General features: G+C 39.9%; 1 protein-coding gene across 1 annotated transcript; it reads left to right on the top strand.

Moving 5' to 3' along the window:
* The first annotated feature begins 17,885 nt into the window (after window positions 1-17,885).
* On the top strand, window positions 17,886-137,511 carry tmtopsa (teleost multiple tissue opsin a). Its single transcript, XM_039649658.2, has 4 exons — window positions 17,886-18,505; window positions 32,797-33,125; window positions 109,729-109,962; window positions 129,964-137,511. Exons 1-4 carry the CDS (start codon window positions 18,136-18,138, stop codon window positions 130,207-130,209), a joined length of 1,179 nt encoding a protein of 392 aa, XP_039505592.2. The 5' UTR covers window positions 17,886-18,135; the 3' UTR covers window positions 130,210-137,511.
* The last annotated feature ends 1,652 nt before the right edge of the window (window positions 137,512-139,163 follow it).

The following is a 139,163-nucleotide window of genomic DNA, read 5'->3' as shown; positions in this document are numbered from 1 at the left end:
CACCAGGCCATCAGCATGGAAGCCAGTAGAGGTTGAGGAAACACTAAGGGAAGGCTAAGGTCTCTCTTGCCCCCGTGAATAAAGGCACACTACTTCACTTTTTACATCATTGAGCGAGAGAAAACAAAGGGAAACCAGCTTTCCAGTGAAGTCTGATATACATGAGCAACCCTGGCTCTGCCAACACTGAGGGGTGTTAAAAACAAGATAAAAACAGCTAATAACCACACCATTAGGAAAGTTTATTTGATCTTCACGGTTGATACTGATCACTTATTTATTTATGTGTTTAGATACAGTCTTCACACATTCCAGGATAAAATGGCTATATATATATACACTCACCGGCCACTGTATTAGGTACCCCATGTTAGTAACGGGTTGGACCCCCTTTTGCCTTCAGAACTGCCTCAATTCTTCGTGGCATAGATTCAACAAGGTGCTGGAAGCATTCCTCAGGGAGTTTGGTCCATATTGACATGATGGCATCACACATTTGCCGCAGATTTGTCAGCTGCACATCCATGATGCGAATCTCCCGTTCCACCACATCCCAAAGATGCTCTATTGGATTGAGATCTGGTGACTGTGGAGGCCATTTGAGTACAGCGAACTCATTGTCATGTTCAAGAAACCAGTCTGAGATGATTCCAGCTTTATGACATGGCGCATTATCCTGCTGAAAGTAGCCATCAGAAGTTGGGTACATTGTGGTCATAAAGGGATGGACATGGTCAGCAACAATACTCAGGTAGGCTGTGGCGTTGCAACGATGCTCAATTGGTACCAAGGGGCCCAAAGAGTGCCAAGAAAATATTCCCCACACCATGACACCACCACCACCAGCCTGAACCGTTGATACAAGGCAGGATGGATCCATGCTTTCATGTTGTAGACGCCAAATTCTGACCCTACCATCCGAATGTCGCAGCAGAAATCGAGACTCATCAGACCAGGCAACGTTTTTCCAATCTTCTATTGTCCAATTTCGATGAGCTTGTGCAAATTGTAGCCTCAGTTTCCTGTTCTTAGCTGAAAGGAGTGGCACCCGGTGTGGTCTTCTGCTGCTGTAGCCCATCTGCCTCAAAGTTCGACGTACTGTGCGTTCAGAGATGCTCTTCTGCCCACCTTGGTTGTAACGGGTGGTTATTTGAGTCACTGTTGCCCTTCTATCAGCTCGAACCAGTCTGGCCATTCTCCTCTGACCTCTGGCATCAACAAGGCATTTCCGCCCACAGAACTGCCGCTCACTGAATGTTTTTTCTTTTTCGGACCATTCTCTGTAAACCCTAGAGATGGTTGTGCGTGAAAATCCCAGTAGATTAGCAGTTTCTGAAATACTCAGACCAGCCCTTCTGGCACCAACAATCATGCCACGTTCAAAGTCACTCAAATCACCTTTCTTCCCCATACTGATGCTCGGTTTGAACTGCAGGAGATTGTCTTGACCATGTCTACATGCCTAAATGCACTGAGTTGCCGCCATGTGATTGGCTGCTTAGAAATTAAGTGGTAACGAGCAGTTGGACAGGTGTACCTAATAAAGTGGCCGGTGAGTGTATATATATATATATATATATATATATATATAATGGGTATGTATATATATATATATATATATATATATATATATATACACATATACACATATAAGGTGGTCAATATCAATAGCATGTCTTCATATACCAAGGAAGACTTAAGACGTACCTGTTGTAGCGTTAACCGTGTAAACATCCCACTGCAGTCACAGTACCCACCAGACGCTTGTTAAACATGGAAGTACAGTAGTTTGACATTACCTTGCCCTAGCTTGCTGGCCCATACACGGTCTCACAGGGCAATAATGGCGCATCAGGGATTAGTCAACCGTCAGCTCCTACACGGACTATTAAAACAAACATGCACTTGGCATGCTAAGCCCCAGGCAAAAACAAGAGACAAGAAGCAAAATACCTTTAAACAAACGTTAACACTCCAAAACAGCACCTGAGTCGCTGATTCACCACACCAGAGCCAGCAGTAAATTGACAAGTTCCTGGTCTAAGGACCCCAGGTATCTTTATACTAGCCTGCCTCCATCGGAAACTGATCTCATAAAATGGCGTATGTATGACATGCCAATTCGTATTTCCATTTTTGGCGTGCTATCAACACGCATGATCGCTTTTCAGCGTGTTTATGAACGCCGTTGACTTAGCATTGCTTTATATGACCTACCCCAACCCTGTCCCTATGAGTCTTCCCCTATCATCCTAGGAAAAAAAAAATTCGCTCCCCAGATGTAGATCTACATTTTGCTTCATTTCGCTTGGACATTTAACGGCGTGTACATACACGTGGAATCACTCGGACATTTAACGGCGTAGACATACACGCATACTCGCGGATAGCTCAAAATGCGTGTAGATAACACGCCACTTGGCTTAAAAGTGGCATGTATGTTTACAGAAAAGTCATGATGTCATGTTGTCCATCGTGTTATAGGTGGCTTTCTAAATGCCCACTCCACCTTCCAAATAGTGACGGAATTGAAGCGTGAAAAAAAAAAGTGTAAGAGAACAAAATTAAACTGAAGGGTCCTAATCCTAACCTGGCCCACTGTAAGCTACTTTATCTAATGTAGTCTGAAACATTGCAACACATTCTCGCCCCAAGGCGTCACCTTTGACCCTGCTTCAATATTTTACGTTTTAGGCGCCCTTTAGCGTCACGTACATGACGCGATCCTACGGCGTCATCTAACTGACGCTAATGGAAAGCATCAGTTAGAGGACGCGGTTAGGTTTAGGTATGGGGTGGGGGTAGGGTACACGCGATCCTAGGGCGTCATCTAACTGACGCTAAAGGGCGCCTAAAGCGTCAGATATTGAAGCATGGTCAAATGCTTCCCAAGGCGTCAGTTAGGTGACGCCTTGGAAGTGAAGAGAGGGGGCTGAACATTAAGACAATTCTCTTAATGTTTCGATCCAATTTGTTTTTGACTGTTCCTTCGTTTGCCAGAGGAGAACTGGCCCCTGACTGAGCCTGGTTTCTCCCAAGGTTTTTTTCTCCATTCAATCACCTCATGGAGTTTTACTTCCTTGCCACTGCTGCCTTGCTTTTGGCTTGCTTAGTTGGGGACATTTAATATTTAACAATATTATTGATCTGTGTTGTATTACTTTCATGTTATCACCGTGAAGCTGCTTTGATACAATCTGTATTGTAAAAAGCACTATATAAATATATGTGACTTGACTTGACTTGACTTAATTTGTAAACCCAACAGGTTTTGCGTTTTAAATGTAATTAATTAATGTCGCCTCTGCGCTGTGGATGCTTCAACGATTCTATTCTTAAGTATTGTAAGGTAGAGACCAAATGTCTAAAAACCAAATGTTCTGAAATGCAGGTTTTTAAAGATCTACTAGTTATCCCCACATAGCAAAGGCAGCAGGGGCAGCACAACATGTAAATTACATTAGCTGTTTTGCATGAATTTGTGCCTCTTATTTTGACATTTTTTGCAGTGTGAGGATGTTTGAATGTTTTAGTTTTGTAATTGAAATTACTTTGTTGGCAATTACCACATCTATGCCAAAGTGCAAGTTTCTCAGTTTTAAGCAAACTTCCGATTCGCAGCAGGCGTTATTGGACAACTTATGTAGGCGTTATTGGACAACTCTGAAATGAAGATTTAAATCTGTCATTTAATGTCCATAATGCCAATAAGCAATGACAAAATTACAGTAGTTTGCGGTTGTAACGTCGTCAGCAGTAACGTCGTCTAGCTGATGACAATTACTAAACAGAAGTTGAGAGCATCCAACCGGAAGTCACTCACCGCTATGGCGCCCCCCACAGAGAAGTGAGGAAAAGGGTAAAAAGGCGCATATTACTGATGTGCTCTTTAGATAACAAAGAAAATATTGCGTCATTGATTCAAGACCAGGTTTCTGTTTTCAGACCAGCATTTGCTATTTAAAAAACGTGGTGCAGGACATGATAATGATAACTGCGTCGAACTGAAACTAGCAAAAGACACGCATTGCGCCTGGCGCCACAATGAGCCAGGTGCATGATAGGGCCCTTTTTATCTTTTAATTACAACTATTACTCATTAGTTAGAGCTTTTTACACTAATACTTATGTGTTGTTGCATGGTAATTAACTCTAACTCTGTGCCTAATATTTGATCTAGTTTCAAAGTGTTTTTGATTGGTGAATTTAAGCCCTGAGTTTACCTGTTTCTTGTCTCCTTAATGTGTTGGTTGTGTTTGCCTGCAGTTCTCCATTGTGTTTTTGTAGGAGATTTATTAAATGATTATTGATTTATATTTTCTTGTTGTGTGCTACTAAAGTTTTTGAGCTGACACATTTAGTCCTAACTAGCTTATTTCTAGTGTCAAATATATTTAGAAGCTCTGGTAAAAGGATTAAAAATTGCACATCTCATAAGAATGAATAAAACGGCTCATATAAAAAACTGTGTTTGACCTTCTGAGGTGGACATTTGTCATTTTCTGAAGGTTAGCCTTTTCCTGGAAGGTGCAGGTAACATTCCCTCGTCCAGTAATAGCCATTTTATCACAGTATAGGCCTATGAAATGTTAGTGTACATTTATGTTTATATCTGTGCTAGATAGGACCCCAGGTTATTCTTTTGGTTTGATTTCGTCTTCAGGGACATGTTAAAGGAAGACTTTGGTGCTGAATAGACATATCCTTGTACACATAAAGTAATGGTGCACCATAATATGGCAAGAAACAGAAGAGACACAAACCTGCATGACGAAAGGGTCAAGGCTTCCGTTAATTCACACGCAGTGAGAAACACCAAATCACCATTTTGAAGAATCAGGTGACTCTGAAGAAGTATTTATCATAACAAGAATAACTACCTTTTGAAATATATATATATATATATATATATATATATATACGTATATATATATAAAAGAAAATTGTTATTTTCAATTGTAATAATTCATAATATTACAGTTTTACTACCTGGAGTATGCTGTCATGTGTTGTCAAACATGCACGAGTCAAATATAAGAAAATTAGACTTTTAATCTCAAAGAAAACATGCAGAAGAGTCAAAACCACACACAAACAATACCAGGCAAAGGAACTAACTCAAACTGAGGACTTATATTCACAGAGAAAAAAAAAATGAAACTTCACCCAAAAATGAAAATTATGTCATTGATGACTGCGTCTTCGGATCTTTGGAACACAGTTTGAGATATTTTAGATTTAGTCGAGAGCTTTCTGTCCATCCATTGAAAATGTATGTACGGTATACTGTCCTTGTCTATAAAGGAAATAAAGTCAAAAATCCAAATGAAGCATCAAAAATGCATTTTGGTCCAAAATTAACAAAAACTATGTGGATTGACAACAGAACCGGAAGAGAATACAATGCTGAATAAAGTTGTAGTTTTGGTTATATTTGTACCAAAATGTATTTTCGATGCTTCAAAACATTCTAGCTAACTCATTGATGTCACATGGACTACTTTGATGATGTCTTTATTTCCTTTCTGGACAAGGACAGCATGCCAGCATACAAGGACGTAAATACATTTTCAATGGAGGGACAAAAAGCTCTTGGACTAAATCTAAAATATCTTAAAAATGTGTGCTCCTGAAGATGAACGGGCTTGGAATGACAGGAGGGTGAGTAATTAATGACATCATTTTAATTTTTGGTTGAACTAACCCTTTAATGCTAATGAATCAGACGTAGGCCTATTCCAGACGTATTTACTGGAAGCTCAGAAAAATAGATCAATAATTCTCACCAGGTGTCTTGGAGCCTCCACAAAGCTGCAATGGATGTTGCCCTTATCTGTCACGGGTGCAGCACAACTCAAACGTAGGTACTTAAGGCTGAGTAGAAGAGCATAGGTGAGGGAATACAGAGTAAAACAGACAGGAACTGTACTTTATCATTTGTGCTTTGTTTTTGCTTTACTTTGTAAAGTACTTTTGGTAAAGCCATTGAATAACCTCTAATTGGCTGCGAAGGTTAATAGCAGGTACCCCTGCGACAACTTACCTCATATTGTGTGACATGGTTCTCACTTGATGGTGTGTTTAATGAACTGTATCTTTTTTTTTTCTGGGTAATGACATTGGAAAGCCAAGACTTTAAAGGAGGGGTTGACTGCTTTTTTTCTTTGCATGATTGTATTTATGGGGTGCAATATAACATGTATTCGTGGTTTTTCTTTTTTTAAAAGTCTTATTTTTCATAAACTTCACCTTTATTGTCAGTCGCGCTCTCCTCTGTCCCCTGAACGAGCGGTTCACTTCCTGATTCTATAAAAACACTCCCTCAGAAACATGCTGTGGGCTCAGATTGGTTAGTTTGGCCCGGTGTGTTGTGATTGGCTAAACTGTCGCTCACGTTGTCCGGAAGGTTAACGCCAATTACCTTTACGGGTGAAGCGTGCACGTCATGAGCTCCGGTCCAGATGTAAATATGTGTCGAACTGCAGTATCAGTTTGAGGCAGAATCAGACCGAGAAAGCGGCGATGAAGAGAGTCAAGCAGAACCTCACCACAAACGGCACTTAATAAACGTTTCTGGATGATCATTTTCTAAATTTTTTTAACTTTATACACGTTTATTTTACACAATGACATCTGACTGGCAACAATAGCAACTGACTGGCTACTAATGTTATACTCAAACAGCGTTGGCATGTTTACGTTCTTGATCAAATCGAAAATAATGTCATAAAGCATATATACATGAAAAATACGTGCCAAAAAAAGCCAGCGCTGGCATTTGAAAAAAAAAATAAAACACAAGGCTACGTCTGAAATTATACATGCAAATACATCTTAGCCAGTCTTAGCCTACTTACAGATTGTGGCCCAACAACTGCTGCCTCTTGTTTTAAAGTCGGAACTGCTTCATGTTTTAGTAACAGTTTCTTGTTGAATCCGGTGTTGAACTCGTGGAGGTTCTGGAAGCTGTCTTCCGTAAAATGCGCAGCACAGAGAGCTAGATTACGTTCGTCATTTTCAGGAACATAATCAAACTGTATCCATTATTGAGGAAGTATAGCGTCCATGGGAAGCCCGAACACAGAAGACCTGACAGCTGCGTGAACAACACACTCGACGAGTCGACGTGCCTCAGAAATATGTGCATGCCATTTTCTGCATATTCTGAGGGAGGTGTTGATGCAAATGTGTAGGTTAGTGACGTACCATAACCCAGCTGTAGTCCCAATCGAGTCGTTTTTGTAGGCAATATACTTCCTGATTTTTAAAAGCCGATATCTCTGCTTACACTGAACTTTCAGCGCTGCAACTTTGCAGATACACTTCATGCACCAACAGCAACATTACACACTATTTAAAATGAGAAAAGTGAAATCGCAGTCAAACCCCGCCCTGACTGAACCAATCAGTGTGCCAACTAGTACATCCCCTACATGCTACACTCTAAATAATGCTGGGTTGTTTTAACCCAAATTTGGGTTGAAACTACACCATATTTTTTAGAGTTTAAGCACACTTATCTGGCATTATTTATGAGGCACTGACTGTCACTGATTTGTTTGCCAACCGATAGAATCTGCCGTCTATATCTGTGAGGTGGTTATGTACAAATTATAGGGATCTCACTAAGTACAGCAGACCACTTCAATACACCATGATCAATTTCCCTCTTCCCAGTGTGTCCATAAACATGCAACTCACATTGTTTTCAAATGCATGATCAACGATAGAAACATCTGCATGATAGTTGCCTCTCCGCCATGAGACCTTTGCTTAAAAAATAAGAGGTTGGCTCAACACCACTGTGTTTTGACTTCCCATACACTCTGCTTGTTCTGCTTTGACAAGCAATAACTTTGATTATCAAGGCCTTAATGATATGTTACATTGACACTAATTACACAATAAATCAATAATATGCGCAATGTTTCATATTTCTCCATATTTTCTCCAATGTTTCATGTTTCAAATATGGGCTCAAATTCTGGCATTAAAAAAAAAAAAAAAGAATCAGCTATGATTCTTATCTATCTAGTTTCATTTAATATACAAATGGGTTGTCCATTGTTAGAGAAACTCATATGCAGCTGGAGGCAGTTGGTTTGTGTACTCTACTAGTAGCATATTAAAATCAGTCAGCAGGGTGAACAACTCAAGGTCGTTGTCAGAAGTAAGGCAAATGCTGGCTCCCTGTGGGGAGAGAGGTTAGTGAGACACAGCATGAGAGTGTTAATGTTGTGTGCTCCACGTCCATTTATGAAGTCTGTACTGCCAGTTTTGTCTTGATAAGGTACCAAGGTTCTGTCCTGTGACAGCAGGTCCGGGATCAGATCTTATAGGCCGCCTGGAGCCATTTATAAAAGTGAAAAATTAGTATTTGGTTTTGACAACACTGTGAAAAGTGACCAGTTGGCTTAGCTTAGAAAAGTGAGAAAAACCGTTGCCTTAAAGGTTTAGTTCACTTCGGATTAAAAATTTACTGATAATTTACTCACCCCCATTTCATCCAGTTCATGTCTTTCTTTCTTCAGTCAAAAAGACATTAAGGTTTTTGAGGAAAACATTCCAGGATTTTTCCTGGAGTGGACTTCAACAGGAACCAATGGATTGAAGGTCCAAATTGCAGTTTCAGTGCAGCTTCAAAGGGCTCCACATTATCCCAGCTGAGAAATAAGGGTCTTATCTAGTGAAATATTGGTCATTTAAAATAAAAAAATAAATAAATAACCACAAATGGTCGTATATCGTGGATGCCTATAGTGGTCTATAAGCTGCACTAAACTGCAATTTAGACATTCAACCCGGGTTAGTTCATGTTGAAGTCCACTATGTTGTGGAATGTTTTCCTCAAAAACCTTTATTTATTTTCGACTGAAGAAAGACATACATGAATATCTTGGATCACATTGGGGTGAGTAAATTATTCTGAAGTGAACTAATCCTTTAAGTTTAAGTATAAATAAACTTCATGTATAATTGAAAAATTTAAGGTATGCGGAATTGGCAAGTTCACAAAAATTATTTTTTTTAATCAAGCTAATGTGTTGGCTTTTATAACTTTATAATTTTAAGGCAATGAGTTTCCTCACTCCTTTTAAGTTAAGTCAACCGATGATATTTTACAGTGTAAAATGGTTCTTATGGAAGCAAAGGCCCTATCCCAAACAGCACTCTAAACACTTGTGGTATTCCTATAAGTCTGCACTTTCAAAACTTAACACCATTTAGACTGTCGGGAAGAAGTCTGCTGCGGAGCTCGCTTCAGTGCATCTAGGGCACAAATAACCATAAAGGGGGCACTCGCGAGCACCCTTCTGACACCTAAATGACAAATGGGACCCCCTACGTTCTCATGGACTTAATGGACACGCGTACAAGGCATCCATTGTAAGTCCACAAGATCGTAGGGGCATATGAAGTGTGCCATTTGAGACAGGGCCAAAGTATACAAATAGGGTATACAAATAGAATTAAAAAAACAGAATATAGTACAAGAGGTACTTGGACACACCTATCACACACATTTTGATGGAAATAGGCTTTATGCACAACTTACTTCCGCATTCTCTGTAAAACAGGTCGCATCTCTTCCGGTCCAGGTCTTTTGTATGTGCTTCATGAAAATTTTTGCGGTTTTACTCAAGATAACTTAAAAGGAGCGAGCAAAGATCAGCATAACCAATATCCCTCACATGTGCAGATTGACATTTAAACATTTTATATTTTTTATTATTCACAGTAACGTTTCTATATTTAAATGGAATAAAACGCCAATAACAAAGTGAACTAGTTACTTTAGCTGATTACCTTAAATATCCATAGATATCGTAGTCAGTTCTTACGGCTGTTAACACTTTCTCTGACAAGCGGATGCGATGAGACCCGTTTTCCGGTTTTTCTCACGTGACGCACGGCATAAAGCCTATTGACTAACATAAATCATGAAACAAAAACTGTGAATTGAACCATAGACTGTAAAGAAAGATGTACGACTTGTCTCCACTTCCATTCACTGTAGAAAAATGAAGCCAGAATATTCCCTGTCTAGATAATTAGAAGCTATTTATCCACATTGCAGGACTCTTATTTCAGACACATCATAAGACTGCAAGACCGTCTGTTTTGTAGACCCTGGAGGATACAGTATGTGATTCAGAATTCAGCCGTTATTACTGGGCGGTTATTACTTGTAAGGAAAAATGAGAAACCTCAAACCAGTGCCGCCACTTCCCCAGCGCTATAGCTTGATGGATAACATATCCTGGTTACCAATGTCATAGTTGACCTCCGAGGAGCAAGATTTTACAGGAGTAGTAGCCATAAGAGAAGAGTTTAAAGTTCCCCTGACATGGGGTTATTTTATTATTTTTATTTTATATGTTTCCTGGGTTGCCCTTATAATGTTAGTGTTTTTTAGGTCAAAAATGGTCAAAAAAGCAAGAGGGGTCAAAGATTAACACAGGGGGCTCAGAGGTGGGACCAGGTAAGACTGCATTTGGGGCGGCACTCGAATGGATTTTTGCTTTGAACGCTCTGTGTGAAGGGGCGTGTCTGCTGTGTGTAACCGACCTCAGCTGTGATTGGCTGACATGGTTGCATATGAAATAGCTACATATTACATGTGAAACTCTCTCGAATACTTTTACTAAAGCTATTATATGTTTTTACTATTACAGCTATTGAGATTACAGAATCGTGAGAAGTTTTTTAAGTATTTAGATCTATTCCCATCACATAAAATGTTGCAGTGATGAGCATTGAGCAAGCAGATGACAGTTTCGGATGAAGGAACTAAAAAATACTTTTGTGTTCAACTTGTACATCCGAACACTGATCAACTGTCATGCTTCGCTCTTTTGCAAGCCATGATATCTCTCGAGGAATCTCAAAACTATTTCTCTAGGAAAAACTCAAAACGCGCTCGCACGTTCGTACTTCCTAGCTCATTTTCTCATGGGCGAGCCAAATTCTCCGTGCGGGCAACCTTTCGTCATTATGACGGAATCGAGGAGATTCAAGATCAGCGCGTCTGAGCTGCAGAGAAGAGAAAAATAGCCAAAGCTCGGTTTACACCGATTGAAAATTCTAGACACGAGGGGACCAAATACAGGCTAGGGGAACTAATATTAATGTTAAAAACCTCAGAAAGTGAAAATTTCATGTCAGAGGACCTTTAGTGCCATGATGCTGCAGAGTACTGCTCCAACGACGAAATGGCATGGTTAACCACTCATTGCCCTTTCTGATGCGGTTCAAATTGTAGGTGTTTCACAAACTTAACTTGGAGAATACATTGCATTTAAGTTGCATAGGTTCTTCCAAACCTTCCAAAGAGTGAGAGATAGCAAGAGGGGTCAAAGATTAACACAGGGGGCTCAGAGGTGGGACCAGGTAAGACTGCATTTGGGGCGGCACTCGAATGGATTGTTAAATTTTACAGCCCCATGTAGTCATCATACCCTTACAAGATGGAGTCAGAGAGTAGTATAAAGACACTGACAGTACGTTGTCAACAATTCTGTGTGGGCTAATTCTAGCCACTGGCTGCTGCGAGAATGAGGATTTTATTCCTTGTTGTAGATGATGAGGCTGTTCCCTGGCCTGGGTGTCACCTGTCGGACCAGCAAATACCTCGCAAAAATGGGCAACAAATGCTATGGCAGAGTGTGTGATGGGACCATCCCGCTCCCATATGTGATATCCCATTGTAGTATTTAAATGGTATTTAAATGGTGAATGAAACTTTCCCTGTCTCTGTCTAAAAACGCTGAGGCTGCGTCTTGACTGTGCATTGTAATAGAAAGCCTCGTCATAGATCAGTGGTGTGCAGAGGTGTTCTGAAAATAAAACTTTTTTATAAAATCAAATGTAAATGCTTGTCTCAGTTACCCTTATTGTTGTCAAATATAATAAATTTAATAAAAATTAAATAAACATTTACATTACATAAAAAAAGAAAACCAAATGCAGTTCAATTAGTTTGTTATATTTATTTAGTATATTAATTTATTAAAAAAAAAAATACCAATTATTAATCGGCTGAAGTAGACTGTTAGACTGTTAGGGTTCGGGTAGGTAGAATAAGTTGACATGTACTTGAAAAGTTACTTATAGCCTGTAGAATGTCTTTTGGGAGCATCACAATAAAGTATAAAATTGCATATAGTTAAAAAAACAGCCTTTAGATGTATTTCATTACATAAAAAAAAAACCATATGAATTTTCAGACTGCCTCACTGCTTATTACAGAAATCCTGTATGTTCTCAGACATTATTAAGAAATTTAAAGTCTCAAGTTGATGAATAAACTTCATGCTGACCTTCTTGCAACAGGGTCTTTTGCTTACTGTAGTATATGTAACTTTACTAACGTTTATTGCTATGCACATTGCTCCCCACAGCAAGCTCTTTGTGTGACTGTCCACTTTCCAAAAAGCCCACTCAATGTGATTCACTGTATATCCATCTCAATCCCCAGACATCGTGATTCTTGTAAGTGGAGACAAGATATATTGCTTACTTCAAGTTATTTCCTCTTAGGATGTTCAGTGAGGACCCTCATGCTGCTTTTGAGCGAAAAAAAATACGAATTTGATCTTAATCAACTCAAAATGTTAAGCAGCGCTGTATGCAAAAGCTTTTGAAATTCTAGATATATTTTAAGATCGGTGCATTTATTCTGTATGTTCAATAAAAGGATTAATTCATTGACCCATGCCTTAAAATCAGCCTTATAACAAACATATTTTATTTTTAATATTAATTACAATAGTGAAAATTATGTGATTTCAAAGTTGGAGGCATCACTCCAATGGTCCCCCCTTCAGTGACTTTAATTCCTCCACTGTCACACTATTCGGCTTGGATTTATCACTTTGTAAAAATTTGGTCATTTATCTTTTTACTGGTCTGAAAAAGTATAAGTGCCATATACTTTACTTGTATGTAATGTACTTAGCAATTTGCATTTTGCATGCTCTGCAAGTTATACACTAGATTAATCCTCTCAGATGCAGCTCCTGCAATTGCACGAGTCACAAAAACTTTCTTGTTCATTTCTGGTAACAGTATTCATTCAGTGACCATATCCACACTTTTAGAGTACAAATTGAACTTCACCCCGAGTAAAACAGAACATTGGCCTATAGTACAGAACATTGTGCTGTTGTTTTCTGTCAAGTGCTTTTTTTCCCCATCTAATTGAACCAGAAGAAATTTACAGTATGAAAATGTTTTGACAAGCTGTACAATAAACCACTTTACCTCATGATGTGCAAGGCTGAAAAAATCTTTAATAGTACTACAACATTTTCAATTGCCCTGTATATTGACTGGGAATCTCTTTAACTAGCACTAACTTATTTTATGAGCTATGTTTTGAGACATGATTATTCTCTAAGGGACTATAACCGCAGGTGTTAGTGTTTTGTTCTTTGCCTTGGGTAGCAGACAGTGCAGAAGATCTAATTGGATCTCCCAAAGACAAACAATATTCACTGCCAAAGAAGAACAAGGCACTTCTAGACCTTACTGAAAGGTTTTTGCAGTGATCAATGATTTACATCCAGAATCCCATTCTTTGAAAAACTTTTACTTAGCCAAGTAAGTGTTGTCCGAAGTAGCTGAGGATCATTAATTAACTGAATGAAAAATAAAACTTATAGTGTTTCACTCAATAAATATCTTATTCTCCCTGTTCCTCTGTGATACTTTCACCACCACAAATAACAGCCCAAGTTTACTTACAGATGAAAGTTCCTTTGTAAAACACTCAACATTTAAAATCAGAAATGACAGTGTTCTCAAGCTTTTATACAAGCTTTCTTTGCTGTCTCCTGCATCCGTCTGAAAACAAACAAAGCCCTCAGAAGCCTACTAGGGTGTATTTAAACTGTCTCTTCTCCCAATATCAATTCAGAGGGTTGGTTGTTTTTTTCCCCCTTACAAGTCTGTGTTGTGGACAACATGCATCTGTTTTAGTCAGTACGGATTTACAGCCAATCATACATTTTCCTGAGATCCAAATTGAGGTACAAACAGAATCACAAGTAACCAAGAAAATCACAGGGGCTGGAGAAAGGTGTTGAGATGGAAAGTGATGGGGTTATGTGGGTCAAAATTCCCATATTTCGTCTGCTAGACACTATGGGAAAACTCCTTTTCTAGAGAATATTGAAACCTTTTTAAAACGCAGTGCTGGTGCACAGCCAGCACAATGCAGAGCTGTATAGCTTGCTGATTGGCTGGGCTGTGGGAACACGAACCTATGGCGAAGCGGCGAGGACACACAAACCTATCAGGGCGCTTCTTGCCTCGCGCTTGACGAATCCCGCCAAAATGGGTGTGGCTGCTGACTATATTAGTGGCCAATTTCACCACAGGAATAAGATTTAATCTCCTTCAGCGATGACTCACCTCTTCGCTGATTTTCTTCTGCTCAAAGCCTTCTCGCCATGCAGTGGAAGTTCAGCGGATGGCGGCCGTATTCCTGACTCGATGCCATCATCTCCTGATTTTCCGTTTCCCTGCGGCCATTCGGCAAATAGTATCCTTTATAAAAGCAATTTCTAGAGGAAATTTCTCTAAATGAGCTCACGGTATTGTTGCAAAACGCCTCTACATGCCTCAGACAAAGCATAGTGAGTGCTTTTCATGCCAGGGCAGTAGCTGCACTCACTCAGCTTAATGCGAGAACATGCCGCTCTCCTCTCTGCACTCGTGGCTAGCTTTCTTTTTACGAAGACCACCGCTTAGGCCATTGGAAGAAGAATGGCCAGACTGGTAGTACTAGAGTGCCACCTGTGGCTCAATCTCATGGAGATAAGACTGCCTTCTTGGACTCCCCTATATCTACCACTGGTCTCTTTGGTTCCACAGTGAAGGGCTTTGCTGAGCGTTTCACTGAAGCACAGCCAGCTAAAGGCTTCCCGTTCCCACAACACCAGGGGTCCTGGCCTAAAGTTATGCTGGACCCTAAGCCTCGGAAGCCTTCCTAGTCCAAGGACAGGAAGGAAGAGAAAGGGGTTAAGTCTCGCTGTGGCTGGACCACCCCCGAAGAGAGCTCATGTGCTTCCCCCAGCTTCCTCTATAGTTCAGGCAGCTGGAAATGTTCCAATTGCAACCTAGGGGCCCATTTGAGTTCACCCTTGCAAAAAAATAAAGCACAAAAAAATTCAGAAAAAAAGCTATTTTTTCTCTTCAAAACACCTGATGGCTAGTTCCCAACGGCCCGCCCCTAAATTTCATTCAGCCCCTAGTCACTCGGGCCAAGGCCTGGGTAGCAATCCGTGATGTGTCAAAATGAATTCAGGATGCTAACAACCAAACAAATCCTTGTGCAGATTCTCCCATGAGATTTTTTTTTTGTCAGTGGACCTGATAGATGCTTTCACATCCAGATAGCCCATCCAGATAACACTTAAAACTTTACTGTTAAATGTTATTTTTTTGTTTTGTTTTTCTCTATTCCTTTTCATAATAATTTTATAATGTATTTTGTGATGTTAGACTATGTTTGTATGCTGAGCAGAGAGCTGGTGGAGGTATATTTTGCTAAGAGGAATGCAATGTTCACTTAGCAGAGATGCTCCAATGATGATGATAGATTAAATGTGTACATGTTAAAGCAATGTTTAAACTGATGCAAATGTACCATTTGTATACCATTAATGTATACACTGAGAAATAGTTTCTTTGTCTGGATAGTGGATTGTACCATGTGCATTGGGTATACATTTCATCATTAAACATAAACAACTTGTTTTTCTACCTTACAAGGAAGTCTCTCTGTGATGTATAAGCTCAATCTTACTGTACCACCTCAGAGAAACATAAAGGCATGATCGGGTGAGAGGAAGGAGAAGCATAGAGATGATGGGGTGAGAAGATGGTGTAGCTTCCGTGATTCAAGAACAATAGGGGGAAGCAGGATTTTCAAATCTACAGCCCCCATCACAGGCCATTCTTTAGATTTGCCTTCAAGGGGCGGGCTTATACAGTCCTACCATTAGGACTGTCAGTGGCACCTCATACATTTATGAAATGCATGGACGCAGCTCTCTCCCCTCTGAGACTGTTACAAACCCACAGATCCTGGTTCCTCAGCCATCTAGAATGCCTTGGGCTCAGGATCAATTTATTCAAGAGTGTACTGTCCCCCAGCAAGTGTAAAACCTTTCTGGGAACAGTTATTGACTCGGTTCAGATGAGAGCTTGGCTCATGCTAGACCGCGCTCTCTCCATTCAAAAGCTAGCTTCTTCATTCAAAGCAGGCTCTTACCTGCCGCTCAGAACGTTTTCAAAGGGCACTGGGCCTTATGGTCGCCTCATCGTCAGTACTCCAATTAGGCCTACTGCATATGGGTCCCCTTCAGTGCTGGCTGAAGCTCACGCGTGGCGGTTTGGCCAACTGCGCATCAGGATAAACCATGGCTGTATCAAAGCCCTGGACCCTTGGAAAGACACCAGTCTGGTGTAAGCATGGGTCTTGTCTTGAAGAGGAAGTTGATTTTAATGGACGCCTCCAACCTAGGTTGGGGGGCTCTGTACGAAGACAGGCTAACCTCTGGCCTCTTTTCTAGCTCGGAGAAGCGCCTATCAACTGCCTCGAAATCTTCCTCCCGAACATGGAAGTTCTTTTAATTTGGAGTGTCTTCGGGAGGGCAGAGGTAGACCTCTTCGCCTCAGAAGACAGTTCTCACTGTCCAACATTCTTTTCAAAGAACAGGGATGCCGTTGCCCACAAATGGCCCAGCCGTCCTCTTTACGCATTCCCTCCAGTCTCGATGCTCCCTTAGGTCATCGAACGGATCAGGGTGAACAAGTGTGCAGTCCTCCTAATAGCCGCTCTCTGGCAGACCCAAACATGGTTCCCCAAGTTGATGAGACAGCTCCCTGACCTATACCGCTGAGGAAGGACCTCCTCACGCAGGCAAACTGGACAGTCTGGCAGCCCTCATCCTGACTTGTGGACTCTCCATATATGGCCCCTCAACATGTATCCGGGGACCTCCCAGAAAGAGTCCTAAGCACTAGGCTAAGAGCTCTGTCAACAGGACGCTTGGCCATAGGTTCGTCCAGTTCCGCAGCCCAGCCAATCGGCACACTATACAGCTATGCATTGTGCTGGCTGTGCAGCTGCACTGCGTTTTAAAATAAAGGCTTTAACATTCTCAAGAAAAGGAGTTTCCCCATAGTGTCTAGCAGACGCAATACTTGTTCCAGTTACTCTCAGGGAACCGAGGTTACGCTAGTAAACGAGTACGTTTCTACGCCATGATTCAGTGGTTTTCAGGCACAAACCCTCTTAATCAGGGCATAATATCAAGAGGTATGTGTTTTTTCAGGTCGACCAAAGGAAGTAAAAATTAATTATTTTGGAGGTATATATGTTTCAATAGGGCTTACATCAACATTTCAGTAACTGCAAAATTTAGTCTTCCTCTGAAAATACGCTGCAAACAAAAAACGTGTTCGACTGACTATAGGCATTATCAGTTTATTAATTTTACACATTACAAATACATCACTTTTGTTTTATTCTTTAATACAAATCGACGCTATGATCAGGAAGCCAATAATTCTCACATTGCAATAAACATTTAGCACCTTGGACAGCGGTCAAACGTGTGAACAATGGTTATGGAAATTCAAATAAAGAAAATGATTTCAAACTTTTCCCTGTCTTACACTGAGCATTCCTCACGAGATAAAAGTGACAGAGCAGATACAGAACAGCCGAGCTGCAGATGTTTTTATCCTTGTGACCTGGATGTGGTGTCCAGTAAACCTCAGAAGAGCAGACAGGCTCAGACGTCAGCTGAGAAGGAGGTACTAACATCAACACAGTACAGTTCCAACCGCATATGAGGATTGCAATCATCACCACACGGTGGAGCAAAGGGACGCCAAACTTTTTCCCACTTCCGAATCGATGAACCGAGCAACAAAGTTCAGCTCAATTGCAAAAAACAAAACAAAAAACTCGTCGTACACTTAAACTCTTCTGCAAATAATTATCCTCTCTCTGTGGATTGTATTCTGTTGTCAAAACGCAAGAGCACTATAAATGTTGCGCTTTCCCCCAGAAAACAAGGCAGTGACTTTTTGTTCAATGTGCACCCAGAACGGATTGCGATGATTGTGTCCAACTTAAGTGTGATCAGCTGCAGGAAGGCGAACAGCGCGCTGTGCCTCAGTGCAGTGGAGGGACATTTGGAGGCGTCCTCCTATAGCACTCTCAGTCCCACCGGCCACCTGCTCGTGGCGTTGAGCTTGGGCTTCATCGGCACTTTCGGATTCCTCAACAACCTCCTGGTTCTCGTGCTCTTCTGCCGTTACAAGGTGTTGCGGTCCCCCATAAACTTTCTGCTGGTGAATATTTGCTTGAGTGATCTCCTGGTGTGCGTTTTGGGCACGCCGTTCAGCTTCGCGGCGAGCACTCAAGGGCGATGGCTCATCGGCGACGGTGGATGTGTATGGTACGGCTTTGCCAACTCATTGTTAGGTGAGTGTTTTTGTCTACACGTAGTCTATGGTATCGTAACATTCTGTTATGTTTTACGTGCATGGAAGTTTGATTTCATCTGGCATTAATCATGATAAAACCTGGTAATCATAAACCCAAAGTGTCCAGCTTTTTTCTCCGTTTGAACGTTTAGTTTTATGAATAGGCATTACAAAACTTATATGACATCTTCGTGTTGCTCACATTCAGTTCTAAAGTTCTTAGAAATTGTAATCATCTTTCGTTTTTTCGCACTACATTTTTGTGCTATTCAAAACATGTGTAGTCTACCATTTTCAACAAATATCTTGATTTAATGCTTTTTAAAATGCAAATACTTAATTTAAATAAATATTTGTTATTGGAATACACGTGCATGTGCACCACTTAATCGATATTTCAAGGGGACACAATCTTCTCAGACAGCCAAGTTACAGTAAGCTTGTTAAAACTTGCCTGTCATACAAATGTGAAGATATGCTGTTTTTTCCCCTTTGGTTTTCATCACGTGACAACCAAATTAATTTCACCATGTTGGCTAGATTATGCTGACTCTTTATTTGGGAATATATTTCAATATTTTAAATCAAAACTGTGTTAAAGCTTTATTTTTTAAAAATAAATAATCAAAGAGTATGCCAGCTCATAAACATTACATTAGCTAAGTTGAGTTTCCAATGTTTTATGGGGACATTCAATAGACATAATGATTTCTTATACTGTACAAACTGTCCCTTATCCCCCCAACCCCCATAAACACACCAGTTTCAAGACAGAGGTGTAGTTTATAGCTGCAGATGCATCTGAAGGTGATGACATATTGGTTCTTTCTGAAGGCAGTGAACTGCATGTCAGAGTAAATACAGTATCTCAGACTGATAAATGACTGTTAAAACATTTTTCAAGAATTTGTTGTCCTCCTTTATCACAAGTGAACTTAAATTAGACATGAAGTGTTTAATGTTTTTCAGTTTAAAGAATGCATGTTATTGTTTCACCATGTTTAACTGACGTCATTTGAGTAGCATGCTAACTTGCATTAGTTAGATTGTCTGAAAACCACGAGAAGAGAGAAGGGAAATGTGATAAAGTGAGAGAAGGCTGAAGAATACCCAGTAGAGTCAAACGTTGCCTTTATGGGATTTTAAGTAGTGTTGCGGACATTTATTTTATTTATTTTTTTTGTCACTAAAGTGAGAGAAAAAGGCTAGAGTCCAAGAGCAGAGACCAGGGACAGCATGAGCACTTTGGGTTTAATCACTATCAGCACCTCTGTGAGCTTTGAAATGCTAATGAATACTAATGACAAAAAATAAATAAATAATAATAATATATATATATATATATATATATATATATATATATATATATGAAGAGTTCAGATGCAAAAGCCTCTAAATGCCATTTGAAATTTTCTTCTTTAATGATGATTTTTGTCAAGCTTGTATATTTAAGTTCAGTGATTTCACTTAAATGGCAATGATAATTACCTATTAATTGTTATTTAAGTGAAACTACTGAACTTAAATATACAAGTTCGACAAAAATCATCATTAAAGAAGAAAATTTCAAATGGCATTTAGAGGCTTTTGCATCTGAACTCTTCATATATATTCTGATATTCAAAAAGGTAATGTATTTAATACCTTTAAGTGAATTAAATGTATTTCGGAATAGAGAAATACATTTCTTTGTTAATCTACAAAACTGCAGAATGTCTTGGAAATTATTGTGTCTTCTAATCCTGGCAGTCATCACTGTGTTCTCAGGAGTCAGATGACTATAAAGATAAAAACATTGATGTTGATATTGATACAGATATTGTCATCTGTCGTTCAGTCGGGAACACCACACTCTGTGAGACTGCAGCAATAATAGTGTCATCAGGCAGCCCCTGCAATTGTAATATAGCTTATAGATATATTGCTAAACACCAGATAAACTATAGTAAGTAAAGCATTACAATGCTTTAGGTACTGTACATCCTTTGCTTCGCATCCTCGGGGATGTATAAATCATATTTGTTCTTTTTTTTTACCATGTTAGAACCTCAGGACTACACTTTACCTTGTTTTACAGTATCTGATGTCTAGTCAACTCAAATCACTTTTATTTATATGGTGCTTTATGCAATACAGATAGTCTATAAGCATATTCACAGAAATAAACAAGAACATAACATTATTAATGTTCTTCAGTCATGAAATGAATTCATCTATAAGCACTGCATTAGTTCAGTTCAATTTAATTCAGCGTTGATTTAGTGTAGTTTAATAACAGTATGAATGTAAATTAGATATGAATCAAACTCTGTTCAACTATAAAGCAGATAATAGTGTGATTATTCAGCTCAAGTCAGTAAGTGTTAATTCGGTTTAGTTCAATACATCAAATTATGAAAGAAGCTTACAGTAATTCAATTATAATCAGCTCTACAGAAGTTTAATAGTGTCATTATTCAGCACAAGTCAGTTCAGTGTTTATTAAATTCAGGTCAATAACGGTGTCGATGTTGCAGAGTTAATCAATTATGAAACAAATTCAAAACTGCCATCCAGCTATTTTCACATCAAGTTTTGTTCTCATCCAAAAGTGTCAGTGAGTGCAGTAACATTTACAGTATTGCTGAATATATTAAATGTCTTTTAAACCCCAACTGAGTAAGCTAAAGCCAAGGAAACTACTCCATTAGGTGTGTTGTATAAGTAATGGAGAAAAAACACCCCTGGGAGACACCAGGTTCAGTCTGTTCTGGCCAAATAAAAGAACACAGTGTGATTCTGCATCACAAGTCAAACTATGTGCACTGGAATGATTAAAAAAAAAAAAAAAAAAAAATATATATATATATATATATATATATATATATATATATATATATATATATATATATATATATATATATATTCTTGTGCTTGAGGATCGGGATACGCCCCAGCAGAATTAGGTAAAAAAATGAAAAAGTCTAAAGAAGAATCACCATTGTTATAATTTCCAATAAGTCTCTTTTGAGCAGAGAATGTTATTTTTTGGGGGCATCAGGAAGCTGCCAGTGAATGCAACGGAGCAAGACAAATCACATTTGATTGCTTTGTTTGTGGAAAAATCAACTCTTGGCAGCTTAACATAGCCATAATATTAGATTTTGAATCCACTTCTCTCTGTTGCTTGAGATCTTATGCAATTTTTTCAGACGCTTACTTCATCTCCTCTGAGATGTTATGTGGACAATTTATCATTAAAGTAAGCTAAAAAAGAGGTCTCATATCTCATAAAATGTTTGTGACTGTTGGTTTTATTTGGATTCAATTCTGTCAGGAACACTATTGTCAAAGCTGTTTGACAAGTAGCATACAGTTTGAATTGTCGGTGTGGATTTGTTCTGGGCAAGATCTCCCTGCCCGTCCATGAAGCCTAGCGTGGATAAGAGCAGGGAGTGCAGCGATAACCCCCTCAGGGTAAACAGAACAGAACCAACATAAATGTATTGCGGATATCATTAATGTTCTCAATGGCAATAATTGAATGTAATAATAACATAAATAAAGATAAATGACAGTCTGATTCGAAGAGTAGTATCAGACGGCCAAGTCCTGACTGCATGGACAAGAAGAGGAGCTGGGGATGGAGGAGGGTAACTGGCTCCTGAGCAACACGATAAAGCTGCTGATAATACTGAGTGGACCTTATATAGGGATGCTGTGATAGTTAAAGTCAGCTGACCTGCCAGTGCCAGAACTAACGCTACACTTGACTTTGAAGACTCAAAAAGTAATTTCATACTGCAGGGCTGTGTTCTTAAAGGGATACTCCACTTTTTTGGAAATAGGCTCAGTATGTATATATACTGATCATGATGAATATATGATATAATTTGTTTGTTTTAAATGGGTCTAAATATGATTGGAATTAAGGGTTATTTGACAACATTAATAAACAGTATTTTCTAATTAAACCTAGGGCTGTCGCGGTTATGGCATTTCCCTTGCGGTAATGTTGAGTGGCTCAATAGCACGATATGCGGTATTACCGCCATTTATTTATTTATTTATTTAATTTACAAGTATTTGTTGCTATATAAATAAAGTTTATGATGTGGACAAAAACGAGGTCATTTAACCAATAACCGAAACTAAACAGCATCTATATGCGCATTGAAAGCATGATTGAAAGGCTTTCACTCAGCGCGCATATTGTTATGACAACGGACTTTGAACCGTTCATTCAACGAACACGTTCAAAGAAGCTTATTCGTAACTTAAAAGAGATGTAATGAAACAAGATGTTAATTATTTTTAACTTTGGGTTCCACTTTTCAAGGCTCAGCTGATCAGCAATGCGTCGCATGGGTAACGCGGAAGCTGATGCTTACCCGGTGATATTATTTTCCGCGGCTTCTTTGCGCTGTGGGATGCTGACCAGTGCTGCTGCTGACGCGCATTTGTGGAAAATACCCGTGACGTGAAGGTTAAAATGATGATACGACAAATATTTCGCTTTCCTTTGACACGGCAACCTTTTCACGACTTCAAAGACAGACGCAGGTAATCGCACGCGCTCTGCAGATCTCTCTCATTCACTGTCTGTGTGAAGCCTCTGAAGGCTACACACCAAGATAAACAGTCTTGTTGTTATCATTATGAACTTGTTTAACATTCAATACACATGCATGAAGTTCTAAACAAGAAGAAGCCTTATTAAAAAAAAAAAAAAACGTGAATATCGCGGTTGCTGCGGTTACGTGCAATCCTCTGCGGTTGACTTGTCTTGCAATATTACGGTTATCGCGACAGCCCTAATTAAACCACTTAACATTTAAAACTAGAATTTAATATCTGTCAATTTCTGAGACATAAATGTGAAGTTGAGTTTATGTATATAATGGAAAAATAAAAACGTTTTCTTCCATAATTTTTTGGCTATGACAATTTCCAATATTCACTCCTTTCCTTCTTTGATTTCTTCTCCAAGAAACTGGCAGTATCCAATAATTTGCATTTGGAGTGGCATGCACTGTTCTTCTAGTGACGATTCTTCTAAAGGCACACTTCCACTTGTGATTGCTGAAGTCTCACTATAGCTTTGTTTTTCTGTAAGGTATATCACTTGTCTTGTGCGACATGACATATTGCTACTGAAACAAATATGAGTTGTTTGCTCATAAAGCTCCTTCTCTCTGTCCCTCTCTCAATATGTATGTACAGTATACAAAGATTTGGATTGTTCTAAAACAGTTCTAGAAAAGTCTAGAAAGTTCTAAACGGTTCTTACTTATAATCAGTAAGGTTGGTTACATGTTTTTAGGGCCCGAGCACTAACAGTGCGAGGACTCTATTGAAACTGTTAGGATTATTATTTTTTTTTATTTTATTTTTTTTCTGCAAAGTAAGTGCCATTTTCGGGGCCGCAACATGCTCAAAAACTCACCAAATTTGGCACGCATGTCAGGACTGGTGAAAAATTTCGTATTTTGTGGGTTCCGCGGATGGGCAGGGAAAAATGGCTCGCTAGCGCCACCTAGAAAATTGGAAAAAATTAGCCCCTCGTCCACGTTCAACCTACATGCACGAAATTTGGTGGGGACGTGTATCATATCAAGACGCACAAAAAAGCCTCAAGAACCCATACCCTAAACTCGACAGGAGGTCCGCCATTTTGAATTTGGCGGCCATTTTTGGACGATTTACAGACTCCGTACTTTAACGAACTCCTCCTAGGGATTTAGTCGGATCGACTTAAAATTTATGCTGTGCCTTCTAAAGGCATTGACGATGTAAAGTTGTGCTATCTGCGCGTTTTCGTCGATTGGTGTGACCGTGGCGTCGATGATTCGCCATGAAACAGGAAGTTGTAGTAACTTGGCTGTAAATGCTCAGATCTGCACGAAATTTTACACATTTGACAAGAGTCCCGCCCTGAACAAATCTACATGCCGATATTCACCCACAGTCATAGCACCATCTGCTGGCAACAGGAAGTGACCTTTAATGAAGCAGCCCCCGCCGCTTGTTTGACCGACATGTACGAAATTTCTGTGGTGCATCTACCATGACCAGACGCACAAAAAAGCCTCTAGAACCCATACCCTAAACTCGACAGGAAGTCCGCCATTTTGAATTTGGCCACCCATTTGGGAAGATTTACACACTCCGTACTTTAACGAACTCCTCCTAGGGATTTAGTCGGATCAACTTCAAATTTCTACTGTACCTTCTAAAGGCATTGACGATGTAAAGTTGTGCTATCTGCGCGTTTTCGTCGATGGGTGTGTCCGTGGCGTCGATGATTCGCCATAAAACAGGAAGTTGTAGTAACTTGGCTGTAAATGCCCAGATCCGCACGAAATTTAACACGTTTGACAAGAGTCCCGCCCTGAACAAATCTACATGCCGACATTCACCCACAGTCATAGCGCCACCTCCTGGCAACAGGAAGTGACCTTTAACGAAGCAGCGTAGCAAATGCACATCCGCACTGGCTGAGCTGCAGAAAATGCAACACGGCTGCCTCAGACCCCGGCGTGCTACAGGTGCGAGGGCCCGCCCATCGCTGCTTGCAGCTTTAATTTCAAATTTTTTTCTCTATGGTGACCTTTTAACTTTTCGAATGTTAATTGATTTATGATACAGGAAACCTTTAACAAGAAAGTCACACAAGTTTGGAAAGGCTAAGTAAGGTGTCACATGCCAACCGCTTTTCACAATACAGATTGCATCAAAGCAGCTTCACAGTATAAATGAACCATATAGTCAGACCAATGCATCTTGAGTCTTGAGACATAAAGACCAAGCTGTTATATAGATTCTCAGTGATCGACTATTTGGTTCTCATGACATGGTCTAGTGGTTTAGTTAATGGATCAGCAATCGGGCTGTTGAAGGATTAGATTTCGGGTGAGCTCCACTACGGTCATGACCTTGAGTTTATGTATTATGCTCGCCCTATCACACCATCACACAGAGATTTAATTGTTTTACAGTCCCTGGTCTGCATTTCTTGACCTGGAAATCAAAGTGTTTCACTTTAACAGGTGCACTAGGCTATTTACCTTGATTACTTTATTAATTTTAGTGTCTTTAAAAAAATGAAATACATAAGTGACTGTGCGTTGCTCCAAATCAAATTAAACTAACTCTAACTACCTTTACCTGACAAACGTAAAAAGGTTCACCCAATTACATTAGTTTAATTTGAATAAATAATTCAATTTCTGTCATCTTTTAATAGACCTCATATCGCTCCAAACCCATAAGACTTTCATTCCTCTCAGACCACGAACAAATTATAGTTCTAATATATTTTTAATCTCTCTTCATTTTGTTTCATCCTGTTACACTTATTCAGGTGCATTTGTTCTTAGTTTTGTTTCCATTAGTCACATGTGTTCCCTTGTTTGAGTTTCCCACCACTCATCAGTTCCTATGGACACTAATTATCATCACTGCTGTTCGTCATTTAGGTTATAACCATTGCTGCGTCCCAATTCGCTTACTTATACTACGCCCTAAAAGTATGTACTCTTTGTGAGGAAAAAGTACATACTTTTGAGTGTGTAGCAAAAGAGTAGGCAAGCTTTGGGACATACTATCACGTCATCTTTAACGGACAGCTCTGTCGCGTGCTGCGTGCATCCTGTCACTGTAAACTGCCCTGTCAATCTTGTCACATTTAAAATCCTCCATTCTATCTCATTTTATTTCCTACCGTTTCGGAGAGCACGTTCATCTGCCAGTTGTGGGTCTTTCATGCTCTCCTCGTGTTTGCAATTTGAATATAATGATGCATTTAAAACGTAATGGCTAAACGTGTCTTTACAAAAGTTCACAATGCTGCTGCAAATGCAATATAATGTGGACAACATTGAATAAATTCATTTTCGTCAGGTTAGATACTGATAATTAATCACTCAAAGCTCTTTATCTAAACCTCTCTACACAACTGCGGTGACTCGTGCGTCCTCCGTATCGACTACGTGTCTGTAGTTTTTTAACACTTTTTACTCGTGTTTGTAGTTCTAACAGAATCCTCGTCCAACGCGCAATGGTTTGTGGGCAATATCAGCCGTTAGAGTGTGCATGGATTTACACTTCGGATTCTGACCGGAAAAAGTAGACCATCCGGGTATCTTTGAAACACTCATTTCAACATACTACGATTTGGGACGTACTAATTCTATTTTCGAATACTATTTAGGACGGATAGTATGCGAATTGGGACGCAGCACATGTCTATTTAAGTTCCTCACCTCCACTAAGTGTTTGTCTGGTCTCATTTGCATTAGTGTATGTATTACCTGTAGGACTGTTATTAAAGGAGCTGTATGTAAGATTGTGGCCAAAACTGGTACTGCAATCAGTTTCAAAATACTGTAGAGCAGTGTATCCCCTACCCCTCCCCCCTGACTCAAGGTTGCCAGATAGGCTGCAAGATCCAACATTTTTTATCCCACACGTGTGTATCTGCAGCTGTGGTAACTAGAGCAGAACTGGCAACCCGAATGCTGCAACACTACTGACTTCGTGATTGGTAGATCGGTGGAGGGTGGAGCATCAGACCAAAACACAACATGACAGTTGAGGGCTGCAACTTCACTTTTTAAATGACAATATCTTGGCCGGACTGCTGTTGTCAGTGATATAAGTATTTGAAATGAACATGATTTCTTAATGTCTAGTGACATATCAGGACCATTTTATGATTATTTGACCCACTGATCTTTAATAGGCCTGTAGGTTGAGTGGATCCCACACCCTTGAATTATGAGGAGCTAAGTTTGTAGTCTCTGTCATTTCTATCAAATATGACTTGCTTATTATGACACAAAATGAAGATTTTTACGTCATAATAAGCAGGAAGTAAAACACTTAAATCCTTATTTCTCCCATCTCAGGAGAAAATAAGGGAAAAACCATGACCATTTAAAAATATGACTGAGTTTCTAAAGATATAAAGCTTAATGTAAATGGGTGAATTGTCCCTTTAAGTGATGTATTAATAACCTGTGATTCTGGCGACTATGTGATTCTTGTGCTTTTAGATTTAACTGCTGCATTTGACACAATAGATTAGGGCTGGGTATTGTTAGGTATTTCACAATTCGATTCGATTTCAATTCAATTCAATATTGACTTATTAGCTTCGATATCGATTCAATAATAAGTAAATACACAAGTAATTAAGTGCCTGAGTATATTTTTAAGTAATGTGCGCAGTTTTGCCAATGTTCAAGAACAAATTGACCCCAGCATGTTTGTTTCCTGTCATGGTTTATTCAGCAGAATACAAATTTACAATATTGTATGTGTTGAATTCAAACAGAACTGTGACGAGCACTGTACAGTGCTTTAACAACACCTCTAAAGTGCAAGTAACTAAGTAGTAGAAAGTATATTTCTTTCTTCCAATACATTCAAGTTATAAAAGAAATGTAAACAGAAGCACAAAATGTGCATACTCAAAAAAGTGCAATATTATATTCTAATTATAATTTTGTAAACAATAACACTTAATAGCTGATCACACAGGCCAATTCTAAGGGGAAAAAAAAAATACTAACCTTTTTCCCTCTCAGAAGTTTATATCTCATAGACTTTATATCATGCATTTCTGACTTTATATCACGCAATTCTGACTTTATATCATGCATTTCTGACTTTATATCATGCATTTCTGACTTTATATCACGCAATTCTGACTTTATATCACACATTTCTGACTTTATATCATGCATTTCTGACTTTATAACACCCAATTGCGACTTTATATCACGCAATTGTGACTTTATATCTCGCATTTCTGACTTTATAACACCCAATTGCGACTTTATATCACGCAATTGTGACTTTATATCTCGCAATTCTGACTTTATATCTTGCAATTCTGAGAAATAAAGTCAGAATTGCGAGAGGTAAACTCCCAATTGTGAGGAAAAAAAAAAGTCAGAATTGTGAGATAAAAAGTCGCAATTACCTTTTTTATTTTCCATTCTCTGGCGGAAACAAGCTTCCATAGTTCCCGGCTTACAGTGGAATCCAAAATGAGCCCAAACGTCGGCTTTTAATGTTGGCGGTGCAGTCTTGAATCAGGCTTGAACGGAGTGCAGCTGCTGTCCGTCATCGCGCTATGGGCTCTATGCACGGCGTTATTTCCGGTGAAGCATTAGGGATGCTCGATAACTTCCGCCGATCATAGAGTCCAATGCAATACCGAGAATTTATATTGAATTTTATACTCCATGGTTATACTAATGAAACGTTAGTCACAAAAACAGATAAAACAGACAACCCTCGTTGTGTTTATGCTTCTTTTTAAAATTATATTAAATAAACATAACTATATATAAAATTACATCTAAACGTATGTACGTTTCGTTTCAAAGACGGGAGGACAGTAAATATTGAAGACTCTGCCATAATCCCGTTTTCTCCGGTTTTCCTCCGCTTTAATCTACACAACCGGAAATGGACGAGCATCCTTACGTCAAATGCGGAACTTATGCGTGCATATAGCCCATTTTGCTAAGGGCTAAAGCGCGACTTGTACAACGCTGAACGCTCTCACTAGAGTGTAGCCCACAGCGCCGCCACTGGCCTGGATGGCTGAATCGATTCATAGGATTTGATGAATCGATATTGAATTGAGAAGCAAAAAATTGCAATGCATTGATGAATCGATATTTTTACCCAGCCCTACAATAGATACGTATTAATAATAATAATAATAATACATTTTATTTGTAATGCACCTTACATTTAGAGCAAATCTCAAAGTGCTACAGTTTAAGAATAAAAAAGCATAAAAATCATAAAAGCCAAAAGTTAAAAGTCAAAAGTTCTGCTAAAAAGAAAAGTTTTTAGTCCTTTTTTAAAAGTCTCAATAGTTTGAGGTGCCCTCAGATGATCAGGGAGGGCATTCCAGATCCGAGGAGCGGCAGAGCAGAAAGCCCGATCACCCATGGTGCTGAGCTTAGTCTTGGGGAGGAGTAGACGGTTTGTCGTTGATGAACGGAGGGATCGTGTTGTTGTTAGAGGTGTGAGTAGTTCTTTCAGATATGGGGGGGCGTTTCCATAGATGCACTGGTGGGTAAGAAGGGAGACTTTATATTCAATCCTAGCGGAGACAGGAAGCCAGTGAAGTGAATGGAGGATGGGTGTGATGTGGTCGTATTTTCGCACTCTCAGCAGGATCCTTGCAGCACTATTTTGAACATACTGTAGTCTCTGCAGGCTTTTGTTTGGGATCCCGATGAAAAGTGCATTACAATAGTCCAGTCTGGAGGAGACAAATGCGTGGACCAGTTTTTCGGCATCAGCTAGGGTGAGTGTGGAACGTAGTTTTGCGATATTTCTGAGATGGTAGAAAGAAATCTTGCAGACGTTTTTGATATGTGATTCGAATGTGAGTTGTGGGTCAAATTTTACACCAAGATTGGTGACAGTTGTGGAGAGGGGAATGTCATGACCAGAGATAGTAATGTCAGTTATGGGGGAGGACTGGATTTGATGTGGAGTGCCAACAAGAATTGCCTCTGTTTTGGAGCTGTTTAACTGGAGGAAGTTGTGTTTCATCCACACCTTTATCTCCTCCAAACAGGCGGTAAGTGTTGCAGATGGAAGTGATGTCGATGAGTTGGCAGTGGTGTTTGTTTCCGTTTTCAAATACAGTTGTGTATCATCCGCATAGCAGTGAAATGAGACTCCATAACGGCTGATGACGTGACCAAGAGGAATGATGTAAGTGATGAAGAGGATAGGGCCAAGAACTGACCCCTGGGGGACCCCGCAGGTGACTGTGTGTTGCCGGGACCTAGCACTTCCAAGTGAAATGTACTCTGTTCTGTTAGTGAGGTATGATTTAAACCAGTTAAGAGCAGTGTCAGTAATTCCAGTGGTTTGGTGTAGACGATTTAGGAGTATGCCATGGTCAACTGTATCAAAAGCTGCCGACAGGTCGAGTAGTATGAGGAGTGATGGTGAACCCGCATCAGCTGTCATTCGTAGGTCGTTTGTGACTCTTACCAGGGCTGTTTCCGTGCTATGGGCATGGCGGAAACCAGACTGGAATATTTCGAAAAGATTGTTGTGTTTAAGATGTTCATTTAGATGGGCGGCAACAGCCTTTTCCAGTACTTTGGAGAGGAATGGGAGATTGGAAATGGGCCTGTAATTTGCAAAAACATCTGGATCGAGAAGTGGTCTGATCATGGCGGTTTTTAGGACAGGTGGAACTCTGCCGGACCGGAGGGAGTCATTTATCACAGTGGTGATAAGAGGGCTTAGGACAGATATGTTTATTTTCAGTAGAGATGCTGGAAAAGGATCGAGGGAACAGGTGGTAGATTTCATCCTTTTGATTATCTTCTCAACCTCTTGCTGTGTGATTTCTGGGAAGCAGTGCAGGGGCTCGGGGAGTGTTGAGGATCCAGGAAAGGTAGAATGAATTGAGTCTATTTTTGTTTTGAAAAAGTCCAGAAAATCATTACAGTGTTCTTCTGTAGTTTCTATAAGTGAGGGGGTTTGTGGTTTGAGCAGATGATTTATGGTAGAGAAAAGTTGTTTGGAATTTCCGGGACTATTCTTGATGACGTTTGAGTAGAAATGAGACCGTGCCTTTGTAAGTGACTTTGAGTAGACCTTTTGGTGTTCCCTAAAAGCAAGCTTGTGCACAGAGAGACCTGTGGCTTTTTTTTGGTATTACCTGATTGGATAGTGCACAGGCATTACCAATGCAGTGCATTGGACTGGTGTATATCTTATTTTACTAACAGAAGCTTCTCCGTGAAGATTGGAGAATATACCTCTATAAGGCTGTGTTATTGTTAAGTAGAGGAAGTGGCTGAAGCAAGGAGGAAGCAGAATCCAAATGCAGCTTACTTTATTTAAACAAACTCAAATTTATACAAAGACTTGGAAACAGGACTCAGGAACAGCACAACCAACTTCACTGTAACAACGGCAAGAACTCACAAGGACTGAACTAAAATACAAGGGCAAACAAGCTAAACAAGATAACAAGGGGGCGTGTCTAATCTGAAACACCTGGGGAGATGAATAAACACAAAAGGGAACCGCTAAACATGAAAATACGTGAACACAGACTTACATCACAACAGTTATGGTGTGGGGTTCCTCAAGGGTCTATTTTGGCTCCCATTCTCTTTTCTATATAGATGCTTCTACTAGGTTTTATTATTAGAAAACACAGGTTGTCATTCCATTTTTACATGAATGACACTCAAATTTATCTGCCCTTAAAACGCTCGTCAAATAGTCTGGAAACTCTTATTGCCTGTTTGATTGAAGTAAAGACCTGGTTGTCTTCAAACCTTCTGAATTTTAATTAGAGCAAAACGGAAATTATTTTATTTGAGTAGACCCTCCGACTCCTCCACCCTTCCTGAAGCAGATTTTGGTGGTCTGTCTTCTTGTGTGAAGCCATGGGTGAGAAATTTGGGTGTAGTATTTAATGAATCTTTGAAATTTGAGAGACAAATAAATTTAGTAGTGAAATCCTGCTTTTTTTCAGCCAAGACTACTATACATAAAATTAAAAAAAATAAAAAGTAATACATGCATTTCTTTTTTCAAGGCTCATCTTCAATGGCACAATTAGTACAAAATGCGGCAGCTAGGCTTTGACGGGTGCAAAAAATAAAATAAAATAAAAAACAGAATCATATCAAACAAATTCTACATTCCTTACACTGGTTGCCAGTTTGTTATAGACTGGAAACTTATAGTCAGTATTTAAAGATTTGTACACGAAGTACCAAGAAAATAGTCTGATTTTCTTACTGAAAATCAGTAAGAGGTAAAGTTGAATCTCAGAGACTTGAATTGATTCCCTTGACAAGTAAGTGCTTGGGCTCTGTGGTGCTCTCAAAACACCAGTGGAAGACCGAAAACAGGAACTTGGGAATTTTAAATGTCATACAGTTTTGTAATTCATAGAGTGGCACATAAATTACACACTTCAAGCTTTAAGTACTGACCTGTGGATTGCTACAAGCTATAAAGAACCAAAGCCTTACTTATCAGGCAACTCAACTGCACTCTTGCCAAAATACTTTTTGATCTGCGTTTTATCAGTCAGTGCCGGTCTTGAATTAATATTAAGACATTAATATTAAGACACGAGTTCTGCTCTTCTAAATGTCTTAAATGTCTGCTGAAAAATACTTAAAATTGAACTTAATGTGCAGCAGTCTGTTGGTAATGGAATGTCACATTCGACTATTTAAACCTAGATCAAATTATAACATTATTGAAATATCTTTTTTTCTCTCTCTCTAGGCATTGTGTCACTTATCTCCCTGGCAGTGCTATCATATGAACGCTACTTCACAATGATGGGCTCCACAGAAGCTGATGCCACCAACTACAGGAAGGTGGCCTGTGGGGTGGTGATGTCCTGGGTTTACTCTTTAATCTGGACTCTGCCCCCTCTATTTGGTTGGAGCCGCTATGGCCCAGAAGGCCCTGGAACCACCTGCTCTGTAGACTGGACAACCAAGACCGCCAATAACATTTCTTACATCATCTGCCTCTTCATTTTTTGCCTGATTATCCCCTTCCTGGTCATTATTTTCTGCTATGGTAAGCTGCTGCATGCCATTAAACAGGTGAGTGAGACTCTCCACTGTCATTGTTTTTTTAATCAGTTTTTCTGCTAAACTTGTATGCATTTGTCCTTAGGATTTCAGTATTTGATTAAGGTTAGGTTGTTTGTTATTTAGCAGCTGCTTATAGTCCACCTGGGGTTATGTTCCTTGTGGAAGGGCACAATGCTGGTAGGGGATCTCAATAACTTTCCAGTTGTGGATGCCAGCCAAGACCCCTAAAGGAAAAGTTTACCCCAAAATCTTCTTGCTCAACATATCTTTTTGCATCAATCAAGCTATGAAAAACACAACACCATAAAAGCACCATAAAAGTGGTCCATATGACGTATCACAGTGGTTGAATTGCTTTGGATTTTTTTTTTTTTGCATCAGTACTCAACAATGTCTCCAAAATGGATTAAAAAAAATGGTGCAAATGGCTTTAGTTGTTGCAAGTCTTGTAACCAGTTTCGTAAAAGTGTGCCAGTTTGATGTCAAATGGAAACATTTTAAAAGATACAGCAGATGGGAAGATTAAATACCTTTCTGTTTTTCATTTTTTCATTGAAAGTTTTTTCATGGTTTCAGTTTACTTGGAATATTGGTTTCCACTAAAGCTACTTTCTGCCATAAATTTATATATATATATATATATATATATATATATATATATATATATATATACAGTATATATATATATATATGTGTGTGTGTGTGTATATATATATATATATATATATATATATATATATATATATATATATATATATATATATATATATATATGCTTATAATATTAAGCATATATGCATAATCTCATTTGGTTGCCTTTATTTATGATTTCACTGGAATGAAAATCACTCTGAAGAAATTATATGCAAATTGTGTGCGTACCGATCACTGGCCCACAGAGGGAAAGATAATAGTGTGACACATGGATTTTAACTGCTGGTAAAAGTAGTAAAACAACTTATTATAAATTAATGCATTCGCCTTTTTCAGCAAACATGAAGCGTGGATTTAGAGTGCATTAAGGGAACTGAGCTTTGGCATTTTTCAGACCTGAGGCAGTCTTGCGCATTTACTTCCCGATGCTTGCATGCGCTCTCAAGTGGCCAAGACCCCAAGTGTGGGTATTGAGACAGGACCTATTAGAAGCTTCCAGACAGGTGTGTTGGAGAAGGTTGAAGTTGAACTCCACAGGAAGCTTGTCTTCCAACAGCAGGAATAGACCCTGATAAAACAAATGTCACAATGAAATCATTGACACCCAAGTGGAAATCCCAGGTCAAAATGCTTCACTTTACAAGTTTCAAGTTCAAGTTTACTTTAGTTATATAGCACATTTAACACAGTCGCAGACTGACCAAAGTGGTTCACAACAAAAGAAACAAAGGAAGAAAAAGAATAACATATAATTACATAAAAATAAAGATAAAAATCAAGTGAGCACAGTCCACTCTCAAGCAGGCAGTGACTGTTCCGTCAGATTTCCAGAGAACAAATAAACAATCCTAAAATGCCTAATATGCCAGAGAAAACAAATGGGTTTTTAAAAGATCGATCGACCGATTACTGAGAAGGCACGGTCACCTCTGCATTTAAGTCTCGAATGTGGAATTAGAAGAAGATTCTGATCTCCAGATCTTAAGCTTCTAGAGGGGATATACTGATGCAGCAGGTCAGAAAGGTAGCTAGGTGCTTGAGAGTGCAAGGATTTAAAAACAAACAGAAGAATTTTAAAATGAATTCTAAATTGCACTGGCAGCCAATGCAGGGTCTTTAATAGTGGAGTGACGTGATCCCTTTTCTTCTTTTTCAAAAGAAATCTTGAGGCAGCATTTTGCACTAACTGGAGACGGGCAATTTGGGCCTTAGAAATGCCACAGTATAACGAATTGCAGTAGTCTAGACGGGACGTAATAAACGCATGCACTGCCATTTCCAAGGTCTTATCATCAAGGAAATGTTTAATTTTTGAAAGTAGACGGAGCTGATGAAAACTGGACCCAATTACTGAAGAAATTTGTTTATCGAATTTTAAAGAGTCATCCAGGATAACATCCAGATTCCGTGCCTGCGAGGACCTAAAAGCCGATAGTGGCCCCAGATCAAGGTTAAATGTAGTCGAATTTTCAGAAGGGCCAAAAACAATTACTTCAGTTTTATCATTATTTTAGGATAAATTTTTTTGAGATAACCAGGATTTAACCTCATCTAGACCAGTGGTTCTCAAACTTTTTCAGGAGGAGGCCCCCTTGTGTAGGGTGAATCCTTTTGTGGCCCCCCAAAAGAAAACTCATAACGAAAACATCCTCAAACGTACAATTTTACTTACAAATTTTAGATTGTACCAAAAACAAATGAATTTGTACAATGCTGGAACAACAGTTCTGTTTTTAGCTTTATGTCTTTGAATATACAAAATTAGTTAAATTGTACATTTCATTAAATATAACAATTTTTTTATAAAAAATGGTTTTGACAGTTAACAGTAATATTGTCTGAAAAGTGCAACAAAAGTATTGAATACTGAACATTTGTGATGTTCATAGTAAAAGATGAACACTGAAAAATTAATTTGCTGATTGTAAAAAAGTGCATTAAACTTCTTACATTTTAAGGTAGTAAATGACATGGCTCAAGTTTGGTTTGAAAATTTGAACAGCAATCTGTTTTTTTAGCAAGAAACAAAAAAAAATTCTACTCTACTTAAAGAAATACTTTTTCAATATAGAAGACATACAATTTTATACAAGTTTTACAATATAAAAGAAATCATGCAATGCAGATTTCACATAGGACAATCCAAACTTACATACAGGTAAAATAATTTTTTTAAATAATTATTCTAGAATTTCTTTGCGGCCCCCCTAGCGCCATGTAGTGGCCCCCCAGGGGGCCACGGCCCCCAGTTTGAGAACCGCTGATCTAGACAAGAGGAGAGAGCAGACATGGCCAACCGATCATTTTTCCTGAGAGGTAAAGAGATTTGGGTATCATCGGCGTAAAGATGATACGACACCCCATGTTTTCTAAAAATAGATCCCAGAGGGAGCATATATAAAGAAAACAGAGAGGGGGCCAAAATCGAGCCTTGAGGAAGGCCACATGGGAGAGGAGCAGGAGAAGATAAAAATTCACCTGTCCTAACCACAAATTTCCTATCAGATAAAAATGACTGGAACCATTTTAGCACTGTCCCACCCAAGATTGCAGTCTATTAATTAAAACTGAATGATTAACGGTGTCGAAAGCAGATGAAAGATCTAAAAGAGCAAGGACCACAGAGCTACCTGTGTCAGTTGACAAATAAATGTCATTTAACACTCTCAGAAGGGCTGTTTCAGTTCTATGTGCAGTTTTAAAACCAGATTGAAAATGACCAAAGAGAGAATTTGCGGCCAGGAAGGATTGAAGTTGAAAGAACACAATCTTTTCCAAAACCTTGGAAATAAAAGGTAAAACAGAGATAGGACGATAATTTTTCAAGATCGACGGATCAAGTGAAGGCTTCTTTAAGAGAGGTAGGACAGTTGCCACTTTCAAATAAGCAGGGACCACCCCAGCCCGATTTGGCGGCTCTCTGATAAGCCAGTAAGCTATCTTTAAATAACTGATGTGAAATGTGGAGATTGTCCTTTTTATATTTACGTTCAGCTTTTCTACAAGCTTGCCGAAGCACCCGAGTCTCAGCGGTACACCACAGTTCAGATTTAGCTTTGTGCTTAAAGGACAAGTTCGGTATTTTACAATTAAAGCCCTGTTTTAAGATCGTCCCTGATGAAATAGAATGGTTAAGATTGTTTTTTAGACAGATGCTCCTGTCACAAGAATTTTTGGATTCTGTGTTAGCACCCCCCCACCTTTATAATGAAAGCATAGGTGCACTCGAACAATCATTCATTAAAACGCATAAAACTTTAATTTACAAAGACGTGAAACTCACCGAGTGGTCTGGGGTGTTCACTGATATGCTCACACAAAAATCGCTGCAAAATATGCTTTCCAACAGGTTTTATCGTAGTTTACTTAGTTTACTTATTGTGAAATAAGTTGAACAAGTGTCTAAGAACATTGGGTCAGCCTAACTGTGACAGATTTTTTTATTTATCTTTTATGTTCTGCTGTATTTACTTGAATATAAATTTGTTTTCAAGCCATCCCACAAGTTTACTTATCCAACTGGAAAAGTCGAAGGAAAACTCAATATATATTTTTGTTCAGTCTCTCTGTCTTTCTTTGGCTCTTTTTCTGCACTCAATAGTTGTCACTTTGTAGAATCTTTTAAGTGGCTTGTCCAATTTAGTGAAAGCTTCTGTTGATACTGTATTAGCATTCTCTTTACTATTGCATCATAATCGCTAGTGTCGTTCTTTCACAGATGAAGACGGTCTGACTTCACAAAGCACATGCATGAATAACAGCTCAAGATTCCTGTAGTTACAGGCAAAAGTAGCACTCCTTGGATATTTTATCTATTTATTTAGCTAATTTACATACATCTGGACTCTCTAGACAAATACTGCAGTAGCATTCCTTGGATATTTTATCTTTTTATTTAGCTAATTTACATACATCTGGACTCTCTTGACAAATACTGCAGTGTGCTCCCTTGTTGCAGAGAGCACACTAATAAATCAAACTAGCTAATGGTGTTGAATTCCCGATTTAATAAAGGGATCTTCTTTTGACTGTATGATGCAGTGAGAGTAAAATCAATGAATCTGCTTTAAATTAGATGACCAATCCTTTCTCTGGCTTTTCACGGATGAATAATTCCTTATGGAAGAAGTTGGAAGTGGAAGTCCTGAAGATATGTTATGAGCTCAGGACAGCTGTTACTCCTGGAATAAGATGCTCTGAATTACGTATTTTATAGTCCCAAAATTAGACTATTTGCCAAATTCAGGGAAAATCTTGTCATTAGTTTGGAGTTTGTTGATCACTATAAGTTTGGATGCAACTTGTTTTGCTTGTATGTGCTAGCTGTTTATGTTAAATTCACAAGAATTGTTGAATGCACTCAGAATGCTGTGTTTGATGTGTGAGAGAAATGTGAAAATACACTTCGTACTTTGATTAGAGAGGTCAGCTGGCTGCTGTTGATGTTTGTGCTCTGAAACCCAAGTAGAAAAACTGTGTGGGTTCACTCTTGTTTTGTTTCTCACTTTCCTTCTTCTTGAAGGGGAAATGTGGCTTCTCTTCAGTTTTATATATCCTTATAACTTTTACATCTTGACAGATGTACTGTATGTTTACATCTTAAGCAGATGGAATAACTCTCAGCTATGTATTGCTGCTTCTAACAGGCATTTGAAATACAAGCTCTAAATCACTGATTATCACAAACTGCTATGAATATCCAAATGCAGTTTTATTGGGGCAATCCAAAATCATGATTCATGTAACTGGCAAAGGCTTAATATCAAGGCAAATAGTGACAGTCAAAGAAATGGGATCAAGACCATAAACATAAACCATAACAAGGGAAACAGGAGAGTGCACTCAGTAATGCAGTGTGAGAGTAGCAAGACTTCACAAAGAGTGAAATCACATGATAATGAATCCAGGCAAAGGTTTATGCGAAATGTAGTTCATGATAAAATGGCAAAAGACCAGGGAGGAGTGCCCTCTGGTTGTATGTTCAAATAAGATTTTTAGACTATTTAAACTACAAACTACATCTGTCCAGTTCCTGAAGAGGCTAGCCATGCTCTTACAGACACTTTGGAAAAAATTCAGGTACCTAAGCTCTGGACACTCGGTGAGGGCTACTTTGTACCTAAAGGACAGAACTCTACAGGACTCGAAGATTTCCGAGAGATCTCCTTATTGGACGTCGAGGGGAAAATATTCTGGTCCATTGTTGCTAAAAGGCTTACATCGTATCTTCTCAACAATGAGTGCATCAACCCCAATGGTCAAAAAGGAGGAGTTCCAGGATATTCTGGATGCCTGGAACATACATCAGCGATCAGGCAGATCATAAAAGAAGCAAAGAGTAATAAAATCACACTCGCTGTCGTCTGGCTAGATCTTGCTAAAGCCTACCCGATTGTACCTCATCAGCTGATCAAAAGGGCATTGGAACACTACCAAGAACACATGGATTCACTGAAAATTAGGTTTACAGTGGGAAAATTCACCACCAAATGGCAAAGGCTGGAGAAGGGCATCATGGCAGGATGCACTATTTCAGTGTTCCTGTTCATGGCTGCCATGAATCTTCTTCTGAAAGCAGGAGAGATGTACAGTAGTGTAGAGGTCCTAAGGCAGATGATGGAACAAGACACCCTGATTGCCGGGCTTTCATGGACGATGTGACTGTGATGACCCCAGCAATTCAAGGAACACAGTGGATCCTAAGTGCACTGGAAAAGATGATGACATGGGCATGGATGCAATTTAAACTGGAGAAATCCAGGAACCTCAGTATCCACAATGGACAGTTGACGAGAAAGTCCTTTAGCATCCAAGGCTCAGAGATCCCAATAAATCCAAGACCAAGGGATCAGATGTCTTGGAAAAAAAACAACTATGACCACTCCCTGAAGGACATCGGCAGTCTCAAAGTCCCAAAGTCCAACTGAACATCTGGCTTAAGGCAATTGACACCAGCCAGTTGCTTGGGAGGTACAAGGTATGGTGCTTTCAGTATGGCATTATACCCAGACTGGTCCATTCCAGCTGTACGACATTCCTATGACAAAAGGGGAAGCAATGGAGAAGATGTGCAGTAAATTTGTGCAGAAATGGCTGGGTGTTCCCCCTTCCTTTAGCTCAGTGAACCTGCAAAGCAAGACCTCCCAAGCTCCGCTTGCCCTTTTCATCAGTAGCTGAAGAATACAAGGCCACCAAGACAAGAGCATGCTGCTCCTGTCAAAGGATGGGAAAATACACTAGCAAGTCTATCAGGTGTGGCAGGAAGTGGAAGCCCCAAGAAGCAGATTGTCGGAGCGGTCTGCCAAGGCTTGCATGGTACTTGGACATTACAACACCAAGAGGCGGAGCAAGGCCAACACCAAAGGCAAGAGAGAGCTTGTGGTGCAGAGGGTCCGAGAGGCTGAAGAAGAACACTGGTGTGTGAAAGCGGTAGGGCTGGCCTCTCAGGGGCAGTGCATGCAGTGGGATCAGGCACTCAAGCGATCACTGTCCTGGACGGAACTCTGGGAAACCGAACAAGGCAAGCAGACTTTCTTGCTACATGCTGTGGCTGACCTCTTGCCAACCCCAAGTAATTTAAAGATCTGGGGCAAGTAAGAAGATCCATCATGCAAGCACTGTGGAGCAGTGCTATGTACACTAAATTATATCTTGATGGCATGCCCCACAGCACTAGAAGATGATCGATACAGGTAGAGACACGACACTGAAGTCGTGTCTCCACGACAGAAGTCACGACAGAAGTCAGGTGGAGACACGACAGAAGTCGCCAAATGGGTGGATCTGCAGAGGGTCAAAGCCAACAACCACCTGGCACCACAGTCTCCAAAAATCATCAACTTCCAGCATGAATGCAACCATACTCCCATGGTAAAGGAAACTGCCAAGCACCCGCCAACTATTCTACAGCAAGCTTTTGAATTGGGAGATGCAAGTGGACCTGGGAATTTGGCTTGTCTTCCCACAAGGCATTGCAGTGACCTCACTCCGTCTGGATCTGGTCCTAATTTCCAGGAGCAAGATCAGCTACCATCTTAGTAGCTGAACTTGCGGAGCCATGGAAGGACAGCCTGGCTACCTTGCATCAAATTAAAGGAGTAGTTTATTTTTTTTTTTAAACTTTTGCTGATAATTTACTCACCCACATGTCATCCAAGATATCCATGTCATTCTTTCTTCGGTCGAAAGAAATTAAGTTTTTTTGATGAAAACATTCCAGGATTTTTCTCCATATAATGCACTGATAACCAAACGGTTCAAGGTCCAAAAGACAGTTTCAAAGCAAACTGCAAACTGTTCAAAGGGCTTTAAATGATTCCAGACGATGAATAAGGGTCTAATCAAACGAAACTATCGCTTATTTAAAAAATAAATAAAATAAAGTTTAAGTTTCATAAGCTCAAATGGTCGCCTTGCTCTGTTCTGTGATGCACGTTCGTGACTTTCCTGTTCGAACTCATTTATCAAAATGAACGAATCTTTTTTAGTGTCATTTGGCTCATTCAACGAACGAAATTAACGAATTGACTCGTAAAAAGATTTGTTCATTTTGAAATGGGGGCTGTACAATAGCATATTTAAAAATCATTGGAACTACTCCTGATGTGAGACATTTACTAACTAACTTTAATAATTAACTAACTTTGATGAAAGTTAATCCCACAGGACCCAACGCAAATCTCACGGGAGTGTGCGGGTTGAACTTTGTTGCGGGCAGGAATGGCCGCCTAAAAAAAAAAAACCTAAGCGGTGTCGGGAGTTAGTCTAGTGACATGATGGAGATGTCAATAAATTATGTGGAAAAGAACCTCAAACGATGTATTTACAGCACAAAACCTAAGCAAGGCAAGTCTGACATTTATGTGTGTTTTGTCTTTCTGTGTTCTCAAAGGCAGGCTGGTTTCAGACATGCTTTCTGAAGCGTAAATTCCACCAAATTATTAGGGGTGGGGGAAAAAATCGATACTTAGATGCATTGTGATGCGGACGTGAACGATTCTGAATCGATTCACAAATGTCAAATATCAATTTAAAAAAAAAATAAAAAAATATATATATATATTTATAAAAATGACGGAACGTGAAAGTCGGAACTCTGAAGCGCGAAAAGTGCAGTGGCCGGACCGTCTGTGGCGTGTACATAACAGAGACACGATGGCTGAGTGCCAAATCCAAACACCCTCCTCGTTAAAAGCTGACTTGTGGAAATATTTTGGCTTCTGAAGTTGAAGGGAGAAAGGAGCTGGACAAGAGCCACACTAGTTGTAAGCTTTGTAGAATAAATCTAAAATATTTCAGAAACATGACTATTTATTTTCATGTTGGTTTTTTGCAATGTCTTTGCACTTTTAAAGCAAGGTATTTATAGTCACACACATACACACAAAAAGATTCAGATAATCTATAATCACTTTAGCAACGAATTGCAGCCCTCTGAATCGTAATTGAATCGTGAGGTGCCTAGAGATTCCCACCCCTACTAATTATATATTCTGCATTATATACAGAAAAAGCCGGTGAAAGCGCGCCTCTATTTTGTGCTGAAAATTGTCTGCCTCTTAAAAGCAGGTGTAACTTAGGAATCGGGTTTCCTGGCATATGCCTCCTGGTGAAATGCCAGCAGTAATGCGAGCAAGACGAAGACATTGGCTAAGGCATTTTTGCTACAAGAATCTTTTTCAGTTGAGTGAAAACTAAATCATTAATCGTTACAGATTAAGCAGCTACGCAATATTATAGTTACTGGAAGAAATCAAAGATGACAGCGAATCTCTGACTCAGCGTTCACATTCCATTCCAGCAGTTGTTATACTCCTTGCTACATTACAATTATTGGCAACAGGATCATTTCAAACAGTCTGCATCTTGGCCATGGCACTTTTAATGCTGTGTTCACAAATGTGCGTTCATCTGGCCCTGGTGTCCCAACGCGTTCTCATCCCAAAGCGCCATATAGGACGCTTTTGCAAAAGCGTAAATATCCAACGCACATGGCACCCTTTAACGTCTAATGAGACGCTTCGGTTAATGGTTAAGTTTAGGTATGGTGTAGGGTAAGGGTTAGACCACTAGGGGGCGCCTCTGCCCAAATATATCTGCGTCTCATTTTACGTTAAAGGGTGCCATGTGCGTTGGATATTTACGCTTTTGCAAAAGCGTCTTATATGGCGCTTTGGGATGAGAACGGGCTCGGTGTCCTGTTGTGTCTGGTACCAAATCATTAGCAGTAGATCCATCAAGTCCTGTAGGTTGCAAGGTGGAGCTGCCATGGATCAAAATTGTTGGTCCAGCACATCCCACTCTGGGGAATTTGGAGGCCAGGGCAACACCTTGAACTTGTTTAAAACCTCATGTTCCTCAAACCATTTGTGAACAATGTATGCAGTGTGGCAGTGTGCATTATCCTGTGGAAAGAGACCATTTCCAGCAGGGATAACCATTGTCACGAAGGGGTGTACCGGCTTAAACAACATTATTTAGGAAGGTTACATGTGCAAAATACGATGCACTGTGTTGTGACAATTTCTTCCCATAACCATTATCACAATTTTGCATGACCTTGGACCGGACAGGATAGCCTTCGTTGCCCTCATGCATCAATGACCATTAAGCGCTCAACACTTAGTTGTTTGTTTCTCATCGGACCACTCACTACTGCTGACTGGGATCAACCCACAAGCTACTCTAGACCCAGTCACCTTGCCATAACAAATTGGCCCTTGTGAAAGTCACATCTTTATTCCTGCCTTTTCTCCTGCATCCACCACATTGATTACGAGAACCGTTTTTATTTGCAACTAATCTCCTCAGACCATAATATGTGGCCTGCCTTGTTAGGAGATGATCAACGGTATTCGCTTCACCTGTGACTGCTCATTATGTTTTGGCTCATCAGTATGTTAAGTTTGGCCTAAATGTCATTTTTTTAGTATCAAATATACATTTTGTTAATGGTAAACAGACTCAGGAAAAATCTTTTCATTCGTAACTTTTCTGGAGATGATCTTGGATGACTGATGAATAAATATTTGCATGCTACTTGTACTGTTAATATTTACATATTTATTCAGTTCTGTCATACATTCTCTGTGTTGACTTTTCCTTTGATTACTGTTTTTGAGCATATTTTACACTGAGAGTTATGATCTAGCAGCTGTTTAAGCATGCTTTCTAAACCATCAACTTGACATTTTTGACAGCATTTGCAGTAATCTACAATGCTGTATGTTTGTGTACTAGCGGCTAACGTTCTGATCCCTATACAACATCAACACATGTCTTCAAACAACAATTTACTGTAGTTTTGAATTTGACTATTTAACTTACAATAATTTGATTGGTGTGCTGGAAAAATCCCACATATTTCTGCTCTGTGACAGCTCATTGCCCTGTAGAGAGCAAAATAGAGTCAGGATGGTTTTTGAATTTGCTGTTTGTAATATTTTGACAGCAAAGTAAAGGTATGGTTGAAATCAACAAAATGGCTGAAATGACCCAAAGCACATTTAATATGAACAGAAACTCTTGATAGATGATTGATGTCATTTCCAGTATGAAAAGGTCAGTCAAGTGTGTCATGGTGTGACAGCTGTCAAAGTGAGGGCCACTTATTGTACAAACTGTACGTTTGCATAACAAGAGAATGAAAGAATGTCCTATATCCATCATGCTGCTCACCATAATGTGATAGTAAAAATGCTCAGAAAACACGAGCCACCACCAATATCACTATCCTAAATCACTTGTTTTATAGCACACAACACTATTACGTGTACCATAGTGTCTTACCATAACTATTACGGGTACCAATGTATCAGAACACAGGGGTCTGGACTGGAGGCATGCGCTGCTTGTCAGAAGAAGCTGGGGATGTGTAGATATAATTTCTAATTAAAAAGCAATTGTACTGGTGCATGGTTCCTCACTAGTCTGGGTTGCATCACCAACAGGGCCTGCATTGGTGTGATTCAGCAGTACTTTGAGACAGCACAGTGTAGGACATGACAGAACTAAGAGTTTGGCCTCGGGTGCTGGATGTGTTAGTGGGCCTACAGAGACATTGGACGGACCAGTTTGGACATTATCAGGCCTGCTGCAGCTGTGTGGAGGTTACATCCTGGCTAGCTCATTGCCTTGGGCGCAGGCTCCTCGCACACAGATACAAATCCACTCGTGTTTTACAGCCTCAGGACTAACGCTCCAACCTACAGGGGAGAAAAGGAGAGAAAAAAAGCGTAGTGTGTAAAGAGAAAAGGAAACAATCGCTCCTGCTGGTAATTCTCCACTGGAAAACTCTACAATGATTTTCATGATGTGATTTTTGATTGGATTTAATCAGCTATGAACTACAGGTAATGTTACTGGAGTTCTAAGTATGACCATGTACTAGATGTTTGTAAGCTCAGGAAGTGGCTCTCTCAGGCTTCCCTTACATAAGGTTACGTTCACTATGATTGTCAAAAGCAGCGTGTAATTAGCCTCCTGTGGAACTCAGATTACTTAGCACCTTGTGGATTGGATGCTGAGATTAAACCTACTATGATTTGCAGTGAAGTGCAGTATGTGTGCGTGTATATTATTCAGACCTGGGGAACATAGTATCCTTATATTAGTATAAATTGTACCTGGCAGATTGTCTGCACTTGGTGTCATTAGCAAGCCATGAGTATGAAACCATTCCCTCAGAAACAGGCAGTGGGCTCAGATTGGTTGGTTTGGGCTGGTGTGTGGTGATTGGCGAAACTGTCACTGAAGGTTATGATTGTCCAGAAGGTTAACGCCCATTACCTTTACGAGCGAAATGTGCCTGCGTTCTGGTCCAGAGCCTCTCAATAAATAATGGTGTCGATACTACAGTATCAGTTTGAGGCAGAAACAGGCCGAGAAAGCCGCGATGAAGTGAGGCAAACAGAACCTCACCACACACGGCTCTTACTAAACATTTCTGAATGATAATTTGCTAAATTTTTAACTTTATACACGTTTGTAGAAGTGTAGATCGATGCACACTCTAACGGCTGATATTGCCCACAACCCTTTGCGCGTTGAACGAGGATTCGGTTAGAACTACAAATAACGAGTAAAAAGTGTTAAAAAAAACTACAGAGTCCCGCAAGTCCCGCGGTTATGTTGAGAGGTTTAGATAAAGAGGTTTGAGTGATTAATTAACACTATCTGACCTGATGAAAATGAATTTATTCAATGTTCTCCACATTATATTGCATCTGCAGCAGCATTGTGAACTTTTGTAAGGATACGTTTAGCCTTTACTTTTTAAATGCATCATTATATTCAAATTGCAAAACACGAGGAAAGTATACACATGAAAGATCCATGACTGGCAGATTAACGTGCTCCGATACGGTAGGGAGTCAAATTAGATTGAATGGAGGATTTTAAAGGAACACTCCGACTTTTTGGGACTTTAGCCTATTCACCTTACCCCCCAGAGTTAGATAAGTCCATACATACCTTTTTCATCTCTGTGTGTGCTATAAGTCTGTTTGACGCACCCACCGCTAGCCTAGCTTAGCACAAAGACTGGATGTGAATGGTTGCAGCTTTCATACTAATCCAAATGAGTGACAAAATAACGCAAACGTTTTCCTATTTACATGTTGTGGTTTGTATAGTCACAGAGTGTGCAAATATCAAGGCCATATGAGACACAGACATCTTTTAACTGTATAAATACTATATTTTCTGAAGGGGAAGCACTGCTACTTGGGCAGAGTGATAACAATCACCTGAGACGCACCGTGACGAGGAGCAGAGAGTTCGCTTCGCTCAGCGTTGGAATAAAGAGTCAGCAATTACTAACGTTAGATAGAAAAGCATAGTTTATCATGGGTATTTGCTTTATTGTATGAGCTGTGACAATAAACAGGGGAGACCAGGTAATACAGTACCATGTTTCATTGATTTCCAACCAAAAACGCACCCAGATTTATAAATATCATGAATAAATAATTATTATTACAGGAATCAATATATTTTAAATGCAATTTATTAGCTGAACCAAATGTATTCAACAGTAAATACATTTGCCTATATAATATACAGTATTGCATTACTATAGGATAGAATAAGGGGAAAGTAATAGCACAAATTGTTTTTGCACAATGAACTCACAGCCTATCCTACCCTTTTGCACGCTCAAGTTCGTTATTTCCATGGTTATTTCAAATTTAGGCTACTAGGTGCGCCGCGCGCAGGGTGCAAGTTCAACGCGCTCGTTTTTTTTCCCCAAGCGCGTCCGCACCGCATCAAGATAAAAACATATTCATACCCTAATCATATAATAGTGTCACTAACGTTACATTAGATCTGGCTAAAGGCACTGTTACAGTAGGTCATCTAAAAACATAACGGAACACTTACCTCAGCCGCAGGTGATCCACTTGTCCTGTCTGTGCTATCGATGGGATGGCCGTATCCTTCAGCACATTATGGTCCGTGTGGCAAATTCCATTTTTTCAAAATAGTCGTCCTCATTGAAATGTACCGAGCAAACATAATGTCCCTTGATAATCTTAGGTGTGTTTGGATAAATATCCAGAGTAAGTTAGCCATTTCTTCATCCAGTCAGCGTTTTTAGTTGGAATTCTGTGAAACATGGTTACCTCCCCTGTTTACAGTCGCAGCTATTTACAATAGAGCGAAAACCCATGACTCTAAACTACGCTTTTACTATTTATAAATTGCTGACTCTATTACCCAAACACCGAGCGAACTCTCCGCTCCTCACCACGGCGTGTCTCCGGTGATGTGGTTATTACGCCGTCAAAGTAGCAGTGCTTCGCCTTAAGAGAATAGTTCCCAGGTTTTATACGGTTAAAAGATGTCTGTGTCTCATTTGACTTTGTTATTTGTACATTATGTGACTATACAAATCACAACATAAATAGGAAAGCGTTTGCGTTATTTTGCCACTCATTTGGATCAGTATGAAAGCTGCAACCAGTCACATCGAGTCTTTGTGCTAAGCTAGGCTAGCGGTGGGTGCGTCAAACAGACTTATAGCACGCACGGAGATGAAAAAGGTATGTATGGACTTATCTAACTCTGGGGGGTAAGGTGAATAGGCTAAAGTCCCAAAAAGTCGGAGTGTTCCTTTAACTGTGACGATATGATTGACAGGGTAGTTTATGGTGACAGGATGCACGCAGCACGCGACAGAGCTGTCCGTTAAAGATGACGTGATAGTATGTCCCAAAGCTTGCCTACTTTTTTGGTACACACGTACTTTTTCTTCACAAATAGAGTACATACTTTTAGGGTGTAGTATAAGTAAGCGAATTGTGATCCAGGGGTAGAGTCTATTCTAATGAGCTGAGGATCTGAATCAGGTTCGTTAAGTAAGGGAGACATACACAATATGCAGAGTAGTGGGTCGCGAGGACTGGAGTTGAGAACCCCTGTGTTAGATATATTGCTTTATTTTAAGGTAATGTAGTTACACGTTGCTACATGTACTTTCTATAATAACAGTAAATTATGCATAATTACAAGTAGCCCTAATCCAAAACCAGTACCACTTAATTTGACCGTTTACTTGTTACAAATGTTACATGTAAATTATGTACAATTGCATGCAACCAACACTCAATCAAATCCTAATCCTACCCTAAACCTATAGTAAGTTTACATGTAGTTAACTATTATTAATCAGTACTTTAATGCCAGAGCCAGACAGTAACGGAGTACATTTACTTGAGTACAGTACAATTTTGAGGGATCTGTACTTTACTCGAGTATAATTTTTGGGGAGTACTCATGACTTTACTCAAATACATTTGAGAGGCAAATATTGTACGCTTTACTCCACTACTTACTTACTCCACTATTTCTGTCCATAACCGTGAGTACCCGTTACTTCTAAAAAAAAAAAGGAAAAAAAGAAAAATCTCAGAAACCCTCAATTTGTTGTTTGTTGTTGTCACCAGCAATCCAGCAATCCAGCAGTCGCCAGCAATCACCTTCAGCTTTCCGCCAAAGTCAACTCCATGGTCAGATATGAAACCATGGATGAAGATGCAGCAGGTCCATTCCACGAATGTGACAACCCATGGCACAACTCGCCAGACTATTTCAATTTTCAAAATTTTCTGAAATTTTCTTAAATGTTAAAGCCTGCAGTGTTTTTCCTCTTTGTCGCCATCTCTGTTCGAAATCTGCAATTGCAGTCATTTGCGGAATTATCAACTTTACGTGATTTGTACTTCAACACCCTCGACACGGCACAGTGCGGATGAACACAGTGTTTGAGAAGAGTGTGCGGCTTTCAGTCGCAGCCGGTGTGGATACTGGAATTCAGAATCACAGATTATTATTTTTGGAAGTATGACCAACATAATAATTTTCACCGGAAAGGTCATCTGAACTAGTAAGAAACATCCACTTTTGTTCTGGTTCTGACTAAGGCCATAAATCTCCACCTCCAACATCCTCACACACAATATAGTCTACTAGCCGAGACTCCTTCTTTATGTGTACAGATGTGACGTAATGACACATAGACATGCTTGAATCTCAAGCGGAAATCCACCAGCACCACTGGAATTAAAGACATTTTTACAAGCTTACTGCTTTGAATCGAGCTACGGCAAGCAGATAGTTTTGAACACTGGCTGGTTATGTATTTTTTATGTAGATAAATAACTGATGAAACTTAGTTATTTTCTCCTTTCCAAACAAAATGTGCCCTGCAAAAAGCAGCAATGATATTTAATTTATAATGCTGATAACCTGTAATAAACATAGCATGTCACAGGACAAGTTTGCACACTATCCAAATCCAATAAACCACATTGCAACTATTCTCCTAATGCTGTTTTTTATTATTATTTTATTTAATATGCCTTTTTATTGTATTATGATGAGGAGAGATTTTGTGAGATTTTAAAGCATACTTAAATACTTTATTCGGAATTTCCTTGGGGAATGAACATGGAGTGGTATTTGTGATATCAGTGAGCGAGGAGTGGAGCGGGAGCGGTAAATGGTGAACCCGGAGCGGAGCTGAAGCGGAGTGATTATTAAATGCTTGGAGCGTGGAGGGACAATTGTTGCCACTCCACTCCGCTCACATACTCTGGCTGGCAGAAGTGCGGGCCAGTGTGTGTAATACATTAGCACCTCGTGGGAAGGAAAAAAAGAGTGGCGTTGGCGGTCTGTATGGAATGTATCCCAGCAGTGCAGCTCACCAGGAGAGCTGTAACGTATAATACCGCTAATAGTTTTGCTTGCACGGCCCTTCCAAGGTGGAAGGGGAAGCCCAGCCACCGTCACACATATGTCATGAATGGAAATCCCACTGGACCATGCCCACGAGGAGGCCATGCCTCTAGTGGAGTGATCCCTAATGCCTAATGGGGATGGCAGGTCTTTTGACGCATATGCAGCCGCAATAACGTCCACTATCCATCTAGACAGTGTGTGTTTCGAGGCTGCGAGACCTTTAGTGCACCCTTCGAACAAAACAAAAAGCTGCCCAGAGCATCTGAAAGAAGCAAAGCGCGCAGTGTACAATCTCAGTGCTCTAACTGGGCAGAGGAGATTGGCATCACATTCGCTACCGGATGCTGGCAGAGCCGATAGGGAGATGACCTGTGCTCTGAAGGGAGTACCAATCTCATCAGGGGCATAATCATGTCTAGGCGAACACCGCATCTATGCACTTCTTAAAAGTACGGGGTTCTAAGGACAGGCCGAACGGAAGGATGGCCGCCGAAGGCGAATCTCAAGAATGGCCTGTGACGGAGATGTGATTTATCTGAACCTGCAAGTAGGCATCTTTCAGAACGAAAGATATAAACCAGTCCCCCTGGCGCATGTGTGATGGGAGTTTCCTGATTGTTAGCCTTTTGAACGGTCTTTTCTCAAGCACTCTGTTAAAAAAATCTGAGATCTAAAATTGTTCTGAGGCCGCTGTCTTTCTTGGGAACAAGACAGTTTCTTTGTGTATGCGCTTACTGTGTTTGTGCAGGGCGGCTCGCAGACAGCAGTGACAGGCTGTTCTGTGAGTGACGTCCCGATTGAGGTGAATGGGGAACGTTTCGTGGCGTGAAGGGAAAGATCCGTCGCGCTCCTTAAAGTCCCCGTGAAATCAAAATTGAACCTATTTACTTTGTTAGCGCATATTACTAGTCTTGTGGTGAACCATTAATCCGTGCAAGTGAATATATATTAAAAAAATGTTTTACCTTAGTAATCTTTAATCAAAATCTGAAAAGTTACTTCCGGTCTGGAACGGTTTCTTTTTCTGATGACGTAGGTTTCACAGTTTGGGTGGGGAAACGCTTAACCACTCCCCTCAAACCGTTAGTTTGCTATGAGCGAGAGATGGAGAGGAGGAGCGCTAGAGTAAAACCCTGCCCTCTGTTCAATATTCCGTTTCACTTGGAAATACGTCACAGCACTGGAGAAAAATCGTTTGCAACTTCCGGTTCACGGGGACTTTAAATCCGTAACAGCCTTCGGGTGCCTGCCTTTCTCTTCCCTCTCACATAGGACTCACGTCCTACTGGTTTATATCTTTCGTTCTGAAAGATGCCTTTCTCTTCCCACTCACGTCTGCCTGGAGGATCTGCAGGACGGCCATCGAGTGCAGAACAGATGCGGCTTGGCCGGCGGCGGCATAGGCGCGCCCAATACAAGCGGAAGTAGTTCTGCAGGCCTTAGACGGGAGCACAGACTTACACCGCCATCTCGCAGAGGGCGGGCAAAGGTGTGCTGCTACTGAGTCCTTGACAGGGGGATCGAAGAGTAGCCCTTCTCGGCGGTGCAGTCCACAGTTTAAAGTGAGATGGAGACATGGGACCGGGTCCTGGCTGAGAGAGGCGCGCTCCAAGTCTTAGTGACCTCCGCGTGGAGTTCCGGCTGGAAGGGAGCGGCCCGGGCCACGGGCACCGTGCTGCGGCGGCTCTGAAGGAAGCAGCCGTCGAGTCTGTTAGGCGCCGACTCGGAAGGCGGTGACCACTCGAGCCCGAGGCAGTCGACGGCCTGTGCGAGGAGGCGCATTAATTACTCTTCGACTCCAGCGTGGGTCCTGCTTAGGGATGGGTACCGAAACCCGGTATTAAACGGGCCCCGGTACTGAATTTTGAAAGACCGCTGTATCGATATAATAGGGCCCCGGTACTGAATTTTGAAAGACCGCTGTATTGATATAATAAGCTCGGACGTTATCGGTTCTGCTGTCGGTACTGGAGAAATTAAGTAAATACACGTAAGTTGGGCTACTATTTATTATTCCTATAAAGAAGTTATCTTGAACATGTTTCGCCAGCCATTTCTATATCATAGTCTGTGATGCAAATTTGCAATTCGCAGTTCAGAAGAGAGAGAGAGAGAAGAGAGAGAGCGATCTCTCACGCAAAGCCACAGCGCGCAACACGACAGCCCTGCTTAATGAGTGACCATGAGGACAGAACTAACATTCAACGTGGTTACACTTTAGATCTGGGATATTATTCTAATATATTTTGTATTTTGGCTTCCAAAGATTATAAAAAGAAGATATTTGAGATAAAACCGTTAAAAAAACGAGACGATCTGTCCTTTACTTCACAGCACTGCGGAGCGCTGCCAGTTCTTCCTAAAACCCAAACGTAACCGTCAGAATCAGCACGATCAGCGATTGTTGCAAAATGCTGTCTTCTACTGTTGCAAGATCAAAAAATGGCTATTAAAAACACAAAAACCTGCGCAAGAGACGCTGTTCACAAGGCGGTGCGCGCTCCGAAACGGACTGCCTATACTTGGGCTCGTGCGTCCTTAACTATCAAATATACATAAAAATGTCAAAATGACCAGCTCTGAGATTAACTTAAACACAGTTTATTCACTTAAACACAATTATGTCTTAAATGGACGTAAATAATAGGGAGAAAAATGATGGTGCATCAGTCCCCATTAGATCTGCAATCGGTCTTAAAGGGGCAGCAGTCTAATAGCCCAAACTTGCCGACGATTCAGCCATTAATGCAAATCAAACAACAAAAGCCAGAGAAAATCACTCACAGCTTTTGAATGAGTAACTTTAGATTTAATAAGCATTATTCTATCTATGATAAACTATACAGTGCTATTTTATATTTGATTACTAGGTTTCTTTTCAGATAGAAACAATTACCTGAAAAGATGTTAGTACACCTTCCTGAAATTAAAGCACTTTGTATATAATTTGTATCTTTGATTAATTGTATTCTTGTGTTTGTACTTGTTTTTTTCTTATGCATCCTTTTTGTATAAACAAAAAAAGCCTGCACACAGCTGCATAACAAAAATATATTTTTCTTCGTTTTGCTTTTTCTATTTTACATTTCAAAATATAAAGTTTAATTACCCAGATAGCAAACTGACATTGAATCAACGTGGAAATATGACATCGAAACAACGTTGATCTGACATTGTTTTGCTCATCGAATTAACGTTGAACCAACGTCAGACGCGTCATTCTTTCAAAACTAACGGAAAATCAACTTGAAATCGACGCGTTGTTTCAACGTTATGAAAGCAAACCAATTTTCGATTTTCATTTAGCTTTGAAGAATGCCGCGTCTGACGTTGGTTCAACGTTAATTCGATGAGCAAAATCAACGTTGTTTCAATGTCATGAGAGACGTCGTTTCCACGTTGATTCAATGTCAGTTTGCTATCTGGGTATGTTCTTAATTCTTAAAAAAAAAAAAAAAAACACCAAAAAGAACCGATAAGAATACCGTTAAAGTACCGGATCGATAAGCGGTATCGGTAAGAGTAGTAATACCGATAAAACCTTAACGATACCCATCCCTAGTCCTGCTGGTAGCTCGCACGGATGGCTGAAGGTGGCGAAGGCGGTCGGCTTCTTCAAGCGCTGTCCTAGCTTGCTAGTTGCCCCTCAAAAACGGCGACGCGGCTTCCACAGTTCAGAGATGCGAAGAGCTTCGCTGAAGAGATGAAAATCAGGGAAGCAGCCTCCGAACCTCGCTTATATACATTCACGTATATAAGCGATACATGCCCCTTCTGGCAGGTTATGATGCCATGACGGCGCGAGCGCCTCTCATTGGACGCGAGTTCACTCAAGTTCATCTATAGGCTGCTGCAGTTTGCCGCAGAGCAACCAATGAGCTGGCAAGTTAGCTCGATCTAGGTCTGCAGCTGCTGCACTGACAATGGATACAATGGATACAAAATTAAGGATAATTTTTAAAATTATAAATAAATATCTCAGTAAAGGTGAATCTTTCCCATAGCGTAAGCTAGCTTACGCAATACGAGAGAACCTCTCGTAAGAGAACCACCGTCCTGCTACTGCATTCCACTTTCACCTTTTCGTGCGTGGACATTTTTAGTTTTTATTTATGTTATTTAATGATACTACAGATTGCACTCCGTAGAGCACACTGTCTTTAATGAAAACAACTGTTTTGCAGAGCGTGCCATGTTTGTGTGATGCATTTCTGTGATGTATTTACACAGCTTTGACCAGCGGATGTCGCTAGCATGGCACTTCCTTCTGTTCCGCTGCTTTGCGTATGCATAGAAGTGCAAGAAAATAAGTCATTATTATGAGAAAGTTTCTCATTATTACAAGATGTTAAGTGAAGTCATTATTACGAGAAAGTTTCTCATTAATATGAGATGTTAAGTCATTATTATGAGAAACTTTCTCAATATGATAAAGTATGAGAAAGTTTCTCATTATTATGACTTACAGAATTATTTTTTTACTCAACGGTGGCGGAAACAAGCTTCCATAGTTTTCAGATTTTTTTTTTTTTGTTTGTTTTTGCATATGCTTATCAACAATTCTGTCCCTAAAGTGTATGTGAGAAATGTGAATGTCACTAAAACTATTTTACAAAAGTATTTCTGCGACAAATCTAACTCAGAGATAAAAAAGTTGACATATTGTGCATAAAATGCATAAAGGTGTACAGTTTTCATTTATAGATTTGCTCATGTTGAATACAAGCCTTTCTAGGTGTGTGAGCAGTGATACATGTAATGGTAATAACACCCAAACCCCATTATTGCTACTAACATTATCAAATTCAGCAATCAGCATTTCATTATATGCAATGGACCAGTCATAACTAAAGTTCATGGAAAATAACATCATGCAATCTTTGAGCACTTAGGAAGGGGAAAAAAAATCCTTGAAAGCAGGTTTTCTTATCAATTCTCTGTCATTTTATTGAATCAAAATATAATGTGTTCCCATATGGTGTGAACTTTGACTGACACACTGAGGCAATAAAAATAATTCACCTGTGAGAAATCCTTTTGTACATGGCATCTTTTGAGAGTCAATGACAGTGGTTGTGACAGGAACTTGAGTTTGAGGAACGTTTTCAATTGCTGACAGGGTGCATATGGCCTTTCATACATTTCTAATCAATAAAGCTAGTGTCCCATGCCTGTAATTTACATTCAATTATACCGCCTCTTACATCTCAGTTTGTTCTGCAGAAATTGCTGGAATAAGGGTTGATGGCTTCATTTCTCAGATAATTTCCTGTGATTTGTTCAATCCAAATGTCTTTGTGTGCTTGTGAGGTATTGCGAGGTATTGCGAGGCATCAACTATTTTCATTCAGATGGCAGTTGACTTAGGAAGGAAACTAGCTTAAATATACTGGGCTGTGACAGTAAAACAACTGCAAAATGATGTATAGTGGGTGAGAAAATTAGATCTTTGATTATTATTTTTTTTACAGCAAATATTTTATCTATCTATCTATCTATCTATCTGTCTGTCTGTCCGTCCGTCCGTCCGTCCGTCCATCTATCTATCCATCTATCTATCTACCTGTCTCTCTGTCTATCCATCCATCCATCCATCCATCCATCCATCCATCCATCCATCTATCTACCTGTCTGTCTGTCTGTCTGTCTATCCATCCATCTTTTTATCTATCTACCTGTCCGTCCGTCCGACATCTATCTATATCTGATATATACAGTATATATATATATATATTTTTACTAGGCCAACCTAATTAAGCTGCGGATTTTCTGGAGAGACGATATCTGTAGGCAGCATTGCAGCTCTCAGACACACACTCCACTTATCTATCACACTTCCGCAGCAGTTTTATGGGATTGTGCCTGCTCTAAATTCCACCTACCGCTCTCATTGAAAATGATTTGTGTCAGAGTGCCCCATCTTACTTCTGTATGCACATTAGTCTCTCCCCTCATGTGAGGTGCAGAGCATAGTGGGTGATGGATGTTACAGTACAGATCAAGTTAATGTCAGTAAAATAATTAAGCAAACACAATAAAAACCCTGCACATCTTAGTTTATTGTAAAATGAAATGAGATTTTAACGAGCATGGTAATGATTTAATTGAATGGAGAGTTTTACCGTAAAAACGATTAACTACTGAGGTTTGTGATGGGCTGATATACAATAGTTGACAGAATCCATATATGCACATAGACAATATGTTTCGAAGTTTGACTGATGAAGTGAAATATTTTTAATGAGTTTGTATTGGTGCATGCACAGCTGAGTTTCATTATGAATTCATAATATATTTATGCATAGTGCTTATTCCAATAGTCAGCAGAAGTCATATGTAGTATTTTACAGTCTTTCGACCAGGCTGAAAACAAGTTGTCACAAACATGAGTTTAGTGATTGCTTTTTCTAATTAACCTTCACAATGTCCTTTTCAGGTTTCAATAATTTATTGGTTTATTGGTTCCCTATTTGAGAGTGATGTAAAGTTTGTATTAAAGAGGTTCAAGCCTTATGATAAGAAGAAGACCTTTTTATCAATTGGTTAAACATCTCTGTAAATTGTTAATTATTGTCAAAACAATTACCAGCCATCGAGACATCAATGTCACATCATGGTTGTGTATGTGCAAAGGGACGAGGAGCAGCAAGAATCTAATTGCAGAACCGTTTTTTTGCAAACACAAACAAAGATAAACCACACTGAAATTCTAGACCAGAAACAGGTACAACATCCATATTCAGGGACCACAACAGCTTCACACAAACATACAACTAAATTAATGACTGACAAAATGAACAACAAGTGTGAACTGAACAAGATAACTATGGTAACAAACAAGGGTGATCATGGTAGCAAACCATGAAACTATTGCAAATAAGGAGACACAGTGAGAGCAGAGAGTGCATTTCAACATAAAAGTCCATACAAAACAGACGACACGGAACTGGGATGACAAAATACTTCATTATAGCCTCAGTGGCCATAACAAGGGCAGGCAGTCTTTCATCATGGCCTCCTTGTCTGAAACACAGGAACTCAAAACGGCCTCTCTGGCAGATAATTCAATAATGGCCTCCGTGGCCGCATCAAGACAGACAGGAAGTTGAGGGATGACCTCTCTGGTCATATCTAGACAGGAAGTTCAAGGACGCCCTTCGTGGTCGTATCAGGGCTGACAGGGAGATCACGGACTGGAACCAACACGGGACTGAGCTCTGGGACAGTAGCGGGTTCTAGAGCGAACTCATAGGCTGGAGTGCAGTGTCAAACTGTGGGCCCAAACACACAAAATGGCTGCCGCCGTTACAGAGAGTACTGAGGACAGAGAGGTTAGGAAAGGCTAATGTTAGTCTTTCTCTTTATTCTGAGGGTTACTGTAGTCAGCCAAATCCGGGCCGTATCTAGATCAGATGGTGGACCTGGGCCTAGACACGACCACAACGCATGATGTAGTCAGCCAGAATGGGCTGTTTCAGAGAATGTCTAATATGGGGAGAACTGCCACTCTCAGATTACTTTACATTATGAAATAAATGTTTTTCTCCAAAACGCGTTGGCCACAATTGGCACCACTAGAATTTTTTTACGAGTAAAATATCTCTAAATTATATAGGAGTAGTTCACTTAAAAAAAAAAAAAAAAAAAAAACTTTTGCTGATAATTTACTCACCCCCATGTCATCCAAGATGTCCACGTCTTTCTTTCTTCAGTCGAAAAGAAATTAAGGTTTTTGATGAAAACATTCCAGGATTTTCTCCATATAATGGACTTCATTGGGATCCAAGCGGTTCAAGGTCCAAATGAGAGTTTCAGTGCAGCTTCAAACGGCTTTAAACGACACCAGACGATGAATACGGGTCTTATCCAGCGAAACGATCGGTCATTTAAAAAATAAATAAAAAAGTTTAAGTTTTATAAGCACAAATGCTCGCCTTGCTTTGTTCTGTGATGAGCGTTCGTGACTCTCCCGTTCTAACTCGTTCATCAAAATGAACAAATCTTTTTTCGAATCATGACTCGAAGGGTCCTAGATAAGACCCTTATTCATCATCTGGTGTCGTTTAAAGCCCTTTGAAGCTGCACTGAAACTCTCATTTGGACCTTGAACCGTTTGGTTCCCAATGAAGTCCATTATATGGAGAAAAATGCTGGAATGTTTTAATCAAGATTTCTTTTCGGCTGAAGAAAGAAAGACATGGACATCTTGGATGACATGGGGTGAGTAAATTATCAGCAAAAATGTTTTTTAAAGTGAACTACTCCTTTAATGTTTACCTTTTTTAGCACACCAGGAGGAGTAGGAACATGACATTGTCCAACCATGACTTCTTGTTTCACAGGAGTTTAAATATGAGGAAACGCAAAGGCCAAATTCCCTTAATCATCCATCACAATGAGTCAAACCAAACCAAAACTGACTGTATGGATCTAGGCCGTCTGTCTCTTCATATAATTCCAGCCTGACTTGATGGTGAGATCAGATCTTTGTTTGGGCCTAACCATCTGTTGTAGGACACTTAGAGAGATAGGACAATGCATATTTCCTATCGACGCTCTAATGCAAATGATATAAATATCTTAAAAATGTTCCATTTCAAATTCAGAAGCCTGGCATTAGATGGACATGCATTCAAAAAACCCGTTTTTTTTTTACTTAATGTTCTCAGATACAAGATAAGTCAATTAATCTATCTCCACATTCATCAAAAGCAGCTTATATGAGAGTTAATTGGTTAAGTCAGTTTTCTAATAAAAACCTTCATCTTGAGAGGACTGCAGTAATGGCCAAGAGTGGAAATTATGATGCTGTGTTTTGATCTGTAAACCCTTTTTCACATGTGACGAGAGAGCCAGATGATTATGTCAAGCAGCGCACACCATCTGTGTTTCTATCTTCCATCCAACCCCCGAATGAAGATGTGACACATTTGGAAGTTCTAACACTGTGACAAATCACCAATGGTTTTGGACATGACTGCTGAAGTGACAAACTAATTCAATCCATGCAGTCGGTTTATTTATTGTGAATGATGGGGATTGAATTCTGAAGTAATTGGTCTCGAGGGTTTAAGCTGAAACATGCAGTACTACATCTGTCCATCCGTTTAGTCTGTCTCAAGACGAAAGAACCATTCACACTAAGAACAATAACTATATTAGCATAAACAGCAATGATATTGTTGTAGTTGTGATGTGGACTCTGTGTTTGGTTTTTGGAGGAGTTTTGGCAACTAGAGGCTCTCATTTCAGTTTCCAATCATTTAATCATGTGCTATTGTTCAGTGCCTCATTTCCTGTGAGTGTATTTAAGTTGCACTGTTTCTCTGTTCTTCCTCAGTGTTTGTTATCTGGATACCAACCTCTACAGTCTTTCGGTAAAGTCAGCTTGTGATTTTCTCTGGATTTATTATCTGACTTTTTCATTTTGTTGTCCTTATTCCTTACCTCTTTGGGAAACATAATTTGCCCTTTGGTGTTTCTAGACCCTCTTTTGGATTTTTTGGTTTGTAGTTACACTCTGGATTCATTAAATGAAACAGTATGTGTATTCCCTGATTTAACTCTTATTTCTACAACTGGCTTCTTTACCTTCTCCTACGTTCAGCCCTCGCAGCTTTGTTCAAACCTTGGAAGTAGGGCTGAAACAAACGATTATTTTGATAATCAATTAATCTAACGATTATTAGAACGATTAAACAACTAATTTTGCAAGCTAATCATGAAGTTTGGAACTATTATTCAGCTTTTTTCAATTAGTTAAAACATAGAGTTATAGATATTCTTACTATAGACCATTTCACAAGATGTAAACAACACTGGTCCAGAAGCACTTACTGTTTCAGTTTTTTAACACTACATAAAAGCTGGGATAAAATACAACCAACAGAACATTTAAAATTGAATCAAAAAGTTAAACAAGCATCTTTAAGATGTTTTCTTTACATGTGAAATAAAGAAAACAGTTACAAACTGAAACAGGAAGTGTTTCTGGACCAGTGTTGTTTACATCTTGTGAAATTGTCTATAATATAGCCTAAAAAAAGAAAATCAGTTCAGCTTTTGAAATAGTTGTTTTAATGAACTTTGAGCCAACTAAGTTTTCAGATTTCGGTCCAATTCAAATCACTCTAAGCATTGTTTAATAGGCCAACTGCTTTTCTTAGAACTGAAACAGAAACGGGACATTTACTTCAGGACACAAAGAATGGTAAAATATTAATTTGCAAACCATTATTATAAATATAAAATTACAATCTTTTTTTTTTCACGACAATTGAGCTGACTGATAAGTTCTCATTCACCTTTTAACTTACAGTATGAAAAAGAAAAAGTAACTGTTACTGCCATGATATTATTCCTAACATCTCCTTGATTATGGAACAAAATACAGGCAAGTGATAAGACTATTACCTAATAGTGTTACAATAATAAACAGCGCTGACTCCTAAGCTTGATCATGCTTTATTATATGCAAAATAAATCATCACATTGCTGTAATTATATTATTATTGATAATATTATTCCTATAATTAGTAGTATTGTATTCTCTAGTAAAAAGATTGACCACTTAGTTATCTGGAGAACACTCAATTCAATTCCTCTTTAAGTGCTCCAACATCCATGTTGTGCTCCCGTGAAAAGCAAGTTCTGCCTTGCATGTATTGCACATGACAACATTGTTGGCTTCAGGTTTTGTGAAACTTTCCCAAACCTTGCTAGATCGGATTCGTTTGCACTGTTTTTTTCTTTTACCGCAATGGGCTATATGCACGCATAAGTTCCGCATTTGACGCAAGGATGCTCGTCCATTTCCGGTTGTGAAGATTTAAGCGGAGGAAAACCAAGGAAAACGGGATTATGGCAGAGTCTTCAAAATTTACTGTCCTCCCGTCTTTGAAACGAAACGTACATCTGTTTAGATGTAATTTTATATTTAGTTATGTTTATTTAATATAATTTTAAAAAGAAGCATAAACACATCGAGGGGTGTCTGTTTTATCTGTTTTTGTGACTAACGTTTCTTTAGTATAACCATGGAGTATAAAATTCAGTATAAATTCTCGGTATTGCATTGGACTCTACGATCGGCGTAAATTTTCGAGCATCCTTAATCCTTCACCAGAAATACCGCCGTGCATAGAGCCCATAGCATTTGTAAAGTGCTGCATTACACTCTAGCGCCACAGCGCCGTAGCGGTCAAATCGCGAGATTGCACGCCCTTACATTAGATCACGTGAGATTAAACGACTACTCGACAACAAAGATATTTGTCGACAGATTTTTATTGTCCACGTTGTCGACAATGTTGACTAATCGTTTCAGCCCTAGTTATACGTCTCTGTTATTTTACATTTAGAATCATTTTTAAAACTATCTTAAGTCATGACTGAAAGTCTTTTTTTGTGGAATGTTAAGGGTATTTGAGGCAATTCTCATTCCTTTGGATAAGTCAAGATTACATAAAGTCCAGTCAGCTTCCAGGTCATATAATTCTCTTAATTTGCAGCAATCAAAAGAAACGGCACATCGTAAGATCCTTTGTGCAAAGGAGTTGAATTGAGCATCTGATTGTAATTTGATGTTAATCTCGCACCTGATCATCATGTGGGTCCCTCGCCTTCTGCCAAAGATTTATGAAATTAGTCACTGAGGGCTTATTCATTTAGGTTTTCTGGACCACTGTGGTTTTGACGATTAAAGAAGTACTACAGCCCTTTCTCTCACAGCCACAGTCCAAAATCAAACGACTGGAGAAAGTGCAGAACAGCCCGTGTCCTCACTCTCTGGACACGCTAATGACATGTGGACCTTGTAAATGAGTGAGACTGGGACTCCGCGTATACTCTGTCACTTTTAATTTCTCCTGCAGGGAGTATCAATCCCAATTCATTTGGGAGTTGCACGAAGGAATCAGGGCAGGGACTCAAGCTGATTATCAAATGTTCCATTCGACCTACTTACACATATTATGCACTTGTAATGCTTGTATAAATAGGTAGGTATTAATTTCAGGGTCTATACTGTTGAGTTCTTGATCTTTTTATGGATTCAATGACCACATTTATATGCACATTATATGGTTCAGCTAAAAAAATAAAAAAACAAATGTTGACATGCTTTTACACCTATTGGAATATTACTATACGTGATCTGAATAAACTAAGACGGGTTTATTATTATGTGAAAATAGTGCAGATTCTCTTTCATTCTTTATTAGGCATATGTTAGCTGTCTTATTCAGATTTCTAGAAACCAGATTCTTGGCTTAAAACCGAAAATCGGCATGATCAGGTTAATGTTTTAACATGATTAGGCCGGATTCACATATAGCGCCTAAAAACGCGTAGAAAACACTGGGCGCGCCACATTCTCCATTTTCCAAAGCGCCAGGGCGGTTGCGCTTATGTTGGTTCTTGTCACATGACCTATTGTGTGCGTATGGTGCACTTGCGGTATTCTGAAAAGTTGAGATGTTTTTATCTCGACACGGCATGGAAAAAACAAGAGCGTCGCACCGCTACCGCATCGCTTCCATTATGAGCGCGCCTACATTTGAAATAACGAACTTGAACGCGCAAAAGACGCGATATGTGAACCGGCCCTTACTGTAACAAAGTTCAAGGCTCAGGGAATAAAGAAACCAGCAAATTTTAAAAGTAAATTTTAGTAACAAAATAAGCAGCAGCTGCATCATGGTCTGACTGACGAGTAAATTTAAACAGAATAACCACTCAAATGTTCCACACCTGGGAAAAAAAAACTGTGAGTAGGTTCCTTACTAAAAGTGTACTTGCGCCCGAACGTCAAAAATGTTGTGCAAAACATTCAGACTTATTAAACCGTGCGTACGCCAGAACCCATGCACAGAATTTACTATATAAATCTCAGTCAGCGTAAGTTTGTGCGAACATGCGTCTCCTCCCCGAAATAACCATACATGGAGATACAACGCCTAGTTTTCCTATGCAAATCCTCATCTGCATATCATTTACGTATGGTTATTCATCCACGTGATAACATGTTTAATGATACCAGACATTAGGAAAATATTAAATACGGATGTACCGTCACATTTCATTAATAAAAATAATTAAGTAGCCTATACTTGCCTTGTTTTTTGAATAAATAAATCAAATAGTGTATAATACATTTCAGAGAAAGTTTTTCTTAATCTTTTCCACTGGCCTTTCCAATTTATGCGTCGGAAGTGGCGTACGCCTCTTTCAGGACCTGTTTTGTGCGTACGCAACGGTTATAAATGAGCCCCATGGTCCTCTCTCGTCTGCCACTCTCCTCACACCTCCTTATATCCTTCCAGAGCTCCTCCATGGGACTCAAGACCTGTGTGTCGCAGGTGTTGTTCATTAACATTTGCTCCACCGGTCTCACTCCGCTCCCACGGCTCTTGGCCTCACCCTATTTGCCACACGTACATGACCAAATTCTGATTGTATTTTGAATATTTTTCTGCAAGCACTTTGCAAACTCTCTATGAGAAGCCAAAATTTCAGGCGTTTACATGCATTTGGCAGATGTTTTAATCCAAAGCATTTTTATTTCAGCTATGGTAGTTGTTATAGTTTTATAGTTTAGTGTTATTATAATATATAAATATATTTACTATACTGTCATAACAAATACCATATATATTCTTTTAACTCAAGAAAGGAGATGACCGATACTTTGACCATTAAGATTAAGGTGTCCCAACTCATACTTGAACTTATTTGCTCTATATAAATGATAGGTCAATTAACTTTTCAGATGTGATTGATGCTAAAATCTGCTTCTCAACTCAAAATTAGAACTTTACTAGCATTACTTTATCCTAATGGTCTATATTATCGGCAATTGCAATTATTGGTCCATACAATACCAATATCACGACCATTATTGTTACTGGCTTTCAAGTTTACATTTTAAAAGGCTTGTATTGCCAAATAATACCACAGTCCATACAAGGTGATTCCAAGTTTAGGATTAATTACTTCCCTTTGTTGACCAAATTAACCCTTTACACTAGGTTCAATATTGATACTCATTAGTTGTTTAAAAGGAAAAAAAAAATGAGGATACATATTTGTGAACTGAATAAAGTTACTTAAATAAAGTTATACAGAATCACTGAAAGTTTTTTTTTTGTACTATCTGTCTGTTGAGAACATAATAAATGTGTTTGTTCAGCTTTATTAATCACCCATGTCCCATTATTTGCATAACATTATTCATCATTTTAATGAGTTTTCTACAAAAATATTAGTGTTTTAACAAGATATTATGATGGAGTGAATAATAGTCCAATGAATAATTATCAGCAGTTTGAATATGATTATAGCCAGGTTAATGTCAGCATAAGTGCATTTGAACTTATACAATCTTAGGAATGAGATTTAATGTCACACCAGCTAAAACTTTATTATATTTAGCATGCAGTCTCTGTTAAATATTCATGACATCACAAGGCTTTTTGCAGTACCTGTATTCACTGATTAACAAGAGAGCAGAACTTGAGTATGTGGATGAATCAGAAAGTAACATCTGTTTACATTGGGAGGCAGCACAATTTTTTTTCCCCCGCATCATAAGCCGCGTTTCCATTACCCTTCAAATTGCGCAAATTGAAATTGCGAAATGAAAATGTGAAATGAAAATACGCTCAATGAAAACATGTCAATTTTGCAAAAAACTCCCGTTTATCGCAAAAAAGTTGTACGTTTTTAATATATATATATATATATATATATATATATATATTAGGGCTGTCAAATGTCATCCAAAATAAAAGTTTGTGTTTACATAATATCTGTGGGTGCACTGTGTATAATTATGTTGTGTGTATATATATATATATATATATATATATATAAATACGCACACATGCATGTATATTTAAGAATTTATTTATATATAAAATATTTATATTTATATAAATTATATATAAATCTATATACAGCATATACATGAAAATATTTCTTAAATATATACAAGCATGTGTGTGTATTCATACTGTATATATAAAATAATTATACACAATGCACCCACATATATTATGTGTACACAAACTTTTATTTTGGATGCGATTAATCACGATTAATCGTTTGACAGCCCTTTATATATATATATATATATATATATATATATATATATATTCGCGCATATGGTGTAACTGAAATGTTGGTATTCAACTTTCCCTTAAATAAGGGAAAACGAATGCAAGTACACTGTCCGTTTGGACATAATATGAGACAGAGTATTTTATTCAATTCATAAAAGAAACAATTACAGGATTAGCCTGCTGGACTCTAACCCTCAAATGAATGCCACAATCAAGACCTCAGAGCAGAAAGGAGGGAGAAACACCCAGGAACTCTGTCTTTCCCTGGCATTAATGCTTGGATAACACACCACGTCTCCTTCCATAAATAATAGGGACTTTAAGCAACAGCCTCTGGTGAAACGGCAACGGCATTCTGGCGTTCTATTGCGCATGCGCGACATTAACTGCTACTTCTTGACGTTCTACTGTAACCGTCTACTACGGGAGAACAGCTGATTTGCCGTAGTCGTTACTACGTGACAGATTAAGACAGTTAATGTTATGTTTTAGGTTATGTGGCATTGAAATTGTTTCTGTATATCATTAAGTGCTAAAATCAACCCTTCTCTTTCTTTTTAAAATCACTTTCTTTTTGTATTTTGTCTGATGATTAAATTATTCCCTATGCTGTCCTCTTTACTGTTGCTTAGTGATTTTTGCGCTCTTTAGCTACGGCAGTTAACTGTTTATTTCCGGCTGCCGTCGCCGTTCTATCAGCAGCTGTTGCTTAAAATCCCTATTAATACTGTCTAGTGCGGTGGCTGTGATATAAACCTACCAACGTCCGTTGCCATGATTTTTGGAACGATTTATCGCGAGAGGAAAAAAAAATAGTTGCATAACATCGGTTAATGGAAACGCTGTAATTTTTACGTGTAGTTACGCATAGTTTTTTATCGACATTTAGAAAATATTACAAAAGTTTTGCGCAAATCTGTAATGGAAACGCGCCTATAGTTGCATTCAAAGGCTCAACACTTCTTTGATGATTTCTTTAGATTGGGAGCTGCAAACAAACAATGCATCAGTCTAAGCATTTACTCCTGTCAGTACTGCAATTTTCCTTGAAAAAATAAAGGGTGCATTTGCTCAGCTTTTGGACTTCTTCGTAAGTGGACATCAAAATTACAGGATAATAAGTGTCGTTAGATGCATTTGGCGCAGGCTTTGGTTATATACCACAGGGCTTTAAGAGTCACTATAAGTGTTTCGCTACCACTTTCAGCCTCTTCAAGGCATCATAGATTGCAGCATTTTTCAACAGAATGCCTTAAAAGCTTTATTTTGATTTGCTTTATTTTTCTTTTTAAATGATTAAAATGTTTCCCATCCGATGATAGGGCAACACTGCTACACACTGAGATTTTAAGAGGCATGACAGACATAGGGGTATGGTAGGGGGATGGAGTATCGAACATGTCTACTTTTTTTTTCTGAAAAGAAGCCTGAAGCTGTCTTTGCTGGAGACATGAAGCCCTGACAGGGTGAAGAAGCCCCATGTCAGCAAACACACAAGACCTGGGCATTCAGTACGTCAGATTTAAGCCAAAAGAGACAAGATTGACAGATACTCCATGTGGAGTGTGGAGACATAGTTAAGGCAGAGATTTCTCTTTATTCTCTTTCTCTTGTTCTCACTGAACTGAATCTGGCTTCTCTCTGAATCTCGCTTTGACAGTGCGCATAAAGCAAATGTGTGTGTAGGATAGCATCTTGCAGTTGATGGAGATTTGTGGGATCCACATCCTGGGCACGAAGCTCCCGTTCCACCACATGCCAAAGATGCTCTATTGGGTTGAGATCTGGTGACTGTGCGGGCCATTTTAGTACAGTGAACTCATTGTCATGTTCAAGAAACCAATTTGAAATGATTTGAGCTTCGTGACATGGTGCATTATCCTGCTGGAAGTAGCCATCAGAGGATGGGTACATGGCGGCCATAAAGGAATGGAGATGGTCAGAAACAATGCTCAGGTGGACCGTGGCATTTAAACGATGCCCAATTTGCACAAAGGGACCTAAAGTGTGCCAAGAAAACATCCCCACAACATAACACCACCACCACCAGCTCCCTAAATGCATTGAAGCAACTGTCATTTGATTGGTTGATTAGATAATTCCATTAATAAGAAATTGAACAGGGGCCTATTCCATGAAGCCGGTTTAGGCTAGCCAGGTATGTTTCAGTTTAGTTTGCGCCAACCCTTGGTTTTAGGCACCATGAAAGTGGTTTGGCTCTTAGTAGTGTTTATCGCTGTAGTAACTTACACTCCATTGCTAACCTGGTCTGGGGCAGGTTATGTTCCAGGTAAGAGGTTGCAAACTTGTACCAATCAGCTGTGAGCAAAGTGACACATGTCTGACGCGATAAAGTCACTCCACCTGTTTCCACTCTAATTTAAAGGTCACTATACACAGCAAATGATTTTAAAAGACAAAATCCTGGCTTTTAGTGAATAAATTTGTGTGATTTAGAAATTATTTATGTTATTATTATACCCTTAAACGATCTCACATGTACATTTTCAGTTCATCAATTATTATTACGCAGATTATAAATAAATACGTATATAAAGGTAATATAAATATGCTTTGGAATCAATACATTAAGCTATAAAATGACATGTGAGCTTAATTGTTCAATTTTCTCTATACGTTTATCAACTGTATAAACTAACTTCAAAACTTTTACTTGCACTGATATAGTAACCAGACTTTCTTTTAGTTGCCCTCTTTTATAGACCGCTATTTTCGGTAACACTTTAGAATACGGTTCCTTCGTCAATGAATAACTACACAAGAACCAATGAGTAACACAATATTAACAATCTAGTAACTATTATTAACTAACAAGACACTCTGATTAACGAACTAGTAAGTAATAGCGCACAGACGAAAGTGGTAGTTCACTATTAAGTAATCAATAACTACTATTTTTTTTAATACTTCCCAGAGAACTACTGAAAAAGTTTATTAACAATCTAGTAACTACTATTAACTAAAAGAAACTCTTATTAACGAATTAGTAAGTAATAGCTCACAGATGAAAGTGTTACTAGATACTTCTGTGGGAATTACTAATTATTTGGATTCGTATTATAAAGTGAAGATCATTGGAACTAACTAGTAATGACTCAAGTGTTACTAAAGACATTTTCTAAAAGTATACTAAAGTTCACCAAAAATCTCAAACGTTTGCACAAATCATGACTAGATCATGTAGTAACACTTGAGTAATTACTAGTTAGTTCCAATGATCTTCACTTTATAATACGGATCCAAATAATTAGTAATTCCCACAGAAGTATCTAGTAACACTTTCATCTGTGAGCTATTACTTACTAATTATTTGGATCCGTGTTATAAAGTAAAGATCATTGGAACTAACTAGTAACCAGGGGCGTCGCAACCGTGGGGGATGTGGGTGTTTTAACACCCACACTTTTCTCTGTGAGAGTGTTCAACACCCGCACTTTTTCTGCCGTTTTTCCGCAGTTTTACACAAACGCCTTCCTACAGTCGCTCCTCCGTTTCTCTGGCGCACAGTGTGTGTGTGTGCGCTCGCTGCGGCTGTCTCCTCTCAAACATGACACCGGCTTTGAGTGTGTCCGGCTGATGATTGGCTGTTCTGCCTTAAGTCCCGCCTCTCTTGATGTGTGAAGGCCAATTTATACTTCTGCGTCGAGGGTACGCCGTAATGTACGGCGTTGGCTACGCACGTAGGCGACGCCGTTGTGAGCATTTATACTTCTGCGTTCAGGTCTTGGTTGCTCTGCAGTACTGCTCCGAAACGCTAGTTGGCGGCGGAGGGTTTTAATGTTCCACTGTGTTTAGATTCCTCACGGCTAGGTTACTACAAGCAATAACGACTGAAAGACAGCTGATCATGTTGGAGTTGGAGCTTATTGAGGTGTAAAAACAGTTAATTTTAGTGAAATTACTAAAACTGAAAGGCAGAAATGAGAGAAGACGTCGGAGGAGATGGTACGTGTGGAAATCATAGACAGTGGTGGAAATGCGTGAGAAGGTACGTGCGGAAATGCATAGGAGGAAATGCGATGCTACCAAGCCGACCAATCACCGATCTTGCGGTCCGCGTCATCGCGACGTGTAGTTACAGTTTTTAAGAGGTGCGCGTCAGGCGACGGCGAAGGGTACGCGGTATGGGACGCGTCTGTGCGTATGCTACGCCGTACCTACTGTGCGCACCCTACGCAGAAGTATAAATTGGCCTTTAGATGTATCGGTCAGCTCGTGCTGAGGAGGCGGGAACTTATGGTTGTTTACATCTCCCTTTTCCAGGTACTTTGAATGAGTGTTTGCTTTCGAGGTTTTTAAATAAGCTTGATATGTGTTTGGGAAGATGTTATGTTTATGTTTTATTGACATGTCCAGTGTTTTCATTATTATATTTCGTATTTTTGGATAAACAGTACAAGACTTGCGTTAGGCATTCTGTTTGTAATGCTGCGTGATTTGAGAAAAAAAAAAAAAAAACGCGCTCTTTGCTCACACGATCAGCATGGTGTTCTGTGTTTTCTCCTAAATAAAAGCTCAAGTGTTTATTTCTTACAAGTGAAGAAATTAGGACAAAAGTATTGTAATTTTGATAGCATAATATAGAATATAATGACAGACTCTATATTTTTTCTCGCGGGGGAGTGCTTGTCTGAACTTTGAAGTATAAAATCATTGGTTACCCGTAAGCTGATCACATAATGCAGTCACCTTTCTCTCCAACTTAAACATCACCTCCATTCAAAATATTTAACAAACACTATTCTTGTTCAGGCTTCAGTTTGCAAATGCAAAAAAAATATTGCAAAAAATATTCGCCACAACAGAGCGAATTGCATCCTGTATCTCCTTATCCACGGTCGTTTTTGATGTCCCTAACCTAAAATACAATCTTAAACTTGGCGCTAAGCGTTTACGTCACGGCTCTCAGCCCGCCCTCTGTTCGTTGATTGACCGGGTCTTATTATGCATCTTCTGAAAGAGTGAGGACAAGGTTTCCAGACCAAAAAACCCGGAGAAACAAAACAAAATAGCAGAAACAAGCGATAAAAGCATTGCTTATGCACATTGTAGTCTTTGACCAAAACAATTCAGCTTTTTGTTCAAAATGTTGCTTTTTTATTAAACTTGACTACATTCAAGTAATACTGAAAATGTAAATTGGATTGCTGTAAATGATGTGCATCACATTTGGGAGGGTGTCTGCTGTCACACCATCCAGGAAAAAAAGTCATATTGCTATCTTCTACTAGCAAATCTAGCTCTTTTTGATTAAATTGTAAATAGAGGTGGACTTTAAACCTTATTCACTTCAAGTTTTTATGACTCCAAACAGATAGTAGGAAGAACAACTGTTTACATCACTGGGGTTGCTTTGATATGAAGAGACGACTCAACGCCGGCAATATGTTATGCCCTAAATTATTACACGATTAACTAAATGTATTTTTCCATGTACATTTCTGCGATGCATCTGTAAAGTTGCTTTGAAACAATATGTATTGTGAAAAGCGCTATTGTCACAGTCCTCCGTCTGCACCAGTCTGTCTTGTCATCAGCACTACACTTCCCAGGATCCTTTTGTCTCCTCTCCTGAACTCACTCCCTCATTAGCCACCTGTTCCTCGTCTTGATCATCTGTTTCACCTGTTTTCACCCCATTATGTTTGATTCATCTGTGTATTTAGTTCAGTTCAGTTCCATTCAGTCTTTGTCGGTCGATGTTGAATGTTACCTTGTATTGCACCAGTTTACCTGTCTTCTTGCCTGTATTTGTAATTAAATGTTACAGTATCTTCGTGGTAATCTGGACTCCTCCTGTTCCTCAGCCTGCACCACATCGTGACAGCTATACAAATAAATTTGAATTGAATTGAATATAATCGATTTCACTTGACAATAATCCACTGATTAGTGTGTATTTCTGGTACTTTCCCATGATCATGTTTAATATACAGTATGTATTCACCTTTTTCACTGTTCACCTATTTTTAATGAAGTTGAAATCATGCAGAGTGATGGCTTCAACAAAAACATATGTATTATCAATGAACAACCTCTGCCCTCATAGGTCTATCTTTAAAGGTTTATGTGCCTCTATGGAGAAAATGAATGGGATATTTGTTTCTGGAATGCAAACAGGCCTGCTGTGCTCTATGAAAAATAGATTTGAGTAAGAAATGCATTGAATATTGGGTAAAAGGACAATGAGTTTGTTAAAATCAGAAACTGACTACAAAATCACTCATTGTATTAAGAGAGTTTGCAGATAATTAGTAAGGCTGGTTTGATATGGTTGTTGACTTTGGTTGTTCTTTGTGTTTATTTCGTTTTCTCTGTTTTGAAGCAGCACCATTTCTCCATTTGTTTGTCAGATGGTCTTATGGATTGATTCAGTCTGTGGCAGAGTCTTTGGGCAAAGTCGTTCTGTAGATCAAACAGCATAGTGCTGGCAATGTCAAAGTCATGGGTTTCATTCCCAAGGAATGCAATAACTTTTAAAATACCCAAAATTGTGTATCCTTACTTGCATAAAATTGTCTGCCTAATGTGTAAATTAGGGGTGGAGCCGAATCCGAATACGGTATTCGGAAAGGTACAAATAATGTGTTTTTTACGAATACTTATTCCGAACAAATACTTAAAAAAATATTTGTATTCGGGAACAAGAAATACTTTATATCAAAAAGCTGCGTTCCTCACGAGACGCGAGTTGAGTGACTTGAGTCAGTGCGCGAGTTGAGTGAGTGACGTTCAGGAAGAGGTGACTGACAGGCTGCTCCACACAGCAACAGAGAGGGCTCGGCTGAGCGAAAAAAAAAAAAAACACGTAACTGCATCACTATTTTTGTTTAATAGATGTTTGTACCTTAACTATGTTCCGGTGGCAGTTTATAACTTTCGGGAAGCGGAGTTTGATCGGGAGTATATTCCATTATTGACGTCTGCAGACGGGTGCTTTCATGTTCGCTCTGTTTACGTAGCTCTGTTAGCTCAGTAACGGTAATTATTTGTTTCATGGCTTGATTGAATTCCAATGTAGAATGCGGTCTGTTATTATAACAGGCCCCTGCTTATAAGTATAACACACCGTTGCTATGAAAAACAGAGCGTTGCCATGGATTCTAAACGTAGAGACAGAACGGACTATTTTTCTTTTTTTAGCGGGAGCGATACAATCGTTTTTTAAATCAATAAACTCCTTTTTATATCCATATTTTGAGTCAAATTATTGATTTATTTGGTAGGTAGCCATGTAATAAGCGGGGTAATGTAGAGCGAGGCGTAGTTATAGCGAAAACCCTTCAGGCTTCGCGTCGGGTTTATAATCAACCTCCTCACTATAAATTATCCATATAACTTATTCTGTCTGCACAGCGTCCTCCACCGTGGTGTTGGGGTTCGTTCACAATTGTATTTTATTAGTTGTTGGTTTAACCATGGTTCATGAGGTAATGGCTGACTGTTATTTTCTTTTCAATGACTTTTCTTGTTACATGTTCATTGCTGGATATATAGAAAAAATCAACCAATATTGCATATCCATAATTATTATAATGGATATAATTAAAGAATCCATACACTATAAAGTATTTTTAAAGATTTTTATGCCTATTTTGAATTTTACTCGAATACAAATACAAATACTTTTCCTCCCTGAACAAATACAAATACAAATACAAATAGCGGCTGCTTTGCACACCCCTAGTGTAAATGTGAAATTTATTTCCCTATGCCCTGCTCACTTGAAGTGGGGACTCTGGTGGGAGCTAGGCAATAGTGTCTCGTGAGGTGGCAATGAAATACGAGCAATAAAAAACAACATCATTTTCTTTTTATCTGGAATTACCCTTCATATGGTGTCCCCTTCTTGAAGTGCCCTTCAAGGGAACATAAACACCATTTGGAATTCATCTTTTGTTTGACTATGTGTACGTTCAGACTGCAAGCAAATGTGGCCCAAATCCAATGAACAATTTTTTTTTTTTGTTCATTTGTGACTGTTTTTCTCATGACAGTGTAAACAGCACAAACCACATGGAATCTGATCTTTTCAGTTCCGATTTGCAGCCGGTCAGGTCAGATGTTTTGCAATGCAACTGCAGTATGAACAGTCAAATCGTAATTCATGTGACTTGTGCCACTCTAGAGCAAAATTTATCACAATTCATGGGAGTCACTTCAAAGATTTTACATACTTGACGTTATAAAGACATGTGCGAAAGGTAGTCAGTAAAGGACAGTGGTTTGTCAGAGCTCATAACTATTACATTGACAGCTCATAAAAGCATAACACGAGGGCTCGTATCATAAAGGTTACTTTGGCATTGAAAACTATCAGAGACAATAGGTTTCCACATTTGGAAAGTTTACAATCCCAATTAAACATCCACACAATTCGGTTTTACCTAAATGAAATAAGAATTTATTTTCTACACTTCTACAGTCTAGAACCCTAATTTTGACTTCTACTCAGCTGTGGGTTGCTGTCTGCATAGCAAGATATGTTTTATAGCTTAGGGCTTATGGGAACCTTGAGGACGACTGCGTGCCTGTCCTTTGCTAAAGACTCTCTCTTGCTCTCCCAGAAACCATCTGTCTTCATATTGACTGTAAAGTTCACTACAGTGAGATACAGATTCTGGATTCTTATGATGCAACCTGGCTCAGTTTTAGAATGGGATCAGCTTCACTTTTACTATTGCTTTTATTGCAGTTTTTTTATGGAGAATATGTGGATGGGCAAGAAAATGGTCTTATGAGAACTTTAACTGGAAGTGGTTGGCAGAGGTCCAAATGCACTGGTCCAAAATGACCTTAATGTTCGCAGCGTCAAGTTGTAAAAACAATCAAACAATCAGTTAAAATTAAAGGAGAACTCTGGTCAATTTTTACATTGTGCTCATTGTTTTTGTACATTTGGAGTGCTGTCAGTACAGACAAAAACGACAAAAATCGATGTTGCCTACACCGTTTTATCGTCTTTTTAAAATTCGCACCCTGTTGACTTCAAAGTGGCATGGTCTAAACCTGCTTTTAGCCTCTTAACATCCTTGATTTGTCATTACGAGTGCACAGCAATGTGAGTGGCGTTATTAAGAGTGACCACGGTCAATCTGACTGCAGTAGATGTGAATGATCGATTTAAAATGATTTTCAGCCAGCTCACATACCTCTATTTGTTTCCTGTTTTCGGTCGAAGCCCACATAAGTCGGTTGTCGATCTCGTGCACGATCATTGGTGACCCAGAGCTAATCAGCCCTATACGCACACTACGCAAGTTGCTTAGGGCTCCGCGAATTTTTCAAGGCCCCACCTCCCCCTTGTGTCAAAGCACGTCAATCAAAGTTTACAACATCTATGAGAAAATTCGGTAACACTTTATTTGAAGGGGTGTGCATAAGACTGACATGACACTGTCATAAACATGACATAACACCTGTCATGAACATGAAGGAGCCTATATGTTTATGACTGTTGTCATTAAGTGTCATTCAGTATATTATGACACTTTTAATGCAAAGTTGACATTGTTTAATTTTTTTTTAAAACATTGTTTAAATGCTGTTGTTAAAGCATTTGACAGTGTAATAACCCTTAAAGGGATAGTTCACTTTGAAATTAATTTTTGATATGTTTTAGCTTACCTCAAGGGCATCCAAGATGTAGGTGTCTTTGTTTCCACAGTATTTTCAATTTTGACATTTTTCAGTCAAACCGTTATTGTCTATCAGTCATACTCTGGAGGCTAAGGGGGTCCACGAAAAAGCATGCACAAAGAAGTCAAAATTAAACATGATTTAATGACTCGTAAATGTAAGTACACATTGATGGCCTAAGACACCAAACGAGCAGTTTGTGTGAGAAAACTAAAAGTATTTATATCGTTTTTACTTCTTGTAATCATAGCCATGACAAAATGATCTGACTGCACGGGCGCTTCGGTCTGCGCATGCGCTGGAAGTGATCGCTTGCGTGCCTACGTCACTCTTTGTTTATATAGAGATTTCGGAAGTTTTACTTTTCACTAAACATATTTAGATATACGGGAAACCGCAATGGAAGACAATTTCGATATATCTAAATATGTTTAGTAAAAGGTAAAACTTCCGAAATCACTGTGTAAATATTAAGTGACGTCACACGCAAGCGATCACTTCCGGCGTAACATTGAACTGATTCAGTTCGGTTCAGTTGGACATTGCACAACTGATTCAGATCACTTAAACGTCACTGTGATTACACGAGGTAAAAACAATATAAATACTGTTCGTTTTCTCACAAAACTGCTCGTTTCGTGTCTTAGGCCATCAATGTGTACTTACATTTACGAGTCATTAAATCATGTTTAATTTTGACTTCTCTGTGCATGCTCTTTGGTGGACCCCCTTAGCCTCCAGTGTATGACTGATAGACAACAACAGTTTGACTGAAAAATGTCAAAATTGAAAATACTGTGGAAACAAAGACACCTCCATCTTGGATACCCTTGAGGTAAGCTAAAACATATCAAAAATTAATTTCAAAGTGAACTATCCCTTTATGTCAAAGTTATAATGGTGTCATGGCAACCAAAGTTAAAACCAACCATAACATATGACAGGGTAATGTAATGTTAACACAAAGCTAAATAACTTCTTTAAGTTTGATAATTAGACCTGCATGTTATGACATATTTGTGACAGGTTGACAGGTTATGATTTCTTGGTCAATGTCAAGTTGTCATAACAAATTTTTGACATAACAACCAAGACATTTTTGTCTTGGTTGATGTCAAGTTGTCATAACAAAGACATTTAAACAATGTCAACTTTGCATTAAAAGTGTCATAATTTACCGAATGACACTTAATGACAACCGTCATAAACATTCATATAGACTCCTTCATGTTCATGACAGGTGTTATGCCGTGTTTATGACAGTGTCATGTCAGTCTTATGCACACCCCTTCAAATAAAGTGTTACCGAAAATTCAGCCAAACTATCCTTCTGGCCACAAAAAGACAGAAAAAAAAAAACACCATGAGAGTGAATTGCGGGAACAGCAATCAGGCAGACTCTTTCCTCTCCAAGTTTGATGTCAGCAAAGAACAGTTAAGTTGAAATGAATCTTTCTCTATTCTGTCTGTCTTGCTTACCCAGCTTGGCAGTGCATCTTTTGGTCTTTCTGTGTCTTGCTTGCTAATGCCGGCAAATTCCAGGACTGTGTTCTGTGACTTAGTGCCTGACAAAAAAAATAAAAATAGTGAGTGAGAGTGAACTACAACTATTTATTACATTTGATAAATGACAAAGGGGAAAGGTGTTTGTTTATAAACTGCAGCTTGGAAAATATAACCCCGTTGTGCGTTATGTTTATATGCGCGTGCACGAAATGAAACTCACACTTTTCATACTTTTAAAGGGGTCATGAACTGGCTTTTTAAATTTTATTATATTGTTGTCTGAGGTCAACTTATGACGTTCACTTTGTTTTTGCGTTCAAAAACATCAAAATGAGGTAGGCCTATGTTATTTGCTATGCGTGTAATGCGCGATCGGTGGGCGGGGCTAAACCGGCTGTGTTGAAGTAGGCGTTGATCCTCTTCTGCGGGGGTGGTGTTTTAGCCACTTTGACATCATAGTTCCCCACTTTAAAAAACTTGTCATTTGCTGAGGCTGTTGTCAAAAGCTTTTATTGGAGTAACAAAAATGTTTTCAGTTCTGAAAATTACAGGATATTCTTATAATATGATGATCTCTTAGATGTCAAAAGCTCTAGGAAAATTTGATTTCTCAGTTCATCACCCCTTTAAAACAAGTGAATGGTTATCTAGTCAAGGTTTAGTTACAACTCTGCAATAAATAAAGCAATGTATTGACATTGACTATATATTTACAGGCTATATTAAAACATTGACATGCTATGGCATACCATTTTAGCTTTTATTCATTCACGGGATGCATTTTTGAAAAAATAATTAAATTTTTAACTTTTAAAATGTGATCGGGAATCAGGAATTATCAGGATTTCCATTAGTACTAGTTAAAGGGTCATTCCACCTCTGGAAAGATGAATTTAAAATGGGTAATTGATGTAGAAGAAATGTGAAATTATTTTTGAATTAAGAGCTTTTTAGACTTAGCCTGGCATGCCAGACCTATATCAAGATGTTAGGTCTGGAAACTCATCATTGACAGGGCTCAATCCGAGGGGCGGGATAAATGGTTGTCTTTCAAATTTTCTCTGCACGCAATTGGATAGCGCTAAAGCCAATCAGAGCAACGAAGACGGTAACGTACTCAGAAGAGCAAGTTGATATATTAAACTTTTAACGTATCCAGTCCAGCTGTCAACATTGAACATTGAAAATAAGGGAGATTTCCCAGAATCCATCCCCAAAATAATGGATTTTTTTGTTTTTTACACGACCCACAAACTTTAAAAATAAAACACTAATCATTAAAAGTCTAAAGAGTTTATAACTAGCCTACATATGTGTGAGAGAGAAAGAGACAGTGTGTCATTAAAAAAAATAATGGCGCCGGCCGCATCCGAGGATGAACGACTTAAACCGAATATGTCCGAGCTTGCTCTGACCGTCGCAACTCTGTCATCATTATGTTAAGCCCGGCCGCCGACTCTATACACGATGTGATTAGCCCTACCAGAGTTGGGGTTTTCCAGCTAAAACGTCTATGGAGAGTTGCTAGATCACACTTTGCTGCAAAATAATTTTTGCTGCCGCTAGGGTGCGTCTAGATTTCTAGGCTATTCTAGACTGAGAAAAGACAGAAAATGTATTTTTGGCTTATGTGGATGAAAGACAACAACTCCCAGAATGCATTTGGTTCACTGCCCTAGGAGGCCACGCCTACCGGTAAACGCGCATTAGGTAAACAACAAGTCTAGGCTAGTGAGTCTCCGTGATGCGTCTGCCTGAAAATGCGTTTCGAGATCGCCCAAAAGTGAGTGAGTGAGGGCCGTGTGGAGAACGGCGCGAGTCATGTTTACTGTGGCGAGCCGGACAAGTGAGGGCCGTGTGGAGAACGGCGCGAGTAATGTTTACTCTGGAGAGCGGGGACGAGTGAGAGCTGTGTGGAGAACGGCGCGAGGCTGGTGGCGTGATTACCGATGAGTGGCAACTGAGATGTAAGTTACCGGTCTCGTATCTCTCACGGAGGAGCAGGAATTTTCTTAGCAATGTTAAAACGCACATCAACCGATCACTTGTTTAGCGTTCATGTAAACACTACATTCAGGTTCAGCAATCAGAATGAATTCAGTTAGATTGAAACAAAAGGTGTAACTTACAGGGGTTGGACAATGAAACTGAAACACCTGGTTCTCTTACGAGAGGTTCTCTCGTATTGCGTAAGCTAGCTTACGCTACGGGAAAGATTCATCTTTGCTGAGAAGTTGAAGCCAAAAAATTATTCCATAATTTTGTAATCATTGTCAACGCAGTATCTCTGAGGCAGACCATGAGCGGGGCTAGCTAGCAGCTTATTGGTTCGCTCAGAGAGAATGCACGAACCTATGGGAGAGCGGCGCTGAGCCTGCGGCCAATGAGCGGACGGCGCTCGCTCATTGCGTCAGAGCCCGCCGAAAGGGCCGTGGCTACAGTGTATAAAACTGGCTCTCCCAGGCTCGGTAGTTGATTCTTCATCATTCAGCGAGCTACACGCATCCGCCGTCCTAGGAAGAAGCCGCCGTCGTCGAAGAAGGCACCTTCTAGCGAGCTCCGGAGACTGAGGAAGCCGGCCGTCTGCCACCTTCAGCCGTCCTGCAAGCTAGCGCCGTCCGACGCCGTATCCTTTCTGTTATTCCTCACAAAAAAGCTCGAGCGTCTTTTTCAAGATGCCTCGTTTCTGCGGCTCATGCCGCTCTCCACTCGAAGAAGGAGACCGCCATCCCATCTGCGCTCTCTGCCTCGGAGTGGAACACGCAGAGCTCGCCCTCGCCAACGGAGGTTGCGACCACTGCGAAGACCTGCCTCTGTCCTCCCTGCGGGCACGACTACAGGCGGTCAAGACCGCTCCCGCGCCGCCTCTCACGTCGCCGCGGAAGAAAAAACGCCGCTCCCAGAGGCCGCCGGAGCCCCTTGCGGATCCATGCGGGCCGCTGCTGCCGCCCACCGACCGCTCTCCCTGGTCGCCGCTCACCTTTGCCCGCCCTCTGCTAGATGGCGGTCTTCCCCTACGCTTCCTTCTAAAGCGTGCAGAGCGACCTCTACTTTTCATGCTCGGGCTTACGCCGCCGCCGGACAGGCCGCTTCAGCGCTGCATTCCATGTCTGTCCTCCAAGTGCTACAGAGCGACATCTTGTGCGAGATGGCGAAGAGCGGTAGGAACCCGCCCACCCTTTCGGATTTGAGAAGCGCGACGGACCTCTCCCTTCGCGCCACTAAAGCCGCCGCACAAGCCCTGGGGAGATGTATGGCCAACCTCTGTGTCGCTGAGAGACACTTGTGGCTCACGCTGGCCGACATGAGAGATTCAGAACGCGCCGTTTTCCTCAACGCGCCTATCTCTCCGACCGGCCTCTTCGGATATGCCGTCCCGGGCATCGTCGACCGCTTCTCCGAAGTACAAAAAGCCACCCAGGGCATGAACTTGTTCCTGCCCCGCCGCGCCAGCACTTCTGCAGGCCGCCCTCGCGAGCCCCCTGCCAGAACCCCGCAACAGCGCCCGCCTTTTACGGCCGTTATTTTCTTGTTCCCAAGAAAGACGGCGGCCTCAGGCCAATCTTAGATCTCAGGTTCTTGAACAAAGCGCTCATGAAGAGACCGTTCAAAATGCTCACAGTCAGAAAACTCCTCGCACACGTCCGCCAGGGGGACTGGTTCATCTCTCTAGACCTGAAAGACGCCTATTTCCAGATCCAGATAAATCCTCGTCACAGGCCATTCCTACGTTTCGCCTTCGAGGGTCAGGTTTACCAATATGCCGTTCTCCCGTTCGGCCTATCCTTAGCACCCCATACGTTCACGAAGTGCATGAATACAGCGCTCGCCTCCCTGCGGAGTCAGGGGCTGCGCATTTTAAACTATCTGGACGACTGGCTGATTGTAGCACAATCCCAGACGGAGCTTCTGTCGCACCGCGCAGTTCTCCTCAACCATCTGAAAGCGCTGGGACTCTCTGTCAACTGGACAAAGAGCTCTCTCCAGCCCAGTCAAACTATTTCTTTCCTTGGAATAGATTTGAACTCGATCACAATGAAGGCTCGCTTATCCGCACAGCGCGCGCGCCGTGTTCAGCGTCTAGCCGCCTCCTTTCGGATGGGTACCCACACACCCCTGAAATCCTTTCAGAGGATGCTGGGTTATATGGCCTCAGCCTCCGCTGTGCTACAGCTGGGTCTCCTTCACATGCGCCCCCCCCCCCCCCCCCGCTCTGGTTGAAGAGCCGTGTACCCCACCGCGAGTGGACTATGGGCCGCCAGATTATCAAGGTTACACTGACATGTATCACTGCACTGCAACCATGGTCAGTAACCGAGTGGTTTCAGAGGGGCGTTACCATGGGAACCTTTTCTCGCCGAAAAGTCATCTCGACGGACGCATCCAACACGGGTTGGGGTGCGGTCTGCGAGGGCTCACCGGCCACTGGCCAGTGGTCGAGCCAGGAGAGTTCCCTACACATAAACTGTCTGGAGATGATAGCGGTCGAGAACGCGCTGCAGCGTTTCCTTCCGCGCATACACGGTCACCACGTCCTGATTCGCTCAGACAATACGGCCGTGGTATCTTACATGAACCGTCAGGGCGGGGTCAGATCCAAGAATCTCTTTCATCTGACGCGCCGCATCCTATTGTGGTCCCAGAGTCACCTGCTCTCACTCAGAGCAACGCACGTACTGGGCCATCTGAACGACGGTCCAGACATGCTGTCCAGGAACCTTGTCTCCCCCGGAGAATGGTCCCTGCACACTCAAACAGTTCAAACATTGTGGCGCCTATTCGGCAGAGCGGAGATAGATCTTTTCGCGTCAGAAGAGAACGCTCACTGCCCGATATTCTTTTCGAAGAGCGAGGACGCGTTAACCCAGGATTGGCCCCGCCGCCCGCTCTATGCTTTTCCCCCGATTTCTCTGCTACCGCAGGTCATTCACAGAATCAGGGACACACGCCACTCGGTGCTCCTCATAGCCCCGCGCTGGGAGAATCAGATTTGGTTCCCTTAGCTTACGCAGCTGTCACGGACAGCCCCGTGGCCCATTCCAATCAGAGCAGATCTCCTCACTCAAGCTCGCAGCTCGATCTGGCATCCCCATTCACAGCACTGGGCGCTTCATGCATGGGTGACCAACGACTACTCGTCGATTTGCCAGAAGGAGTTCTGAACACGATCAAACATGCCAGAGCGGAATCTACTAGAAAGCTCTATGGTGCAAAATGGTCTGTGTTTTCTAGATGGTGCACCGACAAAAACTTGGACCCACGGACGTGCGAGGTTTCGTCTTTGCTCGTGTTCCTTCAGGAGATGCTGGATAAGGGCAGGTCCCCATCCACTCTAAAGGTTTACGTGGCAGCCGTCGCTGCGTTCAGACGCTCGGAGCAGCTGTTTGTGTCGTTCGGCGGCCGCACCAAGGGTCTAGCCGCCTTTAAACAGACACTGTCTAGGTGGATAGTGGATGCTATTGCTTCTGCTTACGCCTCAAAAGACCTGCCTTGCCCGCTGGGCGTCAGGGCTCATTCCACCAGAGGCATGGCCTCATCGTGGGCATGGTCCTGCGGAATTTCCATTCACGACATTTGCGTGGCTGCGGTATGGGCCTCCCCCTCCACCTTTATCAGATTCTATAACTTGGAAGTTCCCGCCTTACAGGCTAAATTACTGGCGGTCTAGTACTATACAGCTCTCCTATAAGAAGCTGCACTATTGGGAGTCCTATATCCCAAATAGATTTAAAATGATTAAGTCTTTGCCTACTTACAGGTTGTGGCCCAACAACTGCTGCCTCTGGTTTTAAAGTTGGATCTGCTACATGATTTAGTTGTTGAATCCGGTGTTGGAGATTCTGGAAGCTGTCATGCGCAGCACAAATGCGCAGCACAGAGAGCTAGATTACGATCGTCATTTTCAGGAACATAATCAAACATAAATTGTATCCATTGTTGACGAAGTACAGCGTCTGTGGCAAGCTCGAAGACATAAGACCTGACAACTGCGTGAACAACACGCTTGACGAGCTGGAGCTGCTGAAATATGCGCATGCCCTTTTCTGCATATTCCGGAGGGAGTGGTTGATGCAAATGTGTGGGTTAGTGACGTACCATAACCCAGCTGTAGTCCCAATTGAGTCGTTTTTGTAGGCAATATACTTCCTGATTTTTAAAAGACGATATCTCTGCTTACACTGAACTTCCAGCGCTACAACTTTGCAGATACTGTTCATGCACCAACAGCAACATTACACACTATTTAAAATGAAAAAAGTGAAATCACAGTCAACCCCCCCTTTAAGAAAATTCTGCATTATTCATCTTATTTTCACATTTCTGATCAATCTGAGAGATTTCTGTCCCTCCATTGACAGCTACGCAACTACAACTTTAACACTTCAAAAAGTGTTAAAAAAAGACTGTAAAACAAATCCATATGAATTTTTGAAGAAACACGTTCTTCGTTTATAAGATGCACGGATTGAATTTATGCTTTTATTGACTAAATTCAATCTTTTCATCATATGAAACAATCAGGTCTCCTCAGATAATTTTGACTAAACCACTCAATTCATATGGATTAGTTTAATCCATTAGTTCATCTCTTTATGAACTTTTTGAGGGATAGTTCACCCAAAATGTTAAATTATTCCATGATTTACCCACCCTCAAGCCATCCTATGTGTATATAACTTTCTTCTTTGAGACGAACACAATCTATATTAAAAAAAATATTCTTGCTCTGCTTTATAATAGTAGTGAATGGTGCTCCTGACTTTGAAGTCCAAAAAAAAAAAAACTGCTTTCCACTGATATATCACAATATATATTTTCCTCATAATTGTGTACATCTATTGCAATTAATATTACATTAGGGCAGGTGGGGAGAAAAAACTTCACTATGTTGTTGGAAGAATTTGCAATTAGCCACTTCACTGCACAGCTTTGAACACAGGGGTTAATGTTTAATTTTACAGCTTGTTCCAAATAACCTCAAACAAGCCACTTTTGTGTTTTGCGCACACCCAGTGCATGCTTAATATTTCCTCATTACCTTTTATTGCATCTCTTTTTCTTCTGACTACTGATGGCTAAAGAAGGATAAAATGTCTCGGAAGAGTGTGTCACCATATGTCATTACACTGATCCTCAATAGCACAAAAACTAATGAAACTATGAATTTTTCAACCACTAGCCTACATTTATTCTTACAAATGTTATCTGTGTTATATTTATGAGCTGAGAGAGACCAGTTTTCAATAATAATTTAATCAACACTATGGTGATTTGTTTTAGCTTTGTAGCTAGATAGCATTACACTATTTCTTTAAATGCAGAGGCTATTTAAGTGTGATGGAAACGGTAGATGCTTTTTATACAGAAGAGTATACACTCTCCTAAAGGATTATTAGGAACACCTGTTCAATTTCTCATTAATGCAATTATCTAATCAACCTATCACATGGCAGTTGCTCCAATGCATTTAGCAGTGTGGTCCTGGCAAAGAATGGCAAAGAAAGGTGATTTAAGCAATTTTGATTGTGGCATGGTTGTTGGTGCAAGACGGTCCGGTCTGACTATTTCACAATCTGCTCAGTTACTGGGATTTTCACACACAACCATTTCTAGGGTTTACAAAGAATGGTGTGAAAAGGGAAAAACATCCAGTATGCGTAAATGCCTTGTTGATGCTAAAGGTCAGAGGAGAATGGGCCGACTGATTCAAGCTGATAGAAGAACAACTTTGACTGAAATAACCACTCATTACAACCAAGGTATGCAGCAAAGCATTTGTGAAGCCACAACACTGATGCGACGGATGGGCAACAACAGCAGAAGACCCCACCGGGTACCTCTACAAATAGGAAAAAGAGGCTACAATTTGCAAGAGCTCACCAAAATTGGACAGTTGAAGACTGGGAAAATGTTGCCTGGTCTGATGAATCTCGATTTCTTTTGAGACATTCAGATGGTAGAGTCAGAATTTGGCGTAAACAGAATGAGAACATGGATCCATCATGCCTTGTTTCCACTGTGCAGGCTGGTGGTGGTGGTGTAATGGTGTGGGGGATGTTTTCTTGGCACACTTTTGTTGGCACCCTTAGTGCCAATTGGGCATTGTTTAAATTCTACGGCCTACCTGAGCATTGTTTCTGACCATTCCATCCCTTTATGGTCACCATGTACTCATCCTCTGATGGCTACTTCCAGCTGGATAATGCACCATGTCACAAAGCTTGAATCATTTCAAATTGGTTTCTTAAACATGACAATGAGTTCACTGTACTAAAATGGCCCCCACACGGGAACGGGAGCTTTGTGCCCGGGATGTGCATCCCATGATTCTATCCAATTAATATGGGCCAACTTTTCTAAAGAATGCTTTCAGCACTTTGTTGAATCAATGCCACATGGAATTAAGGCAGTTCTGAATGTGAAAGGGGGTCAAACACAATATTTGTATGGTGTTCCTAATAGGGCTGCACGTTTTCAAGTTTTTTATTAACCGTTAACCGAGGCCCTTATCGGTTAATACTCGGTTAACCATGTGCGCGCCGCAACCTCGAGATACAGAGTTAATTTTTAACACCTTTAGCTAATAACTGGTTGGACCCTATTTGAAACGAAATTAATTTATAGAAATAAAACGCAGTGGTAAGTTCAGAGCAGTTAATGCCGAGTTCAGACTGCATGATTTTAGCCACGATTTTGGCTCGCCGACAGGTTTTGAGAAATCGCCGACAAATGCCCGAAATCACAGGCAAATCGGCGCTCGTTCACGCGAGTGACAATCACGCAGTGTGAATGAACAAAGACGCGAACTGAGAGAATCACCGACGAGTCGCCGACGCCCGTGAGATATTTGGCATGCTAAATATCTGGACCTGTCGGCGATTCAAAATCCTGCTGTGTGAAAAGTGTTTTGACTGAAAACTACATCGGCGATCACCGGCAGCCAGTGAGAGAGCAAGATACAGAGCAGCAGGGAGTTTGGGGAGGAGTTATAGATCACATATCAACATGATATGGCATTGTTTCAACAAAAAAAGCTTCTTCTCGGTCTATTTGGACACAATAAATGGAAGAAAAATTAGTAGAAATTTGGCAGGAGCACTCGTGTCTGTTTCACCAGCTGTACCACAACCGGGTCGAAAAAAAAATATCTCACGTGAGAACTCCGGTCTTGCACGTGTGGTGTCGCGCGTTGTTTCCTTTTCATATCTCACGCGTGTTTGTTGTGAAATGTAGTTTGCGTGCAGCGTGCTAGACAGAGTCTGTCGGCGATTTTTCTAAAGTCATGCAGTGTGAAACCTTCTGTCGCCGATCCATCGTCCAGTGTGAACACAGCAGCGACTGAATGCTGGCCAAGATAGTCATGCAGTGTGAAAAGAGCAGCGACCTGACTACTTTGAAAATCGTGCAGTCTGAAAGAGCCATAAAGTAGGCGCGTTTCCATCACCCTTCAAACTGAAATTGCCCATTGAAAATACGCACATTGGCAACACGTCCATTTCGCAAAAACTCCGTATCCGCAAATAATAATAATAATCATCATTATTGTAACATTTTATTAGGCTGCATATGTAGAAGACGCTTTTATCCAAAAAAGGAACAAAGCACAAATAAACACAATATTTTGACGCATATCCAGTGTGTGTGCTTAGTGTGGAGGCTGCGAGACGCCCATGTGAACACTTGCAGTTTCATTGCAGTTCTTTCAGTGGAAACAACTTAAAATACTCTTTCATTTCTGGTCATACAGAAAATAATAATACATTATTCGCAAATACATTTATTTGCGTAAACTCACAATAACAAGAAAATGTTGAGCTTTAACAAACAGGCGCGCTTCATAATCTCCGTGAACTGGAGCGCGAGAACTGAAACAGCCACCGCATTCGAATTCGTTCGTTTTAAATTGGACATTTAAAGCTTTTGTAGACTAAAGCTTTAAATGTCCAATTTAAAACGAACAAATTCGAATCGAAAGCCAATATCTTCTGACTATGTAATTATGTAGGCTAGTCAGCTAATTATGTAGCCTATTTCTCTCTAAAGGTGCATCCGGGGATGGAGATATGTTTTTAGCAGAAACTGATTTAGAAAACAATAGTTCCCATTCAGGGAACTTCGAGCTGCGTGTAAACGCCGTGGGAACGCCTCTGCGTGATGAGTCATGAAGCACGTATGAAATCTGTCCAATGGCGAGACGGAACGTCATAGGCGGGGTGACGTATCGACCAGGAAACTATAAAGCATCCCCGAAACACAAGCGCAACAGCTTCTGAGTCTTCAGCAAAGCGCTCTATGTATGAATCATTGTCTGTCTGAAAGAAAGTTTGTCTTATCTGTAAGAGAAAATATTATGGCGAGTAAACAGCAGCGTTTCAGAAAGTGTGTTCATCCCTGCCCTCGCTACATCACGGGTGGGGATACACACGATCTGTGTGTTGCCTGTTTGCGAGTACAGCATGCCCAGTCAGCTCTCGAGGGGGCTGGCTGTCAGCATTGCGAGTGTCTGCCCATGAAGACGCTCCGCTCCCGCCGGGCACTCTTCGAGGAGAGTGGTTCGGTTCGCGTTCCCCGCGGCTCGGGTCCCGCTGCTGCCGAGGCACAGCGAAGGCTTGCGTCGTGGGGATCGCAAGTGGATCTATCAGCGGGGATGGAGACGGGCTCTGCCTTTTCTCTGCCCTTACCTGATAGATCCAGCGCCTCAGCTCTCGGTGTGGGGGTCCGCGTTGCGGTTTCTCCCGCCCGGGCTGAGGCTCCATCACTTCAACTATCCAGTTCCGAGGAACTGGATGTTGAAAGTGTGGATGTTGAAAGTGAGATTATGTCTGTGGACTCAGTGGAGATCGGGGACTCGCCATCCCAGTCTCCCGCGAGTATTGAGCTGTGGAGGTTTTGACTCGGGCTGTAGAGAAACTTAGTATTGTGTGGCCAGCCGAAAAACAGGAGTCAACAGTGAAAAGCAAATTAGACGAGAGATTTTTGTCTTCCAATTCGCAACCTCCACGCCGGTGTTTGCCCTTTTTTCCCGATTTACACACCGAGGTGTGTAGATCGTGGAACAAACCAGTGTCTGCTAGAATACTGACACATCAGACATCTATTTATTCAAATATTGCTGGGTCTAGGAAACAGGGTTATGGGGCGATGCCGAGGATGGAGGAAGTTTTGGCGAGCCATCTTTCTCCTGAAACGGCGTCGTCCTTTAAAACACCGGCGTTGCCCACCAAACCACTCAGAAATACTTCGGTTTTGGTGGGCAAAGCTTATTCGGCGGCGGGACAGGCAGCATCTTGCTTACACACTATGGCTATACTTCAGGCGTATCAGGCAGATCTGCTAAGAGATATGAGTGAGGGGGAGGTCGTCAGCTCTGACACTATTAAAGAGCTGCGTCAGGCGGCGGATATTTCTCTCCGGGCCACCAAGGAGACGGCCAGATCAGTCGGCCGTTCTATGGCAGCCCTGGTGGCCACGGAGAGACATTTATGGCTAAACCTAGCGAGTATGAAGGAGAAAGATAAGGTGTTTCTCCTGGATGCGCCGCTGTCAACTGATGGTCTTTTCGGTGGCTCAGTAAACGCTGTTATCGAAAGATTTCAGGAAGGCAGAAAGCAGGCGGCGGCGCTCCAAAAATGTCTCCCCCGCCGCTCTCACGTCCCTGGGGCTGCTGGGCGGGAGCAGCCCCACCCGTCGGGCTCTTCATCGCATAGGGCGCAGCAGAAGAAGAGTGTCGCGTCTCGCGCTCCTCCCCAGCAAAACCTGGCTGAGACGCGGCGCTCTCAGGCGAGGTCTTCCCGGGACAGAACCGATCTGAGGACGGTTATTGTTGCCAGGAAGGCCTCGTCGAAAAGGTCCTGACGCCACTGGTGTCAGGATGCTGAGGGTGGTCCCCACCGTGAGAGAGAGGTGTTCGCCGCTGGGCATGGCGCCCACTCTCTCACGGTGCCCTCAGGGACCCGTTCTGCTGAACCTGCCTGTGAGGGTGGGCGCAGACGGTCCCAGCGAGCGGTTTCCCGAGGGAAGCTCGTTTGCTCCGAGGAGCGATACAGAACAGTCGTTAAACCCTGCCTGTGCGCGGTCACAGGTCGCTGTTTCTGTCTCAAAAGTTACTCCAGAGGCCAGTCTCGAGAGACTGGTACCCTTAGTAGAATTTCTGGCAGAATGGGAAAGTCTTCCAAATATATCTCGTTGGGTCCTGCAGACTATCGAATGCGGGTACGCGATCCAGTTCAGGTCGCGTCCACCTCGTTTTCGGGGGGTTTTGCCCACAGTGGTGACCCCCGAGCAGGCTCTGGTTATGGAACAAGAGGTGAAAGCTCTGTTACTGAAAGGGGCGATAGAACGAGTTCTTCCTCCCGACAGAGAGCTGGGGTATTACAGCCGGTACTTCATTGTTCCAAAGAAGGATGGGGGGCTGCGTCCGATTTTAGACCTGCGCCTCTTAAATCGGTCAGTAGGGAAGCTCAAGTTCAAAATGCTAACTCTCAAGCAGATCGTGTCACAGATCAGGTCCGAGGACTGGTTTGTCACGATAGACCTAAAAGACGCGTACTTCCATATTTCCATCCTTCCGCAACATCGGAAGTTCCTGAGGTTTGCTTTTGGGGGCGAAGCGTACCAATATCGGGTCCTTCCATTCCGCCTAGCGTTATCTCCTCGAACCTTCACGAAATGCATGGACGCGGCCTTGGCCCCGCTGCGTCTTCAGGGCATTCGCATTTTAAATTACATCGACGATTGGTTGATTCTGGCTCAATCGGAGCATCAGGCGATTCGGCATCGAGATGCCGTCCTCGCCCACATCAGAAGGTTGGGGTTGAGACTCAACGCCAAGAAGAGTGTGCTTTCGCCAGTTCAGCGGACCACTTTTCTAGGCGTGGTATGGGATTCGACGACGATGCAGGCACGTCTGTCGCCGGCTCGTATAGCCTCGATTATCTCAACTGTCAAGCAAGTGAAGCTAGGCCAGTCACTCACTGTAAAGGAATTCCAGAGAATTCTGGGTCTGATGGCAGCAGCATCCAACGTGTTACCGTGCGGCCTGCTGTACATGAGACCACTACAGTGGTGGCTCAGGACCAAGGGGTTCTCCCCGAGGGGAAACCCGCTCCGCAAGATCAAGGTCACGCGACGTGGTCTCCGTGCCCTGGCTATGTGGAAAGAACCTTGGTTCCTGTCCCTGGGACCTGCGCTGGGATCCCCGTGTCGCCGGATAACGGTGACGACGGATGCCTCTCTCACGGGTTGGGGAGCGATCATGAGTGGTCGCTCGGCCCGCGGGCTGTGGCAAGACCATCATCTCCGATGGCACATAAATTGTCTAGAGATGATGGCGGTGTTTCAGGCTCTGAAACACTTTCTCCCAGACCTCAGAGATCATCATGTTCTTGTCCGGTCAGACAACATGTCTGTGGTCTCTTATATAAACCACCAGGGGGGTCTGCGCTCACGTCCATTGTACAAGCTGGCGCGCCAGATCCTGTTGTGGTCCCAGGGGAAACTTCGGTCGCTGAGAGCGATTTATATCCCAGGATACTTAAATCGGGGAGCGGACATCCTGTCGAGGCAGGGGCCGAGGCCCGGGGAGTGGAGACTTCACCCCGAGGTGGTGGAGCTCCTTTGGAGGCACTTCGGTCGGGCCGAAGTGGACCTCTTTGCATCCAGGGAAAATTCACACTGCCCGCTGTGGTTTTCCCTGAGTCCTCCAGCTCCATTGGGGCTGGATGCGTTTGTACAGGAGTGGCCGAGGGCACCCCTGTACGCATTTCCCCCGATTGCTCTGCTCCCAGGGGTTCTGGAAAGGATTCGCCAGGAGGGGGTCAGTGTACTTCTGGTGGCCCTCCATTGGCCAACCAGGGTATGGTTTGCGGACCTGATTTCCCTTCTCGAGGGTCCTCCTCTGGAGATTCCGGTCAGGAGGGACCTTCTGTCTCAAGCAGACGGGGGGATACTCCACCCCCGTCCGGAACTGTGGAGGTTGTGGGCTTGGCCTCTGAGGGGGCCCAGCTCATAGATTCAGGTCTCTCGACTGAGGTCGTGGAGACCATCCTCCAGTCCAGAGCCCCATCCACGAGGAAGTTGTATGCCTTGAGGTGGAAACTGTTCACCTCTTGGTGTGGAGAGCGACAGTTGGATCCAGTCAACTGCCCGTTGCCGGCAGTGCTGGAATTCCTTCAGGAACGCTTCTCCACAGGGTTATCGTACTCCACACTAAAGGTGTACGTGGCGGCCCTATCCGCCTACCATGTCCCTTTGAGTGGAGCTTCTCTTGGGAGACATCCCCTGGTAACCCGTTTCCTTCGTGGTATCCTGAGGCTGAGGCCGGTAGTGCGTACGAGGGTACCGACCTGGGATCTAGCGGTTGTGTTGGAGGGGCTCTGTTTAGCCCCTTTCGAGCCCATTGATGAGGTGCCTGAGAAGTTTGTTACTCTCAAAACCATCTTTCTCCTAGCCATCTCTTCCCTAAAGAGGATTGGAGATATTCAGGCGCTGTCGGTTTCCCCCTCGTGCTTGGAATTTGCTCCCGGTATGGCGAAGGCTTTCATCCTCCCTAGACCAGGGTATGTTCCGAAGGTTCCAACTACGGTTGTCAAACCTATAGTGCTACAGGCCTTCTGTCCTCCTCCTTTTAGGACACCAGACCAGGAGAAACTAAATCTGCTCTGCCCGGTGAGGACCTTAGACGCGTATGTCCACAGGGCTGCCCTGTGGAGGAAATCAGAACAATTATTTGTCTGCTTTGGGCCTCCTAATAGAGGTTCTGCGGCGTCTAAGCAGAGGATGAGTAAGTGGGTGGTCGAGGCCATTTCACTTGCTTATGAGTCCTCCGGTCAGCCTTCTCCCTTGGCTGTCCGGGCTCATTCAACCCGGAGTATGGCTGCCTCTAAGGCATTATTATCAGGAGTTCCCTTGTGTGACATCTGTGAGGCGGCAGGATGGTCTTCGCCGCACACATTTGTGAAGTTTTACCATCTGGACTTCAGCTCCACCCCAGGGGCGCAGATGCTTTCGTCAGAATGTGCACTCTGATATTCATACAACGGACACCTGCTCGCATGGCGGCGTTGGTATTAGCGTTCCCACGGCGTTTACACGCAGCTCGAAGTTCCCTGAATGGGAACGTCTCTGGTTACGTATGTAACCTTAGTTCCCTGAAGGGAACGAGACGCTGCGTGTCCATGCCATACTCCCAGCATGCCCGCTTGCTTCAGTCCTATCAGAAGCTGTTGCGCTTGTGTTTCGGGGATGCTTTATAGTTTCCTGGTCGATACGTCACCCCGCCTATGACGTTCCGTCTCGCCATTGGACAGATTTCATACGTGCTTCATGACTCATCACGCAGAGGCGTTCCCACGGCGTTTACACGCAGCGTCCCGTTCCCTTCAGGGAACTAAGGTTACATACGTAACCAGAGACGTTTATTAATAAACAATTAATGCCTCATTATGTTATATTATTTTATTATCAGACACATTTAGTATATCTTATAAATCATCTAAATCCCCTTTCTGTAGGCTGTGGTTACGGCTCTTCTCATTCAGCACTGCGGGGAAAATCATTTCCAGGTTCTAATCTGGCCTCAGAAAACCAGTAAAATCTTTTTTTTTCCATATTCATTTGTCAAATATTTTAAATGTTTAAAGGGGCAAAAAATCAAACAAATATCTGAAAATTCATCGATATATAGCCTATAATATTTTTGCGCAGCATTTGACGTAGTCCTACAGTTCAAATTAACATTTTGTGTTCAACTCTGCGTTTTACAAAATACAACAACCGTTCATTTTTCGTTTTGCAATTAGGCCTACTACGGATTAAATAAGGGGAAACGAATGAACACAAAAGTAGGCTACACTGACTGTTTGGACATATACGAGGCAGTTCTTTTTTAAAATTCATAAAGGATACAAGGAATAGCCTACTAGACAAAACCTCAAAGAAATGCCACAATCAAGACCGCGGAGCAGAAATGAGGGAGAAACACACAGAAACTCTGTGACTGTCCCTGCCATTAATGCTTGGATGACACACCACGTCTCCTTTTATAAATAATAATAATGTTTAGTGCGGTGGCTGTGATAGACTACCAACGTCTGTTGCCATTATTTTTGGAATGGCTTATCGCGAAAGGAAAAAAAATGTTTTAGTCGCATAACACCGTTAATAGAAACGCTGTCATTTCACAATATTTTTTTATCGACAATCAGAAAAAAAAACAGTTTTGTGCAAATATGTATTGACGCCACTTAACCGAGCAAAAAGGTTTCACTCGGTTATCCAATTTTAAACGGTTAATCGGTTAACCGGTTAACCATGGACACCCCTAGTTCCTAATAATCCTTTAGGTGAGTGTATATTGCTTTATAAATCCTTTAAGCATGGATCAGAAGTTACCTACCATTTTCTTTTATTTGGTAGTTTTTATGTGGTTTGACACCATTGTTGTAGATGACACATAGTTTTCTTAATTTGTGAACAGATCATGGTGACTGTGTCTAGATCAGTTTCTCACTCCAATAGAGAATAAATCACTGGGGGAAAAAATCTTAATCAATCAATAAAATTAGAACATTTGACCTCATCTGTTGTCTAGGGTTGGGTATCGTTTGAATTTGAACGATTCTGATTCCGATTCCGATTCCTTGTTTCTATTCCGGTTCCTAACGATTCTCGATTCCGATTCTTTTCAGAGGCAGGGTCAAAAAAGTTTAGCTAACCTTGCTAACCAACGGCTTTTCTGAAGGAAATAATCCTTTCTGAAGGAAATACTCTTTCTGTAAAAATACTCCTTTTGTCACAAATTTTGCATTTTGCCGAGATTTCGTTATTTTTAGAAAAGTGAAGCCACACTTTGGATCGCCGACGTAAGGTACTCATGTTCGACTCGCGTGGTTATGCCAACACTTCCGGTAGACGCTTCTTCGTTGGTGTTGTTCAGCGGTTTCTTCTTCCGCTCGGCGGACTGTGAATATCGAAACTAGGAATCAAAATTTTAACTTTTGAACGATTCCGGGAAAAACGAAAAGTTAGTCTCGGTTCCAATCGATACTTGATTCTCGATACCCAACCCTACTGTTGTCTATCTTCCTACTTCCTTTTGTTTGTTGGTCTGTGCATTTCCAGCAGCCGGATGATTCTCTTTGTGACAGGTACTGTAAAGCCTGGTTTATACTCGCCGTGACAATTACTCAGTCACCCCTATATCGTTTCAAAGAATAGTACAACGGCGACTGTGTCAAGTATACATGGCCTGTCAATTTGGGGAGATGCATGCACAGTCAGTAGAGGCTCGCGGTGCGTAGCCAAGCGAAAGTCAAGTCACATTTATTTATATAGCGCTTTTTACAATACAGATTGTTTTAAAGCAGCTTTACCGTGAACAGGAAAATAATGCAAAAAAAGTTTGTTTCAGCCATGGGGTCCAAAACCACAGTGGACATTATAGAATGCAATTATTCAATCCCTCATTGCACCGCAATAAACGCGTGTACAGCCGGTGTACGTTCAACGGCTGTCGATTCGCTCACTCATTTTTATTCACTCCTTCAAGTGAACAGTTTTGGTGGACTAACGTAGGGAATAGTGAATGAGGGGTTAGGGGGCGATTTCGGATTCAGCCCCTGTGTACATATAATCCCAGTGTTTCCTGTGTTGTTTGTCAGATCTTGTCCATGAATGGATGTCTTGTTGGTTTCCTTAGTTTTGTTTCTGTATCTGATTTTTCAGACAATAAACTCTCTGCATTTGGATTCTGCTCACTCTTGTTTCTGAGTTCACTGATGTTACAGTTAGCAAGAAAAGACTAAATATTAAAAGTGTTTTTATTAAATGTGTTTTATTTAGTGTATGATTGCATAAAATTAAAGGAAATTAAAGTGGAGGTTGAATGGACACATGTTTAGTAGGTCCTCTTGGAATCTGCGCCTACAGAACAACTCTGCAGTAGAAAGTTCTGCAGTAGACTACGTATAACAATACCTGTCAATCAATTCTGCACCCTGCATCCTTCAATTCTTTACACTCTCTCAGCTTGTTTTGGGACATTTTACCATGTTTCCTATGTATTCAATTTCAAATAATAATAATAATAATAATTCTGTACAGAAAACCATCTTTGAATAACACCAAACCCAATACTCTTCCCAATGCAGGAAGCAGGTTATATATATATATATATATATATATATATATATATATATACTGTATATATATGTATGTATGTATGTATGTATGTGTGTGTGTGTGTGTGTGTTCAACCCTGCTGTTATGCCCTACGTTATGTCGGCTTAGTAACCTGGATGCACAAATCTGTGAATTAAGCTGACACCTTGTATTCTGACTCACTGACTACGACCTCTGGCTCAAAAGGTTGCATACTTTAGTATGGCAGGGAGTGAATATACAGTGGGATCAGTGCAGACATGCCTCAAGCCCTGTTTACATCAACTCGTATATTCCGCATTAAAAGTCTATCCGATTTTGTTCAGGCAAAAGAAGGCGGGCTTGAATGAAAATAGGTGGTGCTTATGGAAAAGCAGACATACAGAGGAATAATATTTGCTAATCAAGATGATGATAAACTGTATTTTTCTTTTTATTATTAAAGTAATACCAGGGCGTTTTTGCTCTCGGGGGTCCCCCTACAGTTGCGAAACAGTATTGTCCTCTACTACTGTCGTAAACTCTGTCATCTTACATGCACGCGCATTTGTTGACAACCTTGATAGCCCTGAACACTGTAGGAGGACGTCACATGCAGGTCTTCTGCTTGCATCGTGTGGGAAATGTCTTCATCCCAGGTACAGTGCCATATATTTCTTTATGTCATATGAATATAATTTAATTGGTTTTATTTGTTTTTCTAATGAAAAATGATCGCGATGCTCACGTTTACAAGCCAGCGTCATTATAGTAGCCTAGTCTATTGGTTACCATTTTACTGAATCTATATGATAGTTCAATGCAATGTTTGAGTGGTAGATAATAACCATATATCATCAATATTATAATGTCAAGCTACCATAAATGAATCTTCAAATTTAACAAATCGATTTGCATTATAGCTTGAGGCAAGGGATCCTAAAATATGATTTTGTACATCTTATATATTTACTCGCAAGAATGTAGCCCCTACCAAACTTGTACACGCCGTTTAGAAGTTAAAACACCAGTTAACTTTATTTTGAAGATTAACGGAGGATAAGATAGCTTCCGTAACATAGTACGGCAGACACAAAAAACAAAGAGATAATATGCAAGCAACATAACGTACTTACTAGTCCAAAGGCATGACAGGCAAGTACGCATTGGTCGGCCCCCCTCCTCCTCTTTCAGCTCACGCCAGTAAACGCTGAAAACGCCCAAAGTTGATCCTCGTTCTTCCTTTAACGCGATCACTTTCTCTTTTTGTCTTTGCTCCGATAAAACCTTTGCTTTCTTGTTTTTTGTTTTTTGTGCTGCTTGGTCATGACAGAGCCGTTGACTATAACATTTGGCTCGCACGGGTGGTGGTGGAAGTGACGTATATGCCGTCAAGCAGCCGAATATTGTAGTTCCCTATCGAGGGAACTCAAACTGCGTCAAAGTGACACTTTGCGTAGCGTCTCTGAAGCATGAATGAAGCTAAGCCAATCTCCGATTGGATCAACGTGATGACGTGATGTGTGACGACACATAGGCGGAAGCATATATAAGAAACCGGCACACACAACATGTCTTATTTATTGTTTGTCTGTCCTAAGCAAGTGAATCTCCCTCTAAAAACTATGGCGAGTGTGAATTTCAGGTGGTGTGTGCATCCTTGCCCTCGCTACATCACGGGCGGGGACACACCAACTGTGTACACATTGTTTGGGAATGCAGCACGCGCAGGCAGCTCTCGGGGGAGCTGCTTCATCTGGGCTTACCGTTTTTTCTGATTTGCATACTGAGGTGTGTAAATCGTGGAAAAAAAAACATTCTTCTCGTGTCTCCAATCCCACTGTGTTGAAATATAGTAACATCATGGGGGCACGAGAGAATGGTTATGGGATGATGCCGCGGGTTGAACAGCCTTTAGCTAATTATTTATCACCTAAATCTGCATCATTCTTTAAAGCCCCGGTTCTGCCCACCAAGCCGTGAAGAGAAACATCTTCGCTGGTGGGCAGGGCATATATGGCTGCGGGTTGGGCTGGTGTGAGTCTTCACACCATGGCGCTTCTCCAAGCGTACCAGGCCGACCTTCTTAAAGATATTGTTGAGGGCGAGGGACCAACTCCGTAGGATGTGGCGGAGTTGAGGAAGGTCGCTGATTTGTCTCTCCGAGTCACCAAAGAGACGGCTCGCGCTGTCGGTCGCTCCATGGCGGCAATGGTGGTCTTGGAGAGACATTTATGGTTAAATCTGACGGGCATCAAGGAGAAAGACAGGGCTTTCCTCCTTGATGTCCCGATTTCGCCTTCTGGCCTGTTCGGCGACGCCGTTAATACCGTTGTCGACAGGTTTCAGGAGGCGAAAAAACAATCAGCGACCTTCATACAATTTCTCCCTCGCTGCTCAGTATCTAAGAATTCTGCCCCCAGTGGGCAACTGCAGACTCAGCCAGGTACCAGCTCCTCCACCTACAGGCAGAGAGAGAGCATTGTATCTAGAGCATTGTCCAGATTCTTCCTCAATGTTTCACTGCATCTCTTAGCAGAACTGTCTGTTTGTAAGTGTCTCCAAGGCAGTGGAAGAGTAAAACACACCGGTAAAAGTCAATCCACGAGTTCACACTTACATAAAATCAGATATAGTATAAAATTTGAGCATTTGGTATATTGTCCGAGAAGAGGGCTCTGAGCTCGAAATTTTGCCCAAAACCAGAGCACTTTTGAAGAGAAGTTTGGAGAAAATAAATGACAGAATTTTAATTTTACATACACAACGTAGTGGCAAGTTTTGCATGGACAATTTAAATTTAAATCTAGTTGTTGAATGAATAAAAACACATCAAAATGGAATCCGTTGTCAATGGGGGGAACTAAACAGAAAGGTCTGTGGTGTCCTTTTGCTGGAAAAGTGGAGTTGGTCTGCATCAGGCTTTCATTGACTTCATGACAGGGATGAGAATTTATATTTCCTCCTTAATTATGTAGGTGCATCTTATCACATGCTGCCTGGGAAATGGTGAATGCATTCATTTCATTGCTTCATTTAATCACCCATTCCCATTGTACATCTGAATCTACAAAGGTCAAATAAAGAGGACGTGGATCATCATCACAATCCTTAATTATAATTGGATCTTCTTTGTGTAAACTGACAATGGGGTTGACATGATGAGGGAAGATCAGCTGGCATGGTGACATGCACATTTGAAACCTCCTTTACGGTGTCTACTTTAGCATAGGCTCCTTTAGGTAATTGTCAATTATCAACACATGACCTAATCTATGGTGCACACAATTACTTAATGTCTTTTTTTGCAGTGCTGAACCACAGAATAATGGCTTTCATGTGGTTAATTAACTTTTTTTTTCCATCCATTCATGCATCCGTCCTTCCTCCCTCCTTCCTTCCTTCATTTAGTTCTCACCTGCCCGCCCTCCTTCCTTTTGTTCTCAATCACAAAAAAATGTGTATTAATGTAACTCTAAATAAAAAGGTTGTAAAAGTCAATAGAGTGCTACAGTGATGACATTTGTGTAGGTCAATCAAGAAGTCAGAATCACTCTGATTCCCTCGACAAAGCCCCCAAAAGGTTATTGCTGAAATATTTCCTATGGCGACAAAGTGGTTATTTATTCATACACATCATGTATCTAAAATAAAAAAAATAAAGAAAAGAGATTCACAAAAAGATGTCATCAGCAATGGAGAAAAATTACATCTAAACTTCACAAAGTTGGTCATATAAAATCACAATCAACGAATATATTGTTGCACAATATCACTATTCAATTTAAAGGAGTAGTTCACTTTTAAATCCAAAATTGCTGATAATTTACTCACCCCCATGTCATCCAAGATATCCATGTCTTTCTTTCTTCAGTTGAAAAGAAATGAAGGTTTTTGATGAAAACTTTCCAGGATTTTTCTCCATATAATGGACTTCAATCGGAACCAAACTGTTCAAGGTCCAAAAGACAGTTTCAGTGCAAACTACAAACTGTTCAAAGGGCTTTAAACAATTCTAGACAATGAATAAGGGTCTGAACAAGCGATATGATCGCTCATTTAAAACAAAAAAAGGTAACACTTTATTTTATGACCCGAAAACAACTGTGTAAGTACACCGAAATTACGGTGTACGTTTCTGTAATTATAGTGTACTTCCGTGTAAGTATAAGGGAACAATATGTTAAGTTTGGGGTAATAAAGGGGTAACAAGCAGATATACAACCTGCAAATAACTTCGTAAGTACACTGAAATTACGGTGTATATTTATGTAATTATGGTGTACTTCAGTGTAGGTATAAGGGAACAATATGTTAAGTTTGGGGTAATAAGGGGGTAACAAGCAGATGTACAAGCAAATTATTTAATTAGTTAAAAAATAACAGGTACCTATTCTGTTAATATATTCCAGGCAAAGATTCTACATCTGTTTTTTATAAAATGTATCACATTTCTGGCAAAACATGTTCAGGATAATTTTGACATCTGTGGGTTGAAAATTAAACATATATATATATATATATACAGTATATATATATTGGCTTTTCTTACTAGATTAGAAAAGTCAAAATAATTTGTTTCTGCTATGATTTTAATTTAGACCGTACCATGTGGTAATTAGTACTTACCTTATCCCATTGAATTGCAATGACACTTAAATGTCAGGGCAAATATACTGTGTAATTAAAACGTTTTTTTTTTGTTTTTGTTTTTTTTGATAACAGTACCTTTCTCTGTAATTACAGTGCAACAAGTGTTGTTTCGTTCTGCTACATAGTAAGTAGCGTTTGTTACCCCCTTGTTCTTCGTAGTTACAGGGTAAGTGTAACTCCTGCGGGCTGTAAATTAAAGTGGCGCTTGTTACCCCTCTTGTTCTGTGTAGTTACATGATAAGTGTAACTCCTGCGGGCTGTAAATTAAAGTGGTGCTTGTTACCCCTCTATTACCCCAAACTTAAAATATTGTTCCCTTATACTTACACGGAAGTACACTATAATTACAGAAACGTACACCGTAATTTAGGTGTACTTACACAGTTGTTTGCGAGTCGTAAAATAAAGTGTTACCAAAAAATAAAAAATAAAACAAGGTTTATAAGCTCAAATGGTTGCCTTGCTCTGTTAGGGTTAGGGTGTGATGTGCTCGTAGGGTGTGTTCGTGACTCTCATGTTCGAACATCAAAATGAACAAATCTTTTCCTGAGTCAATTCGTTTGTTTCATTAGTTGAATGAACCAAATGACATGAAAAAAGATACATTTTGATAAATGAGTTCGAACAGGAGAGTCACAAATGCGCATCACAGGACAGAGCAAGGCGAGCATTTGTGCTTATAAAACTTAAGCTTTGTTTTTTGTTTTTTAAATGAGCGATCGTTTCACTTGATAAGACCCTTATTCATCGTCTGGAATCGTTTAAAGCCCTTTGAACATTTGCACTGAAACTGTCTTTTGGACCTTTGAAATCCATTATATGATGAAAAATCCTGGAATGTTGTTTTCATCAAAAACATTAATTTCTTTTCGACTGAAGAAAGAATGACATGGACATCTTGGATGACATGGGGAGTGAGTAAATTATCAGCAAAAGGTTTTTTTTTTTTAAAAAAGTGAACTAATCCTTAACATTAATTGTGAGACAATTAGTTAAAAAACACAGAGTTTTTAGTAAAAGGCATAACATTTACAGTAACGCACCCAACGCATTCTCATCCTTTAGCGTCATATAGAACGCTATGTGACAAAACGGCGCTATACTACGCACATGGCACCCGTTATCGTTAATATAACGAGGCTGTGAGGGCTAAGTTTAGGTTTGGGGTAGGGTGTGCGTGTCATATTCACGCTAAAGGATTTATAACGTCTTGGGTTCGCGTGTTATATTAACGATAAAGGGTGCCATGTGCGTAGTATAGCGCCGTTTTTGCATATAGCGTTCTATATGACGTTAAAGGATGAGAACGGGCTGACGCACCACATCACAACCACATATTTTTATAAAAAAAAATAATAATTATAATTTCCTGAAATTTTGCATTAGAATAGTTGCCTGTTTATTAACATGATGAGCAGTGGCGTAACTTTGTTATAAAAAGTGGGTGGGACATGTGTATAAATGAATGAATCACGTGACACGTGAATAAAACATAGATCCGACTTTACAACATGTCCAGTGGAATAGCCTATGCTATAGGCCTACAGAAAGTCCTGTAAAATTAAACGAATAAAGTGACCTAATAATATGAATAAAAATTATATAAACAAAAATATACATACAAGTAAATTAACTAGGCTATTAGGCCAGAATTTTGATGATTTTTTGCGGAACGCGCACGATTAAAATTTAAATTGGCTTATAGCCTATCCATTGTACACACAAACTGCTGTACAATTAAACAAATAAATGGGCCTAATAATATAAATAAAGATAAAAAATAAGTGTATAAACAAAAATGTAAAAAATAAAGGCCTACATAAACATTTTAAAAGTAAATTTACAAAGTAAATTAACTATTAGGCCAACATTTTGATAACTAAACGTTTGCACAGCGCGCACAAATAGCCTAATAAAATTATGCTTATAAATTGTACAAAAAATGCTGTAAAATTAAACGAATCAATGGGCTTTATTATAAATAAAAATATACAGGATATAGGGCTACTGTAGGCTACATAAACATTTTAAAAGTATGCTAAATGAACTATTAGGCCACAATTCGTATAACTGAACTTTTGCGCAGAGTGCACATTACAATTTAAATGGGTTACATTGTCAAACTTTTAAGAAAGAAAGAAAGAAAGAAAGAAAGAAAGAAAGTTTACCTTCAAGAACACAAGTTTGGACAATGTCTGAGGCTTCAGACTCATGCGGTTGTTGCGGAGAAAACCCTCTCTGCCCTTGCAGACCCGCTTGGGATGCTGAACACAATGCGAGCTAGGCAGGGAAAAGACGTAAAGTCAGACTCGTGGTGTGAGCGGAGCGAAATTGGAGCGGGAAATAGGGCGACTCTCAGTCCTTTAAAAAATGCCCCTCTCTGTCCAAGACCCGCCCGCTCGAGCTCCCCGCTCCACTCCGCTCATATGCTCTGCACCGGAACGAACAAAAAGTCTCCGAAACGGATTGAAGCGCCCTTCATGCATGCGAAGACTGTGCGTGAGCCACGAGATACACTGTAACCGCGCCACCGATCGCAGGCGGCAAGGAGCACTTTGATCACTTGATTTAAAAAACAACGTATTTTAGGGCTAGATCGCTTCTTTTATTTTACAAACGAACGAAATGAACGGTCTGCCAGTTGGAGATGTTTTATTTATTTCTACTGTTAGCTATTCGTGCCGCGAGAACTTTTAAAAAGTGGTGTGGACAATATCGACCTTGGCAAAAAGTATTGGGGACATGTCCCACCCGTCCCACCCGCAAATTACGCCCCTGATGATGAGTCTGTAGAAGTTGACTAGCAAGTAGATGAGTTTACCTGTTGACTGAAGATGTTTAATGTCCCAAAAAAATAGTGTCTTATTTAGGCACTTGTTAGTATTACAACCGGCTTACAATTGCAATAGAGGCAACACAGAGAGGCAAGGAGTGAAAGAATTAATTTATTCAAAGAAATAATCCAAATTAACTAAAGGTGTTCAAACAATCAGTAATCAGTATTAGTGGAAGTCATTAATAAAAGCGTGTCCCTCTTCTCCCATGCTCCAGAAATCCAGATCCTAGAGGTATACTTTTAAGGACAAGGAAGAAAACGGCACAAGAACAATGCCGTTTTCAAAAAAAAAAAAAAGAGACTCTCACTCATCTCCAAATCCCCTGTATCACGTCAGGACGTCAGCAAACACGTTGTCTGCGCCTCAAATATGCTTAATTTGCAAATTATAAGGCTGCAAAAACAAAACCTACCTCATCAACTGCTGACGAATTTGCAACGCATGTAGAAAGGTCAGTGGATTGTGATCTGAATAAGTGACAATTTGAGCTCCTCTCCCTACATACTCACCAAAATGTTGAAGGGCCCATGCCAATGCAAGTGCTTCTTTTCCAATGACGAGTAATTTGCTTGATAATAATTAAATGTACGTGAGAAATAACTTGCTGGGTGATCAATCCCATCCATCCCAGCCTGCAGAAGAGACGCACCCGCCCCGTTCTGGCTCGCGTCCACCTGAATCTTAAAAGGTTTATCAAACTGTGGCGCCGCTAAGACTGGAGAAGAGGACAGCAAAAGCTTTACATTGTCAAAAGCTTTTTTAAACCTGGAGACCAAACAAACTTAACAGAACCTTTCAGCAGATTAGTTGATGGGCAAACAGACAAAAAGTTTGGACAAAACCCCCGATAATATCAAGTCATACTCAAAAAGCACATTGATTCTTTTTTCACCGAAGGAACAGGGAATGGTTCAATCGCACACACTTTTTCTTGCAACAGACTCACGCTCCTGGGTCCCACCTCCCTTCCCAAGTAGACCAAAGTTGCTTTCGCAAATTCACATTAAGATCGTCAATCAGCTGAGCTCCAGTTAAAATTGGAAAAAAGAGCAAACACTCTCCATGCTGTTCCTAAGTATCACTGTAAACAACTACATATTCGAAATAAACTGCGCTGCCCACAAGTCCTTACACAACACGGTTGCTGGTGCATTTCTTAATCTGAAAATTATTACGGAATAAGCATATAACCCTGAGGATGTACTGAAGGTTGTAATTCCTTGCACCCAAGATGTTAATGGAACCTGCCAATATACAGGGGTTGGACAATAAAAATCAGAAACACTGGCCAATGTTGGAGGTTTCACATCTATATGCCTGGCGGCCAATCTTCAGAGTGAAGCACGGGTGGATCAGTGATGGTTTGAGCTCCAATATCATGACAATCCTGATTGTATTTGATGGACACGACACTGCCGAGGACTACCAAACCCTTCTGGAGGATCATGGGCACCTGATGCTCAAACCGCATGATCATGCACCAACACACACAGCAAGACTTGTGACAGAAGGGTTTGATGAAGATGAAAGTGACGTTGAACATCTCCCATGGTCTGACAGTCACCAGATCTGAATATTATTGAGGTGTTTTGGAGGAGCGAGTCCACCAGCATCATATAGTGACCTGGACACTGTTCTGGAAGAGGAACGGCTCATAATCCCTCTGGTCACTGTGAAGGACTTCTATCTGTCAATTGGTGCTGTATTTGGATGCAAAATGAGGCCCTCACCATTCTAACAAATTATTGTGTAGTAAAACCAGGTGTTTCAGTTTTTTTGTCCAACCCCTGTACTTTTAACAGGTCAAACTTACTGATGAACTTAACTGTTCCTACTTGATCTATGCAGTCCTCAATCTGGTGAAAGGGAAAAGCATCAGGCTTTGTTACCGTATTTACCTTTTGGTAATCCATGCAATGTTTGAAATAATTATCAGATTTTTTAACAAGTAAACACTTTAAAGCCCAGCCAACGTATGATGGTTTCGTTTAACCATTATCCATTAAATATCAAAGCCTCCAATGCTTGTTGCTTCACAATTGGCCCACGGTACATCCACATGTTCAATTAAATGTGTATGCAATAGGGTATCTTCAAACCAAGCTGGAAATTCATGTATTGCCTTTATTTACTCTCTCTGTTGAAAACTAGGTTTTAACAGATGGTTTTAACAGATTAGCATGACAGAGCTGAACAGAATTATTTTGTTATATAAATAAGATAATTCAACTCCAATACTCGCCGAGTGACAGTATATGGTTCAGAGAATTTTGCACAACTTGGTGAAGCAGGACAAGTCAACAATACCTGACCTGGTCACCTGGGGAAGACATGATCAAATAATATTTTTTTTTTTCTCTCCTAGTTCTCTCGTGGATCTCATCCTAAACCCATTCACACCACAGGCCCACAAGTAAAAGATGCTCAAATAGTTGCCCCATAGCTGGTATGGGACATAAAGGAGCCGGTTTAATTGACTGATGTGGAAAGCTGCTTTGAAATCTGTTTTGTAAAAAGTGCTATGTAAATAAAGGTGACTTGACTTGATCCGTCATTTGACATAATATGGCACGTCTTAAAGGGTTAGTTCACCCAAAAATGAAAATTGTGTCAGTATTTACTCACCCTCATGTTGTTCCAACCCCGTAAGACCTTCGTTTATCTTCGGAACACAAATTAAGATATTTAAGATATTAAGATCGCTCCTGTATACAGTCCATAGGCTTCTTGAGGGAATGACACTTGATGGCATCTAAAAGTCATTAAAGACATCGTTAAAATAGTCCAAGTGACTAAAGTGGCTCAATCTTAAGTTTATCAAACGACGAGAATACTTTTTGTGCGGCAAAACAAACAAAAATAACGACTTTATTTCAAATATTTACTTCCTTCTCCATGGGCCTGTAGTCTGTTAACGTAGTGTGATTAGCGTAGAGCTACAGTACGTCACACGTAGGCTCACTATTGGCCGACTCTGGTCATGTGTGTGATGCGTGTGACGTACAATAACAGAAGCTTACGCTATTAAACTAGTAACCTGACTCGAGGCAGAGAGAGAAATAAACTAATAGTTTAAATAAAGTCATTATTTTTGTTGTTTTATGCTCACAAAAAGTGTTCTCGTCATTTGATAAACTTAAGATTGAGCCCCTGTAGTCACTTGGACTATTTTAACGATGTCTTTAATGACTTTTCGAGGCCATCAATTGTCATTCCCTCAAGAAGCCTATGGACTAGTATACAGGAGTGATCTTAATATCTGAAATATCTTAATTTTTGTTCCGAAGATGAACGAAGGTCTTACGGGGATGGAACAACATGAGGGTGAGTAAATACTGACAGAATTTTCATTTTTTGGGTGAACTAACCCTTTAATAAACTTAGAAACATATGTTTTTTAATAGGGGCCAATAAAAATACCTCAAAATTTTGTCAGAAGTTTTCATAACACCTAAATACCCTGCAATGGGACCATGCGCTATGTTGAGTACTTGATCTCACAATTTTGTGGGCACTACAATCTGCACCAAAGACTCACCCCCACTGTTTTTGCTCGGGGACATCAATTTCCGTAACAGCGTCCCTTCTTGCACAAAATACCAGCTTGCGGCACTCTGCACATCGTCCGGGGACAACAGCATCAAATAAACTAGACAGCGCTGAGCCCTCCCGCTGTGCAGCCACCAACTCAGCACGAGAAAAGAAAAGAAAGGTCAGGAACAGCATAATTACAGGACTTTTGCACAGGCGCTTGATCAAACTCTCGCTTTTGTTTAAGAACGAGTCACAGCACATGATGAAAACACATCTGGAACTTCCTCAGCAGCAACATCAAACTAATTGACAGTCGGCAGTGGAGCGACAATGGGTGACAGAGATACATCTGGCCACACACCCTCACCGGCCAGATTATTACCTAAAATCACATCCACTCCTCTCACTGGCAGTGATGGTCGAACACCCATAATGACATCACCTTTACCAATTCAGACTGCAAAACAACTTTGTTCGATGGAACAAAGTGCTATTCTCTGAACCAGTACAGTTTTTCCCAATTACCTAAGGTAGAGATTCTCAGGAATAAGATATTTAAGCTGCTCAGTGAGAATCAATTATTGCCGGCTCTAAAATGTACACACATTAAAGGCAGCATACCAACAATCAAAAAGAGTTCATTCCCGAAGAACTTCAACATGGGTTTGTTGCTATTTTTTTCCAAGTGTGAAAACGAAATCGATATGCTTCTGGGACTAATTCAAAAGCTTTACGAACTTGGGCTTTTACCTTCATGTAATATTTATGATCCTCCACTGAAAGCGCAGTATATGCTTCTTGAGGTCTACCAACTAATTCTGACTGAAGCATAATTGCTAGATCAGTACTAGGCCAAATCTCATCAATGGCCATACTCTCAAAAAAAGAAAAAATAGAAAAAAAAAAAAACTTGGGTCTTTTTCATGAAATTTTGGTAGCAACTTTATTAATTACTTTCTCTAACACCATCTGCGTATAGTCTTTCATCAGCCTTGAGTTTCAATCTTTCTATTGGAAACTGATAATATTGAGCTTGTTGATCTTTGATCATGTTTATTTTTTTCTTACTCAATTTCACGCTGCTTTTCCAAATCATCAGCCTTAAGTTTTGCTAATTCAATTTCCTTTTCTTTTTAGTTCTTTCTCACATGTTGTAGTCTGCTTAAACATGTTTGTGTTTTTTTATCACAAACCTGCTTTGAGGCCAATATTTCCTTTCACTGTTCAAATGAAAAAATACTCATTGAAATATCTGGTTTCTGTGATCCTAAATCAGAACCTGCTATTGCCGTCTCTGACACACCATAATCAATCAATTTATTTCCAATCAACTCATCTTTTCATTAAAGTTTATCAACTGAATTAACAACCAGTTAATAGTTCTCTACAATCCCCCATGATTTCCTACATTCCCTTTTCTGATGGGGAATTAATGAATTCTTATAAAAACAATCAAATCATTTCCAAACTAACACTGAAAAAATAAAATCATGTCATTTACACAATTTGGCTCACAATCGAATATCCCCCTAACTATCCCACATCCCCAATTAACTAACTCAACCTTAATTCTTCCTGGTCTTCCTTTCGGTCAAGCCTCTTTAAGCATCTAATACAGCTGGTGCAGAGCTGAACTAACGGCACCTGCCGTACCTTCCGTGCACTCAGCCGAGGAATACACCAAAAGATAAATAAAATTACAGCCTACCCGGGGAGCATAAAAAACAATTGATGAGCCACCTGTCCGAAGCCAAACACGGACAAACTGCTCCACTTACTAAGAGCGCACCTGATTCTCTTCCCTAATTGCCATTCCATGTGCCTCTAGGGGAAGAAAAAAAAAGCGGACGAGCCCCCATATGTAGCAACAGCCTTTTTCAAGACAAGTAACAGCTTTTAAAAAATCACAAGGGGTATTAATGATGCATTTTATGTTGTAGAATAACATGTGATAATATCTTGAGCTTATGTTAACCACAGACCTTACTTCAGGTTTTTAACAGGGTGATGAACTGAGAAATCAAATTTTCCTTGAGCTTTCGACATCTGAAAGGTCATCATATTAAAAGAATATCCTGCAAGTTTCAGAACTGAAAACATCCTTGATAAGTCCAATAAAAGCTTTTATTGACACCAGGCTCAGCAAATGACTCGTTTTTCAAAGTGGAGAACGATGACGTCAAAGAGGATAAAACACCGCCGCCGCAGAATAAGATCAACGCCTACTACAACACGGCCGGTTTAGCCCCGCCCACCGACTCGCACATTACACGCATAGCTAAAGAATAGATGCCTACCTCGTGATGACAAACCGGATCGAGCTATCGAGCAATACAAAATATTGTGCAGTGCCTGGTTTTGAAAGAAAACAGACGCTGCATATGCTTCCTCTGGATTCCAATAGGACTGCATGGATAAACTTTTTTTTTAATGACATTCCAGCTGATGAGGTAAAACAATGTCCGTCTGTTCGATTCATTTCACCGCGGATTGTTTTGTAAACAAGACTGGATTTGCAGACCGATTAAGAGTAAAGAACGGTGCTGTGTCGTCTATATTGGATCTTGTGCAACACAAGGACTCTGGGTCGAACATGTATGGGCGAATCATTCCGGTTGCAATTTTACAACATTGGACGTTTTCAAAACAAACAATTTCCCCACGTGCATCTACGGGTGAGTTGAAACTCATTATAATATGCAAAACTGTTATCCACTCACAGCAGTGGGCGTTTACTTCCAAGTGTTCAGTGTGAGGCGCCCATTAAAACCCAGCGTTTTTCAGCTAGGCTCAAAACGAGGGTACAAAATAGCCTATTACTTATTCATTTTGATGTTTTTGAATGCAAAAACCAAGCGAACGTCATAAGTTGACGTCAGAAAACAATATAATAGAATTTAAAAAGCCAGTTCATGACCCCTTTAATCAAGATCCCATCCAAAAACACCTTTAACTGGTGTCTAGCTTTTGGCCTACAAAAATGCGTCATCACTGCAGAAATCTATAAATGGTGAACCTGACAACTCTACCAATGAGAGAATTTGAGAGCAATCTTTAATTACCTTTGTTACGACCCTATAGTTTGTATTTTGTTATCTCTGTTGTTTTGTCAGTCTCTCAGTGTGACTGGTTAGGAACGTCATCTGATTGGTCCCTGCCGGATGATTGGAACCCCCATCTGATTGGTTCCTGCACGATGATTGCTGCTCGATCCTGATTGGTGCAGCGTGTGTTTAAAAGAGACATCACTTCCTTTACAGGAAGTGTTGGAGAGATCTTATGTTTTGAAGCAGAGAGACTTTGTGATTTGAGTGTTAAGAGTTTTAAGCCTGAGTAACCTTTTTGTTTGTTTGTTTGATTTGAAAGAGAGAGTTTGTAAACTGTTAAGTGTATTGAGACTGTGAGTACTGTTTGTTTATTTTTTTTTGAAAACTATTTGTATCTGAATATCCTCATTGGTATATTTGACCCTTTGCCTGTTTACCAATACTGATTTGGACTGCCCTTTTCAGTTTGTTTGCCTGGTTGTATATATTGTAAATACTGATTGATTTTTGGGAAAGTAAGGAGCTTGACGCCATCATTTTCTTTATTGTAAACCATTTAATCTCTGTTTTGGTTAGGGAGATTTTTTTATTTTCGTTTCTTTGATTTAAGGTTTAGGAAAGAGGTTTAATTAAAGGTTGTTTTGTTTGTTATTTTGGCTTTGTCAGCTCCTGAATCACATATCCCAATTTAAGAAAATAAATAACTTTTATTCTAAATTCCTCGCACCTCGTTGACTATTTCATGTTGCCCCTTTTCCCCTAGACGGGGTGTAACATGAAATTTAAAAGTAAAATTACGTGTGGTTCCCTTGGCATATGAAGTCCCTACTCCTTTAGCATCCCATCTACAGTTGTGAGCAGTTTCAGGGGAGGATACTGATCTGCTCTTAATACTTTATTGATCCTCCTGGGGCAATTCAGTAGAAAGGCAATTCAGTTTCTTAGTCAGCAGTGTTCTAGCCATTACAGAGAAATGGAGCATGACTCAAGACTTAATATCCATCACCTAACCACTTGACCATGACTAATTAACAGATTCCTTTTCAGTCAAAATGTATTGCTATACCAGATTTGGATGATTTAAAAAATATGAATAGTATTTACTATTTTGATATTATATTGTCAAGCTATAACATTCTGTGGATATTTTTTTTTAGATCTATTTTACTGATATTATTATTAATTAACAATGTGACTGATGATCAATCTCTTTATCTCCATGAAGGTCAGCAATGTGAACACGACTATAAGCCGCAAGCGAGAGCACCGGGTTCTTCTCATGGTGATCACCATGGTGGTCTTCTATCTACTCTGCTGGCTACCCTATGGGATCATGGCTCTGCTGGCCACTTTTGGAGCCCCTGGACTGGTGACTGTGGAGGCAAGCATAGTGCCCTCCGTCTTAGCGAAGTCCAGCACCGTCATAAATCCCATCATATACATCTTCATGAATAAACAGGTGAGCATAAAGAAACCAGGAACCCCAAAGTTCAGAACCTAAGGTTTAGATGTGTAAGTGAATTTGAAGTTAAATGACTGGTGGAAGGATTTCTGTACAAAGAAATTCAACAGTCAACTGTAATCAGACGTTCTGTTTAATGATTTATAAGCCTATTTTATGTTGTGCTCCATGTTGAGACTGACGTAAAATATGCGTGGTAAATATGTTTCCTTCTACAATGGTCCATAAAATGGAAGTACACTAAATTGATTACTCATCAGATGTTTTTTTTTGTGATCTAATTAATTTCAACTTAGATGTTAATTAGATGTTAATTTCAACATACATTTTAACATTTCAAGTTGTATTAATTTACATAAGCGAATAATTGTGTACTTAACTATAACCTTAAAGGATTAGTTCACTTTTGAAAAAACTTTTGCTGATAATTTACTCGCCCCCATGTCATCCAAGATGTCCATGTCTTTCTTTCCTCAGTCGATAAGAAATTAAGGTTTTTGATAAAAACATTCCAGGATTTTTCTCCATATAATGGACTTACATTGGAACCAGATGGTCCATGGTCCAAGAGAGAGATAATAACAGTTTCAGATGCAGCTTCAAATGTCTTTAAACAACACCAGACGATGAATAAGGGTCTTATCATGCGAAACGATCGGTTATGTCAAAACTTATTCCAAAAATGTAACTTTTCTAAGGACAAATGCTAGCCTTGCTCTATTCTGTGAGGCGCGTTTGTAACGTCACGTAATACGTAATCACGTTCAAAAGGTCACGGGCGACGTAGCTGGAATTATTAACTGTCTTTTGGACCTTGGACCGTCTGGTTCCCATGTAAGTCCATTATATGGAGAAAAATCCTGGAATGTTTTCATCAAAAACCTTAATTTCTTTTCGACTGAGGAAAGAAAGACATGGACATCTTGGATGACATGGGGGTGAGTAAATTATCAGCAAAAGTTTTTTCAAAAGTGAACTAATCCTTTAAACTTTCTACACAAAACTTACAACCAATGGTCAAAATGCATTTTTTCAAACCGTTAACACTTTTATCCAGTTGCTTGGATACAATATACATACACACAGTACCATTTGTTCATTAAACTAAAATCACCCGTTCAAAATAACAAACTTAAAAGTATTACCATTCCAAAATGTATCAGATTATCTTTTTTTTAGGCCCCTGTCTTGAGAATTTGCATCCAAAATATAGGGTTAATGGACATGTAAGTACATTCAGTGATCAATCGTATCAGGCTGCAAAAGAATTTTCCTTTTGAAGAGAAACTTTAACACTGCATCTGATAATGATGGGAACGCCCTCATTGTGACTAGTATCTGAATATGTGTAACAAAGCAGCGGTGAGTGTAACAGGGTGCCATCATCAGATTTGTGTCTTTAGGAGCTGCTTTCTTTGTATGCACATGTCTAAAGTAAATTTGGAAACGCCCTCTGGCAGCTCTCAAGGGCACTCCAGCTGGGGACCATTACAGCAGGTCAGGTGATCTAAATGAATTATTAGATGGTAGTTTGTTAAATTAATTGTTTAAATAAATGATTCTGCAAGTGCAAGTTGTCTTTAAAGGTATGAATGCACAATGCATTGTTTTGAACATTGCACAGCCTTAGTCACAAGTGATGACCATTTAAATGTTTTTTCTTTTTGTATACACATTCTGTGTGGGCTTGCTCAAAACGGACTGATTCTCCAGACTTTTGCTTACGAGCATGAACAGAAAGTATCTCCATCAAAACTGAGTGTGCTGAGCAATTTGTTGAGTCTCCAGAAACTGGGTGCCAGGGATGTTGTGGTCCAATCTATCTACACTGTCAGCTTGATAAAAGTGATGCGACTGGTTTACTGGCCTACTCTCATGTGAAACAATCCAATTCATTGTGCTTGCTGCACCATCCGTCAAAGTGTCAGTTGTGCCATGTGGCACTGATGAAGAGGGTAAATAGCAGGCCTACACTTCCACTTGTGGTTAGGGACCTACTATATAACTCTAAAGTTGACTCTGTTTGGCTTTGAAAGATGTTTTTTAGGGCAAGTATGTTTTCCCCCTCTTGTGGAGTGTTCCACTGAGTTGTCTCAATGCATGAAAGTAGGTCTCACTGGATTAAGATGGAATGCCTTGCAAAGGTCATAAACGGTCTGTCAGTTCTGCAGTCTGAAAATCCACATCAGAGAGATGCTTAACTTCCACTAAATCCCTGATATGTTTCACTCTAGGTACCAAAACTATGGTTTGATTGATGGAGCTTGTCATTTGTCCTGTCTAGTTTTGTGTTTGAACCGAAGAGCACAACATGCATGTGCTACAGAATGGAAAGCTAGTACACCTTCCCTTTTGTGTAGCAATGAAAACCAACCTTGCTTGTAAATTATTATCATATATACTAAGCTGCTAAGCTATTGATTTTTTGTACTTTTACATGCACTGTACTTTTTCATGTAACATTGCTATAGAATGTATAGACTGGAATCCAGTGGCGGCTGCTGGTCTTTCAAAGAGGGGAAGCTCTTTTTTCTTCTTCTTTTTTTTTTAAACTCGACTGTCAGGTGTGGGGATGGTGAAAAGAGCGAGGACTCGATGCAAAGTTGATGGGCTTTATTTTATTGATAAAAACAAACAAAAAACAAACAAGGGGAATAAATTGGGAGCAAAAAAGGCAGGTAACGAGGGAGGACAGGTGGGGCAAAATAACTAATAATCAGGAAACAAGATATGGCACAACAAACACATGACAAGCACAAGCCATGTGCTCATACCAAACATGACAAAAACACATGACCAATAAAACAAATTAAAAAGCAATTGTGCTCACACAAAATGAGACCTGAAGAACGATGAGAACACTCATAAGACACGTGTTCACACAGAACATGACAACATGACAGCACACAGCTAGTTTAAAACACAAGCTGTGTGCTACACAACACAAGACAAAACATGACATGAAAGCACGCGGCCGATGTAAACATAAACCATGTGCCACACAATACACAACACACTGAACAGAGCGAACACGACAAGACAGAACGCTAACGTTACGCATGAGTACGACCATAAGGTCATCCTGTGCACTCACAACCGAAAACAAACACGCGGAGAATGCATGTCCGAATCCCAACACAAAAGTGAAACCAAACAGATGTGCCGTGATTCAAACACCACGCCCGCACATGTAACAAGACACCTGACATCGATGGAAGAAATGTGGGAATTAGGTTGAACTGTGAAATATCTGATGAAAATTGCAAATACTAAGAAATATGTTACAGTAGTTCGTCTTTCGAGTAAAATACACGCAAAATTCGCGACGAGACTCTTTAAAGTCTTTAAACTAGCTTCCGCGTCAGCGATTTTTTTATTGGGTGAAATCACTGTCAATCAAAAGGAGATGCAATCCTCCAATCATCACGCGGACGCCCGGACGCCAGGCCAGCCCACTTCCCTATTAACCCCAGAGACGCCCGGCGTCCGTGGGCGGGACATAATCGCAGCATTTATCCAATGACCGTCTAGTTTAACAGCACTGAAAAAAACTGTTCAAAGCAGCCCCATTGAAGTCAATGGACGCCGAGCTTCAACGGGGAAATGCCATAGGAAAACGCATGCACTGTGACGCGCTACAGGAGGCGCTGCATGAGAAGGAGATCAAGTCAGCCGACCTGCTATTTGTTGCTTATTCTGAACGAACTCGTCTTCGAGATTACCGTGTTCTAACGCATTTTTACTCATTAAAATGTTAACATAATAGTACACATTTGATCATTATTTGTTTGACATTATAGGGGAAGCTGAGCTTCCCTTGCAGTCTTCAAGGGAAATCTCCACTGCTGGAATCTACTATTAAAGTGGAATTAAAGATTGAACTGCATGTTAGCTTTCTTATCTAACAGAGCAATTGTACCAAACCTTCCAAGTGTAAACGCACCCCGTAGGCTATTACCCTACTATATCTAATTTAGATTTCAATTTTATTAGGCTTTTATTTTATGATTTAACCTATTATTGTTTAACCTAGGATGGAGAGCGTTCAGCTGAAAGATGAGAAATGAAAAATTAGCTTAGTTTGTCTGTTAACAACTGACCCACAGAGGGAAGGACAAAAATGTAACAAACTCGTAATTAAATTTTCAACTGCTTCTAAGGGAATGATTTAGAGTCAAATGGTCTGTTATAATTTGCTGCAGTTGCTGCAGTTTTCACAGATTTTTAAAAGGGTTAAACGAGTCTGAGGCAGATTTTTATTCGAGCTGAGATACAGTAAACGACAGGGGTGCTATACATTTTCGCTAAAAAAAAAAAATTCTAGCTATGCTGATGCACTTTTGACTTGAAGTCCCTAGCAACCTTTTAGCAATGATTTAGAAAACACCTTTTAAAACATACTGTTATCGCTCTCTTATATGTAACAGTTAGAATATGCTCACTGTACTTTGTTGTTTGATCCAGCCTCTTATGCCCAGTGTTATTGTGATTCTGAATCAGCAAGATCCCAAAACTGTATGCTTGATCCAGCAGAAATGCAGTCTCCACTTATGTTTTGACACTATACCAGTGCATTTTGTTCAGCTGAGGTTAATTAATTTTGTGTCTAGCTCTAAGCATCCTGCCCTTACTTCTTTATAGTTTTTCAATGACTAAGGGAAAGAGGAACACAGCATTCACCCTGCTTGATTAATTACCTCATTGTTTTGATGTGCTTTGTGCTGTCTTAACATTAGGCTTTGGCTGTGTGTATCAATGTAGAAGGAATAGATCTACTGCAGGTTGCTTTAATCCAAGTTGAGCAAACTTCAGAATAGTTCAGAAAAAAAACTGTTGTGCCAGATGCATACAGATGGACCAAAAGCACAGACAACAAAAGAAACTGCAGAGAAGGATGTAAAGTCATGTCTGTCATTGAGACAGATCTCTCAGGACTGTTCAGTCATCCTTGTCAGATGCGATATCATATCAAAACTTCTGTCCTGCTTTGTTGCAAAGCTTTTGTCTGCTGTCTTAAGAATTGCATATTCTAATAGATTAGCTTCAATGAGCAGTGTGCTTGTAATATGTTTAAAACTGTCTAAGCCAGTGTGCATTTAAGCAATTTCACACGAGTAAGAATTTCTAAATATATGCTGAATATCAGAACAGCTGTGATTCATCCATAGACACTATGGGCCCTATCTTTCACCCAGCGCAATTGACTATGTACACCGACGCAGTAATTTAGGGAATGAACTTGCGCTCTTGTGGGGCCATTTAGCGAAAAGAGGAGGCGTGTTCCAGCGCAAACATTCCATGGTGCTATTTTGCAGTTCCAGAAATCCGCCACTAACCAGGAAAAAAAACTTGTATGAAGTCAATGACGTGTTATTCAGAAGTTATTTTAAGGGCACCCTTAAAATAATGGCCAATCAGAGACAATCTCAATGCCCAGTCACATACACATATGTTGAGCGCGTCAACACAATGGCCAATCACAGAGATATATGTTGAGTGCGTCAACACAATGGCCAATCACAGACATATATGTTGAGCGCGTCAAAGCAATGGCCAATCACAGGCATATATGTTGAGCGCAACAACTCAATGGCCAATCAGAGACATATATGTTGAGTGCGTCAACACAATGGGCAATCACAGACATATATGTTGAGTGCGTCAACACAATGGCCAATCACAGACATATATGTTGAGCACATCAACACAATGGCCAATCACAGAAATATATGTTGAGTGCGTCAACACAATGGCCAATCACAGACATATATGTTGAGCACGTCAACACAATGGCCAATCACAGAAATATATGTTGAGTGCGTCAACACAATGGCCAATCACAGACATATATGTTGAGCACATCAACACAATGGCCAATCACATAAATATATGTTGAGCATGTCAACACAATGGCCAATCACAGAGATATAATGTATGTTGAGTGCTTCAAAACAATGGCCAATCACTGACATATATGTTGAGCGCGTCAAAGCAATGGCCAATCACAGACATATATGTTGAGTGCATCAACACAATGGCCAATCACAGATGTTGAGCGCATCAACACAATGGCCAATCACAGACATATATGATGAGTGCATCAACACAATGGCCAATCACACACATATATGTTGAGCGCATCAACACAATGGCCAATCACACACATATACAGTATGTTGAGCGCATCAACACAATGGCCAATCACACACTTATATGTTGAGCGCATCAACACAATGGCCAATCACAGACATATATGTTGAGTGAATCAACACAATGGCCAATCACAGACATATATGTTGAGCGCATCAACACAATGGCCAATCACAGACATATATGTTGAGTGAATCAACACAATGGCCAATTACACACATATATGTTGAGCGCATCAACACAATGGCCAATCACAGACATATATGATGAGTGCATCAACACAATGGCCAATCACAGACATATATGTTGAGCGCATCAACACAATGGCCAATCACACACATATATGTTGAGCGCATCAACACAATGGCCAATCACAGACATATATGTTGAGTGAATCAACACAATGGCCAATCACAGACAAATATGTTGAGTGCATCAACACAATGGCCAATCACAGACAAATATGTTGAGCGTGTCAACACAATGGCCAATCACAGACATATATGTTGAGCGTGTCAACACAATGGCCAATCACAGACATGTTGAGCGCATCAACACAATGACCAATCACAGACATATATGTGGAGCGCATCAACACAATGGCCAATCACAGACAAATATGTTGAGCACGTCAACACAATGGCCAATCTCAGACATATATGTTAAATGCGTCAAAGCAATGGCCAATCACAGACATGTATGTTGTGCATGTCAACACAATGGCCAATCACAGAAATATATGTTGTGCATGTCAACACAATGGCCAATCACAGAAATATATGTTGAGCACGTCAACACAATGGCCAATCACAGACATATATGTTGAGCGCATCAACACAATGGCCAATCACAGACATATATGTTGAGTGAATCAACACAATGGCCAATCACAGACAAATATGTTGAGTGCATCAACACAATGGCCAATCACAGACAAATATGTTGAGCGTGTCAACACAATGGCCAATCACAGACATATATGTTGAGCGTGTCAACACAATGGCCAATCACAGACATGTTGAGCGCATCAACACAATGACCAATCACAGACATATATGATGAGTGCATCAACACAATGGCCAATCACACACATATATGTTGAGCACATCAACACAATGACCAATCACAGACATATATGTGGAGCGCATCAACACAATGGCCAATCACAGACAAATATGTTGAGCACGTCAACACAATGGCCAATCTCAGACATATATGTTAAATGCGTCAAAGCAATGGCCAATCACAGACATGTATGTTGTGCATGTCAACACAATGGCCAATCACAGAAATATATGTTGTGCATGTCAACACAATGGCCAATCACAGAAATATATGTTGAGCACGTCAACACAATGGCCAATCACAGACATATATGTTGAGCACGTCAACACAATGGCCAATCACAGACATATATGTTGAGCACGTCAACACAATGGCCAATCACAGACATATATGTTGAGCACGGTAACACAATGGCCAATCACAGACATGTATGTTGAGCACATCAACACAATGGCCAATCACAGACATATATGTTGAGCACATCAACACAATGGCCAATCACAGAAATATATGTCGAGCATGTCAACACAATGGCCAATCACAGACATATATGTTGAGCACGTCAACACAATGGCTAATCACAGACATATGTTGAGCTCATCAACACAATGGCCAATCACAGACATATACTGTATGTTGAGCACGTCAACACAATGGCCAATTACGGACATGTATGTTGAATGCATCAACACAAAGGCCAATCACAGACATATTTGTTGAACGTATCAACACAATGGTCAATCACAGACATGTACAGTATGTTAGCCATATGTGTTACCCTTTAGTCTGATAGAATCCTTTTGAGCTGCTTTTTCAAATCAAATTGAATGGTTCAATGTTGTGAATTTGAAATATGAGAGCAGCTGTTAACACATATAATTTAATGATATGGTCAGAATCTCAAGTCTTAAATGACTGGTGTGTTCTTATCTAACAGAACATGACCAGAGAACAGAGAGTAAAATGAGAGAGCTGCCTTCTAATGATTCATAAAAAATCTAATTAAACTTGTCTGCAGGCCATGGCTAGATTCTTTGTCAGCCTAGGGTTTCCCAAGCTTTTATGTCAGAACCCATTTGACCTAAAATGTTTATGAATTTAATTTTTCAATAATTTAACAGCACATTCGCATGTCCATGGATCTCTGTTATCAGTTAATGGCCAATGGTAACATGCAGGTAAATAAATTTAATAAATTGCCTTTATTTTACAATTATTTATTAAATTATGATTTAAATAATGATGAAATGATTTAATAAATTTTAAGCTTTCCATCAACTCACAAACCCCGTGTAGTTCCCTGTGGGAAACTGGGTTTAGCCAGTGAGAAGGCTATTGAGAAGCTTTCTACCTGTCAATGATTTGTGTGTTCACAGCGGGCAGTCCACATATGTAAGGAAGCTGAGGGTGTAATACATGAACTTTAATTCAGTGGCTAAGTCTGGAGGAAGTTCTAGGCCAGAACCAACTGTTGCCTTAAATGCAATACATTGCAGATAATTATTTAGAAATAGTTTTGTGAGAAACAAGCTTCTACTGAGGAATTGTTTCTCAGAAGGTCACTTAAGATGCAGGAATCCATTTTGAAATAATATGCATTCAAAATAAACCACAAAGATGGATATAAACCGTTTTCTTTTTCTTTAGCAAGAAGGGTTAGTTATGCACAGTGTCACATGTCATATCAATTCTGTTTGGTACAAATCTACATGAAGGAATGAGTGATGTTTACGGATATACATCACACTCCAGTCGATGAGGAAAGATTCTCCTGTATGTCATTTTCAGTCTTCAATTCCTCCCAGCCCGTAACTATGGAAACTGTGAGTTGAGGCGAGTTGAAGACTAAAAATGCTGTACAGATACAAGTAACATTTTTTTTTGTCCAGCAACGTCCATCAGAGAATCATCGAGAACAGAACATCTTCGGTGAGTCTGGCCCAGTGTTTTCTCCTATAGTATTTGATGATTGTGACTCGAACATCTGTTAGATATGAAACTTGAGCAATGGATTTTCACATGTTTCACTAACTGCTGAATTACTGTAATCTTCAATATAAAACCAACGAAAAGCAGAATTTATTTAAATACTGGGATATATAAGTATGCACATTACAAATGTTAATGTCTGATGTTGAAATGTGCTCCTGACATAATATTTGCATTCCATTTATTACTCAGAGAGCAAAATATTCTTGGAAGTGGTGAGCCTTTAATATTTATTATCATTTTTGCACAGTTGTGGAATAGTTCTCAACATCTGAGATTTTATTATTAGACCCAATTAAGTAGTAGAATAGATATATATTACTGTATATTATTTTGTGGTTTTGCCTCAATAGTCACTGTCAAGAAAGTAAAAGCAATCAAATGCCATGTCTCTTCCACACCGCATATGTAAGCAGCACATATTTATTTCACTGACCATAATAATAAGCTACATCATTTATACTGCTTGCGTAAGCAGAGTGATGCTAGCAGTCGTTTCTGCATTGAGCTTAGGAAAAATGCTCCACAAAACCTGTTTGTCAATAACGCACTGAAATTACGAATAATATAATAAACGTATTTTTGATCACCTAAATGACATATTTAAACATAATTTCCTTGAAAAAAATTGTATCTTCATGCCTTAAAATCGCTTGAATGTAACTCTTGCCTCATTTAGTATACACGGTTCTATGAATATGTAAATTAGCCCCACCTCCACTCACTCACTCACACCAGTTCAGAGTTTAAGCTTGTTCGACTCGATACAGCACTGAAGTAGTGCATGCCCGTTAGAAATTCTATCTTGAGACTTGAGATAGCGCTGACACCACATGCGACCAATGCCATCAAAGTACCGCGATTCGAGAGCAGCCAGATAATTCTCCAGGGGTGCGTTTCCCGTACAACGACGCAGTTCACTGTTTCACTACCATAGTACGATGCATCGTTGGAAAAATCAACTAGATAGTCACGACTGTTTCCCGAAACCCACTGTCGCAAAGTATCGTTTAACCACGTTGGTTTCGCACGTGGTGGAGTAATAACTACTTTTAATGAAACTGTTTGAGATCCAATTAACGCTAGATTTGTTTTATATAAATTACAGACATGTCATCTGAGGACTATTTCTAATTGTTCTCAGTTGTTCTGCTTTATTACCAGACTCAATATTTGGCTCGTTCTTACATAGTATGCATGTTCGCACATGCGCACTCTTCAAACACGTTACTTCAAATATTTTGACAAACTAAAAGACGTAAATTCCATTTGTATGTATTCTAAATAAAAGGCACCGGTTGTACTGAATGTCAGCTTGCTTATTTTGCTCAAGATAAGGATTTATTACCTCCAAATGTTATGCAATATTGAAACAATGCCTCTAACCATAGGTCGAGAGCTGTCGTTCAAACTACCCAACTTTGCGATGCTGTTTGCGAATGTTCGTTGGAACGATGGTTTTCGGGAAACACCGACTCGTTGAACTATGCAGATAACGACGGAACTTGCGACCATAGTTGGCTAATGATGCTTTCGGGAAACGCACCCCAGAGCGGCTGCACAAGCTTTGATGACGACACCGCTGTTCCACGATTGGCCGGATTTACCGCATGACAACGATCACGTATGTTTCGTGTTTATTCTCACTCCTTCAGTTCCACTAATGCTTTTAAACAGTCAAAAACAATCTTTACATGTATTTAGGATGTTATATTGTGTCATGTGTATCAAAATAAAACTGATACAAAAAACATAGACCCCGCTACATTGATAGTATAGTCTTATGTCAAACTTTATTCTTGTACAAACAGACGCTGTATTAAAGGGGTGATGAACTGGCTTTTTAAATTTTATTATATTGTTGTCTGAGGTCAAATTATAATGTTCGCTTGGTTTTTGCATTCAAAAACATCAGAATGAATAAGTAATAGGCTATTTTTTGAGCCTAGCTGAAAAACACTAACTTTTTATGGGCGTCTCGCACTGAAGACTTGGAAGTAAACGCCCACTGCTGTGAGTGGATAACACTTTTGCATATTATAATGAGTTTCAACTCACCCGTCGATGCACTTGGGGGAAATTGTTTTGAAAATGTCCAATGTTGTAAAATGGCAAACGGGATGATTCGCCCATACATGTTCGACCCAGAGTCCGTGTGTTGCACAATTCATGTCAGATCCAATATACTGTAGACGGCACATCTCTTAATCGTTTTTCTTTACGCTTAATCGGACTGCAAATCCAGTCTTGTTTACAAAACAATCCTCAGTGAAACGAACAGAAGGACAATGTTTTACCTCATCAGCTGGAACAACATTAAAAATAAAGTTCATCCATGCAGTCCGGAAGCTTATGCAGCGACTGTCTTCATCCACAACCAGGCACTGCACAATATTTTGTATTGCTCAGTAGCTCTATCCGGTTTGTCACGAGGTAGGCCTATGTCATTTAGCTATGCGTGTAATGCGCGAATCGGTGGACGGGGCTAAACCGGCCATTTTGAAGTAGGCGTTGATCTTCTTCTCCTGGGGTGGTGTTTTATCCTCTTTGTCGTCATAGTTCTCCACTTTGAAAAACGAGTCGTTTGCTGAGCCTGGTGTCAATAAAAGCTTTTATTGAACTAACAAGGACGTTTTCAGTTCTGAAACTTACAGGATATTATTATAGAGTAATATGATGACCTCTTAGATGTCAAAAGCTCGAGGAAAATTCGATTTCTCAGTTCATCACCCCTTTAAGCAGTACTTATAAATTTTTGAAAAAAGTGTCCGACTTCACGTCTTTTCGTTTTCAGCTCCTACTCTTGTTGCTCGGTTACTTCAAGCCTCAGCCAAGTCCAACAAACTTTTCCACTCGTTGACGATCACATGTTGACCTAATTGGTTAAACAGACCCGATTTCAAACAGTGTTTTTGTGACTGTCTTTGGTTCACTGCAGTTTTAAGGAGAAAAATCTCAGCAATGGTGTTGAATTTGCATATGGTTTGTCGTAAAGGAGTAGCTCACTTAAAAAAAAAAAAAACTTTTGCTGATAATTTACTCACCCCCATGTTATCCAAGATGTCCATGTCTTTCTTTCTTCAGTCGAAAAGAAATTAAGGTTTTTGATAAAAACATTCCTGGATTTTTCTCCATAAAATGGACTTCAGTGGGAACCAGATGGTTCAAGGTCCAAAAGACAGTTTCAGTGCAAAACTAATAACAAAGTTTAAGTTTTATAAGCTCAAATGGTCACCTTGCTCTGTACTGTGCTCTGTACTGTTATGCTGACTCTCCTGTTCGAACTCATTCATCAAAATGAAATTTAGAAAAAATGAACAAAATGAAAAAATGAAACATTAAATGAACGAAATGATTAAAAAAAGGATTTGTTCATTTCGCGCAAACAAACAAAAAAGCTTTTAGTTCATTTATTTTATCTTTTTTTTAATGTTCCTGTTTTTTATGTTTTTATGTGTAGCACTTTGAGGTCATTAAATTGATGTAAAGTGCGTTACAAATAAAATATATTATTATTATTATTATTAAACAGAGAAAGGCAAGCATTTGTGCGTATAAAACATAAAGTTTTTTTTAATTATTTTTTTAAAAGACTGATCGTTTTGCTAGATAAGACCCTTATTCATCGTCTGGTGTCGTTTAAAGCCCTTTGAAGCTGCTCTGAAACTCTCATTTGGACCTTGAACCATCTGTTACCCAGTGAAGTCCATTATATGCAGAGAAATCCTGGAATGTTTTCATCAAAAACCTTAATTTCTTTTCGACTGAAGAAAGAATGACTTGGATATCTTGGATGACATGGGGGTGAGTAAATTATCAGCAAAAGTCTTTTTTTAAAAAGTGAATTACGAATTCGAATTTCGAATTCAACGAAATCAATCAATTTTTGTTGGACAAAATCAAGTCCTGATTTCACTCTGATATGCGTAACAGTAGGGAAGATGATTGCAATTTTTGTTTATTGCCATTTCTGCCTAAGAAAAAAAGAAAGAGGAAGTATAAAGTATAAAATAAGCAATGCATTTGTGAGGAATAAAGTCACTTCCCTTTTTTTATGTAACACTCTGGGAGAAACAGGCTTCCATATTTCTGTTCTGCAGCAGAAACACTCTCAGTGTGAAAGGACATCACAAAGCCTGCTGTTGCTCACGCATGTGGTGTGAAACAACCTTCTGGCTTTTCTGACCAGAGCCAAATAAATGTCTCTGACCCAACCAGAAGGGTTATGAATCAGTGATGTTCAGTGATGTCCCATTCCACTTTAAAAATTAATGTACTGGGTCAGATACTTGCGAAGTCTTAACACAACAAGCAACCTCTCTTTCTTCCCAACAAAGAGAAAGCAACAGAGGTTGATCATTAAATGTTTACATTGTTTTTTTGTTTTTTTTAAATACATTTTAACATTTTAAATCGATTTATCTTTGTACATAAAACGAAGTGCATGCCCTTCTTACTAATGAAGTGCAAATTGCAATAGATGCTCAAATCTTTTTATACCCTTGATGTTGATGTTGACGGTGAATGATCATCATGTGTAAACATTGCACCTTTCTATTTCTTGAGGAAATGTAGTTGACTATAAGTATACTTAACAGAGAGCGTATACTAAGTACACTACGTTTTCTTAAGGGAAGTGACATCACAAACCTGGCAGTGTCTTTCATTTAAAAGAGCACTAGTAGTCAATACTAATAACTTCTCACTTGTCTAAAGAAGAATCTTATGAAAAAGGTTTCATTTAAATGATTGTTTTTTTTTTCTGGTAACACTTTACAAGAAGGTTTCATTTGTTAAAATTAGTTAATGTATTAACTAACACAAACTAGCAATGAGGAAGTTATAGTGTTTATTAAACTTTTATCGATGTTAGTTAATACAAATAAAGTTGTTCATTGTTTGTTCATGTTCACAGTGTACAGTCCTTATTTTAATGTGTTTTTATCCTTTTTGTACAACAGTTCAATGTCTGAAACTTTCAGACTTTGGTTCTCCAAATGGCCATTAAATGACAAGTCTAGCTTTGCGCTTTTTTATGCCTGACCAGTTATTATTATGATTTCACTGCCTATTAATGTCATTTACCTTTGTTGCATTCCCAATTACCCATTTTTCCTTCTTTCTTTTTCTTCTCTAAATGGAACGGACACAATAACTTTGTATTACTTACAGACATTTGATTACCGCCATGGAAATGAGAGAGCCAGTATACATTATCAGCAATTATTCTGTTGCAAATTGCATAATTGTTCTGTTTACAGGTAAAAGTTAAATGTGATTAAGGAGAATTCAATATCATTTTGAAATGGTATTAATGATGAATGTGAAAAGAATATCAGTCTCTTTGCAAAAGGCAGCTGTGATAATGGGGATCTTTGGTTAATAGAAGAGCCCTTTTCTAATCAGAATTCCTAAATGAGCTGTAATTGTTGTGTAAGCCCAGCCATGGCTGATGGGCTTATTCTTCGTTGATAGCAGGGGGAACGACTCATTAGCGGTATATGCGGTTCTTATGAAGTGCAGGTAGTGAAATGAATGCCGAAGTTTTCTTTTGCAAGGTCATATGAAATCAAAGGACAAACTTACTGTGGTGTTTGACACAATGTTTGGTGCCCCCTAAACATGACGGAGAGGAGAACGATTACACGATTTATGTTGTGACTGCTATTTTTAATGTTTTTTTTCCACAATAGGTACATTGCTGTGCATATTTATGCGAATAAATAAATATTTGAAGGATATTGTATTTTTTGGGTGTGCAATGATACCCTCATGTCACGATTCAATACATATCACGATACTGAACTCGATACAAAATTATTGTGATACTCCAAGACATATGATAAAAGATTAACAAAAAATGTACTGTTGGTTAATAGTCTATGATTCTACGATTTGATATTAGATTGTGTGTGTACGTGAATAGGCTCGGACTTGGTGATGGTAACCCAATGCACAGGAAAATGGTGACACCACCAGAATAAAATTATTGATGATTCTGAAGCTGGAAATGCAGAATTATTTTAGACGAATATGCTTGCACTCCGTCACTGACCAGATATATTTAAAATAATGTAGGCCACTTTTTACTGGTATCATATGGGGCGCCGTTTGTAAAGCAGTAAATGCTGAAAATAACAGTAACATTTTGTCACATTTAGCTTCAAACTATGTTTAAAAAACTTGTATGAATTTTTGACAGTCACTATTTAGCGCATTTATATGTATATTTGTCAACTTAGAGAAATTTAAAATAGTTAAATCTAAATATTAGATGTTACACCTAAATGTTAAATGTAAATCTAGATGTTAAATCTAAATATAACAACGCATTCTCACCCCAAGGCGTCACCTTTGACCATGCTTCAATATTTGACGTTTTAGGCGCCCTTTAGCGTCACTTACATGACGCGATCCTACGGCGTCATCTAACTGACGCTAAAGGAAAGCGTCAGTTAGAGGACACGGTTAGGTTTAGGTGTGGGGTGGGGGTAGGGTACACGCGATCCTAGGGCGTCATCTAACGGACGCTAAAGGGCGCCTAAAGCGTCAGACATTGAAGCATGTCCAAATGCATCCCAAGGCGTCAGTTAAGTGACGCCTTGGGGGTGAGAATGGGCTGAATATAAATGTTAAATCTAAATCTAAATGTTAAATATACATGTTAAATATAAATGTTATTTATTTTTTTTTTTTTTGTTATTTGACACTACAAACACATACTGACCTCCTCGAGCTTTCATTTTGTTACTTCTGGTTACCAGCATTTTTAATTTGCATATTAGTTAAATATTTAGTTTCACCCGAAACATTTAGATTTAACATTTATATTTAACATTTAGATTTAGATTTAAAGGTGCATTGTGCAACATTTCATGTTAAAAATAGCCATTTTCTAACCCATACATGCTTAAACAATCGCCTGATGGGCTGAATGAGCCCTTCTCTGAACACTGCGATCGCCTCTATAACCCTGTACAGTAAAATAAATAAGAGGGATCTTAGGGAACTTTTGTCAACTTTTCTACAAAAGTAGAAGATTGATTCAAAGGGGCTGTTTACACCTGGTCACTTCATGCGTTTTCTGTGATCGAATAGCTATTCGATTGCTAAAAGACCAGGTTGCCCTCCGAAACGCATTCGAGACGGATTTGAATCCGATCGCTCAAACCACTTGAGGACGTGGTCTGGGCCGCATTCCAGACGAAACTGGACAAGTGTAAATGCATCTGGTTGTTGAAACCAGGCTATATGTCATCATGTTATTTTAGTCATAAATGACGACGAGCATCACCTCAGATGAGCAGCTGAGCGCCTATTCATAAAGCCGCAATCTATCGCAAATCAAAGTGAAAGTCGCAGATGCTTAACACAACCATCTTCATTAAAAGTAAAGAAATGAAATGATCTTACCAGGGCTGTTGCCGCTCTCGCTTATTGCTGTCTTTGCTGATTTTGAAATTAGCCAATGATTAATAAAATGCAGCTCATATCTGTTGCTTTCGGTGATGTGCACTTCATGAAATCTGTATATAGCGCGGGAATTGAAGATCGGATTAATATCCGTTTTGCAAAAACACATTTATGTGACCAGGTGTAAATGTAATCGTTTTGATAAATCAGATAGCTATCCGATCTGAGAAAACGCATTAAGTGGCCAGGTGTAAACAGCCCCAAAGAGACCGGCTTGTAGTTCATTCCAAACCGCAACGCAAACTCCACGTGAGACAAAGAAAATAAAACTTCTGTCTGTCTAGTTCCAGGCGTCGGAATAATATGAGAGTCAACATCGGGAAGCTTTCAACAAATGGAGAGATCTCCTGTCTGCTCTAGGGCTCAAACGGGTCCTATACAAAGTAATAACTTATATTGTTCAAGAGCGTGTTTCCATAATCATACAATCATAAGTGGATACAGTAAGCACATAAAACAGTTCAACATGGAGATAGATGGAAACAAAAACCGAAGTTTTCTACTACCCCCGTTTTCCCCCCTAATTTACTCGAATGCCTTTCCTTTCATATATTTTATATGACTTGCAGATTTATAACTGTATTACCTCATTATGTCTGTAACAAAAGATGTGTGCCGCTAATGCTCCTTTGGTTGTGAACAGCTCGTGCAAACGTGTGTGTACAGTATGTGTGTGTGTCAGTGTTGGGAGTAACGCATTACAAAAGTAATACATTACAGTAACATATTAGTTTTTGCTGTAACGCAGTAGTGTAAGGCATTACTAATCAATTTTCAGTAATATTTCACTCGTTACATGTTCATTGAGGCTTGTATTACAGTTGTATTACAGTGTATTGTCTGCTTTTACTTCTTAAAGGCAACAGACTATGTGAAAGTTTTAAAGCAGTCTTTTAGTGCCAGTTCAGAGCGGTCGCGTCTGTAACATTGTTTTTTCCTCATAAATGCGAACACGAAAACTAAAATAAAATGAATATTTTAAGTTCTATGAAGACTGGAGAGCCAACCCTTCCTCATCCGATTTGCGCAGTGTAATTAACAGAATTACAAAAAATATATTTTGCCTCCTATTTTTTGTCACGCATGACTGTGTGTCTTTTCCCTAATATTAAAAATAAAACATAGACTGATATTTGTCTAATGTCTGGAGTCCTTTAAGGAAGTAGCCTATACGTTTCAATACATTATGTATTTTCTGAGAATTTTTATTTCAAGTTTTGACTGCAAAATGTCATGTCCATAATGCTGGACTTCCCCAATTTTAAATAATTTATCCTCGACTAGTTTTGTGGTGTAGGTCTACGTATTTTATAATGTTAACTTCAAATAATAGCCTAATTTAAAGATAAGGCAGCATTGGATCTGGACGGTAAGGAGAATAACGCTGGAGTTGGAAGAGGTGTGTCGCGATTCTGTAGGTTCGTGGATCTGAGTCGTGTGGCAAATGGCGATTTCGGTTTCATATTGCATATCGTTACAGCCCAAAAGTTAAGTTCTACTTAGTTATTTTGGTGAAAGTAACTCAAAAGTAATACATGAGTAATGTAACGCATTACAATTCTGGGACAGTAATATTGTAAGGTAACGAATTACTTTTAAATAACAGTAACTAGCAATACCTAATGTATTACAGTTTGGAAGTAACTTGCACAACACTGGTGTGTGTTCCATGAGCGCGCACATCTCTGGTTGCAGTTTCGCTTGTCGCCAGAGGGGGCGTAGTTCTGCAAAAACTCAGATACTTGCATTTTGCACCTTTAACATTTATATTTAAAATTTATATTTAACATTTAGATTTAGATTTAACATTTAGATTTTACATTTAGATTTTACATTTACAATTAGATTTAACATTTAGATTTAGATTTAATATTTAACATTTAGGTGTAACATTTAATATTTAGATTTAACTATATAAAATATCTCTAAGTTCACAAATATTGATGTAATTGTGCTAAAAAATCACCGTCAAAAATTCATACCAGTAAACATTTGAAGCTAAATATGGCAAAATTTTGCTGTTATTTTCAGCGTGAGCCGCTTTACAAATGGCACCCTATAGTATCAGGACCCACAAATATTCCTCAATTGCATTTATTATACATAATATTCATCATTAGTAGGACTGACACTAAAACTCGTTTTCAAACTTATTGAAAAGATTACAGATTTATAGATTATAGATTTACTTATAGTTTTTTTTCACACACATTTTTATTTTAGGTTAACTAATATACAGCATTTTGTCACTATCCACGATATTGGTGCATTTTTGTATTGCTGTATATTGTGACACCCCTAATGTTTTATACACACTGAAATCGTTAGAATTCCAGAATCGTTAGCAAGTGTGAAAATGTATTATTAACATTTATGTCAGGATCCTTAGACCACTTTTTCTTGCATATTTTGACTTTTTGTGAATGTTCTTTCCAACAACATAGTAATTATGACTTAAAGGAGAACTCCGGCGAACAATGAACCTTTGGTCTAATAAAACATCGGTACCTAGTCAATCTTTCTCTGAGTTTTGTTTTCATGATAATCGAATGTAAAGAGTTTTATCTCTAAATACTGTTTAGCGTATAATGCTAGTACTGGGGGCATTGAGTAAGTAAAAAGAAATCGTGTACAGACCGTTTAATAAGAAGATACTTTATGAAGACAGCTCACTTCGCGTATACAGGCAGGAGCCATCTTTAAAAATAGTCTCGATAAGTCGATCCCCGAACGCCGTTCATACAGTTCAGAAGTTTGTTGAACTTCATAGAGTTCAGATCACTCAGCACGACGTTCGTGGTTTGACTTATCGAGACTATTTTTTAAGATGGCTCCTGTCTACGCGAAGTGAACTGTCTTCATAAAGTATCTTCTTATTAAACGGTCTGTACACTTACAAAGTTCTCAATGCTTTGTTTTGCATGTATGGACCCTCATTATGTTACTGTGTGAGTGTGGGGCTATTTTGAGCCTTGTTAGTGGTATAAACTAGCGATTTCTTTTTACTTACTCAATGCCCCCATTACTAGCATTATACGCTAAACAGTTTTTAGAGATAAAACTCTTTACATTCGATTATCATGAAAACAAAACTCAGAGAACGGTTGACTATGTACCGATGTTTTATTAGACCAAAGGTTCATTGTTCGCCGGAGTTCTCCTTTAAGAAGCACATTTGACGTGCATGGGAATGTGTAAATGAAAGCATAAAGTACCCAGGTGTACCGTATGTTTCCTGCAAACTGATAAGTGCATGAATGAATTTGAGCATTGTTGTCCACTAATGCTCTTTACTTGTTTGTCTGGGTGTATCTGTGTTAGTTCTACAGGTGTTTCAGGGCACTTCTCAACTGTGACCAACTCCATCGAGGTTCCAGTATGAAAAGTTCTTCAAAGGCAACTAAAAATTTTCGGCCTGGACGGCGCACAGACAACTTTACATTTGTGGTGGCTTCAGTGGAGCCCACAGCTGTCCTCAATAATACAAACCCAGTGGAGGACGGCCCTCTATCAACGAATATTGCCAGACCTGCAGTGGTCTCCCTTGTGGCCCATTATAATGGTTGAGAGTTATTCTGTTTCAAAAATGGCAACACTTGAATAAACTTTTCACACAAAATGAGGGAAATGCAGTGTGAGATTTGGAGGATTTTACACAGGCATATGTGGCGTATAAAAACTATGAAAAACGAGAAAAGGAAAGAATCCTGAGAGAAGCTGAATTTGTGGAGTTTGTTTTTGTGTTCAATGTGTGTCTGTTATCCAAACATCAAAGTGTTATATTCTAGTAGTAATATGTAGCTAGCAGTTCCTAATTCTGCAGATGTTGATATTACTATTTTTGTAGACCTGTCCAAAATATCTGCAGAGAAAAACAAAAGTCAAGTCACCTTTATTTATATAGCGCTTTTTTAAAATATAGATTGTATCAAAGCAGCTTCACAGTGATAACATGAAAATAATACAACACAGATCAATAATATACTGTACAACACAAATCAATAATATATTCTAATGATATAAACGACTATTCTCAGTACAGTAAACAACAGCTCTTAAATGTCTCTTTGAAAAGACAATTTTTTTTGTAATAGTCCTGAAGGAAAAAAGAAAAGAAAAAAAAAACAATATTTCTAACAATGAACAACTTATCAATTGTTTTAATGGTATTAAAGCAAAAGGGTTCACTTTCAGTCACTCGTGTTCGACGTACAGTAGTCTTATTGGGATCACGCCCTGTCATTTTCGAATACTGTTAAAACGAGCCAATGCAAATTTGCATCTCACACTCTGCCCCACGGCACAGGTATAAATACGGAAGAGGATGCACGCACCAGTTGTATTTCACTTTTTTGTAACCGATCTGTCTTCATATCGATGTCTCTGAAGAGTGTTGTTTATATTAAAATGAGCAAGTGTGTCTTTTCAGGAAGTATCTCCTGGTGGTTCTACAACGTGAGTACAGTGGTGGTTGTGAGCTTTCTGAGCTCTCAACTGCTGTTTTAACAGCATCACATTTCTGTTTTTGTTTGTTTGTCTGACGGCCGATTGAGGGGGAAAGAGAGTGAGTGCTTCACTGTTTCAGGCTGCACCATCCCTGTCAGTGTTGCTGCGATCAGTGCGGCACGCTTCGTGCGATCACCCCAGCCTGCCGCCAAACCCTCAGCACGTGGTCAGACCCTTCGATCCTCCATAGGGAGAGGCTAGTTGGCACTTTAGCACTGTGTTGTCATCGGGTCCAGGCTAAGCTCCTCGTCAGATCTGGGGCCTCATTTATAAACGTTGCGTACGCACAAAAGAAGGCGTACATTGCTCTCTACGCAATAGTTGGTATTTATAAAAAGCAAACTTGACGGTAAAATGGGCGGTCCTTCACGCAAGCTCTGACCCAGGCGTACGCACAAAAACGGGTGAAATGAGAAGTGGCGACACCGTCGGCAGTTGGAAAAAAACACGTGAAGTATGTGAAACTGTAGACAGTTGTGTAAAAGAAATGGCAATACTGCCTCTCATAGCCTAAATAACACAAAGATTTCACAAATCAAGTCTTACAATTAACAGCCTACACGAACACCCGTTTGATCGATCTGCAACAGAAATGCAAATTAACACATTTCCAAAAAGAAAGTGAAATATGTTCTGCAATAATATTGACATGTTATACAATTCATCCTCATAAATAAGATGGTTAACAGAACGAAATAATGTACAAAACTGATATTCTCGCCAATATGTCCGTCTAACGGAGCAGATATAGCAATTAGATAATTAGATAGTTAGGGAGATAGATCGATAAATAGATAGATGTATTATTTGTCCACTGGGGAAAGTTGTTTTAATAGTAAAAATGTCTTCATCAGCTACGGAATCATGGTATTCATACATATGCCTTTAGTTTGTTTTATTTTTGATAAAATAATGTATGACATATGTCTCAACCATTCAGAAAGCTGCAAGAAATTACATTTGCGCTATACTATTTCCCAAGATTATAACCGAGATCCGTAGCTTCTCAGATGCAGAATTAAATGGATGGAAATAAAATGCCCCATCACAATGACGCACAATGGCTGATATTGCGCTCTTAGAAGATGTGGCGATTAAATGGTAGGATTCGGAGTGAACGTATCATCTTCACAACAAAAAGTGGGCAAAAATATATTATTTATTCAAGAATTCCCTCATTGTGCAGTTTATTTCAGTTAGGACAGTCTTGATTTTGTCCAACTCCTTGGCCACCTCTCTAACTGAATTAATGACTAGACACTTTTTTTCCTCGACTTTGATGTCCGACCATTTCTTTTTTATTTCGGCCACAGTCCGAGGTTGTGAGGCTACAGCATTTACGGCGTCTGCAACCTTTTGCCACTCAAGTGCCTTTTTGGCATTAGTAATGCACACTGTGCCCTCCAAACAACATTTTTCTCCTCTTTTCCACCTCGCCGACGATAACTTCTACTTCACATTGAGTGAAGTTACGTTTTTTTTTTATTTCCTCTCTGTGTTTAACATAATTTCACAATCGATGAATATTAACTTGTGGGGATTTCACGGACTATTTATGGGCAACTATGGGCGTGACATGAAGCCGCAAAAGCTGCGCTACATTTAGAATTGATTGTGATTTATTAAGGGAACAGACTGATCTCATGAAGTAGCGTGTGTATGCCACGCCAATTCGTATTTCCATTTTTGGTGTGCTATCAAGACGCATAATTGCCTTTCAGCGTGTTTATGAACGCCGTTGACTTAACGTTATGTAAATATATGACTTACCTCAACCCCGTCCCTAAACCTAACCGTCACTGGGGTTAATGGCATTTATGACTGTTCCCTTACCATCCTAGGTAAAAAAAAGATATGACTTACCTCAACCCCATCCCTAAACTTAACCGTCACTAGCGTTAATGGCATTTATAACTGGAGATTTGACTGCGTGTACAGATACGCGGAATGACCTGGACGTTAATGGCGTAGACATACACGTGGATACACGCGGATAGCTCAAAATGCGTAGAGATAACACGCCACCTGACTCGAAAGTGGTGTGTATGTTTACGCAAAAGTCATGATGTCATGTTGAGGGAAAAATGCGTAGGATGTGCGTACGCACGGTTTTATAAATCCGAATATTTCTGTGCGTACGCACGTCCTATGTTTCACTTCGCCACTTCTGACGCAAATCCTACGCAAAGTTTTATAAATGTGGCCCCTTGATATGGCTTGGATCCGGCAGGCTAAGGGAAAACCTTGGGATAAACAAAGACACTCAAATTAGTGTAGATGCCATTCTTCTTATGATGTAACAAGTAAATCAGGATTTAAGGGAAGTGTTTCCAGTTCCGGCTGACCTAATCTGCGCAGCATAACATTGAATTAGCAGTCTATAATGTATTATGTGTATGATAGGGCAAAGAGATGTGTCTTTAATCGAGCTTTGTGCTTTAATGTGTCTGCTTCCTGGACAATGGTAGGAAGACTATTCCACAGTTTTGGTGCTATATAGGAAAAGGATCGCAATAGACGTGAAGGACTATAATGCGTTAAGAGGTTGCTCAAGTTCAGTGGAGCTAAACCATTTAGTGATTTGTGAGTAATCAACAATATTTTAAAATACAATGTTTCATAGGCAGCCAATGCAGGGTTGACAGAACCGGGCTATTATGGCCATACTTCCTGGTTCTGGTAAGAACTCGAGTTGCTGCATTTGAACCAGCTGTTGTTTGTTTATTAAGCGTGTTGGGCAACCACCTAGTAGAGCATTACAAAGTAAAGTCGTAGACATGATCATTTCTTTGAGAGCACCCTGTACAAGGCATGTTTACGCCCTTAAGTGGAACCTGTCCGTTAAGTGGTGTTTTTCTCACCAAGAAGACCCTCGAAGGTGTTTCAAGCGGCCCCATGCATTCCTTCCTGCAAGATGGGTTGGAGCGAGGGCAGTCTCCCTCCACCCTCAAAGTGAATGTTGCCTCTATTGCCGCACATCACAATGCAGTGGATGAGAGATCCGTAGGAAAGCACAACCTGATCGTCAGGTTCCTGAGGGGAGTGAGGAGATTGAATCCTGCTCTTTCTCTGTCCCATCCACTTATTGGGCTTGTACGTGGACAGAGCGCAAAGCCTCGGGACCTCAGACCAGCTCATTCGTCTGTTACAGATGCCAGCAGAAGGGAAAGGCTGTCTCCAAGCAGAGGTTGGCCCACTGAATAGTGGATGTCCCAAGATGCACCTTGTCCCCCGGGACTGCGAGCTCACTCTATTCGGCATGTAGCCGCCTCCTGGTCGTTGGCGCAGGGTGTCTCGCTGACAGATGTTTGTAGAATTGGGCTGGGTGACACCTAACATGTTCACTATATTCTATAGCTTACGTCAACCTGGTTACTTCCCGTGTGCTCTCTTTCATTCCATTCCCCTCCTATGGACTGGATATGTGTGCCATTCTTGCTCTAGTTCAGTTTCCCTTTTGCCAAAACCCTGTTGAGTTCATCCACACCCCTTTGGCATTGGATGTGGCGGAGCGTCTAATGCTAGGCCCACCACTTGTATGCACCGTGAAACTTGAGCTAGGCTGTCATCCCCACAACGATCCCATATGTGTTTTCTTCCATGGTACGGCTCCCAGTTGCGAGCCTGTGTTTTTATCTTGGCAGAGCTCTCAGCCGTAACGGTAGAGATCCACTTGTCCGACACGACAGTCGCGTGTTGTCGCGACGCCTCCCCACATTTGTACTTTGATGGGCGTTCCTCAAGTTTACCGCTATGTGCGTGGTTTTGAGCCAGTGGCCAGTCTAGAACCAAGGACCTGCGAGAGACTTCCCCCCGTCTCCATATGCTCTACTTCTATTGGATAGTCGCGGCGCGTTCAACGGAATTCATTTGCATAAAGATGGGCATCGGACAGTTTTTTGATGAGCAGCATTTTTCCAAATGAAGCGCCGCCTTCCCGGGATGCTTTGCGGGCACGTTAAAGTCGCGTGACGTCACCCATAGGAATAAAGCGGAGCGCGGCGCGACAGAAGTGCTGCACGGACAAGTGGATCCGCACCCTAACTGTCCGGTTGAGTCTCCCCATCATAGGCTGGAACCACATTAGTGACATTCCATATGTTGTTCTGCCAGGTCATCCGCCCAGTTCATATGTGTATATTCTGTGTATACATGTTACCTCCCTAAGGGCAGGATGTGGCTTCCGCAGCATCCCTTCCTTACATTGACAGGGTACGCTTTCCCACTGTTCCAGCAGTGCGGAACAACAGTGACTTCCCTGGCTTAAGCCCTATCCCATCTCCGCCTCAATATTGCAGGGGGATTAGAAGGCTTTGTCTAAGCACTGGAAGGTGGCAGCACTAGTGGCATTTTCATGGGGATCCCAATCACTCATAACGTACAACTACGTCAAACGTCAGCGACTGAAAGGGAACTTCTTGGTTATCTATGTAATCCTCATTCCCCGAAGGAGGGAATGGAGACATAGTCCCTTCGCCACTATTACTGGAACACCTGGGCTGACTCCGGGCTCCGCTCGGCTCCTCAACGACAAACAGCTGGTGCGTGCATCCACTTCTGTATTCATACCCGTGCCGTGGGGCAGAGTCTGAGATGCAAATCTTGCACGCTAATGTGCATTGGCTCGTTTTAACAGTACTCAAAGATGACAGGCTCCCCAAGCATGATCTCAATCAGTTGTAAAGTACACTACATCTCTGTTCCCTCCTACAGGGAATGAGGGTTATAAAGGTAACCGAGACAGTTTCTACATATATTGTGTTTTTGTTTTATTTTGTTTTGCTTTTTTCAGAAAAGAACAAAAAACAAAACAAAAAAAGAGGGAAGTTGTATAAGATGATTTTTTACCGCAAATGGCTTCTAAACCTGTGTGGGCTGTTTACAATGAATGTAATCTTTTTTTTTTTTTTTTTTTTTTTTTTTTAGGATCAATGTTCAAGGCTAATTATAATTATATTATATTTATGAATAAGTTTAAAAAATATTTGGAAAGCTGGAAAGCTTATAAATATTTGTTAATGTATGTTTGTGTAAAAAAAAAAAGTTGAATGTGAAGAAATGTGTACAAATTACAAATGCGGTCTTTAGATAGACCAAATAAAGTGGAAAAAGCAAACAGAAAGAAAATCAACACTATTTTGTTAGGTCATTTAACTTTACTGTTGCAAACCCGTACATTAGCACTTTATATTTAAGTATACTTCACAAACATAAATTTAATTCATTTATTTTATTTTTAATATCCATTTTTTTATTTATTTAACTAAATATCCATGTAAACATTCGTTTTACATCTACAAGAAAAGGTCTAAATCCAAATCTGGCATCTAACAATTTATTAGCCGACCATATATTAGTCCTCCATGTTGGAAGTGTCTTCTGAATTCTTGACTTTGAAGTTATTACAATTGTGTGTGTGTGTGTGTGTGTGTGTGTGTGTGTGTGTGTGTGTGTGTGTGTGTGTGTGTGTACTTGTCTACCTATCTAAGAGGGGACTTTGGTGTCGTTACACACTCACTAACAGGGGACCGCCGAGGGAAGTGGGGACATTTTTCAAGTCCCCTGTTAGCTATGCCTTAAAACATGTTAAAATCAACTAAAAAACGCTCTGGTGAATTTTTTTAACTTTTGACCAAGTGGGGACTAACACATGTGTGTGTGTTTAAGCCCATACTCAGCAGCGCTCCTGTAGGCTGGAGCAGGAACTGCAGTGGCCCATTAACACACGTCGTTCACACTTCTCTATTGTCTGAATGGCTGGCTGTCCCAAAGCCTCTGAGACTGTAGAGCTGCTTAGTTAAGGTACTTTCAGTAAATTTAATAACCCCACACTAGTAATCATTAGTTAAGCAATAGTAAATGCTTAACTAATGAAAATACAATTATTAAAACACATTATAGATATGCTTTTAAAACAATATTAAAGAATTTATAGCTTTATAGCTGTCTTTATAAATTGCTGATTATTGGTTTAAAAGCATATCTATAATGTGTTTTAATCATTTTAATTCCATGCTTTATTAATGAACAATTTATGATTTCTAAATGAAGTATAGCATTATAAACCATAATAATAAACCAATATAAAGTTATTTAGGAGTTGTCAGTGGTTTATAAGATCACTTAGAAAGTGAGTAAATGATTAATAAACTATTTCAATGTGCATTCATGTATCTTATTATTCAGACATATAGTAATAGTTACTTAGTGTGTTAATACATTTTTAACATGTATTTCTACTGTAATCCAAGGTTAATTCAGGTAGTTATCAACCATTTAGTAGTGGTCAGTTTACTATTTTGTGAGCTCATCTAAAGTGAGGACCTGTTATGCCTTGTAATGCATTTATAAAAGAGATTTCAAAGGCTCAGTTAAATATTTGTTCTTTTATGTTCAAAGTGTTGTGTTTGTTTCCTTTTTCTGTTTAGAATAGAACTGAGCCTTTAAATCTAATTTATGAATGCTTTACAAGATATAACTATTCCTCACTTTAGATGAGCTGCCAAAAAAAGTTAACTGACCACTACCAAATGCTTAACTTCTTGCATTTACTACATTTAAATACACTTAAGTGATCTCATGAATCACTGACAACTCCTAAATAACTGGTTTGTAAATAATGTTATTCTTCATTAGGAAATTATAAATTGATCATTAATAAAGTATGAAAATACAATGATTAAACACAATATTATGCTTCTAAATAAAGAATAAAGCATTTACACAAGAATAGAGCATTTATAGCTGTATTTATAAACTTCTTATTAATGTCTATTAATGCTTTATAAATTACAGATAAACTATTTACTAATGATTAACTAATGATTAATAGCATGCAGTTATTATGAAGTGCCCAGCGGCAACAGTTCGAAAGCAGAGGCGAGAAGACGCCTCTTAGCATTCATAATATTATTTTTTTCTTATTTAACGCTCTCTCTTCATAGATACTGTCTATGCTTGGTTATAGCAGTCCCTAACAATTTACTTGCCATTGTTACTTTTCTTAATAATTTTGTCTGTACCTCAGTAGCAATTCCATACTAACAAATAATACAGAATATCATAACACTTTCGATGAAATTCCTATAAAACATCAGAAGCTTTATGTTGTGGACAATACAGGAAAGTTATTGCTTTAAAAAATTAATTCTCTGTTGTGGCTTTATACTTACAGTATATGATTGGTCCACGTATCCCATTTAAGCTTATTGCCTACTGATAAGTTGTATTTGACAAATATACAAATAGTTGTATTTGACTATATTTTACATTTTACAAGCAGTTTTGACTGATATGTGTGCACTGTAAAACAATTATTGTTGGTTTAACTTAAAAAATGAAGTTACCTGGTTGCCTTGAAACTTTACGTTCATTGAAATTGAAAAATTGACTTAATACAATGAAGGAGATTGATTTTATAATCAGAAACTCAAAATATTATGTTATCTGAACCACATACATTATCTAAGTTGATTTGACAGAAGAAACAACGTTATGATAACAAATCATGATTTTTTTTTTTTTTTTTTTTTTTACAGTGTATATTACTTTAGTTTGAAAATTACTTCAATTATCTTTTTAACAGTTAACTGGTTTCAATCTTATTTATGGAACAGAAAGTTTTTGTTCAGGATAGGTCATTTCTTCTGTTCTGTCGCTCACCTCCACAGGGATCGATCTTGGCGCCCTCCCTTTACTCGTTCTACATGCTACCATTGGGTTCTATATTTTAATAAGACATGGTGTTTCCTTCCATTCTTATGCTGAAGACACCACAATATATATACACCTATTGAGAGAAATGATCCGTCTGCTTCCATTTCTCTTTTATTATGCTAAGATGAGGTTACATCTTTGCTTGCAAAAAAATTGTGTCTTTAAATGAACACAAAACTGAGGTGATAGTTTTCCCCACTGATAATTTTAAGACCACCAGCATCGCTTTGAGGAGCTTCTCTGCATTCAGATCTATGCGGGATTAGGTGTGCTTTTAGATGGGCCTTCAAAACGTGACA

Source organism: Pimephales promelas, chromosome 5, assembly GCF_988280905.1.
Source record: "Pimephales promelas chromosome 5, fPimPro1.hap1.1, whole genome shotgun sequence".
In the NCBI taxonomy this organism is placed as follows: Eukaryota; Metazoa; Chordata; class Actinopteri; order Cypriniformes; family Leuciscidae; genus Pimephales; species Pimephales promelas.
The sequence above is the reverse complement of the archived record's forward strand: the minus strand, read 5'-3'. Positions and strand labels throughout refer to the sequence as shown.

Bases quoted from the DNA above. Each gene is read 5' to 3' on its own strand.
- tmtopsa (XM_039649658.2), top strand. From the start codon at position 18,136: ATGATTGTGTCCAACTTAAGTGTGATCAGCTGCAGGAAGGCGAACAGC. The intron at 33,126-109,728 runs GTGAGTGAGACT...ATCTCCATGAAG, and splicing joins TGCTGCATGCCATTAAACAG to GTCAGCAATGTGAACACGAC. The intron at 109,963-129,963 runs GTGAGCATAAAG...TATCTGTGTTAG, and splicing joins ACATCTTCATGAATAAACAG to TTCTACAGGTGTTTCAGGGC.